Genomic DNA, 115,818 nt, shown 5'->3' with positions numbered 1-115,818 from the left:
TTTTTTGGTTGTGGTTGTCATTGCTGTTTGGCAGACCCAGGCTAGGCTGGATTGGAACCAGCCAGCTCTGGTGTATGTGGCAGGCGCATTAGCCGCTTGAGCTACAGGTGCCAAGCCAAAGCTGAAAAATCTAAATCGTTTATCTCGTATCACTACTGGTAACTCACAAACCTTGGTGGGTTTTTTTTTTTTCAAAGTAGACTTGTAACTGAGGAGGATGATTATTAATATGATTAAACTTTGCAATATATTTTAAAATAGAAAAATATGTTAGGTAGCATTCCTTCGGAGTAATATAATCCAAACTCTTCCACCACACTCTTCTGAGAAGTTGAGACTATGTTCCCTTCCCTTGGAGCAGGGCTCTTCTGGCAGGTAGCCCAACTTGTCACTTTATTTTGTCAATAGCACTTATTTTCAGAAATCCTTTACTTATGCATGTTAATTTTTTTCTTTTTTTGAGACAGTCTCAAACAGTCACCCTGGATAGAGTGCCATGGCATCACAGCTCACAGCAACCTCAAACTCTTGGGCTTAAGCAATTCTCTTGCCTCGGCCTCCCAAGTAGCTGGGACTACAGGCTCCTGCCACAACTCCCAGCTATTTTTTTTTTTTTATTGCAGTTGTCATTGCTGTTTTGCTGGTCCAGAACAGGTTCAAAGCCACCAGCCTCAGTGTAGGTGGCCAGCGCCCTACCCAATGAGCTACAGGCGCTGCCCAATACATGTTAATTTTTGCTTCATGTATTGGTTATCTGCCTTCTCCTTCTCAAATACTCTAGAATATCAGCTGTTTGAAGCCAAGGCTTTTTTTTTTTTTTTTTCATTTTCACTTCTAATAGATCCAGCACTTAGAGTAATTGCCAGGTAGTCTTTCCTCATCAACCAAGGTGGAATAACAAGGACAAGATATACCCTTCTAACTTCAATAATTAGAAAACAAGGCAAAATATGGAAAACACTGGTTTTTAAGACATCAAACAACAAAGGACAGTGAAAACTGAGGCAAAAAAGGTGAGCCCTGTAACTGCCCCAAGCTTACTAACTGGAAAGAATTTCCACACTATGACATAGACAGGAGGTTTCCCAGAGGAAATCTTTGGTCTTCCTGAGTTAAGAAGACAAAAAAAGGTGAGAGTGCAGAGTGGCCATTACAGGTAGACTTTGTTTTTTGTTTTGCAGTTTTTGGCTGGGGCTGGGTTTGAACCCACCACCTCTGGCATATGGGGCCGGCGCCCTACTCCTTTGAGCCACAGGTGCCACACTAACAGCTAGACTTTGTAGAGCAGAGTACCAGAGAGAAAGGAGATAGACAAAGTCCGAGATCTGCCGAAGATCTTCCTCAACGCTTTAACCTAGTTCTTATCTGTACATGTGAGTGACAAAACATTCCAAGGTCAAGGGAAGAATCACCTGAAAGGATTAAAAGTAAGAATACATGGAGCTCATAAAGGCCAGAAATAATTTCTCCTCTCACCAGCCGATTTAGAAAGCCTCATAGATCACGAAGCATTAGGTAGGATACTCAAAAGGGATTTGCCCAGTAATAGACGCCCATATATATGATCCATTGATTTCAATCACAGTGCAAAGGCAATTTGGTACAGAAAGAAGAATCTTTTCAACAAATGGTGCTGGAACCAAGCCCCTCAGCTCATCCCTGTAATCCCTATACTCTGGAAGGCCAAGGTAGGTGGATTGCCTACAGGTTGAAGATCAGCCTAAGCAAACTGAGACCTCCATCTCTACTAAAAATAGAAAAACTAGTCAGGCATTGTGGTGGGCAGCTGTAGTCTCAGCTGCTCAGGAGGCTAAGGCAAGAAGATCACTGGAGCCCAAGAGTTTGAGGTTGCAGCATTGTCTCAGTCTGCCACTTGGTGAGTCAGTGTGTGCCCTTCTCCAGGTTCCTCAGACTTTCTGCATTAAATTGGTGTAAAGTCTCATTATCTCCCCCACCATCCTCTCCTGTTGACTCTCAACTCAGATCAGAGTCCACGGGGAACCCTGACAGGGTACTATCTAGCAATGAAAAGAAATGAACTATTGATACATAAATAATTATGCTGAGTGAAAGAATTCAGACCCTTCCCCCCAAAAGAATATATGCTGCTTGATACAACTTATATAATATTCTAGAGCATGCAATTAATCTGTGATGACAAAAAGTGCCTGGAAATGGTGGGGGAACAGAGGGGCCAGAATCAGGAAGGAGAGATTACAAAGATATACAGGGAAATTTGGGGGGGTGATCGATATCTTACCTTGATTGTGGCGATGGTTTCACTGGCATGTGCATACATTAGAAATTATCAAACTGGGGTGGCGCCTGTAGCTCAGTGAGCAGGGCGCCGGCCCCATATACTGAGGGTGGTGGGTTCAAACCCAGCCCCGGCCAAACTGCAACAACAAAATAGCCGGCATTGTGGCAGACGCCTGTAGTCCCAGCTACTCGGGAGGCTGAGGCAGGAGAATCGCCTAAGCCCAGGAGTTGGAGGTTGCTGTGAGCTGTGTGACGCCCTGGCACTCTACCAAGGGCAATAAAGTGAAACTCTGTCTCTACAAAAAAAAGAAATTATCAGACTGTACATTTTAATTATGTACAGGTTGTTGCATGCCAATTGTACCTCAGTAAAGCTATTATGAAAAAAATACTTCCAGCCAAAAGTAGGCACTCAACAAACATTGGTTACCTGGTCATTGACTTTCCTGGACTGTTTTCTTGGCAGTTAGGAACTGATTATTCTTCTGTACTTACTTAGGTAATGCCTAGCAAAATGTCGTGTTGGAATAAGTGCTCACAAATGCTATTTTGTTAATATTATCACCAAATATTTATTACATACTAGATTAATGTCATTTAAATGGGACTAAAGATAATATATTTTTCCTGAAAAAATGTTTAACATCATTAGCAATCAAAGAAATGCAAATTATAATAATGAAATACTATTTTTAACCTTTCAATTTGCAAATCATTTTCAATGATAGCGTGAGTTATTCTTATATTCAGAAGAAGAAAGGAAGTTATTTCCATTTCTAAAGCATCTTATAATACCTATTTGACAAGAGATTGGGAAAATAGGTGCTTTTTCATTCACTGTTAATAAAAAGAGTAAACTGGGAGAAATTTTATATACAATTGTAATAAATACTAAAAGTTTCAAAAATACAGAAACCCTTTGATACAGCTGTAAGGATGGTCACTCAAAAATTATTACTATTTTTTGGCTCGGCGCCTGTAGCTAAGTGGCTAGCGTGCCAGCCACATACACTGGAGCTGGTGGGTTTGAACCCAACCCGGGCCTGCCAAACAACAATGACAATTACAACAAAAAAATAGCTGAGCATTGTGGTAGGCACCTATAGTCCCAGCTACTTGGGAGGCTGAGCCAAGGCAATCGCTTAAGCCCAAGAGTTTGATGTTGCTGTGAGATGTGACGTAACAGCACTCTACTGAGGGTGATGTAGTGAGACTCTGTCCCCCCACAAAAAATTATTACTATTTTTTTTATATATATAGTCTCACTCTGTCACCCTGGGTAGAGTGCCATGGTATCAGCCTAGCTCACAGCAACCTCAAACTCTTGGGCATCACCCATCCTCTACCCTGAGCCTCCCTGGTGCCCACCACAATGCCCAGACTACAGGTGCCCACCACAATGCCCAGCTAATGTTTTTCTTTTTTGAGGGGGGGAGGTAAAGATAGGGTCCCACTCTTGCTCAGAGCTTCAATTCCTTAGCTCAGGCAATACACTCACCTCAGCCTCCCAAAGAGCTAGGATTACAGGTGTGAGCCACCCCGCCCTGCCACCTCATAGTTTAAAAAAAAAAAAAATAGAAAGAACAGAAAAAAAAACTAAAATCTCTCTCTGCCTGGTTTCTTTCTCTTGCCAGTAGCTGCCACTCCCACCCCAGTAGATTTCTGTTTCATAAACCATTAAGGAACCCAACAGAACAAAAGAAAATGTAAATTCTCTTTGCATTTCCCCAACTCCTTTGTCTTGTAGAATTTATTCCTTTAAACCTCAAATGATTACTAACTGGCCTGGATGGATGAACAATGAGGCCTGAGGATTGGAAATACCTAGAAAAATGTCTGTCTTCAACCTTGCCTAAGGATAAATGGACACAGTGTTCACATTCATAATAACTGGCCAATTCGGCTGCAATTACTCTTTTGCATTTTGTTAAATTCAGCTACTTACCAGACCTCAGAGGTGACATTCTTCCTTCATGTCTTTGGGATGCCACACCATTCTCTCTCTCCTTTTCTCTCTTCCTCCCCTCCCATTTTCCTCTCTCTCATTCCCTACTCTCTTCTCTCTCTCTCTCTCACCTTTCCCCCCGACTCTCTTCCCTTTCTCTAATATAATATAAACTTATACCTTTATATCCTAGTCTTGGCCTAGAGAAACGCTTTTCTTGTCCACTGCTGAGCACCACTGCTGAGCAGCTGAGCATTTCCAAACCTATCACCAGCTACTCCACTTCTAGAAATGTATGCTAAGAACAGAAGATTGCACACAAAGTTTTAGTTACAAGATCGTTCATCATTCCACAGTTTACAATACCAAAATTTAGAATTGAACTATAAAGCCAGCAGCAAGCTAGTGTTTTTCCAGCTTCTGAAATATTCATTTAGTTCTGTGAACTAAAATAAAATCTTTCCCCTTTTTTTTTTTGCAGTTTTTGGCCAGGGTTAGGTTTGAACCCACCACCTCTGACATATGGAGCCAGCGCCCTACTCATTGAGCCATAGGCACCACCCTTAAATAAAATCTTAAGGCTCCCCTCTTAGTGACTGACTGACTAGACAACCTTCTTGACCAACGGGTCCCTAAGACTGAGTTGCTAGCCATGAGAAAGAAGATACAAGCCTCATTGTGTGCGTACCTTAGAGATGTCCTTTGCGACTCACTAACTAGCCTAAGGCTGTGCAAGACACACCTTCACGTCCTCAATATACATAACAAACCACTTGCCTCTGGCAGGTACTTTGTCTCTAAGTAACAGACCCTTTATCTTAAGCATTCCTTTTCACTGAGTTCTCATTTTTTTAACAGAGCCTAACTTTCAGCCAATTGTCAGCGAAAGAATCTTTAAACCCACCTATAACCTGTAAGCTCCCGCTTCCAGATATCCTACATTTGGAGGCCAAGCCAAAGTATGTTTTCCAAGTATCGACTTACGACCTCACCTGTAATTCCTGTCTCCCTAAAATGTATGAAACGAAAATGTAATTCCGCCACCTCGAGTCCACTTGCTCAAGGGTTCTTGGGTGTGGCTCTGGGTCATGGTCCTCAAATTTGGATCAGAAGAAACTTCCTTTATTTATTTATTTATTTTTTATTGTTGTTGCAGTTTTTGGCCAGGGCCTGGTTTGAACCCGCCACCTCCTAAGTATATGGGGCCGGCGCCCTACTCCTTGAGCCACAGGTGCCACCCAAGAAATTTCCTTCAGATATTCTGTAGAGTGGCTTCTTTTCCACTGATTATTCTTTTCTTTTTTTTTTTGTAGAGACAGAGTCTCACTTTATGGCCCTTGGTAGAGTGCCGTGGCATCACACAGCTCACAGCAACCTCCAACTCCTGGGCTTAAGCGATTCTCCTGCCTCAGCCTCCCGAGTAGCTGGGACTACAGGCGCCCGCCACAACGCCCGGCTATTTTTTTGGTTGCAGTTCAGCCGGGGCCAGGTTTGAACCCGCCACCCTCGGTATATGGGGCCGGCGCCTTACCGACTGAGCCACAGGCGCTGCCCTCCACTGATTATTCTATGAACTATTATTCTGACATAAAAATTAGTTTAGTGGATGAATTAACTTAGATGTTTACACTAATTTTGTTACTCCAAAATAATGGGCTTGTTAAGAGAACGAAAAAACGGGTGGCGCCTGTGGCTCAGTCGGTAGGGCGCCGGCCCCACACACCGAGGGTGGCGGGTTCAAACCCGGCCCCGGCTGAACTGCAAACCAAAAAATTGCTGGGCGTCGTGGCGGGCGCCTGTAGTCCCAGCTACTCGGGAGGCTGAGGCAAGAGAATCACTTAAGCCCAGGAGTTAGAGGTTGCTGTGAGCTGTTGTGATGCCATGGCACTCTACCGAGGGTGATAAAGCGAGACTCTGTCTCTACAAAAAATAAATAAATAAAAATAAAAAAAAGAGAACGAAAAAACAAGAATTTGTATCTAAAATATACAATGAGCTCTTAAAACCCAACAATAAGAAAACAACCCAAAGTTTAAAAATGGGCAAAACATCGACCCATGAATGGACTAGCAAATTGTGGTACATGTATACCATGGAATATTATGCAGCCTTAAAGAAAGGTGGAGACTTTACCTCTTTCATGTTTACATGGATGGAGCTGGAATATATTCTTCAAAGTATCTCAGGAATGGAAGAAAAAGTATCCAATGTACTCAGCCCTACTATGAAGCTAATTTATAGCTTTCACATGAAGGCTATAACCCAACTATAGCACAAGAATATGGGGAAAGGGCCAAGGGAGGGGAAGAGAGGGGGAAAGTTGGGGGGAGAAGGTAATAGGTGGGGGCCACACCTACGGTGCATCTTAGAATGGGTACAGGCGAAACTTACTAAAGGCAGAATACAAATGTCTACATACCATAACTAAGAAAATGCCATGAAGGCTACGTTGAACAGTTTGATGAGAATATTTCAGATTGTGTATGAAACCAGCACATTGTACCCCTTGATTGCACTAATGTACACAGCTATGATGTAACAATAATTAAAAAAATATTAAAAAATATTGTTTGTCAACCCTTTTAATCTCATGGTACTTTTTGGTTTTTTGTTTGTTTGTTTGTTTGTTTTGCAGTTTTTGGCAGGGCTGAACCCACCACATCCAGTATAGGGGGCTGATGCCCTACTCCTTTGAGCCACAGGGGCTGCCCATATCTCATGGTACTTGAACCTATAGTTAAACTTCCCAGGCACACTTAAATTATGTTGATTAATAAAAAGAGTAAAAGTAAGAATATACTTACTGCGCTTTGAACTTCTTTAGAAAATAATTTAGCTAATGACCTTTAAAAATTTTTGTGGCTCATGTAAGATCCTCTCAGTGTGCTGCAGCACACTGGTTGAAAATCACTGGGCAAGGGCGGTGTCTGTGGTTCCGTGGATAGGGCGCGGGCCCCATATACCAAGGGTGGCAGGTTCAAACCCGACCCCGGCCAAACTGCAACAAAAAATAGCTGGGCGTTGTGGTGGGCGCCTGTAGTCCCAGCTACTCTGGAGGCTGAGGCAAGCGAATTGCCTAAACCCAGGAGTTGGAGGTTGCTGTGAGCTGTAACACCACAGCGCTCTACCGAGGGCGACAAAGTGAGACTCTGTCTCTAAAAAACAACAACAACAACAACAAACAAAAAGAAAAAAGAAAATCACTGGGCAAGGGTGGCACCTGTGGCTGAGTGAGTAGGGCGCCGGCCCCATATACAGAGGGTGGCAGGTTCAAACCTGCCAGCCCCAGTGTATGTGGCCAGTGCCTAACTGAGCTATGGGCACTGAGCCTTTTTTTTTCTTTTTTTTTGGAGACAGAGTCTCACTCTGTCACCCTGGGTAGAAGGTAGCTGCATGTCGTGATGGTCGCCTGTACTTCCAGCTACTTGGGAGGCTGAGGCAAGAGGATCGCTTCAGCCTAAGAGTTTGAGGTTGCTATGAGCTATGATGTCACAGAGCTTTACTGAGAGCGACAAAATGAGACTCTATCTCAAAAAAAAAAAAAGTGACAAGCAGATATCCCTGCCTTATTATTTTTTTCTTTTCTTTTCTTTTTTTTTTTTTTTTTTTTTGAGATAGAGTCTTTCTCTGTCACCCTGGATAGGGTGCTGTGGCATCATCATAATGCACAGTAACCTCCAACCTACTAGGGGAAGTATATATATATATATATATATATCCCTAATCTTTTGAGGAAAAAAGATATAAAATAAATAGATTAAAATATATCAAAAGTACATGAGATCGGCCATACAAGTGGTAAAGGGCAAATGTCGGCTTTCTTTATGTTGCTACTGTGTAACAAAAAACACATTTAAAATTAGGCTTAAAAATCAAAACAAAGAAACACTATGGGTATTTGTGTCATGAAGTATTACCGTTACCCAAAGAGAGATGTGACTGACTTTTGTATCTGCTCCCGCGAGGTTTCCTCTAACCTCTTGACATTTCCTGAGCGATAGGAGAGAAATCAGACTGACTTTCAGGGACAGAGAGAGGTTGGAAATTGAGTTCCAAACACATGAATAATAACTTAGTTGTGCCTACATAATGAAGCCTCCATATATACTCTGGGCACCAAAACCAGGATGAGCTTCTTGGGTTGGCAATGCTCTGCTCATTACAACACAGCGGTGCCAGGATGATAACACAGTCCCGAGGGCACAAAGCTTGGGACACTCTTAGCTGTAGCTCTGCATTCTGTCTGTCATATGTGTCTCTTTCTTTGGCTGGTCCCAATTTGCAAGCCTTCATCATAATGAAACTATGGGAACCCCCTAATGTGTAGCCAACTGGTCAAAGTTAGTGAATTTTCATGTAATGAGTGAGGCTGGGTACATTTTATTTTCTTTCAGTATAAGCCATCATATTCTCCTCATACTTATAGCCCTCCCCAGGTAAGGATAGAATATGTTGACCTTAGCAAGACCAAAACTGGATATCTAGGGAATATTTATTTATTTATTTATTTATTTATATTTTTGGAGACAGAATCTCTCTCTATCCCCTTGGGAAGAGTGCCGTGGCATCATAGCTCACAGAATCCTCAAACTCTTGGGCTCAAGAGATCCTCCTGCTTCAGCCTCCTAAGTAGCTGAAACTACAGGTGCTTAGCACAATGCTAGTTAGTTTTTCTATTTTTAGTAGAGATGGGGTCTCACTTTTGCTCCACTGGTCTTGAACTCCTGAGCTCAAGCAATCCACCTGCCTTGGCCTCCTAGGGTGCTAGGATTATAGGTGTGAGCCACTGCGTGAGGCCTGAGGAAACTTTTAGCTCAGAGACTCAAGAGACCCTGTCCCAGAACTAGAATCGAAACATATCCCACCACTAACAAATGCAAGTTCTTGAGTGCAACAAACCAAATGGAAAATGGTAAACTATGCATAGCTAGTTTTACAAATGGCTCTCTATTAAATAAAATATGCTCAGTCTCACTCATAATACAAGTTAAAACTATAGGAAGATGCCATTTTTAACCTGTCAGATTGGCAAAGGACAAGTTTTAGATGACATACCATCTTGTGAGATCTGGGGAAACCTTATCTGGTACTCTTACTTATTGTTGGTGAGATTCCAAATTGGTACAACCTCTGTGAAGGGTGACTTGACAATATCCCTCAAAATTGCAAATACATGTTTACATTTGACTCAGCAAATTCCTTTTAGGAATTTTTCTGAAAGCATTTATTCTATTCTATCCATATGATAGTGAGAAGATGTATGGTGCAAAGTGAAAAACATTGTCACATTATTTTACAACTCTCTCCGTTAACAGTTGGGTCAATCTTTCCACTCCTTAAATCTGGAATGGCCCTGTGGCTTGCTTGGACCAAAAAAATGTGCCAGGAGTGATGTCGTTCTGGAGACTAACCTCAAAAGGCTTGCAACTTCCACTGTTGTTCTTCTGGAATTCTGCCTGTAGACCAGTTGGTGGTTAGAGGCTGGAAAAACACCAACAGAGCTGTGAGCTCAGGCTGGAGGAATGGTGAACCAACAGCTGCTGGAGCTGGTAAGACAAAAAATAGTTGCTGGAGGCTGGAGAAAGGGCACCTCGTATTCTGTCCTGATAGGATAGTGGACAAAAATTTTGCCTGTGGAAACTTGAAACATAGAAAATGTACTAATAAAATAAAGTTTTAAAAATATGATTAAGGAGATCTCCAGGCAAATTGTTGAAACTGCCTTTTGGCTTTTCCTAACCGTGTATAACAACATCAGGAAAAGAGAGATGAGCAGAAAAAGGAACTATTTGGCTTATACACAGAATTTAGAGGATTTATAGAAGCCCAGGGATTTGCTAGTTTAGAAAATACAAATATCTCTTATCTACAGGTTTCCCCAGTGGTAAAAATTACTCAAAGTTAAAGGAGTCTGAAGCCAAAATCAAATCAAGAGTGTGGCTGTAAGAATCCTTGGTAAAACCTCTGAGTTATTTAAGGCAATGCCTGAAGGACCTTCAGCTACAGCTTTGGAGAATCTTAAGGGTGTTTTTTAACAGTGGCCTCAAAATATTGCCTGAGAGACCTTGATTGTCTTGAGATATACCCCAGAATTCCCCAAAGTTTCCCTATTTTGAAGATGTTAATTGGATTACTCACATACAAGAAGTGAGGAAATAAACCTTTAAACAATTCAAAGCCTGCCATGACCATGAAGTTTTTAGGGATCCAGCTATCTGGGCCACACCAAGACATCCACTATGACTTTAAGGACAAGTTATTTTACTTTGTACCTCTTACTAGAGATATACTACTGCTAGGCCTTCTTGGAATTTGGAGACAGCAAACACCACGTTTGGGAATACTGTTCCTATCTCTGTGTTGAGCAACTCAGAAGGTTACCAGTTTTGTGGGAGGCCCAGAGCAAAACTAGATCCCACAGTAGGCTCCGGCTGCAGTTTAAGTGGCCTTGCTGCTTGGGCCATGTGACATTAATTCCATGATGCCAGGGGTATTTGTTGTACAAGTGTACATTACGTGAAGTCTCTTGAAAGTTCTGTGATGAAAGCTGCAGTGCTGGACTCCAGAGTTCTGCTGCAGAGTCATGCCTGTGACAGTTAATTCCCCCAGAAGCAGATTTCAACAAATGGCAGGTGCAGTATTGGTAAATACTTCTACCTCGTTGCTCAGGTGGGATGATTCTCAGGTGCACCCTACATTGTCTCCCAGAGTGCCCTGAGGGAATTAAACCCCAGGCACCCACTACGCACCCTTTATTGGCTTTCTTCCTTTCTCTCTTTCACACCTCTAATTCCCTACTGATGATCCTCTCACTCTGGGAGACTGAGGCAGGAGGATCACTTGAGCTCAGGAGTTCAAGAGCAGCCTGAGCAAGAGCGAGACCCCGTCTCTACTAATAATAGGAAAATTTAGCAGGTGTCATGATGTGTGCCTGTAGTCCCAGCTACTCAGGAGGCTGAGGCTGAAGGACCACTTGAGTCCAGGAGTTTGAGGTTGCTGTGAGCTAGGTTGAGGGCATGGCCCTCTGGCCTGAGCAACAGAGTGAGACTCTGTCTCAAAGAAAAAAATAAACACTATGACAATCCTGGTTTACTGGCAGTTCAGTGAACTTTCTGCTGTATTTGCACATATACATTAAAGGGATAAGAAAAATCAAAATGTTTTTTTCTATTCTTTTACATAGCCCTTCAATATTTCTTTCTTTTTTAATTCAGTATTTCTGATTCTAGATGTGTGAGATTTTGTTTTTTTTTTTCCCTATATGCCAATTACTTCTCCAGGGGACTCCAGCATACCAGCTGGATACCTTCCAACTCAATCTACTTGGAGAGGGCATCAGATCCCACAGGTTGAGGGCTCAGTCCCACCAGACTGCCCTCACTACAGATGCCAGTCGCAAGCACAGTTGTAACCTACATTAACTGGCTATAAATCGGGGTTGCCACAACCTCCTCCCTGGGTTCCATTTATTTGCTGGAGTAGCTCACAGGAACTCAGAACCATCTACTTGCATTTTCCCATTTATAATAAAGGATATTGCAAAGGCTACATAAGAACAGCCAGATGGAAGAGATGCTATTAGGATAAGAGATATGGGTAGTGGCACTGGGCTTCCAATGCCTTCTCCAGGGCCCCACTGTCCAGGAACCTCCACGTGTTCAGTTATGTGGAAGCTCCCCAGACTCTATCATTTGGGGTTCATATAGAAGCTTCTATATAGGTATGGCCGATTACTTCATTGGCCACTGGTGACCAACTCAAACTTCAGATCCTCCCCTCTCCCCAGCAGTTGGAGGATGAGGATGAAAGTCCCTCTAATTATGCCTTGGCCACCAGTCACCTCATTGTCATAAAGACTCTCATCACTCCAGAGATTCCAATGATTTTAGGAGCTATACGTCAGGAAATGGAAGAATACAAAATAAACCTTTCATCATATCACACATAAATACTCTCCTAACCACAGATAAAGGTCTGTCCACAACAAAGTCAGCTTCTGTTTTCACAGAGGTCTAGGTCTGACAGGTACTAAGATTGTCTATTCATCGAAGCTTTGTACTAGGCAGATACTGAGCATTGTACATGCGTTATCTTATTTAAGCCTCACGTTACAGGCAAGAAGGTCAACCTTAGCTTAGAGAAGTTAGGTTACCTACCAAAAATCACATCACTGCTAAGCGAGGGATCTGAGCTCTGGCCCTGGGAATATCTGGCCCCAGCTTCTACTCTAAACTGATACTATTGTATTTTCTTTAGTTCAGTCACTGCAGTTCCATCATTTGGCAGAAAGTGTATCCTTCCACAAGACAGAAATCTCTCTGCCCGACTCTGTTCTTTCTCTTTCTTCTTTGTCCTAAGAAGGCAGGGAATATACTTGAGGACTTTGGATTGGAGAATGGTCGCAGAGATCTGGGACTAAAAGCATTAACAAGACCCCATAACATTCAAGATATGCAAGAAATGAGCGGGCAGTTTCTCTCCCAGGATCTTATGAGAATTCCTTGTTAAACAAATGATTGAAAGAAGACAGAACCAACTGTGTGGGCGGTTCCTGTGGCTCAAAGGGGTAGGGCGCTGGTCCCATATGCCAGAGGTGACGGGTTCAAACCCAGCCCTGGCCAAAAACTGCAAACAGACACTTTGAAAAATTTGGGGAAACTAAATATTGAGCAATATTAAAGAATTATTTTTAAAAACGAACCAACTGTGTACATACATATGCTAAGAAAGGTTGTTAAAGTTAGCAGTGGGAGAAAACAATAAACAAACTTATGAAATCTCCTTATGCCTGTAAATTAATTTCAAAGACCAAATGTTGATTTGAAAGAATCTCCTTTTGTCTTGATCAAAGAATATGGGCTTTTTTCAGCCTAGTTTCCTGGTATGAAAGACAGGAGGGAATGACATTCCATCACTGTTATAGATGTGAACACAGCTTTAGTTATTGATGGTCATTAATGACCTATAACCAGGGCACCACCTTCTAGGTAAACATTTAACTTTGCAGCATTAGTAGAAGATGATTCACTAACTTTTAAAGCTCCTCTTCCCTTTTATGCATATTAGTACCACAAGGTCTTTAACTTTTAAGTCCATATACTCAGACCTAAGTACAAACATTTGCATGTATTATGTGCAGTGTGTGTGGTTTACGTAAGGGCTTCCTAGTTCAAAGAGGTTGTTACTTTTGGTAGTAACAAAAGTTACTACTTTTGGTAGTAGCATCTCAAATTAGTGCCTACCAATGCAGCAACTAAAGAAAATTCCTTTGTGAAAAAAGTTTCCAAGCGTGACGTCGTAATTGTTTTAATGGATTTTCAATGAAGGGTGAAGTACCATGCTATGTAGCCTGCAGGCATTCCATAAATATGTTTTGACTGACTGTTAATGACACATTCAGAAGAAAGGAAAGAGGTACTATTTCAATCTCCTTCTATTGGTTCTCATAGGCTCTGTTAATGTATCCATAAACATTTAAAGTGCACAAGGTTGAGAGCACCATTTGGAGGTGGGTTTTACTTAGTGTAAAGTTGTCAGTGTGGGGCCAGGTGTAGTGGCCCACGCCTGTAATCCCGGCATATGGGAGATCAAGGCAGGTGGATTGTCAGAGCTCACAGGTTTGAGACCAGCCTGCACCAGATAGAGACCTTGTCTCTAAAAATAACTGGGCATTGTGGCAGGTACCTGTAGTCCCAGCTACTTGGGAGGCTGAGGCAAGAGAATCGCTTGAGCCCAAGAGTTTGAGGTTGCTGTGAGCTGTGATGCAACAACACTCTACCGAGGGCAACAAAGTGAGACTCTGTCTCAAAAAAAAGAAGATTGTCAGTTTATACCTGGGATCTGCCCATCTCTAAATGGAGAAGAGGCCTAATGCTTATCAGATGAAAGAAGTAATAATCCTTGCAGGCTAAAAGGGTAATGTCCCACTTATACTAGAGAATCTGATGTTGGTATAGACAATTTCCTGCTTTCTATGTAAGGTATAGATCTGCTCTGACCTTGACATTGGCATGGACTCTACTATATTCTTGGTATCTTTTGCAAATGTACCTGAGATGAGAAAGTTGTGTGGAACAGAAATCTTCACCTGCCCTACCCTTAAAACATTCATTGAACCCTTTGCGCAAGAGGCGTATATTCTTGCTGCATGCATGTTATAGTTATATATAATTATATATAATATATAAAAATATATTAAAATATATATCATGTATAATTATATAACTATATATTGTATATTTAACATTATATAATAACTATATTATTATATAGCATTATATAGTTATATAAGTATATATAGTTACATATGTATATATACTTATATAACTATATATACAACTATATAACTATATATAGTTATATAGTTATTATATAAGTATATATAACTATGTAATTATATATAGTTATATGTATAACTATAACTATATAATTATATGTAGTTATATATAGTTATTATATAACTATATAATTATATATATAATTGCAGTGTAATATAAATTATATAATTTATACTGAATATAATTTATATTACATAATTTATATTGAATTCACTTTATATGTTGAGTATCAGGACATTTGGGGTAAAGGAGAGATCACCCACATGTCCATCAGACTGCAACCTAGAATTCATTAAGGAGGTCCCCGAGTGGATCCTAGACTTAAAATAAAGCCTTCTTTTTTAGTTCAGAGCAATTACAATATGAGCAACAGAATAAAGAATCTTAAGTGGTAGGAAATAAGGGTTTCTGCCAGAGAGGGGATGGAAGCAAAAGAAGCCAAGCCATATGCTTATCAAGTTGTTTAGGGATGTCGTGTGTTTTTGTGATGGCAGAAACCTCTGGTTTGAAGTTACAGAGTCTTTGCATTTTTCTTAGTTAAGTAATCCATTTTATCTTCATCATCATCATCCTCTTCCTCCTTTTAAAAAAGCCTTATTTATATAAAATTTATTTTTATTTACTTCTTTCTTTTTAATAGTAATCCATTTTCTTTCATCTACAGAAGAGTGTCCCTCTTTTCCAGAAGGTAAAATTAGAAGGTTTCAGCCTTTTCTCACTGATGAGGAAACTCAGTGGATTACTCAAGTACACTGGCAGAGGTTACAGAGATGTTTTCTTTTTTCATTTTCTTGAGACAGATTCTTACTCTGTCGCCTTGGGTAGAGCGTTGTGGAGTCTAGCTCACAGCAACCTCAAACTCTTTCTTCTTGCCTCAGCTCCCTGAGTAGCTGGGACTACAGGCACCCACCATGTCTAGCTAATTTTTCTATTAAACTTGAACTCTTCTGACCTCAGGAGAGCCATAGGCCTTGGCCTCCTAGAGTGCTAGGATTACAGGCGCGAACCACAGCACCTGGCCTACAAAGATGTTTTCAAACAAGTGTTCTCTCTTCCTCAATTCCCAATTCATCTGAGTAGAGAAACAGCCCTATTGTCCTGGTTATGATTTGAAAAAAATAAGTAGAATTTAGGCCAGGTTTCAAGTCTGTGGACACTTCTCGTTAATGAGGCAATGTCTGCCACCTGGTGGTAAGAAGTAAAATTGCCTTTCTCATGTAATGTCTCCATATTGTACTTTTTTTGTTTGTTTTGAGACAGAACTGTCACTCTGGGTAGAGTGCTGTAGCATCACAACAACCTCCAATTCCTGGGCTTAAGCGATTCTCCTGCCTCAGCCTCCCAAGTAGCTGGGACTACAGGCGCCCGCCACAACGCCCAGATAGCTTTTTTTTTTTCTTTTTCTTAAATCTACTTTTGCAAATCTGTCCTCACCCTCTGACATGGATTTGGCTTGCCCCGGCCAAAGATTCCTAACTGATGATAATGACACTGACATCTTGGGGGAGAATTTTTCAGCAAATATCTGGAACTCAACCATCTTAAATAACTTTGAAGAGTTTCAGAACTGCTGTAAGAAGCAAAAGGGAGGAGAGGTACTGGTCGGTGTCAGCATTCTTCTAAGGAGAAAAGAAAGCATCAATACATTCCTCATACACAAACATTTATTGAGTCACTATTGTGTACTAAAATCTGTACTCATTAGTTTGCAAACAGAAATGTGTAAGACAACATGGCTGCTTCTACAGGTACAAAGAGATGGGTGGGTAACCAAGTTGAGCTGGGAAAATAAATTCAGGTGGTTCCTGTTCCCTTTGAAAGGCTAAGAATACAGAATCATCTCAGTCCATCAGAGAGAGTGCTAAGTCTCCAGAAGAGAAAACACACACACACACAGAGCTAATCCTGGAATATGTCGACAGTTCTTGGGGGATTTAGCCTATGGATCCCTCGGAGAGAGTGAAGATGCCGCATATCCTGGGGAGCTTCAGCTTCCAGTGACCGTCCCCAGCACTGAGTACTTCAGCTTCTTCCTTTTTTTTTTTTTTTTTTTGTGATTTTTGGCGGGGGCTGGGTTTGAACCCGCCACCTCCAGCATATGGGACCGGCGCCCTACTCCTTGAGCCACAGGCGCCGCCCACTTCTTCCTCTTTTTAACAGCTCCTACTTTCCTTTGCATCTAGGTGGCGCTCTTAAAGTGTGATCCCCAGAAATAGCACCACCACCACCTAGAAAACTTCAGAAATGCAAATCCTCTGGCCCTACCCCAGAACAAATAAATCAGAAATTCTGGGTGGTATTTTAACAAAGCCTCCTGGAGACTTTGGTGAATGCTAAAGTTTGATAACCCTGAGCCTAGGAAAGCCATGTCACATGGGTACAGACCAGAGAGACTGAGGGGAGTGTGAGGCAGGTGGATTCCATAAGCCAAGCTAGTTCCCCCCCCACCCCCCACAGAGTGCAAGAGAGAACCAAGGAACGGCCACAAAGGGAGAAGAACAGAGACACTGCAGAGGTTTCTGCTAACCCAACCTGGCCCCAGTGTTGTGGACTCAAACCTCCAAGTCACCCTTGATCAGAATAGTGATGGTACCAGGATCTTCAGACAGGAGACGGAGACTCAGACTTCAATTTACAGGACTGTGGAAAGGGATCCCTACCCTGCCCAGAGCAAGTTGGATAAACTAGGGCTGTTCTCACTCCAGCTATGCTCAGCTCCAGCTTTTCTTCACTCCCTTCCAGATCTATGCAAGGCCCATGTCACCTTCCTGGTAGTGTGGTTATAGAAAGCTCTCCCCTCTCCCACACGCATATGTGGGGTTTAGATCCTTGGATTAAGCACTAACTCCCCCAAAGCCCTGGAGACACTCTCAGCCTGCTCCCTCTTCTGCTGGATGGAGGAAAACGCTGTTTGAATGTGCAGCGCTGCAGCCCCAAGAATGCAGGCTAGCAAGTGTTTTTCCTTAGTGTTTCTCTGCTCATTACTCATCCTTCCCCATCCTCTCGGCCTGTGCCTCCAACTCTGCATTTTCAGCACAAAATGGCACTTAATAAAATGGAATGAAAACTGCTGTCTTCCACATTTTTCTCTAGCTGCTGTCAAAAAGCACCAGCTCAGAACCAGGGTGGCAGACTTTGTCACAGTCTTTTCTGAAGAAACTATTCCTTTTAGGGAGGAAGTAATAAGCCGATTTCTGTATCTCCCTGCTCTCTATTCCTTCTCCCCACAGGTGGACACAGAAAGAACAGCAGGCAAAGGTGGGAGGTTCCTGGCGCACACAGTAGGTGCAGCCAAGAGATTAGACCAAGGCACAGGTTCTTTTCCTTGCTATTTTTCTAAAATACTGAGTTTCTTCAGCATCCTCTAGAGGTGACCAATGACTTTTTAAACATCATTAAGAACTCAGGGAAGACAGGCTCCCTAAGTCCAAAGTCCCGTGTCACCTCGGCTTGGAGTCCGTCAAACTCAGCTGCAGACTAGAAGATGGGCCTGGGCGGGGAGCAGAGCCCTCCCCCACCTCCCGGGGCTGGGTGACTGTCAGGCCGCATCTGCTCCAAATTTATAGCTCCTCCTCCGGCCGCCGCCGGCCTCTCCACGGCCTCTTTACCAAGTGCATCCCCAGCTGAGACCCCTCCCGCGGGGAGGGGAGGACACCCCAGCGCAGGGCCGGGGCTGGGGGCGGGGAGCAGGTGTGAAGCGGGGGTCTCAGCCGCGCGCGCGGTCACCCTCCACCGCGCTCGGAGACCCGGCGTCACCCCCACACGCACACAATGGCCGGGGGCCCGGTCGAGGGAGGCTGATGAAAGAGGTGGGACCCGGGAGGGCGGGTAGACCCCGGGCCGCAGCGCGGGCTGGAGGAGGGCGGTCTTGCACTGAGGACCTCGCCATGAACCACCCTAGCCCAACCCCGGACGCTGGCTCCACCCTGGGCTCCCACAGCCGAGCGAGGGAAGGATGTAGGACACAACGCGAGGCCTGGAGGACTGACGCGCCCCCGGAGCCGCCCTGGCTGGGGGCGTCCCCGGCCCCCGGCCCCCGGCCCCACGCCCGGCTCCGGCTGATTGCCTATTGTGCGTAATCTCGGGGTCTGCGTCCGCGCGCCCCTCCCGTGTCATTCATTCTCCAAGCTGGCCCCTTCTCTTCTAAATGAGCAGCCAAAGCCGCAGACACGTGCCAGGGGAAGGTCGTGCGCTGCTGGGGTGGGGTGGGAGATGCGATAAGAGACTACACAGAAACGGACTCGTGCCGGTTTCCCACACCGTCCCTCTCACGTGCCTTTGGATTCGGGAACTTTCACTCGCTCCCCTCCGCCGCCGCAAGTACTCTGCCTCCCCAGATTGACCCCCCCTCCTCTAACATGAACTGCTCCAGGGGAGATTCCTATTCCTGCCTTTTATTTTTATTTTTTTCTGTAGAGTTGATGCCTTTGTCTGAGCTCAGGAACGCTCAGGTAAAAGGTGAGAGGTCTGGCCAGACGCGGAGTCTGTTTGTAAGGTGAAGCGAGAGAAACGGACGGAGGAGGAGCGTTGGATTAGGACAGCTGCTGTCCCAGCTCCAATCAGCCTCATCCTGCGGGGTTCTCTGTCTCAGGAAACTCGGGCTGGTCTTTAACGCTTTGTTTAATGCTCCTCTGTGCCACACAACTACATTCCCTGGGAGATGAGCGCTTCTTGGGTAAGATCTGAAAAGGGACCAGGAAAAGGTTTGGGAAATCAAAGTCTACTAACATTGGGTCCTGCTGCTGATGGTTTGGCCACTGGCAATTTAGAGTCAGATAAAGCTGAAGTGTCCGCAGATTCAGAAGCCACAATCTGGCAGCCTATGGACCAATTTCTAGGCCACAGATACATTTTGGCCCATAAATATACAGGGTGTCCATAAAGTTCGTGTACAGTTTAAATTGCACACAAACTTTATGGACACCCTGTATTTTTTAAATGTTCTATGATGGATAATAGCATATTGTAGATAATAATCATATGCAAAGTTAGTGAGATAACATAAGAACCCCCAGATAGCCATTGCCTGGCTTCAGAACTTAATTCCTCCAAAGGCAATCTTCCAGGCTCACGCCTGTAATTTTGGGAGGCCAAGGTGACTGTATTTCTTGAGCGCAGGAGTTCGAGACCAACCTGAGCAAGAGTGAGATCCCTTTTTCTATAAAAGTACAAAAACTAGGCGGGAGTCAGTGGTGGGCACCTGTAGTCCCAGCTACTTGGGAGCCTGAGGCAAGAGAATCATCTGAGCCCAAGAGTTTGAGGTTGTTGTGAGCTATAATGATGCCACCAGCAATCTTCACTTTCTCTTTGTGATTTTGAAGCGAATCTCAGAAACCCTCATCATTTCTTATGTAAATGTTTCAAGATAGTTCTAAAAGCTAAGTAATCTTTTAAATAATATAATAGCAATACATTCCCACTTGTAAAACAATCATTCCTTATCCTCAAATATATGGTCAATGTTGAAAATTGCCCAATTGTTTTAATTATTCTTCTTCATTGTTTAAATTGGGATCCAAATGAATCTACACAGGGCATTGTCTGGTTTAAACTGATGTTCTTCCCTTGATCTCTTTTTCTCCTTGTAATTTATTTGTTAGAGAAACCAGATCATTTGTTCTGTAGAATTTTCCACAGTCTGGATTTTGTTGAATGTATCCCTATGGTGTCATTTACACATGTATTTCTGCTCCTATATTTCCTGTAAATTGGTTGTTAGTTATAGAGGCTTGATCAATTAATGCTTTATTTTTTTCAAGAGTACTTCATAGGCAATATTGTTTAATTCTATCAGGAGTAATATCTGCTTGTCAGTAAAGACCATTGCCTAGGTCCATTATTTCATTAGGAGCGGCTGAATTGTGACATTCTAATTCTATCATTCCCTTTTTATTTATGAGCCATCGTACTTCTCTAAAGAGAAACTGTCATCAACTGTTTGACTACAATGTCAAACAATGTCCTGAGGTACATCTCAGATAGAAAAAGTGAGACAAACGCTTGTTTTTTTTTTCCCTTGCTATTTTTCTAAAATAATGAGTTCCTTCAGCATCCTCTAGAGGTGACCAATGACTTTTTAAAAACATCATTAAGAACTCATGGATTTAAATATATTTGATATGTTTCAAAGTAAGGATGTTTTGATTATACGAGCATTTTAAAATTAATTAGAAGATTGCATGTTAAAAACACTGTGCTCAGGCTTCTGCAGAAGATCTGGTGACCTTGAGTCTTTTCCTAGCAAGACTAGAGCAGGTTTTAAATGAGGGGCACTGCACACTTCATTCTTGTCTTGGTCTGCACAGATCCGCACATTGTCTGCCTGGTTCCCCAGCTCCTTGCAGGTGTGAGTCTATAACCCAGCTCCAGTGGTCTCATTTTATAGATGAGAGAGCTGATGAAGCGACTTACCTTCCTGAGACTGGAAGACAGCTTCTGACTGCCTACCAAGGGGAGGATAAAACAGACAGGAAGGAAACCAGCTGGTACCTACCTTCATCTTCAATGTGAGCTAAGCCAGAGAGACCTGAGACTACCTCAAGAGAACCTTCCTCCAGAGTCCCAAAACGTGCCCCACAGGGGGAACTTGAGAACATTCCAAACTCCTCTGTCTATCTTTTGCCTCCCACACCCAGTCAGTCACCTAGCCTGCTAATTAGCCTCCCTTCCTCCGTTCCTGTCCTCCTCAGTTCATCCTGCTCACTTGCAAAGAGGTTTTCCAAAACAAGCCTAACGTGTCACTCTCTGACTTTAAAATTCATCAGTAATTCTTCATCGCCTTCAGGTGACATCAACGTCGACCTTAGCACAGCGTACAAGGCCCCTCATGACCTGGTCTTGACGATGGCTGCACTTTACCTTGTATTATCCTGTGGGCATGACCCTGTCCTCCAACCAGACTGAATTACCCAGAGGGCTCTGTACTATATTTGTCCTCTGTATTCACTTTTTGATTTTTCTTTTTCTTGCAGTTTTGGCTGGGGCTGTGTTTGAACCCACCACCTCCTGCATATGGGGGCCAGCGCCCTACCCCTTTGAGCCACAAGAGCCGCCCTGTATTCACTATTTGTTGCTTTAAATATCCACTCCACTCCTTCACTGACTAATTCCCACTTTAGAGTTTAAGTCCCACTTCTTGCTTTGATCTCGGGAGAACCTTTTCTTTGGCAAGCCTTGGCTTGGTTCGAAGTCCTACTATACACATCTGTAGCATTCTGTGTTTTCTTTAAAGAAATAGCACCTAGCCACTGGGGGTGGTTTGGTTTTTTTCAGTTTGATTTGTCTTTCACTTTCCCCCTCCTGGAGCTTCCTGAGGCCTAGCAGCTGCTCTGTATCTCCAACATCCAGATGGTGTCTCTAGATGGTGTTCCTGGTGCACACAGTAGGTGTGGCTAAGAGATTAGACCAAAGAGATGAAGGTTCCTGGACCTTTTTGGAAAGGAGGAGTTTCCTTCTCTGGTAAATGACCACTCCCCAGCAGGCTCATTGGGCAGATGTAAAGCAGGGTCTACTGGAACTGAGGTGGCACCCCTGGAACCTGCCCAAAACCCCTGACTTGCCTGGACCATCGGTGTGTGTGTGTGTGTGTGTGTGTGTGGTGTGGTGTGGTGTGGTGTGTGTGTGTGTGTGTGTGTGTGAAGCTCAGCGCTGCGCCAACCCTGTTTCCTCCCGCTGGGAGGATAATTAAAGCGCCAAACGGCCGAGCGGGCGGGCAGTGTTCCCGGGGGCGCTTTCCATCGGGACTGATTAATGAGGCCGGGGAGTTAATGAGGAGAAAGCTAAACCCAGGGAGCTGAGCGGCGGAAGCCCTCTCCCAGGCCCTGGAGGGGGCCCTCCGAAGGCATCTCCCGCCCTCTCTTTAGTAAGGGTTTAGCGCAGGCCACATGGTGCCCCTCGCTCCGCGGGCAGGGCGGCGGGCGAAAGGAGGGGTCGCCACCGAGAAGTTGGCTCTCCTTCCTAACCCCTGTGTCTAATCAGGCTAAACACAAAAGAAAAACAGCCTTGCCATCTAAAACACAACAAAGGACCTCAGGGGACGGCTGTCTTCATCCCAGACCACCTGCATATTTCATTCCAGGCCGGAATTAAGAAACTGCTCTGTCATGCCAACCCAGTCACCTTGGACAGGTGACTTAGTCCTAGGACCCTCAGTTTCTGCATCTGTAAAATGGGGTCATACTTTTACCCACCCTAGAAATGGCTACTATTTTTACTGAGAACTTAACGTGTGCCAGACAGTGCTGCTCTAGTATAGTCTCCTTCCTTCTTCCCAAGGACTCTAGGTTCTAGGGTCTATCATCTTTATTTCATAGATAAGGACCCGGGGCAGGGATCCCTGACATAACTTGCCTGCCGTGACCCAGCTAATAAGCAGTGGCGCTGGAAAGTAAATGCACAAGGTTGGACTCCAAAGGCTGTGTCCTCAGCCTTAGGCTCTGGTGCTAGTTCTCAAGGTGCTTACTAACACATAAAAAAGGACTTTGTGAACTGTAAAATGCTAAGCAAACGTGTTCTAATTAGTATTGATGTTACTCATTCTCAATTTTGAACCCAGAATGAGACAAGGCAGTGAGGAATGGAGGCCCTGGACAGAGAGAACCAGACAAGTGATGACCTTTCTAGCGGTCGGCCCTGGCTCTTCTGTCCTAACCACAGGGGTAGAGCAGAGAATGACCTCTACCAGACCCCCACACCCTCAGTGCACAGCCCTGAATGCACGTGTCTCTGCAGTCAGATCACAGACACACCACACAGTCCCCTTCTCCCCACAAGTGGCAGAGGAGTTGTGGCCTCCGTTTTAAAGAAGAGAGCATGGCGCAAAAGGTAACCCATGTTCTCAAATGAGTCTGTCATTGACCAGCCATGTGAGCCTGAGTTGCTTGCCCACTCCGAGCCTCATCTACTGGTTAGGAAGGATAACTGCCCTCCTCCTGTCACAGGACTGCTGTGATTGGCAAACATGAAGTCTTGGATGTGAAAGGACTTTATGTTATGCTTTGTATATAGAAATGGTTGGAAGGAGAATCTAGGTCACTTCCCTGGGGTACGCAGGGATTTCTAGCCATGATCCACGGGGCAAAGAGCCTGTGATTCCCAATGAATACACCTCCCTCCCCCCAGTAATCTGATTTGGGGAGCTACAACTCTATATTGATCTGAGTCAAGAGTGATTTGAGGCCAGAAGCCAATCAGCTCCAAACAAAGTCTTGATGCATTTGAAATAAGCCAATTTCCTCTGGATGAGATTCTTCTGCTGAATCAGGGAAATTGAGGCTGCCAGACCAACTAAAAACAAATCAGTCCACCCTCTCTTGTCAGACAAGAGACCTTGATGCTGGAGCCTCCAGCCCTTACTGTCGCTCTGCACTGCCCCCCTCACTGTGGGGCCACCAGCCCTGGCAAGAGGGGGAGCATCGGTAATTTTCTCCAAAGGAGCTTGTGTCTAGAGAAACCAATATTTAACATCCCCATTTACATTGAAAGCGTGATTCTGATTATGAGATGGTAATGAGGGGATTAGCCAGAGGAGAGAGCCCCCCTGCCTGCCACACCGCACTGTGGTCTTATTCCTGGAGGAGGTGGTGTGGGGGAGGGGCGGGTGGGCACTCCCACAGGGAGAGCATCAGAGATGCCAGAGCAGGGCAGGGGTCCTTCAAGACCCCCTACCAGAACCCTTATTCATGTCCGGAATCAATTAGCTTCAGAAAGGGTGACAGGTGAGAGGTGAGACACCCCTTCCCCTTCCTCCCCCCAGCCTCTGACCGAGCCCCTCCACTCTGACACTGCCCAGGTGTTTTAGAACAGTGAGTTTCTTACGTCATGTGCTGCCTCTGAGGTGGATGACTGAAGCAAAAAAGTGTGTTGAGAGAACTTTTGCTTGGCTCCTGGCTTCTCTGGCTGACCCTTCAATCTCAGCACACACACACACACCCATTTCTTGCCTCTCTGGAATGGCAGTATTGTCTGCCTCATCCCAGATTGCCCCCTTTTTAACCAGGCAGCAGTTTATCTTTGCCTCTTCCTGTGGGGCGAGGGGTGGAGGATGGAGAGAGCCCAAGGGGGTCACCCATCCTGAGGCCCCGTTTGTTGGTGGACAATTGAGCTCAGACGGGATAATTCAGTGTGTGATTGTGGTCACGCCCCCCCCTTTTGTGCCCCTTTCAGAGCCAATCTCCCAGGCCCAGATGGGTTAATCCATAATGCAGACGAGCAAGTAATTGGCTGTCAGCCTGGCCCCCTGCACCCCCTCCCTATTAGTGCCACTGCCCTAATGAAGCCCAGCTTGGAGAGCCCCCTTCTCAATGAGGTGCCGGCCCCAACCCAGCCAGGCACACATGTGTCTCCACTGCTCTGCCTGAAGCCTGGCTCCCTTTAGGGACCCCCAGCCCAGTCTCCCCGGGGTTACCCAGCTGCCAGGGCTGTGGAGGCCCGGGGGGAGGTTGTGATGGATGGGAGGGAGTTAGTTAATAGAGCCCAAAACACATGGGCCCTGTCTCCACACCCCTTCCCACACAGACATTTTTACAGCTTCCACTGACAGCATCCCTGGCCTTTTTTGAACTAGTCCCATGGACTATTCTCCACTTCCATTTCCGACATAAACTGTGCCGAAATAGGATTTGAATGGGGGCTACAAAGCTGCTTTTTGGACACTAGCCAAAATCATTGTGCCCATCCCCTACCTCTGCCAACCTAAGTCTCTTTATGGGTTTTTGTTTTTGTTTTTTGAGACAGAGCCTCAAGTTGTTGCCCTGGGTAGAGTGCCGTGAAATCATAGCTCACAGCAATCTTCAACTCCTGGGCTTAAGCAATTCTCTTGCCTCAGCCTCCCAAGTAGCTGGGACTACAGGTTCTCGCCACAACACCAGCTATCTTTTGGTTGTAGTTGTCACTGTTGTTTTTGGTTGGCCCGGGCTGGATTCAAACCCGCCAGCTCTGGTGTATGTGGCTGGCACCTTAGCCGCTTGAGCTACAGGCATGGAGCCTCTTTATGGGTTTTAAGCAGAGATGGCTTCAAGGCAGGATAAAAGATGAGCTTGGACCTCAGCCTTCAACTGATAGTTGAACCTTACCAGAGACATTCTTTTCCTTAATTCTTGGACTTCCATGTCTGTCTCTTGATCTTACCTCTTCTTCCCATCCACTTCTGAACCTATTTTTTTTTGCAGTTTTTGGCCAGGGCTGGGTTTGAACCCGACACCTCCGGCATATGGGGCTGGTGCCCTACTCCTTTGAGCCACAGGCACCACCCCTGAACCTATTCTTTACTTAGAGGCAGGCCTAGAACCAGTCCCAGTAGATGAGGCAGGTGTCAAAGAAGAGCCCTTTATGTGAGAGCTGCCTTACCTTGTACTAGGTCTCCCTCATCAGGTTTTAAGCTCCTTTCATCCAGATGGAGTCAAGCCAAACCTGGTTGATATATGTTTAAAATGTCATAGAACTAGGCCGGGAGCAGTGGCTCATGCCTGTAATCCTAGCTCTCTGGGAGGCTGAGGCGGGTGGATTGCCTGAGCTCACGGGTTTGAGACCAGCCTGAGCCAGAGCAAGACCTTATCTCTAAAAATAGACAGGCATTGGGGCAGGTGCCCATAGTCCCAGCTACTTGGGAGACTGAGGCAAGAGAATCTCTTGAGCCCAAGAATTTGAGGTTGCTGTGAGGCCACAGCACTGTACTGAGGGCAACAAAGTGAGACTCTGTCTCAAAATATATATATATATATATATCATAGAACTGAGGTTTGGGGAGAATGTTTGCGAAGGGACCTACTATTCTCTGATTCTTTGCTCTTGCTTTCTACTCTCACTTTTGTTCTCTTTCCCCCCCAAACAAACAGCTGTGGCCTTGCCGAGCCTAGTGCCAAACCAACAGGGAGAGGAGCTTCTGGCTGCTGCCTGGCCTTGGCTTCTTAGGACATCCACAGAGGCAGGAGCTCAGTGTGCTCAGGAGAATCACAGACACATAATCTGCCTACTCTCCTTCCTCTACCTAATCCTTTATAAATGATCATATTCTATTTTTTTATTCTGCATCATTTATTAAATATTTCTATATTAATCATATTGTATTTTTCATCATTGAGATAACAAAATATTTGACAAAGGAGGAATGATGAAAAAGTTATGTACATTCCCTAATGGACCTAATTCCATCATTGCTTATCTGTTGGTTTATGTTTTATTCCATCTTTTCCATATGCATATAGGAAATCATTTAATACAACTGAAATATTTACTGAAGAATGTCTCCTGTGTGTCAGGCATAGCAGCATACAGCATTTGTGCTTATAATTTTCTACTTGGCTCTAACTCCAGATTCATTCCTATGTTTCCTTTTTCTCTTCTAAAAGAGGAATAGGTGAAACTTTTCATCCTGGAATATTTGGAAATTCTCACATTTGGAGATGCAGACCTCTGAAACTATATATGAAGGTTGGAACCTGCAAGGGGCTCCAGAGTCACAGGGGGAATCGTTTCATGATTAAGACCATGAAGAGGCCAATAGAGCCCCCATGCTGATAAGAGCAGGGCTCAGGGGATGGAAGCGAATGACTCTCAGAAAAGTCTAGGCCCCTATCTGATTAGATAGGGGGGCAACATGGAGTGATGAAATACCATTCAGAGGTTGTTCCTAGAAGTTGCTGAATATTTATGAGATATGCAATCAGGACATAGGAGGTAAGGCTTAAAAATAAACAGGCAGCGGGATGGGGGCAGGGAAGCCAGAAGGGAGAGAGACACAGAAGGGAAGCCATGAGAAAAGGAAGAGGGGCACGCAAAAGGAAGGAAAGAAGGAGCAGGTTCTCACGGCCCCTGAGAATACTAACTTCTCTTATGTCCTTAAAACCCACTTCCGTGGCTGGACGCCTGTGGCTCAAGCAGCTAAGGCGCCAGCCACATACACCTGAGCTGGCGGGTTCAAATCCAGCCCGGCTCACCAAACAACAATGACGGCTGCAACCAAAAAAAATAACCAGGTGGAGAGGTTCTGACGTTACCACCACCAGGCATTGTGGTGGGCGCCTGGGGTCCCAGCTACTTGGGAGGCTGAGGCAGGAAAATTGCTTGAGCCCATGAGTTGGAGGTTTCTGTGAGCTGTGATGCCACAGCACTCTACATAGGGTGACAGCTTGAGGCACTGTCTCAAAATAAATAAATAAATCAATTAATTAATTTAATTTAATTAAACCCACTTCCTTGTTTCCACTCCTGTGTAGATGGGCAATGAGGTCGCGGTGTGGCTAGACTTTCCTGAGACTGTGCTCTCTGAGGGACCCCAGAGAGATTCTGGAGTCATCCTTACCACATGAAATCAAGCTGCAGGAGAAGTTGATGGAAAGGAGCCCCTTGTGGTATAAGAAACCAAAGATCAACGTGGGGCAGTAGAAGGAGGGACTCCCAGGTAGGGGACCCTGGCAGGTGCTGGAGACATCTGGTATTCAAGGTGAATGCAAACAAATCTGTGACCACACACAACCACTAAAGAAACTCAGACAAGGGTGGCGCCTGTGGCTCAAAGGAGTAGGTCCCGGCCCCATATGTGGGAGGTGGCAGGTTCATACCCAGCCCCTGCCAAAAACTACAAACAAAAAAAAAAAAAAGAAAGAAATGCAGACAAGAAATGCTCAGTGATGTAAAATGGAAAACCTTTGATACGTGTATTTAACACAAAAGCATTTCCCTCTGCAAGGAAATCATTGGAGGCAAGGGAACATTCCTCTTTAATTGAAAAGTGGGACATCGGTTGTAGGTTATAGGGGATTTGAAGCTCTTAATTGGTCTCTTCCTTTGTGAATTTGATTCTCACCTACAGAGAGAGAGAAGGGGGGTTGTGGGGGGAGAAATCTCAGGAGACAGTGAGACCCTGTCTCAAAAAAAAAAAAAACAACTCCTCTCCTCAGCTTCTCAGAACATTCATTCTATTTGATAGAATGATGTGCCTGATTCCAGAACTGCAAATAAAAGCCAATTTAGATCTTTAAATTTGTTGTAATTTCGTCTTTTGACATGAGTGAATGCATGCAAAGCACTTATAACAGTCTGGCAATCCTAAGTTCACAGCAAAAGTTTTTTAAAGAGTAGTAAGCCTTTATTTCTTTGTTTTGCAAAGAAAGGTGGCTAAGTTAGTCCTTTTGGGTGATTAGTCTAAAAGACCAAATCCCATATCCTCTGACTCTTCCTTGGCTCCCACCTTGGCTGGGGCTGTGGGAGCAGCAGGAACAGCCGTGGTATGGCACTGGTGTGGTCATGCCAGTGACCTTTTTGTGCCCCTTTTAGAGCCAATCTCAGCAAGTGGGAAGGTACAGTCTCCATGGACAAAGCCAGGACACATTCATATTCATTGATGAGACAAAGGGGAATAGTTGGGTAACCAATCTGCAGACAAACCCTGGCAACCCTGGAGACAGCCTGCAGGAAGTAAGAATGCGGAGTTTCCCTGTCATGTCAAGCGCTTCAGGATGGCTGATGCTGCCATGATTGCGCACCTGCTGGATTAACAGCCCAAAGGAGAGAGCCAAGGTGTCCAGCAGTGTGATTGCTTCCCTGGCCCCCACTTTGTCTCCAGTCTCAATCAGCTGCACATCACTCAGGATTTCCATGATATCCTGAAGATTTTAGTGGTGATGCCTCAAGCCTGGAAGAAGGACGCCTTTTCTGGCCCCAGAGGTCACATGGGGCAATGGCACCAGCCCTGCCTTCTCTCAGAGGGACATGTAGTCTGCTGCCTCTGCTCGGAGCTCACATTTTCTGCTCCAATAATGAAGCATTTTGGATAATAATCCAAAAGTTTCATGATCTTGAGGAAGTAGCCGTACTTCCAGGTGGCCCTGCCGTCCTTGGCATCCTGGCAGAGCATCAGAGCTTGCCACACAGGATTTAAAGACATGCCATTCACACAAGGATTCTCACGTGTATTGAGAGAGCCACAATAAACATTACATGTTATAATTCATGTCCTCCTTAGCATTAAATGAGCACCTACTGTATACCACACACTATTGGACATACAAGGATGAATTAAATACAGTCTCTGCTTTCTTTCTTTCTTTCTTTTTTATTGTTAGAGATTCATTGAGGGTATAATAAGCCAGGTTACACTGATTGCATTTGTTAGGTAAAGTCCCTCTTGCAATCATGTTAGTCTCCGCTTTCTAAGGGAGACTTGAAGCTTATAGGAAAGATAGACATATAAGCAAATAATTAAAACATCACCTGGTAAGTTACACAGGAGGGGACAAAACCAAGTGCTCTGAGAGGACCATGCACTCTGAGAAAGAAAGACTTTACTGATCAGGTAACAGAAACTGGATTACCAGGATGAAAGGGATTCAGAAGGTGGGGCCTGGAGGGAAGAGGGCATTTCAGGAAGATGAAGTAGCGAGCTAAGGCATAGGAATGGAAAGAGTTCTGCACAGTCAAGAAGAAAAGATATAGATGGCCAGTGGGGGTGGGGTCAGGATGGGAGTAATGGAAAAGGTCTTGGAAAGGTGACAGCACCTGGACTGTCATAATCCTTGTGTGCCACCTGTATGGGCCTATCCTGCAGGACGTGGGGAGCCATTATCATTGTCAAGTGACATGATGGTATCTGAACCTTAGAGACAAGTACATGTATAGCTCACAATCTGGCACTTAGCAGGTGCTTACTAAATGGGGGTTGAGCAAATACATGACAGCTCCTGAAACATCAGTATAGAGGATAGAGTCTCAGTGGGAGGCTGAAGGCAGCGAGTTAGGAGGCTTTGCAATAGTCATGATGAAAGATGATGAGAACCTAAGCCAAGACAGTGGCAATGGATGTGGGCAGAGGTAGAAAGTTGATGAAATACTTCTCAGAAACGCACTGGAGTGGCATGCTTAGTTTGGGTTCAAGTTTAAAGGGCACATGGAAAAGTCAGAAAGAGTCCAAAAGAAAAGGCTCTATTTGCGATCATAACAAGACAATAACACATATTGGAATAGATATAACAAGAATTGTTCCAGATCTAAATGATGAAAACTTTAAAATTAGTAAAGAACATAAAAATGAGGTAGGTGTTTTTCTTTCACAGCTCTGTATTGTTGCAATTCCAGGTGGGATTGGCATATTCCTTGCTCCCCATTGTTAAATCTGAGCCATTCCCCGCTTAGCCTCCAAAACTTCCCTGGTTTTGAGTCTAAGGTCAAAAGACTCCACTGCCCACTGTCTCTGTGTCGCTCCCTGGTGACTCCTGGGCTCATTTCACCTCATTCCTTGCAGGTTTTAGCTCTCAGCTCACTGTCACTCTTGCCAAGCCTCCCCGCCTCCCGCCTTAATTCTTCATGGTTTTAATTTGCACTTGGATAATCCATCCTATGTTGCAGCTCAGTTTCTTGACCTCCTCTTCTCCCACAACCTTGTTACCTACTCCCCCTCCCAGTGGTTATACCCTAGTAGATTTTGTCATAAGCAATAACTGAACTTCCCCATGTTATCAATTTCAATCATTTCCAATCATCTTCCCTATTTTCCAGTTTACCACTTCCAGTATTCTACGTGCAGTGCAACAAACCTGCTTTTTTTTTTTGGAGACAGAGCCTCAAGCTGTTGCCCTGGGTAGAGTGCCATGGCATCACAGCTCACAGCAGCCTCCAACTCCTGGACTTAAGCAATTCTCTTGCTTCAGCCTCCCAAGCAGCTGGGACTACAGGCACCCACACAACGCCCATCTATTTTTTGGTTGTAGTTGTTGTTGTTGTTTGGCAGCCCAGGCTGGATTCAAACCCGCCAGCTCTGGTATATGTGGCTGGCGCCTTAGCTGCTTCTGCTACAGGCGCCGGGCCAGGTGCAACAAATCTTAGACCACACCAAGACAATCCATTTATTTCAATCCCTTTCCATTGCTCCTTTAATTTGTCAACTCATGGTCACACTTTCTTCATTACTCAGCTTTAATTCCCATGGTCAATCACCAGATTCAGTCTCTTGCATACATCTTCGACTTCCTTACACTTGTTTGAGTTTGTTTGGCTAACCCACAGTCTTGGGCAAATCCAACCCTCCACCTGTTCTGCACCTGTACCCAAGCAGCTAAATGTACCTGAAGAAAAAGGCAAAACTGTGCACCCTGGTCTCACTTTTGATTCATGATCACTAAAGTCAAGTACTCCTATAATACTGTGTATCAATTATACTGTATTTCCATAGCCACTGACTATCCTGGTTGCCTATGTAACTCTGTCAGACCCTCTTCTTTGCTCAAATCACAAACACCACTTCCCTTACCCTCATTTAGCTGATAATTTTGCTTCCTATTTCATGAAGAAAAAAGAAGCAATCAGGAAATAGCTCCCGTGGGCTCCCACCACCACATTTGACACCTCCCTGCATCTTTGTCTATACATCCTGTCCTTTGTCCTGTTACAGTGGTTGAACTATCTGTTCCCAGCTGAGAGACCTCATTCACTTACGCTCCAGACTCTATCATCTCTCCTACTCAGGACATTGTTCCAGGGACTCTTCTCTCTCTTCTTTGTATCCCATTTCCTTCTCAAGGCTATCATTTTAGTCAGCACATAAACATGAAGTTGTTTATCTCTTATTAAAAAAATTTCCTGATGCCACTTCTTTTTCAACTATCTCCTTATAAATCTTTTCATTTCAGCAAAATTCCAATTCCTTTGCATCCATTTTCCTTCCTTCCTTCCTTCCTTCCTTCCTTCCTTCCTTCCTTCCTTCCTCCCTCCCTCCTTCCCTCCCTCCCTCCTTTTTTTCTTTTTAGACAGGGTTTCATTCTGTCACCCAAGCTGGAGTGCAGTGGTGCGATCATAACTCATGGCAACCTCAAATTCCTGGGCTCAAGCGATCCTCCTGCCTCAGCCTTTTGATTAGCTGGAACTATAGGTGTATACCACCCCACCTGGCTAATTTTTACTTTTTGTAGGTGCAGGAGTCTTGTTATTGCCCAGGCTCCTCTTGAGCTCCTGATCTCAAGAAATCCTCCAACATTGGCCTCTGAAAGTGCTAAGATTATAGGCGTGACCCACCATGCCTACTTTGTTTCCATTTACTCTTAAACCCCCTCCTGTCAGATTTTGCTGCCATCAATCTATCAAATCTGCTTTTAACAAGGTCAGCAGTGATATCTACTTTACTAAATTCAATGGTAAATTTCAGTCTTCATCCTCGTTGTCTTATTCCATTTAGGCTGCTATAACAAACATGCCATAGTCTTGGAGATTTGAACAACCAATATTTATTTCTCCAAGTTCCGGAGGCTGTGAAGTCCAAGACTGAGGTGTTGGCAGATTCAGTAGAGAAGGTTTGCTTCCGGTTCATAGATAGTGGTCTTCTCCATGTGTCCTCACATGATAGACGTGATGAGAAAGCCCTCTGGGGCCTCTCTTATAAGGCACGGATTCCATTTATGAGGGCTCGACCTTCATGACCTAATTATCTCAAAAGGCCCCACCTCCTGAGACCGTCACATTGGGGTTAGGATTTCAACACATGAATTTGGGGTGGGGGGGACGTGAACTAGTCAAGCTCCCACTTTACCAGTGTTCATGCCTTCCTTCTTCACTTGCTTTCTCCTTTCTTCACTTGGTTTCCAGGAAACCACATTCTCCCTGACTTCCTCTTATGTCTTTGGCCCTATGTTCTTAGTCTTTTATTTTTATTTATTTATTTATTTTGCAGTTTTTTGGGCCAGGGCTGGGTTTGAACCCACCACCTCCGGTATATGGGGATGGTGCCCTACTCCTCTGAGCCACAGGCACCGCCCCTTCTTAGTCTTCTTTATTTTTCCTCAGTTTTTCTACTTCTAGTAGAGACAGAGTCTTGCTTTTGCTCAGGCTGGGTCTCGAACTCATGAGCTCAAGCGATTCACCGGCCTTGGCCTCCCAGAGTGCTAGGACCACAGGCGTGAGCCACTGCGCCTGGCCTCATACATATATATTTTGAGACCAAGATCTTACTATATTGTTCAGGCTGTTCTTACATTCTTGGGCTTGAGTGATCTTCTTGCCTCAGCCTCCAAAGTAGCTGGAACTACAGTGTAATGCTGTGCCTGGATAATTTGATCATATTTATGTTTTGCAAAGAATAGAGGTAGGTATGCTGATATGTATTTCTAAGAAATCTGGTAGGATACACAAGAGACTATCAGTAGCTACCCATCCCCCCACTGCCCCCCATCCCCCACGGGTCTATGGGATGAAGAAGGACTTAATGACAGGGTGAGCACTTGGACTTTTTATCATATACTTTCTTATACTGCTTATATATTTTTGCAGGAGCATGTATTATGTCAATAATAATAATATTTTTTAAATGAGCACAATAGAATAGATAGGAGAGCATTAGTAATAAGGGGGAGGGGAAAGGAGGAAAAAAAGGTGCACTGAATTGAATAGTAGCTCCTCCTAAACAGAAAAATTCATGCCCACCCAGAAGTTCAGAATGTGACCTTATTTGGAAATGGGGATTTTGGAGGAATAATTAGTTAGTTAAGAAGAGGTCATATTGGATTCAGGTGGGCCCTGATCCAGTGCCTGGTGAAGACAGAGGCACAGAGGCCTACGTATGCACAGGGAAGGAGGCCATGAGAAGACAGAGGCAAACTCCGGAGTGATCTACAGGCTGAGGAATGCCAAGGTTTGCTGGCAACCATCAGAAGCTGGAAGAAGCAAAGAAGGATCCTCCTCTAGAGTGTCAGCGAGAGCAAAGCCCAGCTGCCACCCTGACCTCAGACTTCTAGTCCAATGAGGAAATAAATGTCTGTTGTTTTAAAGTGCCCAGTTTTTCGTACTGTTACAGCAGCTGTGGGAGCAGGCCTAATGTAGGAGAGACAGAGAACACTAGTCGGCCCTGAGAGGGCAGTTGTAAGAGATAGCTATTTAATCAGGTATATTTATTAAACGTCTATTGATGGAGGGCTAGCTCCGTGCTTAGTTTTATAAAAGGAACCCAGAAAGCTCCTTTTCTTCTAGCCTTTGTTGTGTCTGTCCTAGGATGTGGACCTTTCTGCCCATGTGCTATCAGATTTGGAGAGTTGGTGGTGTGTGTTGCAAAGTGTCTCCCCGCGGCCTCCTCCACTGGGAAAAGGGTACTGTTGTGCACGGAGGTCTGGCTTATTATCCCAGCAGCTACAGGGGTTGAGCCAACAAACTCTGGCTCCTGCTAGGGGCGGGCTCCTGCTGTCTGCTTTCCAGCTGGGTGCCTGCCTTTGCTCTCTGGTCCCCCCTCCTGCGTGGCCCTCCAGTCCCTACCCTCTGGCTGGGTCACCGCCCCCTGGCAGCATTACTCTGAAGCCAAGAGACCTGCTGGGCCATTCACAGGCACAGCCTCGTGGGGGTGGAGGGCAGATGTTAGTTCCTTGCCCCCCCACCCCAACACACACACACATGGTCCATGTGTTTTAGTGCACTGGGAAGGGATCCAGGCAGAGAGTGATGGGAGGCTCTGAACTCTGGAGGGATGTAAATAGACTGGGCAGTGTGCGTGTGCATTGTGGAGAGGCAGTGGCAGTAATCAGTGTGCGATTGGGGAGGTTGTCCTCAGACTGCCCTCCTGGGCAATTACATGCCAGCAGCCTCGTCCACCACCAGCTGGCATGCAGGCTTTGGACCACCAAGAAGTCTCCCCATATGGCCCCCAGCTTGGTCACTGAAAATTCCTAGCCACATTTTCTGGCCTATATGCTGGCACCAGGCCAAGGAAGTTAGCCCGGGGTGACTAATCTCTCACCCAACACACACACACACACACACAGACACACACATATGATGGGTGGAGGGGAGAAGGGTAGCGAGTTCCTTTAGAAGCTCATGGTTCTCCAAATAACCACTCTGCCTAGGGCTCCAGTGTTGCCCGTAACACTTCCCTTTCCCATCTCCTATACCCCTCTGTAAACCTGCCCACCCCAAATACCACCCCAAGAAAGAAATATTCCTCTCCTGGGTGGCGCCTGTGGCTCAAGGAGTAGGGCGCCAGTCCCACATGCCGGAGGTGGTGGGTTCAAACCCAGCCCCGGCCAAAAACCACAAAAAAAGAAAAGAAAAGAAATATTCCTCTCCTACATTTACCTTACCACTTCATCAACCCCTGGTCTGAGGCGCTTTTCTAGGACTTTACCTGTGAACACACACACATATACACACTCTTCCCATCAGATACATAACCTTATGAGAAGAAATTTACCTCCTAACTCTACCAGTTCAACTCTCCCATCTTCCTTACCGCCTTCTTTTTTTTTTGTGGTTTTTGGCCGGGGCTAGGTTTGAACCCGCCACCTCCGGCATATGGGACTGGTGCCCTACTCCTTGAGCCACAGCCGCCGCCCCCTTACCGCCTTCTTTTTTTAAAATGAATTTATTTTATTTATTATTTATTTATTTATTTTGCAGTTTTTGGCCAGGGCTGGGTTTGAACCCACCACCTCCCACATATGGGACGGCGCCCTACTCCTTTGAGCCACAGGCGCCGCCCACCTCCTTTTTGCCAACTGACCTTCACATCCTCCTTTTCTCTTTCTTACCCTTTTGCACGGTACGTCTTTTTTGGCAAAACTCTAAAAAAGAAGTAGTCTTCCGATCTGACGCTTTCTTCAGCCTAAGGTGGAACTTTGTAACTCGAGTGAATGGATCCAAACAAGGCCCCGCCCATTGCAGTGAAACACCCACTCAGTGGTTCAGGTGCAAGCACCTCACCTCCAGCTTGCAGGTGGGGACATGCACACAGCTGCAGTGAGTTACCTCTGCAGGTGGGAGGAAGACAGGCATCTAGGAAACAAGGAAGGAATCTAGGTAAACACCCTTTCCAGAACCATCCATGGAACAGCCCAGAAAAAACTAGGCTTGGAAGGGTGCAGGGCCACCTGTACGACCTTTAGGAAAAAGGGGAGGAGAGGAGAGGGCTGCAGAAGAGCTGGAAGAAGTGACTGCTCCACCCTCTGCCAGGCCCAGGGCTCTAGGACATGGAGAAAACTGGGGAGGGAACTTGTAGGATGGTTGGGAGGAATTTATTCTCTGGCACAATCCAGTGGAGCCCTCAACCCTTCTTTGGTTTAGGTCTGAGTTTGATTTAAAAGGAGCATATTTTAGAGATACAAAGAAATACAAAGAGTGGGGAAAAAAAGAGAAAAACGGGAAAAGGACAGAAGGGGAGAGGAGAGGGAGAGAGAGAGAGAAAGGTGAGGTGTAGAAGAAGATTGAGCCAGGCGAGTCATGTAAAAGAGGAGAGTGGCCTCACTGTCCAGTCTCCAAACCGAAATGACAGGGGTTAGAAAACAGCCCTGCCCACGGGCTGAGCCGCATCCTGCGCTTAGGGAACCCTGAGCAAATACGCCCTGATCCCCACATAAAGGGCCAATTAACTGCGCCGTCTCCAGGAACAAATCCGCTAACAGTGTGACAAGCCCCCAGACGCTGGCGGGCCCTGTGTTTGCGGAGAGGCCGACCGGGGAGCAAATAAGGGGATTAGGACCGGGTGGGATCCGCATGGTGGGAGAGTTTCTAGCCCTCCCCGCCCCTGAGAAGGGACTGGTGCCAGGACACAGAAGCTCTGTCCTGGTTCATTTCAGCCTCTGGTGTGATGGAACCTGGGTGACAGCAGCCAGCAGGGGGAGAAGCAAAGGGTCCACGGATCCCCTGCTCCGAGCGGTCAGAATATACCCAATTCCTCCTTAACAGATGGGACAACTGAGATCCAAGTGCAGTGACGTCTTGTAATGGCAAATACAGGATTGGAACCCACTTCGGGGTTGATCATTCCTGAAAGGATAGGTTTCTGATGGGAAATCTACCCCTTGCCATGTCACTTTCCTGAATATCGCCTGGCTCTGGAGCAAGGCACAGACATCAAGGTCTGTCTCCACCTGCCCCAACTCTTCTTAGCCTCAAGGTCTGATCTGAGTCCTCCGTGCGGCGCTAGGGTAGTAGTTCTGTACCAGCGCCGGCAGATGAGGTGCTGAAAACAGCTCCCAGGGAGCTGTCTCCCACCGGGTCACCCCCCAACTCCGCCTGGAGCTCCCAGCCTTCTGAAGCCCCGCTGAGAACCGGAGCGAAGTCGCCTAAGCCGATGGTTGGCGGCTCCGCAGGGAAGCGTCTTGGGACAGGCCCGCTCCCCCTTGGCAACCACTCTGGTTCACTGGAGGGCTCTCTGCCTGAAATAATCCAACTCTTGACTCTGCTTACTCTGGGTCTGCGACTGTGTAGCACCCACCCCTCTCTGATCTCGACCTGATTAGCTGTCCCCTCTTGGGGAAGAAGGAGTCACCCCAAGAAGATCGTCTTATCAGAGCGTACCGCTGAGCCAGAGCTGGCTACTCACTCATCAATCAGCCGGCCCTACCCCAGAGGGGAACCATCCTCCACTCTCTCTTTCCCCCACTCTCCTAAGTCCTCTCCAGTCAAGGGAAGTGTGTGTGGGGGGATGGAGGATTGGGACATCTTTAGGTCAAAAGAATCCCAGAGAAGTCAGAGGCAGCCTGGGACTGGAAAGGGGGACTATGTAAAGACGACAGTTTATCAGATTTGAACAGATTTGCACCAATTTTGCATCATTCACTTCTCTTGCACTTGCCTTGACAGAAATAATACTGTTCTCTTTGTCTTTGCCTGGTTCCCCTTCAGTCTCCTCAAAACTATAAAACAATTTAATAAAACATGTCAGAGCAGAGTAATGCAAAACTATGCAAATAAATGCGAGTCGCCCTGGTTGCCCGGGCTTTCTCCCTCTAGTTTTATCTGTGATCAGAGTCTCGGGTGGAAACACCGACATCGGTGTGTCTGGAGCAGGACGCTGGGGTCAGGGTACGCCACCTTATCCCCTGGGCTCCAGGGTACCGACCTGACGATAGCGGGCAAAGGTGTGGATCCACCATGGAAGGCTTCCCTTCTGCGCCCCAACTCCAGCTCCAAAGCACCCCAGCCTGGGCTCCGGGACTTGGAGGGAACGGAAGCCAGGGGCTTTGAGAGCTGAAGAGCTAAAGGAATGTTTGTTTGCTCTTTGCCTTAGTTTCCCTAAGGGCCTAGAAAAGAGACGAGAGGTTCCAAAGTTAGGCAAAAAGGGCAGAGTTCGACAGAACCTCATCTCTCATCTTGGGTGTTTTAAGAAAGGAGAGAAACTCTCTTGCAATGTCCAGAACAGGACCCGGGCTGTGGGGCGGGGACTCCAACTCGTGCGCTATGCGACTCCAGTCTGCTGCCTTGCCAGTGGCCATTCGTGTGGGGGTGGGAGGGTAGAAGGAGGCGGATTAATCCCTTAATTACGCGGTGATCGGCGTGGCACCTGCTTTCTGCCCGCCGGTCTCCCAGGGGACTCCGGCACTGGGAGGTGGAGAGAAGGACGCAGGAAGGAGGAGGGCGCGCGCAGAGGCACCGGCCGTACCCGGGCGCTCGGGCAGGAGAGCGGCACCGTGGCTGCGGCGGCGCGCAGAGGCTGCGGAGGGGCTCACGGCTCCCAGCCCGCGGGTCTCAGACCCAGGGGCTGGGCCCCGAGCCCCCCGCCCGGGTCGCAGCTGGGTCGAGCCATGCTGCGCTACCTGCTGAAAACGCTGCTGCAGATGAACTTGTTCGCGGACTCCCTGGCCGGGGACTTCTCCAACTCCAGCGAGCTGCTCGTAGGCTTCAACTCCTCGCTGCCGTCGCTCAACAACACTTTGCTGCCTTCAGATCCCTCCCTTAACAGTGAGTCCCTGCCCCATGGGGGTGTCGGATCCGGGAATGGGGTGAGGTTGAGAGCGCGGCGAGGAGGGTAAGGCGAAAGCTCTCCTGCCCCAAGCTGCAGAACTCAGCAGGGTCTCCCAGCGCCTAGCCACGTCGTGAGGGCTAAGGGATAATTTGGAACTTCAAACGTATGAGTGGGGTATCCTGGGGAAGTGGGGAGCTTAGGAGAAGATGGCAGCCAAGGCCTTTACTCCCCATCTCCCTCAAGGGTCCCCACGCCCACCCCAGGTGAGGAGAACTGTGGCTGGTGACGGGCCGGGAAATTCCGAGCTAAGAAGGGCCTGGCCCAGGCAGGGAGGGGAGAAGATGGGCCTCAGGCCAGCCAGACTACTCGGTGACCCACGTAGGGAGGCCTTTGGGGCCTAGAGAGTTCTTTCATAGAACTCTCAGGCAGCCCAAATGCTGGACGTGTTTGCTACGGAGGGGACCGGGCAGCGATCGTTTCTAGAATACTTAAAAGTTTCTCTCAGTGGTGGGACTCACACAGCCCACCCTGGCAGAAGTTCTGCAGGCTGCAGTGCTGGCGGCGAGGTCGTTAGCGCTAATTACGGTGATTAATAAATGACTCGGACAGCGCGCTTTCCCCCAGCGCGGTGGGGAGGCTGCGGGACTGGGACGCGCCAGCCTGGGGAGAGGCCCGATCTCGCCCCCTGCGGGCCGCGTTGGGAACTCCCGCTTTCCGGACGCCCGTAAAGGTGCTTCCCTTCAGGGACTCCTCGCCCTGCGTCCCTCTGCCTCTGCCTCTGCCTACACCGGTATAGTAGTGACCACTGTGCTGGTGACTAGAAGGTGGCGAGAAAGGAGACGGGCAGTGTGTGTGTGTTTCTGTGTGGGGTGCTCCAGGTGCTGGGGGAGGAGCCCCAGAGCTTCATTAGCATGGCCATTAGCTATTCATTAGGCCGCTGTCGAAGCATCTCCTGAGACCAGAAATGACAGGGAGGACATTCCAGGGAAAGAGCGCCTGCAGCTGTGTCTACAGGAATTAGGGGGAAAGGGCCAACTAGAAGGGTGTGGTGTGTATTATCTGAATTCTGGAGAAAGTACTGGATTCTGGAACCTCCCAACCCTCCTAGTTCCCCAGGAGTTTAAGCACAGTCATCTCGCTGACATCCCAGACAGTACCGCTTTTGCTCACCTAGCGCTTTTACAGAGTCTTTTCAATCCTGAAAACTTAGTGAAGTATTAGGGGAAGTGCTGATCGTCACATTTTGCCTCGGAGGAAACAAATTTATAGAGGTTCAAGGATACCCTAATAGTTACAAAGCAGCATGAAGCAAAACTTTGGCAATGACAGATCTATGTCTATTTCCATTACGCATGAGGGTTATATGAAGGGGGAAAAGAGAATATTTGGGCCTGGTAGAACCTGATCCAAGTAAAGACTGTAGGATCCAGAATAAGGGAGGGTGTGCTGGGGATGGGAAAAAAAAACTTAATGCTAGAATAGCTACTTTTATACATCAAGTGCTTTACATATATTAGTGGTTTTATAAAAATCCTATCACTGCTCCTACGTTACAGATAGAGAAACTGATACTTAGAGAATTTAAATTATTCACCAATTCTTATAGCTACAAAGGGTCCAAGTCTGAGATTCCATTCCTCATGGGTTTGACACCCACACCTGTGCTCTTAACCACTCATCATGGATGTTTCAAAATCAGGAATGGGATAGGATGGAGAAGAGATGAATGAGACACAGACATTTCCTTTTTTTATTTGTTTGTTTTTTGAGACAGAGTCTCATCCTCTTGCCCTGGGTAAAGTGCCATGGCATCATAGCTCACAGCAACCTCAAACTCCTAGGTTTAAGTGATTCTCAAACCTCAGCCTCCCAAGTAGCTGAGACTACAGGTGCTCACTTGTTTTTCTATTTTTAGTAGATGGAGTCTCACTCTTGCGCTCAAGGTGGTTTTGAGCAAGCAATCCACCTGTGTCAGCCTTTGAACGTGCTAGGCGGTGGCTATGGGGGAGCCTTCCAAATGGAAATGTGGAAGGGAAGAGATTAAGAAAATTACTCCCTTCCCCAGGTGGGAGAGAAACTGATCTTGTCTCCAACCAATGAAATGCACTTCCCAGGACTGTGCCAGCGTGTCACAACCCATACAGCTTTGTCTTCCAGAACTTCTAAGAGAAGGGGGCAGGAAATAAAACCCAATCCCACATCTGTCTGGAAGCAAGAGTTTCCTACAGATTTTGGAAACTGAGAACAGAGTGGGAGGGGTGGGGTCAGAGGAGGTGCAGCACAGATGCTGGGAGCTGTCACCAGTTATTTGACACCACATTATGTGAGGCTGTAGCAGCACCTACTGGTCACCACCGGTTACAAATCTACTTCCCCTTACTGGACTGGGAGCTGAGGGTATCTGGTTATAATGGGCTCTTGGATCTTGTATCCTAAACTGTGTAACAGCAGGTGAAACAGGCAGAAGTCTGTAGGCCTGGGGGAGAGGCAGGGGCACCTTAACCAACAAACTGATCCACGTGAGCAATGGAAGTAGAGGAATCCCTTTTCAGTGGCTTTTACTACATAAACCAGTAGAATAATCTGTTGAAAATTATGCACCTCTCAGGACAAGGAGCTTTCCTCCCATTACCATGGCCAATTACGTTTGATTCCAATGACTTTACCCGATGCTCAGAAGCAAAGATAGATGATCTCTGATGTCAGAAAGAGAGCTGTTCTTAGAACCCAAGTTAAGAACCCTTTTTAGTCTCAGCCCTATCACTCATGTCTTCTCTTTTACAAGGGGCCCTAGGCTGGTCCACATTCCCAATTTCACCAGCCTGGGACCTTCTGGATGAGAAGATCCAGGTATTGTTCTGGTGCTGTTCATGGTTGTTCACTGAGCCAGGATGATCAGTGAGCCAGAGCTGTGAGAGACTGTCACCAGCAGGATAGAAGTGTGGGTTTGTTAAAGGTGGCAGGAGAGGGTGGAGTTCTGAGGTGGTCCAGAAAGCCAGACTGGGAGTTTGTGTCCTGATTCCTTTATGAATTTGCCTGTCTAGATTGTAAGCTCCTTTCTAGACTGAGAACATGGGAGCATCTGCCAGTAAGAACATACTGAAGCCTATGGTGGGAAAGGATGGCCTGGAGGGGTTTCTAGCAGACGAAGCAGAAAAGATGCAGCTATGGTTTGGCGCCTGTGGCTCAAGCGGCTAAGGCGCCAGCCACATACACCTGAACTGGCGGGTTAGAATCCAGCCCGGACCCGCCACGGCTGCAACCAAAAAATAGCCGGGCGTTGTGGCGGGCACCTGTAGTCCCAGCTACTTGGGAGTCGGAGGCAGGAGACTCGCTTGAGCCCAGGAATTGGAGGTTGCTGTGAGCTGTGATGTCACAGCACTCTACCCAGGGTGACAGCTTGAGGCTCTGTCTCAAAAAAAAAAAAAAAAAAAAAAAGATGCAGCTACTACCATAGGTTTCTCTTTCCCTCTGGATGCTCTATCTCTGCCTCGAATTTCGCCATTATGAACGCACTCTGCCACCACCTGTCCCCAGGGTCAAGGGTCGGGCCAGAGGACGCTATGCCGCGTATTGTGGAGCAGCCTCCAGATCTTCTGGTCTCCCGGGGCGAGCCGGCCACGCTGCCCTGCCGCGCGGAGGGGCGGCCCCGACCCAACATTGAGTGGTACAAGAACGGGGCGCGCGTGGCCACTGCGCGCGAGGACCCGCGCGCGCACCGCCTGCTGCTGCCCAGCGGCGCCCTTTTCTTTCCCCGCATCGTGCACGGGCGCCGGGCGCGGCCAGACGAAGGTGTCTACACTTGCGTGGCTCGGAACTACCTGGGGGTGGCGGCTAGCAGAAATGCCTCGTTGGAAGTGGCAGGTAAGAGTCCCGGGGTGGTGAGCTGTTTGCTTCCAGAGTTTGAGGTAGGCGAGAGGGCGCTGGGCAATGCCAGAATGAGCCCCAGTGTTCTCGCGCCAGTCAGCAACTTCTTTGGGGACCACGACCTGTGGTCAGTAAAGCCCACACCATAGCCAGAGGAGGAAGTGGATCCGACTGTAAGGCTAGCATTTTCCCACCTGGGAAAGAGTTCGGTCTGCTACGACCATCCCCTCCCCCCTCAAGACAATACTTTCCTGGTATCCTCGCCCGGTTGGGGCATCCTAAACCCTGCTTATTTTTCCTGCCCCACCTCTCACGCTCCAGTCCTTCGCGATGATTTCCGGCAGTCTCCTGGGAACGTGGTGGTGGCTGTCGGGGAGCCAGCAGTAATGGAATGCGTGCCCCCCCGCGGCCACCCGGAGCCTTCAGTGTCCTGGAAGAAGGACAGTGCACGACTCAAGGAGGAGGAGGGAAGGATCACGGTGAGGGGCGGGGCCAGGCTGAGGCCCTCCTGAGGGGCGGGGCCATGGCCTAGGGTTAGGGCACAGGTTCCAAAAAAGGCAGGTTTGACTCTAAGGGTCTTTAGAGGCGTGGGGAATAATGTCTTGGAGGAGATAAGGCAGCAGGTTTGAGATCAGGGCACCAATTGACCAGAGACTAAGAATCAGCTCTGGAGGGAGAGATGAGTAGGGTAGGATGCAATTGGTATGAAAAAGGAAGGGAGTGGCCAGGCGAGCTCAGGAGTTCAGAGCAGCCTGAACTAGAGGGAGACTCTGCCTCTAAAGCTACCCAGGAGTGGTGGTGAGTGACTACAGTCCCAGCTACTAGGGAGGCTGAGGCAAGAGAATCACTTGAGCCCAAGAGTTTGAAGTTACTGTGAGCTATGACACTACCTCACTCTACTGAGGACAACAAAGTGAGACTCTGTCTCAATATGAAAAAAGGAAGGAAGGAAGGAAGGAGGGAAGGAGGGAGGGAGGGAGGGAAGGAAGGAAGGAAGGAAGTAGAAGGGAAAGGAAAGGAAAGGAAAAGGTGGGGAGCATGATGACTCAGGGACTCCTTATCTGATATGCGAGTCAACATCCTTGGTCATCATCCGCTTGCTGTGAAGGTCAAATAAACTTTACACACGTTCAGATGGCTGTAAGGGTCCAAAGTTACCATGATTACTCTGCAGATCCGCGGAGGGAAGCTGATGATGTCGCATGCACACAAGAGTGATGCAGGGATGTATGTGTGTGTGGCCTCCAACATGGCAGGAGAACGGGAGAGTGCGGCGGCTGAACTTGTGGTACTGGGTAGGCTCAGGCAGTTTTGGAGTTCCCAGGGTGAATAGCCTGGGGAGTCAGTAGCTGCACCAACACCCTGACTGTTGACTCTCTCCCACTCCATAGAGCGTCCCTCATTCCTGCAGAGACCAGTGAATCAGGTGGTCCTGGTCAATGCCCCTGTGACTTTCCTATGTGAAGTGCAGGGGGATCCCCTACCTCGTCTACATTGGCGCAAGGAGGATGGGGGACTGCCCACAGGCAGGTGAGACCCTGTAAGGAGACCTAACCAGCTCAAGAGCCTGCCTTGCCCTAAAAAACTTGGAGGCAGGGCAGAGAGAAGTGTGTTTCCTAGAACCTGTGGCCCTTGTCCTGTCTAGTCCCCACGTCCTTTCTGGAGTCCGTGGGTACCAGCTTCTGCCCCTGTTGAGTCCTGCCTTGTCCTTATGTACACTGACCCTGGTGTTTGTCCTGGGGGAGAGAGAAGGGGTCTGTAGCTGTGTCCAACACGGCCTGGGGGTGGGGAGTGGAGCAGGTATGAGATCCGCAGTGACCACAGCCTTTGGATTGGTCGCGTGAGTGCTGAAGATGAGGGAACTTACACCTGCACGGCAGAGAACAGCGTGGGCCGCGCTGAAGCGTCTGGCTCCCTCAGTGTCCACGGTGAGGGCCCCGTCTGGGACTGCCTGTGGGAGGGATGCTATGACGGAAGGGGGATGGGTTGGAGTAGAGGAGAAAAAGGGAGAGGAAAGGCAGAGCAGGGAATGTGGGGGGCCTCTGAGATACCTGCTCCCACTTAAGCCAAACTTGGGCTTCTCTCTCCTCTTCCTTCAATCTCCCTTCTTAGTGTCACTTACCCCCATTCCTTTGTCTCACATCCTCTTCCCAGTCCCGCCCCAGTTGGTGACCCAGCCCCAGGACCAGAGGGCAGCTCCTGGAGAGAGTGTGACTTTCCAGTGTGAAACCAAAGGAAACCCCCCACCTGCCATTTTCTGGCAGAAGGAAGGAAGTCAGGTAGGTGCCATCTCCAAGGCCCTTCCCACCAGCCCTCCTCTGTGCCTAAGCCTCCCTCACTCTCTTGACACTCTGCAACATCTCTCTGGGGCTTCTGTTTTACCTTTGGTACCCTACTCCCCAAATCCTTGCAGGTTATTAGGGGAGAAGTAAATAAGATAATAAATATAAAAGGTAAAAGTCCTGGAGCATATTTGACACTTGAAAAATGAATGATAGTAATATGTTAAGATAGTAAGGAACAGTCCTACATGGTAATTCCCAGAAGAGATTTTCTATTTGGGGCAAGGCTGTCCTGAAAGTATAGGAAACTCCATCCGTTCCCTCTTCCCCCAGACTTCTGGAAGGCTTTGGACATAACATACAACTCCAGAAATCAAGTATTGAGCCCAAGTTTCCCAGGGTAGGAAATTACTTGCTCTTCTATTTATAGCTATTCTTAACTAGCTGCCAAGGCACTTCCAGGGAAAGCTCACAGTCATCCCTCTTGAAGCTAGCAAACAAATCCCAGAGCACACAGCCTGAATGAACTGTAACTGACATTACATCAGAGTCCTTCCCTCTAAAGGAAGGGAAGGACTTTTGCTACTAGGGAACAGAATCAGTAAAATAAAATAAGTCTGATTAACCCAACACCACTGGGAAGCCAGCAATCTGCCACTTCATTCCAAATCCACAGCCACATTTTCCAACATCTTCTCTAGCACCTGGAACGACCATTAAATTCTCACAGGAATAAAAATGGTGCTGGTAGTAGGGGGTGGGAGTAGGTATCAGTCAGGGGCTTGACATGGTGCCACTTATCCTGAGACTCAACCCTGCTTCCCTATTTTCCATGTATCTATCTAATGAAAAACAGTAAAGCCAAAAGAAGGGGGAAGTATTCCATATTTGTCACATACTATGTTAGAGAACTTTCATGTGATTATTTCATTTCATCCTCATAAGTAGCTTTTTAAGAGTCCAATTTGGAAAAAAAAAAAAAGAGTCCAATTTGGGTAAATTCTGGCTCAGGAAGGTTAATAGCTGGCTCAGAGTTTCCCAATGAGTAAGTCATAGGGCTGGGAAGTAGACCCCAAAATAGTCTAAGCAAATTCCCTAATGTTTGTGAATAAGTTTAACTAGTTTGCCCCAGGTCACATCACTGGCCGGGGGCACAGTATGAATTAGGAATTCTCTGGATTCTGAGGTTTATGGGAATGGGGCACTCTCCCTGCCCAGCCGCCTGCTCATTCCCCACCTTGGTCCCCAACACCCACTGCAGGTCCTGCTTTTCCCTAGTCAGTCACTTCAGCCCACAGGGCGCTTCTCAGTCTCTCCAAGAGGCCAGCTCAACATCACTGAAGTGCAGAGTGGGGATGCTGGCTACTACGTGTGCCAGGCTGTCAGCGTGGCTGGCAGCGTCCTGGCCAAGGCCCTGCTGGAGATAAAAGGAGGTACATGCCCATGGAGATAGGCTGGACCCATGGCTTGGAAGGAAATAATGTCCTAAAGAGATCTGTGTCTCTTGGATTCTATACACTATGTCTGCAAGTGGAGGTCTGTGCTCCTGAGGCATGTCCTGGAAGTTTAGAAACCAAAAGCAGCAGCCACTAATAGTTGACTGGACACAGTCAGAGGCTACAGATGAATATCAAAGCCACTGCTATCACTAGGGGGTTGGGAGGAGGGTGAAGGAGAATAGAATGGGGGGCAGGGCTCTGGTTGCCTACCTCTAGGCTTTTCCCCTAAAGGGACCAAGTTCTTCCTTTCTCAGCCTCCTTGGATGGGCTGCCTCCCATCATCCTCCAGGGACCAGCTAATCAGACACTGGCACTTGGCTCCTCTGCATGGCTGCCATGCAGAGTGACTGGAAACCCTCAACCCAGTGTCCGATGGAAGAAGGATGGGCAGTGGCTGCAGGGGGATGAGCTCCAGCTCACCTTAATGACCAATGGTACCTTGTACATTGCCAGTGTGCAGGTGAGTGTCACCCTTGGGGCCTTAGTAACTGAGAATGGCTTCCTGGTCCACATTGCCATTGCAAGTAAGTACACACTGGGTATTCCACTGGGAACTTGCTGGACTTCCCCTTTGTTCTCCCAGACCACCTAAAGTGTCCAACGTCCTCCCCATCCTCTGTTATCTGCTTTCACCCCTCCCCCTCCCCATGCTCCACTAAGCCCGTGCTCTACTTCTCCTACAGGAGATGGACTTGGGTTTCTACAGCTGTGTGGCCAAGAGTTCCATAGGGGAAGCCACATGGAGTGGCTGGCTTAAGATGCGAGGTGAATGTTTTCTTCTTTTCCTTGTTTTGACAGCACCGTTCTTCAGACCTTCTTCAAAGGCAGTCAATACCACTCTGTCTCTACAAAACAAAACAAACAAACAAACAAAAACAAAGGCAGTCAATACCTCCCCAAACCCCAGGACTAACTTACCTTGTAAATGCCATGGACTTGGTGGTAGAGATGAGGATGGTGAAGTGGTGCCCCTGAGGGCAGATGTGAGTAGGGGTTAGTAAACTTTCTCCTCTGACCACCACCACTGGCCAGAGCTCTACAGCTGCTCTGGGAAGAAGTCAGGTTACACTGGGGTCATCCTTCTACTTAAAGATTATCTCCTACTGCAGAAGATTGGGGAGTATCACCAGATCCCCCTACAGAAGCCAGTACCCCTCCAGGGCCTCCTTCTCAGCCAGTGGTCACTGAGATCACCAAGACCAGCGTTACTCTGACCTGGAAGCCCAACCCGCAGGCTGGGGTCACAGTCACTTCTTATGTGATAGAGGCCTTCAGGTATGGAGAAAGTTCAGAAGGCAAACTGGGAGAGTTAAAAGGATGATAGCCTATGTCTTTAGAGAATTTGCAATTGTGTGGTGGGATTCTCCAGTCCCCTCTCTCAGAGGGTTCACAGAGAATGGATGAAATGGTAGACAAGTTGGGGTTTCCTGGCTTAGACAACCCTGCCACCTCATTCTTGTTATAGCCAAGCAGCTGGCAACACGTGGCGGACAGTGGCAGATGGCGTGCAGCTGGAGACACACACTGTCAGTGGTCTGCAGCCCAATACCATCTACCTGTTCCTGGTGCGAGCAGTGGGAGCCTGGGGCCTCAGTGAGCCCAGCCCTGTCTCTGAGCCTGTCCACACACAGGGTAAGCTCAGAGACCTGGGCTGGTGGGTATGATATGTAACATCATAGCCTGTCCCCACACTGTGACATTGTGGCAATTTATAGGGTGCTTGCCTGCCATGTAGTTCTATATTGGTGGGCAGCCTGGAATAGGAGGTCATGTTTCCCTCTCATAGCGGCAAAGAGGGAGCATGGGGTGGGGGGAAAGGGGATATTTACTCATCTTGGTAGCTCTCACTTCTGAGCCTTTTACTCATAGATAATATAATTTATTAAGACTAGAAGGGACTATGGAGGTATCACCTGCATGTTAGACATGAGACCTTGAAAAGATGTACATGTAGTGAGGCAGAAAGACTATTCATGTGGGCTAGACCCTCTACCTCTGGAAGCTATTCCCCTGCCCAGACCCCTATGCTCGGGGTGTGCTCCGGAGTTCTAAGTAGTACCGTGTGCAGGGCAGGGCAGAGGTAGGACACAAGCACACTTCCAGTCCTCTCTCCCTGCCCTTGGTGGCCCCCACTGAGTGGGCTATTGGGTCAACAGATAGCGTCCCATCCAGGCCAGTGGAAGACCCATGGAGAGGCCAGCAGGGACTGGCTGAAGTGACTGTGCATGTGAAGGAGCCTGTAGTCCTGGGGCCCCGGACCCTGCAGGTGTCCTGGACTGTGAGTGTGGCACAGGATGAGGTTAAGGGAAGGGTTGATGATGGGGCCTCCAGGAATGAATATGGGAGACTGGGAGGTGAGTGGCTGGTGAAGGTGCCATGAACAGAGGAGGGGCTGAGTGGGCCTGGAGGGCCTAAGTGCCCTCACTCTCCCTCTTTGGTATGTCTTGTCTGGTCTCCTATAGGTGGATGGCCCAGTCCAGCTGGTGCAAGGTTTCCGGGTGTCTTGGAGGGTAGGAGGCCCTGATGGGGGAAGCTGGACAGTGCTAGACATACAGTCCCCAAGCCAGCAAAGTACTGTGCTAAGAGGACTCACCCCAGGGACCCAAATCCAGATAAAGGTCCAAGCTCGAGGCCAGGAGGGGCTGGGAGCTGAAAGTCCCTTTGTGATCAGGAGCATTCCTGAGGAGGGTAAGGAGGACCACAGAGCTGAGGGGTGGAGGAGAGAGAGAAGAGGGAGTGGGGGAGGATGGACGTTTGCCAGGAGAGCAAGGTTGAGTGGGTGCAAGGAGTGATGCTCTCAGTTCCCGAGATGTTAGAACAGGGAGGGTGAAGGGTGGGGCAGCGGGGGCAGCTTGCAATGATTGTCTGCGTCCTTCTCTTCATGCTGCACCCTGGCCCAGCCCCCAGTGGTCCCCCCCAGGGAGTGGCAGTGGCCTTGGGGGGTGATGGCAACAGCAGTATCACTGTATCCTGGGAACCTCCACTGTCCTCCCAGCAAAATGGGGTCATCGTGGAATACCAGGTACAGGACTTAAGCAGGAACCGGAGGGAGAGTCGGGCGGGCAGAAGGGAGAGGGAAGGTCTACAGGCTAGGGTTAGATTGGAGGGAACCTAGGACTGGCTTTGGGGCTGGGAATGAGGTTCGGGGAGAACAGAGAGGTTTCAGGGTGCTCCAGGTTGAATTATGCATGACCAAGTCCCCTCTACCATTTGGAGCCTCAAGTTTCCCAGGGAGGCTAGAAGCCCACTTTTGACTCCCTAAATTCGGGACTCGGCCTCCCTAGATCTGGTGCCTGGGCAATGAGAGCCGTTTCCACCTCAACCAGTCTGCGGCAGGCTGGGCACGCTCTGTGATCCTCCGGGGACTGCTGCCGGGTCTGCTGTACCGAACCCTGGTGGCGGCGGCCACCAGCGCTGGCGTAGGCGTGCCCAGCGCGCCCTTGTCGGTGCAGCTGCGTGAGTCCGGAGCGCGGGAGCGGGTGGGTCCGACTCCAGAACTTGGGGTCGGAAGGTGTTGTGACCATTGTGCCTGCGGGGTCAGGAATGACCCTTCCCAGCTCCTGGGTTTAGGGCGCTTCCTTCCCTTACCTCTCTGACTCCCACAGCGTCCACGCCGGAATCCGAGCCTGGGCTCGAGGTGGGCCCTGGGCTGGCGGAGCGGCTGGCGAGGGTGCTACGGAAGCCTGCCTTCCTCGCGGGCAGCGGTGCCGCCTGCGGGGCGCTTCTGCTCGGGCTCTGCGCCGCCCTCTACCGGCGCCGGAAACAACGCAAAGAGCTCAGTCACTACACCGGTGAGAGCCGGCCCTGGGCGGCGCGCTGGGGCCCTGGAGTGGGCGGGGCCTGGGAGGGAGGCGGGCCCGACGCGGAGGGGGTGGGGCATGGCTCCGCCCCTGGGTAGTGGGGGCGCTGGGGTAGGCTAGGTGGCAGCGGGAGCTGTCAGGATTGGGGGAGAGGGGGGCATGACCTGGATCTGGGGAGAGGAGTAAGATTTGCCCCTAAAACGCCTTGAGTTGGGGGGGGCTTTGCAGCCCATTTTCGGAAAAGAACGGGCAGTCTGGAGCCAGAAAGCTCACTGTCGGGCCGGCGGAGAGAGGGGGAGGGGCCTGGCAACAGTGAGTGTGGCTTGGACCCCAGGTCCTCATCTGCGAGGCGGGACTGGATGCAAGGGTAGGGACGGCCGAAACAGGAGATCTGAGTACTGGTCAGTAAGGGACGTCTCTGCAGAGATTCTGAGGTCTCTGAGGTCAGTGGTTTCCAATCTTGGTTGGCTACATATAAGAATCACTTTGGGAGATTTAGGAAAATACTGGGACCTAAGACCCACCCCCAGAAATCTGATGAAATCGGTCCAGGATGCAACCCGAGTGGTAAATTGGGACCCGGGCCAGGGAATGGACAAACATAGGGACATTTCTGACCCTTCTCATTTTCCCTCTTCTTTCTCCCACGGGCTCCTTTTCGGAAGCCTCTTTTGCCTACACACCTGCAGGTAAGCCATCTCCACCCTGAGGGGTTCAGAGCCCCCAGCAAGGCTCTTCTCTCTCTCATTCTCCCCTCATTGTCCCCAGTGTCCTTCCCACAGTCAGAGGGCCTCTGTGGAGCCAGTTCCAGGTAATTCTCTGAACGCATCTCCCAAGGATAATCTTCCCTACGGAGAGACCACCCTCCTTCCTCTCCAGGCGTCACCACCTGACCATGTCCACCTCCCACCCTCAGACACCATTACTACTGCCCAGTGACTCTGCTGCCACCTGCCTTACCTTTGCCAGCCCCTCCAGGCTCTTGGTCCCCAATGCTCACCTGCTCTCCCTCAGGCCACCCATGGGCCTTGGCCCTGCCCCCTACCCCTGGCTGGCAGACTCGTGGCCCCACACTTCTCGAAGCCCCTCAGCCCAGGAGCCCAGGGGAAGCTGCTGCCCCAGCAATCCTGACCAAGACGACAGATATTACAATGGTGAGGAATTCTGAGTCCCTCAGGGGCACAGCTGGCCCCCTGCACACTTCTCTAGACCTCCTGGGGCAAACTGAAGGGAGCCGAGGAGTCCCAGTCTTCCTGAGGTTGGTCAGTCCCTGGGGAGGATATGAGTCCAGGGAACCTCTCTGGACCCGACATTTACCCTGGTTTGGGTTGTAAGGTGGGTGTGCAGGAAGAAGTTGGTCTTGTGGGATCTCCTTTTTCCCTCCATTCTCCTGTTGTCCTCTATTTTTCTGTCTCTGCCCCCTGCCTCCTCCCCTTGGCCTCCCTCTTTCTCCTCCTCAGAAGCAGGAATCTCGCTATACCTGGCTCAGACAGCCCGAGGTACAGCCGCCCCTGGCGAGGGTCCTGTCTACAGCACCATTGACCCAGCTGGGGAGGAGCTTCAGACCTTCCATGGGGGCTTCCCCCAGCATCCCTCAGGGGATCTGGGCGCCTGGAGCCAGTATGCCCCTCCGGAGTGGAGCCAGGCAGACAGTGGTATGACTCTAACTCCTCAGACACCCATTTTAGCCCTGACAAGAATATCCCCAAAGAGTATCTGCTACCTGGGTGGCACCTGTGGCTCAAGGAGTAGGGTGCCGGCCCCATATATCAGAGGTGGCAGGTTCAAAACCGGCTCCGGCCAAAAACTGCAACAACAACAACAACAACCACAAAAAAGAGTATCTGCTCCCTGACTCTCTGGCATGCAGGGTTTGCAATGTGCTTGGTACCACATACCTCCCTCCTTGGGCATCTGATGGGGGGGGGTAGAGGCATATAGTACCAAGGGCATCGGAAAGCCCGGCCCTTTCTTCTGACTTGTCTCATCTCTGGCTCTTTTGTGCTTGTCCTGGGGTTGTCACCATCCTACTGTCCTCAGGAGGCAGGGGAGGCAAAGTGAAGCTCCTGGGAAAACCTACACAGATGCCCGCTCTGAACTGGCTAGAGGCCCTGCCCCCACCTCCCCCTTCCTGTGAACTGAACTGCCTGGAGGGGCCTACGGAGGAGCTGGAGGGCGGGTAAGGATGTTCCTTACTGCAGAGGCTCTAACACCGGGGCCAGCTGCAGGGTTCCTGACAGGGGGATCAGAGATGCCAGCAGAGGAAGGGAAAGAGGCAGCGGGACTGCCAACTTCCCTCCTGCCTCTTTGCCCCCAGTTCAGAGCCGGAGGAGTGGTCCCTACCAATGCCTGAGAGAAGCCACTTGACTGAGCCCAGCTCCAGTGGAGGGTGCCTGGCCACTCCATCCCGAGGGGAAGCCCCCTCTCCCACACCATCCTATGGACAGCAGTCCACAGCCACTCTTACCCCTTCACCTCCTGACCCTCCCCAGCCCCCCACTGATCCGCCCCATCTCCATCAGATGCCCAGGTAGGGAGGTATATGATACCAAGCACATTGTGAGCCCCCATTACATATGTGTACAGTGATTGGATGGATGGATGGATGGATGGATCTGGGGGTACAGAGTTCTCAGGGCTGTGTCAGGGTGGAAGTGTGATTTGGGCAGGAGCATAGAGGCAGACAAGGTCCCTCTGTCCCTTCAGACTATTCATAGGAGTGACTCTGAAGGCTTCCTGAGGCATTTCCATCATGACTTTCCTCATGGTCCCCTAGCCTAGGAGGCCTCGTGGGGGACAGGCCATATCTTGTTCATCTAGTATTAGGCTGAGTGTCTAGCACAGGTCCTGGCACATAGTAGACACTTAGTTTTGTGGTGGAAACAGTTGCTGAGGCCTCTTGTCATTGCAGGAGGGTGCTCCTGGGACCAAATTCCCCTCTCAGTGTCTCCCAGCCCACTCTGGGTAACCATGAAGGGAGGCCGGCTGGCCTGGGTGCTGGCCCCACAACCTCCCATCATCTCAGCCCCAGCCCTGCCCCTAGCACAGCCAGCAGTGCCCCAGGTGAGTCTGTAGAATCTCATCTCGCCCCCTCCTGTACTCCCTTCGATATTCTCTCCTCCTACCCCAGACTCCTCTTCTGATCCCCTCCCTTACCTGTTTCTTCCCTCATCTCCTAACACTGCAGGGAGAACCCGGCAGGTGCCTGGGGAGATGACTCCCCCACTTCAAGGACCCCGTGCTCGGATCCGGAAGAAACCCAGGGCTCTTCCCTACAGGAAAGAGCACAGTCCTGGGGGTGAGGTCCCATGAGCCTGGGAGATGGTGGCAGTCATGGGGAACAGGCAGGGAACCTGGAGGAAGGAGAATGTGTACCCAAATTTGGGCTGTTCCACCTCTGGGAGGAGGGTGGAGGGAGGTTAATGTTGGGAGAAGCAGGAGACTCTGCTGAAGGCTGGTCCCTCCTCAGACTTGCCCCCACCACCCTTACCACCGCCAGAGGAAGAGGCCAACTGGGCTTCAGGGCTGAGAGCAGCAGGCAGCATGTCCTCCTTGGAGCGAGAGCACAGTGGGGAGAGGAGAGTGGTACAGGCTGTGCCCTTAGGGGCCCAACGGGGGCCCCACCCAGATGGTAAGGAGGGCTGGAACAAGTGGGAGGGCTGCCGTCACAGGAGAAGGCCACCTTTGGGACTGGAGGCTGATGGTTGCCAGATAGCTCATCCCTCCCTTCACTTCGGCTCACACATTTGATCTATATCAAAAACTCCCTTGTCTCCCTAGCCCTCTCCCCAATCCCCAGAGGTCCCCAAGTTATGTTTTTTCCAAGGACAGAAGGCCAGACAAGAGATGAGTATGATCTGGGCTCTCTGTCCCCCAATCCCAAGGCTCCCTCTGCTTGGGAGCTCCCTACAGGGTTCTGAGCATGTCAAGCCATGTGCTGGGCACTCAGCTTCTCCTCAGCCTCCAGACTGGCTGAGCCCTGTGCCTGCCCTTCAATCTTCTCCCAGCGCTGGGATTATGGTCGGGGTGGCAAGGTGGGTGAGCAGTTATGCTCTCTCCCTGCCTGGACCTGCTGCTCTTCCCTCTTATGCTGCAGAAGAGGCCTGGCCCCTGTACAGCAGACCAAGCTTCCTGCCACGGGGCCAGGGCACCAGCACCTGTTCCACAGCTGGCAGCAACTCTTCAAGAGGCTCCAGCAGCTCTCGGGGCTCCCGGGGCCCTGGCCGGAGCCGGAGCCGGAGCCGGAGCCAGAACCAAAGGCCAGGACAGAAATGTCGAGAGGTGGGACCCAGAGATCACAAAAAAAAATGAGTGCAGAGGGCTAGGGAGGGTGGACAAGAAGCGGCTGGAAATGGGAAGGCAGAAGAGTATCAAAGGAGGGGACCTACAGAGTGAGAGGGCAAGGAGGAATCTTGTAGAAGAAACAGCAAGGGGTAAGAGCAAGATGGCACATGAGAAAAGAGTGGGGAGTCCCCATGGGAAAGCTGGACTGAGGGGTAGAACCCTCCTGCAGCCTGTGTGCCCTGAGCCAAGGCTTTACAGAACAGTACTTTTCTTTCTCTCTCTCTAGGAATCAAGATGACCCTCAATGAGGCAATGAGAATATTAGGAGTTCCACGGGGAAGGGAGTGGGAGCACAGAGGTGTCGGGACGGGTGTCTCCTCCCTCCCACAGTGACCCGTGGGGCTCACAGAGGCCCGCTGGCTTCTACAGCTTTAATTGGCTGAGAAGCCAGAGAGCCAGCTTTTCTCTTTCCATCTTTTTCTAACTGAAGACTATTTGTATTATAAAAAACAAAACAATAAAAAAAGAATCTGATCAGAGCCCTGGCCTAGTTTGGTTTTGGGCAGGATGTCAAGAAGAAAGGCACTGTGAAGACCTCTCTGTTGATGCACGCTGGTAGCTCTGCTTCCCTTTGAACTTGGCCAAAAGCACTAGGTGAAGACAGGTGCTAGGAGAACTGACCTATGCTGCACCCCAAGGAGCTGAAGCCCACCGTCCCCCAGTTACATCCACAGAGACTTTTTGAATGGCCAATAATGAGAACCTTGTCCCACCTTTGGAGAATAATGGCCTCCTCTGGGGTCTGTACTTTCCTGTAAGGAAACATGACCCTCAAAATAAAAATAATTATAAATTCAAAGACAGGAGGAGCTCATGAGGGAAACCCCAGGGAGGAAGGAAGAGCATGTTTTATTAGACCTCCTGATTCCCTTACAGAGGGCATGCGATTGGGTTGGCTACCGTGGGACTGTTAAAACTTTTGGCCATGAACGCCATAGTTCCCACCAGCCACCCCCCTGACAGCTCGCCCACTCACTGCCTAGCTGGGGTTTTGCTTCCTTCTCACTTGCTCCATCCTGGGCTCATGCCTGTCCTAGACTCTGGGGCATACCTTCTCTAGAAGCCCGGGTCTTGCCCTCTCCTGCCACTTTGACCTAACTGTGTACAAATCCCTCTTTCCCCTTCAGTCTGGCAGATAGGGTTAGAATATTTTCAAAAATATGGGTGGTGCCTGTGGCTCAAGGAGTAGGGCGCCGGTCCCATATGTCGGAGGTGGCGGGTTCAAACCCAGCCCCGGCCAAAAGAAAAAAAAAAAAAAAAAAAATATATATATATATATATATATATTCAAAAATAATTTTACCAGGAAGCTAAGAGAAAAACAAAATCTAAAAATGGAAAAGCAATAGAGAGGAACGGATGTGTATATGGGAATACTGATTCCTCCTGCAGAGACCATGAAAATCCAGCCCAAGCTGGCCTGATTAATGCAGCCAGGAAGTGCCCAGGCCCTCTAGTCCTGCCTCACTCAGCCCCTGAATTTAAGTGGCCTCCAAGAAGAATTGCTGGGTTCTGCTGGGCCCTCCCTAAAGGAATCTTCCTGTGGCCTTGGTCATGTTCTGTAGCAAACTACACCTAGTTCCTAACTTGTATAACTGTGGAATCCCCTCTGACGTTTCTGTGGAGGTAAGAAAGACACAGACCTGCCTGCCCTCGGGTGGAGTTTTGTGGCTCAGGCCCTGGAAGTCCTGCCCCAAGGTCCCATCTCTTTTCTGTTGTTTTGTTTGAAAGGTGTTCACTAGCCAACCATTGCAGGTGGTTCTACCTTTTTTGGAATTTAATTACTTCGTCTATTTTAAGAAACCATCTGGGACAGCTGAAAGCAGTTGTCTCCTCAGTATAAGTTGCCAGGACCAGCAGACCCCGAAATACCCCCGCCTCCTCTTTTCCTAGATTCTGCTTAAAATCTAGTGGATGAACATCATCCTCTCTCCAATTGCAGAACAGAAATAAGTGACACTCCCTGAGTATCACTGAATGAGTAATCCCTAACTCAGGCAACTCTTGCTATCTCTCCCTCCTCCCCAAATGGTGCCCTAGGGAATGATCTCAAAGCACTCAAGTCTTTACAGTTTTATGATATCAGATTTCTCAAGCTCATAGTGACAACAATATGATTAGGGTGTTTTTGTCTCCCATTCTCATACCTCCCTTCCTCCAGCTTCCTCCCTAGTCCCAGCCTTGAACTTTTGCCTTGGCATGAGGTAGGGCCTCACTGTCTCAATGGCATTCTTCCATATTTCCTTTACATGCTGTGGATGGGAAGCGGTAGAGCTTGTCTCTAGAGAAGGGGCCCAGGTAAGACTGAGAGAAGGCTCTGAGAAGGTCCTTCCTCCACAGCTCTCTCCCACCAGTCACTGTCATCATCATCCTCTATGAAGATGGCTCCCCCACTTCTGTGATCCAAGTGGGTGGGGAAAGCAGGAGACAGGGTTGCTCCTTTGGCCAAAACAAGCTGGTTGTGGAAGTGGGTAGACAGAGGAGCAAAGCAACATCTGGGAGTCAGATGGAGGTATGCTTTGCTCCCTGAGGCCTCCAGGTCTGCCTCATTCTTACTTTGTTTTGCTTTCATTTGTTTTCACAATCTTGGAAGGAGAACTGTCCTGGAGGCCAGGGAAGGTGAACCACCAAGTGCAGATAAGCACAGGCCAAGACCCACATGCCACAGCCCAGGCCTTGTGGGCAGACGGCAGAGGTGGTTTTGATTCTCTTCTTGACAGTCTCAGGAACACAGTTCACGAGGAATCTATGGAGGAAGCTGAGGGAGAGTAGGGTTATCTTCCTGTTCCTTCACAGTCCTGCCAGCCCTGGGCTTCCTATTGGCTTCTCTCCAGAACCCTTCTGGTCATGATGGCCACATTAGCCAGGCAGACAGACACTTACCACCAGCCTTGGGCACAGGACAGCTGAAATGACTTTTCTGGGGAGAAATCCGAGAGTCAGGGGGCCAGGGAGGCAGTCCCCTTCTCAGCCGCTGGGTACGGTTGACCTCCATGTCCTCCAGCCAGTCTGGCCTCCACTCCCACAGGGGAAGGGAGAAGGTAGGGGTCAGGAAGAGGTCATCTCGTGGAGAGGGAGGTGATGAGGCATCTGTCAGGGAGAGTAGAGGTATTTATGGGGGTTCACCTTCAGCCTCTAGGGACTAGTTTAAGACAGATTGACTAGGATGAGTTTAGGGCATATACCCAGCCCCAAACATAATCTAACCCCAACTCAGTGGCCACATCCCCTGGGGTCCACTGGTTTCCTTAAAAGAGCTCAAACTGTGTCATCCTGTCCAGCTATGGCTATCTATTTACCCTCCCTTCACGCTCTCATTCCCTGGGCATCCTTCTTTTCCCTCCATCATGAGCATATCTGTCCTGGATAACCCTTGCTCTCCCATGTGCCACAGGCCTCAATCCTGGTTCTTCTTGAGGACACAGGTTAGAGTTAGGGTTAGTAAGATGGGTGTGGGGGATCTGACAGGGTGTGTGGGGAAGGGAGCCCTCAGCTACCTTCTGCAGACATGGAGACAATGGTCCCTCTCTGCGGGACACAGCAGGGGTGAGTCTAATGGCTCCCTAGCCCCAGCCGTGAACAGGGCAAGAGGAAAAGGTGGAACAGGCAGAAGCAATGTTTCCTGGAGACCAATATCTGGGCACCAGGAGAATTCTGGAGGTCGGGGATGCACCTACAGTTGGCTGCCTTGAGCCTTTAGAATTAGACAATTTGCTCTTGTTCTGTGGGTGACCTCAGGCAAGTTAATAAACCTATCTTACAGTTTCCTCATTTGGAAAAGAGAAATAAAGAATATTCCTCAGAGAGTTGTTAATATTCAATGTGTATAAAGCACATTGGATGTGTAGTTGTTTAATACCAACTAGCTGTTCTAACAATAATGATAAAAAGATGAGTCTTTGAGAAGACTTGTCTCTGGCTTGGGGAGTAGAGGGGCATCTTATAGTAGTTGTGACCACTCTGAGGGCTGGGGATGAGGAATAAGGTGGGATGATCTCACTTACCTGTGAAGACACAGTCTGACTCTCTGGGCTCCAGACCAAAACCAAAGCTATCCACAGCCACTGCCAGGGCACGGGCAAAGTGGGCATCAGCGAGGAAGGAGCCATCAGAGGAGCTAACAAGGCTGGCTCTGGCACTGGGGGCATTGTCCTCTGAGGCTGAACCCCAACCGTTGGCCAAGGAGCCCTCACTGGGGGTGGGGGTAGGGCAGGGCCGAGGTGGGAATAAGCTCCCCACTCCAGACCCCACCCCTCCTCCTGTCCTGCCCATGTCTGCTAGCTCTGAGGCTGTTGGGACACTGATGTACCCATAGGTGGTGGGGGGTGAAGGAGCCCTTGGTACAGGAGAGACACTGTTCCTAGAAAGAGGCAAAAAGGGGGGCAGCAATGGTGAGGGTGGGTAGGTAGTGCGGGAGCAGGCACTGCGGGGGAGGAAGGGCGGGATGGGGAGAGATAAGCACACTCTGGAGGCTACTCACCTGGGGGTCTCCTCACCCTCACTGAGTTCCAGGCACAGGGCCACCTCCTCAGGCGTCAGCACACTGTCCTGATCCTCACCCAGGGAGGACAGTGAAGAGCTGGACAGGCGACTAGAAGCTGGGCTGGGGCCAGAGAGGGAAGAGGCCTGGGGGCTGGAGGTGCCATTGGGGCTAAGGATAGGAATGGGGGCTGCTGGCAGCGGGACAGAGGATAGAGTTTGGTGCCTGATCGGGGGCAGAGACAATGGCAGCATGGTCAGTGATGCTCTTCAAGTTCTTGTCCAGCCAGTCCTCCCCACACTCCCCTCACACCCAACCTCGCACTCCTGCCTCCTGAACCTCTGCCCTCTTACTGGGTCTGTTGACTCTGAGTGGGGGTTCCGCCAGGAGAAAGGGGTGCTGGAGGGAGAGGGCGAGTAACCAGCTCATTTGAGGAACTACGGAGCTGCAGTCCCAGAGCCCGCCAGGCAACCAGAGCTCGGGGCACAGCTGCTGGGGAATGGTGGCCTGGGCATGAGAACAGTAGAGTCCCCATCAGTCCCAGAGCCCAGCTAGCCCGCCTGCCCATCCAGCACCCTCAGGTTCTACCCTACCCTACCCCCATCCACCCAGCCTCCCCAAGGACAGGAGGAGAAGCCCATCAGAAGGGCCTTACGCCCCACCTTCCCTCTCAAGGATGCCCCCCTCACCTGGGCTTTGGGAAAGGTTCTTGGAGCCTCTATTTCCCAACTCCCAGGCCTGCAGCTCCATGGGGCGGCTGGCTGGGAGCAGCGGGGAGCTGTTGACTTGGTGCAGCTCTGCAAAGCAAAGAATCAGTGGTTGGGGGCAGGGCTTTCAGACCCCAACTGTAGGTTCTATCTTCAGCCTGTGATTCAATTCAGCCTGTGTGTTCCTACAGGTGCCCGCTGCCCTGCCCAGCTAGCTTTTTTTCCCTATTTTTAGTAGAAACAGGGTTTTGCTCTTGCTCAAGCTGGTCCACCTGCCTTGGCCTCCCAGAGTGCTAGGATTACAGGTGTGAGCCACTGTGCCCGGCTCCTACAGTGACTAAACGTTTTCCATCAAAGTTCCTTTTGTACTTTGTCTGCTTTAGTTTTTATCCATTTCCCTTAATTTTTGTGTGAACAACAGAGTTGGGGGGACGATTTCCGGTTAGTTCTCTAACTCTGCCATCATCAATTTTGTCTTGTCTTGTGCCTGGCTCCTTAATAATGCTCAGAAATATGAGCACAAGTTGGCTTCTGAGTAGAAAAGGAAGAGAAAAAGCCAGGCCTGGAAAAGGCCATATTTACCCTAATCCATTTCATTTCCTCTAAGGGACCCTGGTAACAAAAGGATTCCTCCTGCCTCGCTTGAAGTTACTTGGACTTTAGTTTCAAGGCTATTTGAATAAACTAGGCTGGGCATGGTGGCTTACATCTGTAATCCCAACACTTGGGAGGCTGAGACAGGAAGATTCCTTGAGGCCAGGAGTTCAAGACCAGCCTGAGCAAGAACAAGACCTCATCTCTACAAAAATAGAAAAATGAGCCAGGTGTCATGTCATGCACCTATAGTCCTAGCTACTTGGGAGGTAGAGGCAGGAGGATTACTAGAGCCCAGGAGTTTGAGGTTACAGTGAGCTATGATGATGCCACTGCACTCCAGCCCGGGCAACAGAGTGACACCCTGTTGGGGGAGGGGAGAGAGAGAGAAAGAGGAGGAGGACGAGAAGAAGGAAGGAAGGAAGGAAGGAAGGAAGAAAGGAAGGAAGGAAGGAAGTTATTTAGTTATCATTAAGGTGAAAGATCAAATCTCATTGGGCACACTTGAATATAACAGGTGCAGTTATGAGTACTAGAGAAAAAAACCCAACTGAGGTCAAATAATAAGAAAAAGGAACTATAAGGTTAAAGGAAGAGGGGAGACTGAGAGAGCCTGATGGTTTAAAAAAAAGAAACATCTGCCTTTGGATGAGGTGACAGCAGAAGAATGAACTCCATAGCTCAGGACAAGATAATGGCATGATCTTCTTGCTGCTGCCAAAGTCCTGGGAGCCAGAGGTGGGACATCAGGTGTTACCAGCCAAGGAGAATCATTGCAATTGCTCTAACCTGGGGCTGTGGTGAGATGGGGCAGAGGTGAGGAAGAAATGGGAGATGAAGTGAAGGCCTAAACCACAGATTAGGAAGCCTCATTTCAGAATTGGAACCCTTCTTAAGAACTGGCTGTAGAAAACCACTCGCCTTTCCCCATAGTATTATGTTCTAACAGGGGCTATACACTCTGTAAAAGTCAGCATCATTCTACATGCAAAGGCCGTTTTTTTTTTTTGTTTGTTTGTTTGTTTTTATTTTTGAAAGAGCCTCAAGCTATCACTCTGGGTAGAGTGCCGTGGCGTCACAGCTCACAGCAACCTCCAACTCCTGGACTTAAGTGATTCTCTTGCCTCAGCCTCCCGAATAGCTGGGATTATAGGCACCCGCCACAACCCCTGGCTATTTTTTGGTTGTAGTTGTCATTGTTTGGCAGGCCCAAGCTGGATTCGAACCCGCCAGCTCTGGTGTATGTGGCTGGTGCCTTAGCCACTTGAGCTACAGACCCTGAGCCAAAGGCCATTTTTCTTTTTTTTAAATGAGACTTATTCAACCTCTTTTTAGCTGTTTTTTTTTTTTTTAAGAAACAGAGTCTCACTTTATCGCTCCCCTACTGAGCCAGAATGCCTGGCTACTTTTCTGTTGCACTTTGGCCAGGGCTGGTTTCGAACCCACCACCCTTGGTATATGGGGCTGGCCCCCTACCCACTAAGCCACAGGTGCCACCGAGCTGATTTTTCATTATCACTGAGGATTTATAATACAAACGCTCTGAAGCAAAGTTGGCAAGAATGCTAGCTTTGCTAACATTTAGAGTCACAAAATTCCAGGTAATTTTGTAACTATTGTGAATATTGTGAATAAAAGTTGGATTGCATTCACTTACAAAAAAGAATCGCCTGTAGAACATTTGCTAGGTCTTATTAATCAGTACAGGAGGGTCATGAGGATGACAGGTAGTGTGCAAGCCAGGGTTTTGAACACTAGAACAGGGGAGCACAGAGAGAGAATAGGATTTTCCAAGAGAGCTGAGATATCCAGAGTAGACTTCAGAGCCATCTCGACTTCAAATTTGAGTTCTGTGGCTTATTACTTGTGAAATTTTAAACAAGCTACCTAAGCATCCCAACCCTCTTTCATCTCCATAAAATTTGAGAAATAATACCTAGGTGAGAGTTCAGTGAAATAACAAATATAAGCAAAGCACTTCGTGCAGTGATTTTCAAAGAGGGAGCTATGAGAGGACCTTAGATGTGCCGTGAACATTTATAAAGATCACTAATTAAATTGTTTTCAAAAGAAGTTCAGCCTGGGCACAGTGGCTCTCTCCTGTAATACTAACACTCTGGGAGAAGGCCAAGGTGGGTGGAACACTTGAGCTCAGAAGTTTGAGACTAGGCTGAGCAAGAGTGAGACCACATCTGTACTAAAAATAGAAAAACTAGCCAGGCATGGTGGTACACACCTGTAGTCCCAGCTACTTGTGAGGCTGAGGCAAGAGGATCTTTTGAGTCCCAAAGTTTAAGGTTGCTGTAAGATAGGATGCCACAGCATTCTACCCTGGGCACAAAGTGAGACTCTGTCTCAAAAAACAAAACGAAACAAAAACAAAAGTCCAAAGCACAGTAAGTATATTCTTCTTTTTTTTTTTACTCTTTTTTTCCATCAACATAATTTAAGTATGAATGGAAGTTTAACTGTAGGTTCAAGTGTGCCATGAGATAAAAAAGGTTGAAGAACACTGATCAAGCACATAGCATTTGTTCAAGAAATGGAGGCCATGCTTATTTCTCTCTGGCAAGTCAAAGCAAACAACAGCTGGAAGACAGGAGAGAAATCTGTGTAGAAAGAAATACCCATTCTTCTCTGAGAAGTGAATCACGTGGGTCGGTGCCCAAGCACACCTGTACTAGTGCACAAGGAGACGGGCTCATGGGAGCCTGAAGCTTTGTGCCAGTACCAGTCACATTCTGCCAGGCACTGGCATCACTTGAATGCTCATCAACACTTTTGTTAGACAACCTCAGAAGGCAAGGGCTGTGTTTGGTATCACTTTGGTCCCCTGAGTCTGGCATGCAGTGGTGCTTATTAAATGTTTGCAAAGTTGATTTGGCTGTAGCTTATCTCATTTGATCTGAGATGCGCATACTCCTAGCTGAGTGATCGGTCCCCAGACAGGAGAATGGAAACTGCTGGGTCCTGCAGCCCACCCCTGGCTTTGAGGCCAACAGGCCTCTTTCCCCCCACATTCCCACTCCTGGGCCCTCCCATTACCAGTTCAGGCTATGTCCAGCCTCCCTATCCTTACCCTGCTTCCTCTTGGCCTCGCAAGCCTGTGCGGGGGCCAGACACAGGTGTGGAGAAGAGAGTCCCCTGTGGCTGCAGGGGCTGTCTGAACTGGGCCAGGGACTGGAGAGCCGGGCCAGCTGGGGTGGGAAGCGCCTGACAGCTGGGGCCTGGGGGCTCGGGCGGGCTGGGGAGCTGGCGGGCAGCTCAGCAATGAGGGAGCCATAAAAAGTGCTGGTGTCTGGAAGCAGGGGCACGCCAGGGCTTCGGGGGTCCCAGGAGATCACTGTGATAAAAACATCAGGAGGAATTATGGTGAACACATCTCACTCTCCAGCCCTGGGATCCCTGCACCCCAGCCAGGCCCACGTCCCGACTGGGCATGCTCACAGGAGCGACGACTATCTCCTGGGTCCCGCGGGTCCACGCCCAGCCGACTGTTGAGGCTGCTGCTGCTGCTCAGGTCCCGGGAGCCAGAGGTGGAACGCCAAGTGTCTGCCAGCCAGGGGGAGTCGCTGTTTTCCATTCTGGGGCAGTGGAGAGGTGGGGGTGAGGTTTGGAGACATAGGGAAATTGAGAACTTAATTGGCCGAGACCCCTAGCTCCAAGAGTAGCAGAAGGGGTTGAGGAGATGGCTGCAGAGTTTTGCAGCCCTTCACAGACTCCTGAAGATCTCTGACCTGGTGTCCCAAACTCAGCACCCCTTCCTGGAGTCAAGGGAACTCCAAGTTGGCCAGAGCTATGAGGTATTAATGAGGAACAGCTGTGTATGCTGAGCTGCAAAGATCAGATCTGGAGCCAGACAAACCTGGTTTGAAAATCCCTATCTGCCACAGCTTAGCTGTGCAAACCTAGATAAGGAAATCATTTAGCCTCTCTAAGCCCTAGTTTCCTCATCTGTAAAACGGCAACAGCAACGATAAGGTTTTCCACAATCAAGGCTGGTGCTGTGAGTTTAAATGAGGAAATGAGAGATCGCTCAGCTGGCAGAGCAGTAGCTTGCTGCATGGATGCTGGCCTGAGCAATCCTTTAAGAACAGCCAGTTCTCTGATTAAAACCTTCGATGGCTCCCCAAAGTGCTTACTCTCTCTCCCTGACCCGCTCTGTGTATCTTGTACAGGCTTCCGCTGCTAACACAGGATTGTACTCACATAATCTCATGCTCGTGCTGCTGAGCATTCCTGGCATATGGAGACTACTCCAAGGGAACAAATAAACCAGAATGCATCTCCCTCAAGGATAAGGGAGAAGGTCGAAGGGGAGCCAGAGAAAGTTCAGGGCAGAGCAGACAAAGCCTAGCAGGTAGCTAAAAGAGAGAAGCCATTGAGCACAGAAAAACTCAGGAACACAACGCCAGCCAGCTTGGAATCTTACTCTGAGCTGAGAATCTGACAGCAAAATGGCAACCCTAGGCCTGGATGTATCTGGCACATAGTAGGTGCTTGATAACGTCTGTTGATAGATACAGACCTGGAGTGTGAAGCCTCTCAGAGGAAATTCTAACACGACAAAGAGCCAAGAAAGCAGGCAGAGAGATAAAATGGTTATTTCGTGTAAAACTCAGCCAACAGGAGAAAAAAGGATGTGCTCTTTCTTAGTCTCACAGACTTGCTCTGGCAGCTAATCCCACTTGGAGCAGAAGTGCCTGCAGTCTGGCCCTGGTTTTGAGAACAAAGAGGAAAAATCTATGATGTAGGGGCTGAACGCCCTCTGCTGGAGCCGTGGGTGCAGGAAAGAGCCCAGATTTACTGAATGCAAAGTACAGAGAACATTAGACCCTAGAGCTGGTCAAGGGCTTCTTCTCTACTCAGCAGGTAAGAAAGCAGGAGCCGGTGGTGTGCGTTAATGAGAGGTGGCTGACAAGAGCACTGGATTAGGGGTTCAGGAGGCCAGCTACTAGTTGTGCAGCCTTGAGCAAAGTCACTTAAATTTTATGAGTCTCTGTTTACTCGCCTGTCAAGTGGTATGATAGAAACATTAATGAAAAAGAAAGGAACACTCACTTGGAGCTCGGGAGAGATTCAAGTTCTAGGGTCTCAAACTGTCTAGCACACTGATTAGCACCCCATTCAATTATCTGTCCTAGCCCCACTGCCCCTGGGTCCCCCTACTCCCCCATCTCTGGCCACTTTCATCTCTCACCTGTGTTTTAGGATAGCGTCCTCACTGGTGTACCTGTACAGACCTGGAAGAAGGGAGGAGGAAGGCTAAATCCAGAGCCCCCATCACCTGTCCAGATATCTAAAGACCCCACAGTGTTATGGCTGAACCCAGGAGAGGCCTGACCATCTTGGGGTTTCCCTCAATCCTCACCTGGGCCCAGGTGCACTGCAGCTCGGCGCCGGCGGTGGATACACAAAGCAGTGCCCAGCAGCAGCAGCCAGAGAATAACACCGCTGCTGGCAATGATCTCTGGCCGCCTCAGCAAGGCCCTCAGCTGCTCCATGGTCCAGAGACCAGGCTCACTGGGTTCTCGGGTGGCTCGCTCCATGGCCTGCCCTGTGTGGGATGCAGAGCTCAGGCAAAGGGGCAAGTGAGGCAGTGAGGGGCCCACAGACAAGCAGGAGGAGCTGGAAGGTGAGCATGGGGGGTGAGGGTGTGGCTGAGGCCTCTGGGCACTGCCCTCACCTAAAAGGAGGCACACAGGGCTACTGGGCTCCCCAGCCCCAGCACCTGTGACTGCAGCCACTTGCACACAGTAGGAGCCTGGCATGTGGGTGGCGATTTCCAGCTGGGTCTGCTGTCCCACGACAGTCCAGTTGGCTGGGGGCAGGGAGGTGTTGCCCAGGCTCCAGACCTGAGGCACAACAAAGGTGAGCAGCCACTCTAGGCATCCCAGCAGCTGTACCCATAATCTGCAGTCAGACTCTGAGAATGTGGTCGACCTTTCTGGCCATCTATCCTGGAGCACCTATAATGCACCCACACTTCCTTTTCCCCTGTCTTCTATTCAGGGAGAGAGACTTCTCTTTAGACCAACAGAAGAAGGACAAACGCAATCTGCCAGAATACGCCTAAGACCAGTGGCTGTGCCATTCGGCAGGCTCCAGAATCACCTGGAGGCTTGCTAAAACACAGCTTGCTGGGAGTTTCCGATTGAGCAGGCTGTGCCTTCCTAATAAGTTCCCGGGTGGCTGGTCCAGGAGCCACACTCTTAGAGTCACATACAGGCTGGCTTGTTTCCTGTTTTGTCTCTTTTACTTGTTACTTTAGCCTCACTTTCCAAGTCTGTAAATCGGGGACTAGGGTAGACTGTGAGGGGAGGTGAAATGAATCGTGGAGGTAAAGCGTTTGGCAGGGCCTAGAAGAGAGTAGGTCCTGGCTCAACAAATGTAAGTTTCCTTTGCTTCTCTACACAGGCATTCTCAGTGCCCAGAACAAGGCTATGCAAGATTCCAGGGAGAAAAGAGCCCCTGGTACGACTAGGGAGGTGGAGCTGTGTCAGCTTGTGCGGGGTACCTGGTAGCCACGGATGATGCCATTGTGGTTTTCAGCAGGTGGTGGAACCCAGCTCACAAGGACACTGCCATTGCCAGGTTTTAGGGTCACCTCCTGGGGTGGGGCACTGGGCACTGGAGGGGAAGAAGGGAGGCTATAAGGGATGCTGAGGAAAAGGAGTCTAGGGAATAATTCTGGAATGGTGGACACAGAGCCCCAATTGTCAAGCCCCCCAGTCTGCGTGCCTGACCAGGACAGAAGCAAGTTCAGTAGAACCCACTCTCCCTCCCAGACTGGAGTGGGACAGTCTAGGGGCCCCCAAACAAAAAGGAGGTAGAGGGGATATTGTTGAGCTCTGGGGGGATCAGTCAGTCCCTGACCTTGTTCTGGCAGCCTCAGGAGCAGCACGTTGCTGTCAGGGCCCCGAGCCCGGCCGGAGGATGGTCTCACTTTGAACTCATAGTCTTGGCCCCAGTGGAGGCCCCCAAGCTCTGCGCTCTGCCAGCCGGCAAGCAGTGCCTCTGCCCAGGGAGCTCCCTGGTCTCCTCCAGCAGTCTGGGCCCTGAACAAGGCTGTGTAAGACTGAGCAGGGGCAGCAGGGCCACTCACCTGGGGAAGAGGTGGAAGGAAGGGCAGGGAGTCAGGGAGCTCATGGCCAACCTCTGCTCAGCTGTGGACCCACTCATACCCTTAGGATCTGGCCTCACCTTCCAGCTGAGCCACACGGCAGGCCCAGGCTTTGGGCTCTTTGCAGGGTCCGGCTTCAGCAGCGTCACGTTTTCCAGCTGGATGCGCACGGCCAGAAGCTCCAGAGGCTCTGTGAGGAGCACACGGCTGGCATGGAGCCCACAGGCCAGAATGATGGAACTGAGGAGGGGAACATCCCCCAGCCAGACTCCCAGAGTCCCAGGGCTGGAGCATACCTATTTTTACTCTAGCACAGGGGAACCTTCCCCTACATGAGGCCCCCGCCCCTCTGACCCTTTTCTCCAGGCTGAGGTCCACACAACCTAACCCCAGCCCAAACCAGAACACATCCCCCTAACTGGAGCTCCCCAGCTAGCCTGGACTTTAGCTGACCTGACCCCCTGCCCTTACCCTGGACAGATACCCTGGCTGCTCGGCTCTCCCGCTGTCCTGCGTTGTTGGTGGCCACACACATATAGGTCCCTTCATCATTCTTCTCTGCTCTTGCCATCAGCAGGGAACCCCTGGACACCTATCAGGCCAGGTGCACTGTGAAGTCTCCCATGTGGGGAGGGTCTCAGAGTCTGGAGGGAAGCTGAGACCTCCCTACACTCCCCTCCTTAAATTCTTCCAGGGGCTGTGGGGCTAGAGGGCAGTCCAGTCCCTCAAGTTGTGTTCAGTCATGTGGGGGAAGGGTACACTTACTGTGTGCTGCCCCGGGTGGAGGGCTAGGGGTTTCCCATCTTTCCACCATGAAACCGTGGGCTCTGGGTGGCCCCAGGGTGGCCCACATTCCAGAATCACCTGCTCACCCACCAGGGCCACTGTGTCCTGAGGCTGGATCTGGAAATCCTCCCGGAGGACTATTAGGAGGATGAAGGGTTGACGGGGAGCAGGGCCCAGCCTCCCATCCCCTCCTCTACCACACTTGCCCCGTTGTGCTTTGCACCTCCCAGGTTTTGCGTCCAGGGCTACCTCAACCCAGGTCTCCCTCCTGAGTCTCCCAGCCCAGGCCTCTGCTTGCTCACAGTCATCCCCTCGAACTTCCCTCAACCTGATATCTCAGCCCAAGTTTGCACCCCCCCCAACCCGGGTCCGCCCCCAAGTCTCACCAGCCACAGACAGCCGAGCGCCTTGGCTGACTGCCGTGCCTAGGCGGTTGCTGGCCTCACAGGTGTAGATGCCCAGGTCTTTGGGTAGGGCCTGGTCATCGTGGGCGTGTCCCTGGGTGGGAGGCCGCAGCAGCAGGAGGGTTCCATCAGGTAGCAGGTGATGTGGGTCTGGGGGCACCATACTCAAGGGCTGCCCATTCCGCAGCCAGCGGATGGTAGGAGGCGGCTGGCCTGAGGCTCGGCAGCTCATCCTGGCGGGGCCAGAGCCCTGGAGCAGCTGGTCCTGGGGGTGGACTAGGATCTGGGGTGGGGAGTCCTGAGCCATGCCTCCTGGGAGGGAGGGAAAGACAGCAGAGCCCCGTCTGACCACCAGCGAGGCCCCAAATCCCTGCCCTTGCCTCATCTCTTTTCTGTGTGTGCAAGTTTGCTGATAGCCTGTACTAGTGAAGGGCAAATAACCAGCCGACAGGGAGTGGGAGGGGAGAGGGTCTATGTGCACAGCACTCAGGCCGAGGCTCGCCTGGCTCTCCCTCTCTTGCTCTCTCTGTGTCATGAGTATGCACACACGTACACACCATTGTCATCACCATCATTGTCACCATCATCACCCATGGTACCCCCGGCTGCAAAATGGAAGCAAAGGACCCAGTGAGCCTCTCCTGCCCTGACCGGGCCTTGGAGCGAGGGAGCATGGACCAGGAAGGGGGGCCACACTCACCAGTGAAAAGCAGGAGCAGGAGGGGCAGAAGCTGCCCGGCCCCTGAGAGGCTCCGTCCTCCAGAGCCCATGGCCGCTCTCGGGCCTCTGTCCTCGTCCCAGGCGCTCTGTCTTGCTGCTCTGAGCTCACAGCCAAGAGGGAAGGAGGGGCGGGGTGGGGTGCTGGTGGTTGTTTGTGACCGAGACTGCCCTAGGAGGGAAGCAGCTTTGAGGAAACCGATGCTTCCTGCCTGGCCCTCAGTGCCTTGGAGAACTGGGAGGAGACCAGAGGCGAGAAACTATCTGACCTTGGCCCTGAAGCCATCGCCCCAGCCCTAACTTCAGCCCTAAGGTTCACCTTATGATCTGGTCTGAGACCTCTTAAAGGAAATCCTCACATTAGCCGTAACTCCAACCATAGTCGTAATGCTTTAGCCCTAAAACTCTATTTAAATCTTACCCTTTGGTCCCGATCCTTCTCCCTTTCCTTCCTGGAGGTCACCTGCTAGAGTAGAATGGAAACCCCGAGGTGAAGTCTCAGGACACAGCATGGAGGAGTGGAGGACGGAAGGCAGTCGGGCTGTGGGCTGGACAGGCAGCATGGAAGGGGCAGGAGTAGGCTGTCATCCCACAGTCCCCTTCCCCAGGAACAGATAGATTTGAGCCAAGGTAGTGTGGAAATAGGAAGGACTCAGAGCCTCTGGGCCATGCTAGCAGATTCACACAGGGTATGTCCATATTCAGCTTAGAGATGGATGAAATAGCTTCTGTGGAGGCCTTACTTAAGTAACCCCATCAGTTTCCTTCCCTGTAAAATGGGACTAATTATAGTAGTTCCTACCTTGAGAACTGGAGTACTGATAAAACCACTTAGTGTATTCAATGTCTGGCACATTATAAATGAGCAGTAAAGGCTAGTCAGTGTTTTTTAAATTTATTTTTAGGCATACCCCATTTGAAACTATGCAAATGTCCTCAGCAGGGATATTTTCCTCAGCAAGGATATTGTCCAGACCCTGGAAAGGTGGAGGGAATCTTTCCAGTGCTGAGACCCTGCGTCTATGTCTGTAGCAGACAGGCCTTGCAGCTCCTGAGCCTGCAGTGTCACCTCTCACCCTGCTGTCCCCACTACCCACCCCCAGCCTACAGAGAGGCTGCTCTCCCCTGTCAGAGCTCAGCTTCTGTTTACAGGTCTCTTCCTTCCAAATGTGGAATCTCAGCCATTTCCTGAAGCTGTTCCCGGAAGGCCAAGGCCAGGCTCTGGGGCTCAGCGGAAGAGTATCCAGCCTTTGTTCCCAATTGTTCCAGGGCCACTTCTCTGCAGGGCCCCTGCCCCAGCTGACGCCCTCCCTTCCTCCCCCTTCCCAAATGGGTTGCAGGGCTAACCACAGCCCTGACAGCCTATCAAGTGCAAGGCCTCCTCCTGTCCTCCTCCTCTTTGCCTCAAACCCACACCGAGACTAAGATAGAATCAGAGAACACCAGAGTCTCTAGAAACTGCGGGGTTTCATGGGGTAAAGAAAGAACAGACAGAGTGAAAGTTGTAAGAGTGATGGAGCTGGAAGGACAGGAGTGAGAGGCGGGGAATAAAGTTTGGGTTTTCAGATGTGGAGGCACTAGGGGTGCCAACAATGTCCCTGACTTGAGCATGGGTGTATGTATGGCAGGCCAAGTGGAGCGGAGTTTATGGGGCCAAGCATCTGAGGGGCCAGAGGGATAAAGGGAATCTTCATACGGACACTGAAGTTAATTAAGGATGAGACAGGAAAGGATGGGGTGGGATGGGTGGATTTCCTGCACATACAGCCAACCTGGGATTTCCCAGGTACAGAGTCTCCAAGAGTGTCTGATCCCTTGACTACCAGCTCCCCCAAAATGTTGCCACCAGCAGTCCTCCTCTAGTTTCTTCTGCTTTTATATCTAACCAAATTCTCTGCTAATGATTTTGTTGTTCTTGTTTTTGAGACAGAGTCTCACTCTGGGTAGAGTGCTGTGGCATCATAGCTCACAGTAACCTCAAACCCCTGGGCTCAAGTGACCTTCCTGCCTCAGCCTCCTGAGTAGCTGGGACTATAGGCATCGCCACAATGCCCAGCTAATTTTTTTATTTTTAGCAAAGACAGGGTCTTGCTTTTGCTCTGGCTGGTCTCAAACTCCTGAGCTGAAGGGATCCTTCAGCCTTAGCCTCCTAGAATGCTAGGATTACAGGGATGAGTCACCGTGTCCAGACTCTGCTAATTTTTCAATGCAAACTTGATTTTATGCAAATCTCTACAAGCCCAGAAAGGTGGTATAAGTTTCCCTCAGGAGGAAAGAAGGAAAATCCCAAAGCAATTCTCATTTATCAGCTAGCCAGTCCTGACCTCAGCTGAGTGAGCATGGACGGGTTAGACAGTAAGGAGAGGTGCCAATGTGTAGCTCCAGGACAGAGGCTCTGGTAGCCTGAGGAACAGGCCCTGCCCCATGGTCATATGCACCACACTTAGAGATCACCTTCAGCACAGCCACTCCCTGCTCCCCGCTCCCAGACTCCGGAGAGCCAAGTGCTAGGAATGGAAGACTGCTGGTCAATTACTCTGAGCTATTCCTGTAGGACATTAGGATTCCTTCTCTTCACTCAGTCCAGGCATCCAGGGACTAAGGGATTCATGCAGTGACAGCCAAGGGGACTTCCCAACAGCGAGGTAGGTCTGGATGACTCCCAGAGACAGTAGTGCTCATTTCCAACAACCTGTCCCACCGGCATCCTGATTGTGTCATTTCCACAAACTAAGGAAAAGCCGACAGAATGAGTCACAGGGACGATGTGACTACATGGGAGCCGCCTCCAGTTGTTATTTCAGGGGGCTGTCCTCTGGGGCTGTGGCTACCTTCCTTTCCCTAGTTTTAGGGCTTGGTGTTTTTAACTCCTCTTTTGCTGCTTGTAAGAGCGAGGAGAGAGGAAAAGTATCTGGTACCCACCTGAATGACCCTGCAGAAGAAATTACTTTTCTTTTCTTTTCTTTCTTTTTTTTTGGGGGGGGCCCGGGGCTGGGTTTGAACCCACCACCTCCGACATATGGGACCAGCGCCCTACTCTGTTGAGCCACAGGCGCAGTCCTGAAGAAATTTTTTTTTACCTCTGGCTTCTGCCTTCTCAGGCTTTCTGTTGTGTGTTCTTTGAAGATGCAGCCAGCGGCCAAGCTGGTGGAGTAAAAGGGACAAAGTCACATGGGATTTGAAGTCAGTTACCCTGAGGTTGAGATCCTGCTTCTACCTCTTATTGGCAGAGACCTTGAGTAAGTCACATACCCTTTCTGAGCTCCACTCTCATCTATAAATTATCTGCATGAGGTTTATAAACTGCGGATGTGAAAGTGCTGTGAAAACACTAGGTACCAGTTGGTTAACCCTTGAATGCTCTAAAATAGCACTCTTCCCTGACCAACACAGCCACAGCCAGTCCCAACCACTCTGAGGCATTCTGCCTGGCCTTGAGACCTCACTCTTTTGCCTCTTCCATCCCCCACCCTCCCACCCCCTTTGCTTGAGTCTGCTCAGTTCCAACCTCCAAACTCTCATCTTTGTTCCAGGATGCCAATAGAGGGGGGAGGGGGTGAAGGGGAGGGTAGAACTGAGTCAAAAGAGGAAATAGTAATGACCTCGTCTTAACTGCTACAAAAATTGTCCTGAGGCCATTTCACTGGCACAGCTTCTGTTCCCTAATCCCTGGTCCCATTAATACCGTCTAATACCTGGGGCTAGGTTTGAACCTGCCACCTCCGGTATATGGGGCCGGCACCCTACTCCCTTGAGCCACAGGCGCTGCCCAGAAAACTTCTGTTTCCTTCTTACTTACTGTTCACTGTCTGTCTTCTCCTCCAAGAAGGTAAGATCTGTGGAGTACAGACAGTTGTGTGTGACTCCCCGCTGAGTCCTCAATGCCTGGAACTGGCATGGTAAGAAACTGGCACGTGGCAAATGTCAATCATATCCATTAGATGACTGTGGAAAAGTAGACTTCTTCTTTTGGCCAACATCACCCTATCTTTTGGGGACATCAGTGTATCTTCTGATGCTGATCTCAGTAAGGAAATGCTCAAGAACCACAACACCATGATGCAGGTGACTGGGGAGTACTGACCACGCTGGCTTCCTGAGTCCACACATTCACTGGTAGCTCAGAGATGATCAGAAGGTGAGCCACAGGAACACTGCCGCAAGACTACCCTCACAAGATGCAATCTGCAAGTCCCAGACTGTCACCGGATAATTGGAGGTTCCCATGATGACCTTGTCAAGTTTGATAATTTACTAGAATAGCTGATAGAACTCAGGGAAACACTATTTAGGTTTACTGGTTAATTATAAAGTGTACAACTCAAGAGCAGCCGGAGGAAGACACGCATAGAGCAAGGTAGAGGGGAAGGGGCATGAAGGTTCCGCGTTCTGCCTGGCACGCCACCCGCCACCCTCCTGGTACCTCAATGTGTTCACCAACCTGGAAGCTCTCCAAACCTTATTGCTAGGGGTATTAATGGCAGTTTCATTATGTGGGCACGACTGATTAAATAACTGGATTGATTAAAAAAAAAATACCATATAATACTTTCAACCTGACATTTTCTCCACTTTCTCAACACTATGGGGCACTTCTAGACCAACATTGCCCAGCTGGACATTTCAAAGGCTGCTAATGTAGATATTTAACCTTCTGCTCACATGTCCAGGAAGAAGGGGAAATCAGTTACTGTTCTCCGTGTTGGGCCTGTCAGTGTTCGCCAGCCAAAGACCACCAGGACACACTTGTTGAAAAAGTTGTGTTTATTACTCCTTGTAGCATGGGAGAGGACACACCTTGGGGAACCATGGAGTGACTCAATAAGGGCTTTATTAGAAATAATTTATTATGGGATTTGAGCTGTGATTGGGTGATTTTGGAAGTGAGGCTTTACTCTAAATCAAGTGCTATCAGGAAGAAAAGACATGTAGAATCTTGGGTGTCTCTTGCGCTCCTGGGATCACTGGGGCTGTCTGTGCCAACCCATACATGGGCTTCACAGGGAGGGTAGTATTTGACTAGGGCATTGGTGGGGAGTCCAAATGTGAGGGTCTAGGCAGGGTTTCTCTCTTCCTCTGCTCTACTCTCCTCCCCCAAACTCTAAGGGCCTGAAGGCTTCTCCTTGACTCACAGGTTGCTTATGTGACCTCACCGGGTGGTGACGACCTCACAGGCCTTCTCAGTTTCCATGGTAGGGTAGCTATGGAAATGTGGTGCCCTTGGGGAAAGTTCTCTATCATTTCTCTACGAGATACCAATCTGTTTGGTTGCCTGAGAGAGAATGTCTGACCGGATCTTCTATATTAACTCTAACTTATCCTCTGTCCCCTGGGAGGGCTGCACTGCAGGTAGGCCAAGGCTGGGCATCTATCTGTACAGGAGGCACTGGCATATATACAACTTCACCTGGCTGCCATTTTTTGGCTTGCCCTCCACTCCAGACCTTCTCTAGCCATAAGCAATACCGATGGGCTCAGGGACCCACAGTGGTCCCGCTCACTGCTGAGGGCAAGTGAAATGTCATCTCTGAGCAGTGTTCATAAAGCTTCTCATCTTTCTAAATTGGGTCTTTCCTTTTGACCTATAAGATGCTTCCAGTCAAACCCTTTCTTCATTGAACTCTTAGCAAAAGCCAAATGTGTTTTTATTGGCAAGTGATAAATGGAGCAGTTTGGGTAAGAGCTGCTGACAGACGCTCATGAACCTGCCCTTCAGAACCAGGCAACTTTATTGTGGTGTCATGAAGACACAGCCCCATCAGAGCTGCTGAGTGGTGGGGCAAAGGTAGCTGGGAAGATGGAGAGCCGAGGGGAGTGGTGTCCCGGGAGGGTGGGTAGACGTGGGAAGGCTCCTTCAGCCCAGACTTGGTGCTCAGAGTCTGGCTCTGACCCTCCCAGTCACTCTGCTTCAGCATTTGGCCTTTAGAAAGTATTAGAAAATCTAGACAAACGTCTCAGAGGGCTAGAGGTCAGGGGTTGAAACAGGCAGTATGACCCAGGCCCAAGAGGTGCTGCCACCTGATTTATATTCGATCTTTTTTTCCAAATCTTGAAAACCACTTCCATGAAATCCTCAGAAGTGACAGACCTTAAGAATATTTCCTTGGTTGTGAGAAGGAAAGACTGATGGGGTGTTGGTTGCAATTATTTTGAGGTTCTCCTGTTCTTTCTGAGAATGGGAAGGATATCCTGGCCTGCTGCTGCCACAGGCTCCAGGGCTTTGCTTTGGCAGCCAGGGTCCCATCTCTAGGGAACTCAGAGAGGTGTTAGGCCAGGGCAGTGTTTGGGATGCCAAGGAGATGAGAAGGCTTCAGCCAGATACAGGGAGAGACATGAAAGGACAGCTGATGGCACAGTGTATAAAGTGAGAGTGATTGATCTGTCCTGGTTTTCTTTCTAGCACCGCTGCCTCCCACTTCTCCTCTCCATGGTTACTACCATGTCCTCTACCGAGGGTATGGAGAAGCACAGGTGGGCTGGCATGGGGAGACGTACTGCTTGGTTGGCGGCTACCGGCTCCACGGAGATGCTCCTTTGCCCACACCAGCAAAGGCCGAAGCAGAGAAGCCAGCCCCCAGAGTTCCCAGCCTGGCTCCTAAGAAGCAGCAGGCTCCCAAGATAAGTCAGACTATGATGGAGGCAGACAAAGAGTCAAGTTGCCCTAGCTCCAAAATTCCATGCTTGCAGCCTAGTGGCAGGAGGCAGTCCCAGAAAAACCTTGCTGGCTGAGCCACTCTACAGAACAGAGAAATGCTGAGCTTCCCGAGACATCTGTCCACCACTGAAGATACAATTTCAGCCATTCTGCCTAAGCCTCCCTCAGCAAAAAGCCCCTTCCATCCTAACTGGCCCTAGGCAAGGAGCCTTAGAAACTGACACTGCTTTGAACATTTCAGGGCTGACGCTGGCCTGGAAGAACATGCAATTTCCTCTACTCAATCCTCTAGAGTTCCTTCTTAGGCAGAAGAAAGAAAAGTTTGCCCTCTGCTAGCTGAGGAGTCAGGTGCAGAGAGAGTGTTCAGAGCAGCCCAGCAGGGGCCTGGTCTACAGATGAGTTCCTGCCTTGAGTCATTGCCAGCAACACCCAGCATAAACCAAGAAAGATTAGGCTTCTTGAAACTGGAAGAGGAAAAGCATGGCTACTCCACAGCAGGAGAGCCTTCTGCCTGGGGTCTCAGGCGGCAGAATGGAAAGACCCAGGGGGACTGCTAGGCGAAGCAGGAATGATATGGAAAAAGTCAAGCAACACCCCCTGCGGCTCATAGGTTCCTTTACTTCTGGCCCTTTATGGACCCACTGTGGTCCCTACTGTTCAATAAAATGATTTTCTCTAACAACAACTACAAAAAGAGATTTAATCCTTAAAAGCTTAAGGATTAAAGTTTACAAATGCTTTTTTTTTTTGGCATCTAGTGAGAGGCCTTTTAAAACCTGTTAATGTGGCAAATGATATTTATGAACTTTCTAGTGTTAAATTATAGAAGACAGGCAGAACGGAAAAAAGAGGATTCACTTTTGTAACTTTTGATGATCATGATACAGTTGATAAAATTGGTCAGAAGTACTATAATATTAATGTATAGTGAAGTGAAAAAGTCCTTCTAAACAAGAGATGGGGTCTGCTGGAACATGAAAAAGTCGTGGAGGGGGATCTGGCAGTTTTATGGGTGGTAAAGGAAGCTTTGGTGGAGGTAATTTTGGCTATGGTGGAGAATTTGAGGGAAGAGGAGGCTATGGTGACAGCAGAGGTAGTTAGACAGGAAGTGATAGTGGTGATTATGATGTTGGTGATATATCCAAAGTGGGGGATATGTGGGTGGTGGTGGTGGAATATATGATAGTCACAATGAAGGAGGAAATTTTGGTGGTGGAAATTATAGTGAACCACAGTGATCAAATTATGGACCCATGAAAGGGGGAAGTTTTGGTGGAAGAATTTCAGGCAATGCCTATCGGAGTGTTTATGGACATGGTGGTGGAATCAGTGGACGTGGCAGCCGCAGGTTTTATAAAAAGCAGAAAAAAGCCACAGTTCTTAGCAAGGGAGAGAGCAAGGAATTGTCTGGAAAGCTGCAAGTTATTTCAATATAGTTGTCCCAAATGCAGTAGAGAAACTGTAAAAATCTGCCACAGAAGGAACGATAGTCAAAAAAGTTACTGCAGCTTAAATAGAAAATCTTTCTTGTTCAGGACTGTCATAGCTACAGTTAATAAAAAGGCAGCTATTGATTAATGCAATATAGTGTCCATGCAAATACATATCCCTGAGGTCTTTTATCTGTTGTAGCTTTTCTTTTTCCTTTTCATTACATCAATTATATTGCCCTGTAAATTGTGGCAGTGGTACCAGGAATTAAAATTAAGCAATTTTTAACTCTTCATTCCCACCCCTTCTCTTGAAGGTCAATAATGCGAAACAAATGTAGTTAAAGCAGGACCTAGTTATTGCGAAACAGGAGGACCTCTTAGGCATCTAGTCACAAGTATTTAGCAGAAATACTTTTTTCATAGCAATCTCCTTTTTGCCTGTTGTAACCTGGCTTTAACCTCCACTATGGGTCTGAGACTAACACCAAGTTACTTGATGATCCGTCTACTGACAAACATAATGTGTACTTGTAATTCTTTTGCATATGTGACACCCCCTCTCCAAGTCCTGAATGCTCACTCTTTCTTGAAACCCTCTTTTTTTGATTGTGTGATACTACTATCTGTTTTTTTCCCCCATTATCTCTTATATTTCCTCCTATCTCACTGGCTATGCCTTTTTAGCTTTCTTGGTGAGGTCCTTTTAACCTTATTTTCACATAATGATGTCCTCAGAAATCTATTTGCAGTTTTCTTCTTCATCTTCTACTCTATATATTGTCCCCAAATAATCTAATCCACTGCCATGGCTCAGTACCCTGAATTACTCCTTGTGTTTTATACCACCAAGCTTTTACACATGCATCTCTGATTGGATTGTGTCCTTTCATCCTTTTGAAAATAAGATTAAGCAACTAATCCTTTAAGACTACACTCAAGGCTCAGCGCCTGTAGCTCACTGGTTAGGGCGCTGGCCACATGCACCGGGGCTGGTGAGTTGCAACCTCAGCCAGGGCCTGCTAAACAACAATGACGACAACAACAAAATAGCCAGGCATTGCTATGGGTGCCTTGTAGTCCCAGCTACTGGACAGCGGAGGGAAGAGAATTGCTTAAGCCCAAGAGTTTGAGGTTGCTGTGAGCTGTGACGCCATGGCACTGAATTTTTTTTTAATGTTTATTTTTTTAATTTTTTTTTTTTTTTTGTAGAGACAGAGTCTCACTTTATGGCCCTCGATAGAGTGCCGTGGCCTCACACAGCTCACAGCAACCTCCAACTCCTGGGCCTAAGTGATTCTCTTGCCTCAGCCTCCCGTGTAGCTGGGACTACAGGCGCCCGCCACAACGCCAGGCTATTTTTTGGTTGCAGTTCGGCCGGCGCAGGGTTTGAACCCGCCACCTTCAGTATATGGGGCCGGCGCCTTACCGACTGAGCCACAGGCGCCGCCACTATTTTTTTAATTTTTATTTTCTTGAGACAGAGTCTCACTGTTGCTCTTGTACCGAAAATTTTTTAAATAAAAATTTAAAAAATAAACATTAAAAAAACAAAAGACTACACTCAAGTACATTTTCCTCCAAGATACCTTTGCTGACAATCCCTAATCTGGGTTAGATGATTCCCCTACATATTTTCAGAGCACCTTGCATCAATTTCTGTCATCACATTTTATATACTGTATTGTAATAATCTGTTTACTTATCTATCTTCCTGACATAGTTATGCTTTATTCCCACTGTCTAGCACATGGCCTGGTCCATGGTAGATAAACAAATGCTTATTGAATAAATTAAAGAACACCTGAATGAGTAAATGGATGGATGGATGAATGATGACTCAGAGTGGACAAGTTGGGGTTTATAAAGAGGGCAAAATATGGTGAAGGAAGATAAGAAGAAAAAAGGGAAATGACTGGTATGTTTAAGCTGTTCATTTAGTTCTCCTTGGTTAAATGGAATAAAGTTGTCATTTTCATTTCATCAAGTTTATTGAGCATCCAGTATGTGCCAGGCACTCTGCTAGATGCTTGCAATACAAAGGTGAAGATCAAAACAAAACAAAGAAACCACTTCCTTACTTATCACCCCAATTCAAGGCAGATTTGGCTTGAGCCTGGGAAGCCGGCCCCTCGGGGATTCAGCACCAGGGTATGGTATACTCTCCTATGACCCTGACCTTCACCTGTGTATCTCACGGCTGACCAGCAGGTACCCTTCTCCAAGTCCACCTGCCTGAGCAACCTTCCTCTACGTGCATTTACCTCCTTATGGAGGAGGAGGCACCTGGGAAGCTAGGGGAGCTGCAAAGAACTGCCTTCTCAAATGAGCCTAGGGGAGTACACAGGGACTGGATGCTAAGAGGGGCGTGCTGATGGGATGAGGGCAGAGGAAGCAAACTGGAAACTCTGGTGCCCTTAGGGTGGGATAAAACTTGCCCTGGTATGGAGGTGGTAGATAACAGGGGCCAACAGAGTTGATCCGGGGGATTGTAGAGACAGACAGAGCTAGAGCTTGAGAGGTCAGGGAGGGTCCAAGGATCCAAGGACCCTTGGAGGCATTAGGGAAGAGAGGAAGGAACACACAGAGGGCCTCCTCTTTCAGCCTTTAAATTGCTGTCACCTCACAGCAGATTATTGCCTCTCCTATGAATTGTGCAAGAGGTGGTGGCACGGGCGTGGCCTGGCTGCATGGTGACCACCCTCTCCTTATCTGATGTTAGGGTGATTAGGGAGTCTGCCCTTGTCCTGTATCTGGGGATCTGAGCATCTGGGAGAGCAGAGAGGATGGTGCCAGTGGGGGTGGAGGCCAAGGGTTGAAACGTTCCCTCGACTCTCGCCGTCTACCATTTCTTGGGAGATTAGAGCCTTATTCTCTTTACAAGTGGAGGAAGCTCAACAACCTTCTGGAGCAGCGGTTCTCAACCTGTGGGTTGCGACCCCTTTCACATGGGTCGCCTAAGACCATCCTGCATATCAGATATTTACATTGCGATTCGTAACAGTAGCAAAATTACAGTTATGAAGTAGCAACGAAAATAATTCTATGGCTGGGGGTCACTACAACATGATCGCGGCATTAGGAAGGTTGAGAATCGCTGGAGGATAATGATTGTTTGAAAGACTTGTTTTGTGAGGAAGCCAGGGAGAAGGCATGAGTTTGAGGGGTGAAAAATAGTTTCTTTCTTTCTTTTTTTTTTTTGAGACAGAGTCTCACATCGTTGCCCTCCTAGATAGAGTGCTGGTGGCATCGCAGCTCACAGCAACCTCAAACTCTTGGGCTTAAGCGATTCTCTTGCGTCAGCCTCCCGAGTAGGTGGGACTACAGGCATCAGCCACAATGTCCGGCTATTTTTAGAGACTAAGTCTGGCTGTGGCTCGGGCAGGTTAAAAACAGTTTCTTACTTGCTCTGGGCCAGAGGACTGAGTGGGAATCCACTTCTCTACAGAAACAAGCCCATCCCTATCTTCCAGTCAAGAACAGAAACGGAAGGAATGCTTGACACAGGAGGCTTCAGGAGGAGGCCAAGCACAGCACAGCAGGCTGGAGTCTTTTGCCCTTGCTAGGGCCCAGGTCAAAGGAACGTGTTTATGCTCCTCCATTACCCATCTGTAAGTACCTAGGTAGTAGGTGCCCAAGCAAGATGCCCTGTCTTTACCATGATCTCCCGGTGCTCAGAACAGCCCCTGTGCACCCAGTGGCCGGTATGTGACAGTTTAGTACAGTCTTGCATTTTGAGAAAGTGGCCTCCCTAATCTGGGCTTGCCTAAAATGTGCTCCAGGACTCAGACGTTGATTGGGAGGGGAGAACAGTGGGTGGGGAATAGAAGAGCTCCCTAGGAAGAGCACAGGAAAGTCGCTGGGAGTGAAGTTACCGATGTTAGTTTCCATAAAAACCCTTTTGGGGATTGGGATGAAAATTTAATAATCTATGCGGTCCTAAGAGGGCCGTACTTGCTGAGAACACACGCGACCCGGTTCACCGTTAGATCCACACTCCGCCGCCCCCGCCGCAACCCCCTTTCTACGCACCCCCACGCGCGTCCTCCCGGACACCCGCGCCCCGCTCGCTCGCGCCGCGCCAGCTCCCGGGGGTCCCGGGGCGGCTCAGGCGCTGATCTCCACCGGGCCGGCCTCCTCCTGCTCGCGGATCATGTGCACCCCCGCAGTCCGCAGCGTGCGCGAGCGGCCGGGCGAGCTCGGGGCCCTGGGCGGCGACGTGTGCGTCCGGCCGGTGGCGGGGGAGCGCGCTGGGGAGCGCGGGTAGCGGCGGGCAGAGCGGACGGGCAGCCCCGGCGAGCGGCCGGGCACTCGGGGCGACACGGAGTAGCCGGGCGGGCCCGTCTCTGTCGCGCTCCGAGGCTCCGGGACGGGGTTCTCCTCCGGCTCCGGCGAGTCCTGCAAGAACACGCGGCGCGGGGATCAGCGGGCAGCCGGCCAGTCTGCGAGGCTCCCTGGATTAGAGGGTTCTGGGGATACCCAGGTCCCGGAAGGGGCAGACACGGATAGGTCTGGGTTTTCTGCAGTCACCACACTCAGCCTGGTGCCTGGCACATACTACGTGTACCATGAATGTCAAAAGGCGTTAACTTGAGCGCCTTGTCCCTTTATTCTCCTCTTCCCACTCGTCTCCGACAGCTGTGGAATAGTGGGTAAATCACCAGAACCGGTGTCCAAAAACCCTAGGTTTATTCACTCGTTTAAACCTGGGCAAGTCATTGAATCAATCTCCTAGCCTTATTTTTCTAATCTTTGAAAGGGGCAACACTAATGTTTTACAGGGTTATTCAGAGTACTGTAAAGGGAAAATGATATGGGATGGCTCCCTGGTGCCAGGCACATAAAGGATGGGGGTTCACTGCCTATTTGTGGGGTATCCAGCTCAGAGTTGCTCACCTTGTCCTTTAAGATGTAGAGTGCCATGGGGTTCTTCCGCTCCTGTTCCCCACTTCTCGGGAGGGTGTCTGCTGCACAGGAGAAAGGATGGAACGGCTGGCCCAGGCACAGACTGTGTCCACCAGCCAGCACCTATGCTCTTTACCCCCCAGGCTGGCCCATCACAACCTCCACCAACGTGTCTGAACACCCCTGGTCCTACCTGGGCGGCACCTTTCCCTGCTCTGCAGTCTTCGAGCAGTTGGTGGAGGAAGGGGGTCTGCAGAGCTGGTCTCCTTGTTGCCCATTTCTGCCTTTTCCCAGCATCCCACTGATCTGAGTGGCGATGGCATGGGTGAGTGGGTGGCTGGGAGCTCACCTTCTGCCTTCAGACGGTCATCATTCTGATCCATGTATTCCAGGGAGCTTTGCTTCTCCAGCTTCCTCTGCTTCCTGCAAATTAATCCAGCAGAGCTGGAGCAGAGCTATTGATTATGAGCAGGAGAGGATTTAGGGGGAACACAGGGAGGGATCTGTTGTCCATGAAAGAGGCCTTGAGACAGGAAGATGGGCTGGGTGCAGTGGGAGCAGGAGGTAGTCCCTGAGCTTTGGAATGAGTCACATCTAGGTTGGCCCCCTGGGTCTGTCCCTAGCATTGTGACTGTGGGCAAGCCACAAATCTGAGTGTCCATATTATTATCTGTAAACTGCAGATAGTCCTACTTGAAAGCTGGCATGCTAGCCACAACCACAGTGCCTAGCCCAGAAAAGGTGTTCAGCAAGGGAAACCATTGTTAATTGTGCTGGGGTTGTGGGGGTTGTGAGCACAGGATGCCGTGCTATACACAATGGAAAAATGGATCTCCTGGGAAGAGGTGTAGAGTCCTGGGAGGAAAGGCATTTAAAGAGACTTAAGAAAAAATAGAGCTTGGGGTTAGGACAGAAGGAAGATTAGGGTGTAGAAGTTGGAGAGTTACCTAGACTTTTTGGAGGGTTTCCAGCAAGCACAGACTGTCACCAAGGTCACAAGGAGGAAGATGCCTCCCGTAGACAAGATGATATAAAGAGAGCTTCTTCCTAGGGAGACAGAGACACAGAGAGGTGGGAAAGTCTTCAAAGGAGGGGCAGGTATGGTGATCAGAGATTCCCACAGTAGAAGGAAGATAAAAGAAGGCACAGGCAGCATCGTGGCTGGTTGATGGTGGAGCTTGCGCAGAGCTCACTTGCCCACCTGTTGTGGTCCTCCATGGGCAGTCGGCCCCCATCTCTGCACCCCCTGTAGTCACACTCCCTCTGGGATGTCCTCAATCCCTCGTGGGCACCTGCATCTCAGGGTTTTGAGTCCTAAAGGAGGGCAGGCGGGGAGACTTACTGTACACGGTGATCTTGATGGGCAGGCTGCGGCCCTGGCTGATGGGATTCTCCACCACACAGCTGTATAGGTCGTCATCCTCCATGAGCACACGGGTGATGGTGAGCACCTTTTGATTGGAGGACAGGAGCATTCGAGAGTCATTGAGGAGGGGCTTGCCATCCTTCAGCCAGGTATAGCTGGGCTTGGTGCCGTCCTCATGTGAGCAGTTCAGGGTGAAGGCCTCGCTGAGCTCCAGCACAGTGGTCGAAGCCACCAGCACCTGTGGCCTCGAAATGGGCACTGAGGCCCGGAGTGGGGCGGTCTGTGAGTCATCGGCTAAAGAGCTTCTCCCTTCCTGTTTCTTCTCTCCCTACCTCCCAACTTAATCTGTGGGCTGAGAAGACCCTTCGGGGATCCTCAATTCTTCCCCATCACTTATTCATTCACAAATTTACCAACTATCGGACATTCCAAAATCTGCATTCATAGGAAAATTTGCATAGAAACATCTCTTAGAACATGTTCTCTGTGAGTAGGAGGGAAGACTTCATGTGTGTGTAGAAAGACGTGGCCAACACATCGAGACTATTTTGTAAATAAAGGTGCATTTTGCTACAATTTCCCATTTTCCCTATGGATGGTAACTTTCGAGACACCCTGTATTTATTGAGTGCCAATTAGCCACAGGGTGTATAATGCTGAACAGCACAGCAGTGGTGTCTGCCCTCATTCCCTTCTTCCCCAATACCTTTCCAAGACCAATAGGCTTTAAGGTCTTAAACTGATCCAGACTGGATGATATTTTGGTTGGGCTAAGCCTAGGTCCAACTCTTTGGGTTCAAATCTTGGCTTTATCACTTACTAGCAATGTAACCGTATGCACATTAATCAATCTCTCTGTGCCTCGCTTTCCTCATTTGCAAAATGGGAATAGTGATTATCCCTAGATTATAATAAGCATGAAATGAATTGACATTTGCAAAGCACTTAAAATAATTTCTGGCACGTGGTAAGTGTACTCTATACATGTTAGCTGTGCCAATTTTTTTGTTTTGGGGTTTTTGTTTGTTAGAGTGTAGTGCCATCATCATAGCTCACTGCAACCTCAAATCCCAGGGCTTCAAGTGATCTCCTCGTGTCAGCCTCCCAGAGTAGCTGGGGTTGCAGGCATATGCCATCACACCTGGCTAATTTTTCTTTCTTTCATTTTCTTTCTCTTTTCTTTTCCTTTTCTCTCTCTCTCTCTCTCTCTTTCTCTTTCTTTCTTTCTTTCCTTTCTCTCTCTCTCTCTTTCTTTCCTTTCACAGATGAAGTTCTGCTTTGTTGCCCAAGCTGGTCTCCAACTCCTGGCCTCAAAAAATTCTCCTGCCTCGGACCCTCAAAGCACTAGGATTATGGGCATGAGGCACTGTTCCTGGCCCTATCTGCCAACTTCTAATGTATGTCACCTTGGCTCAGTCTCGCTCCTAAGTGCTGTGGTTTTCCCTGAGTCTAGCTAATGTATTGGGCAGAGATCTTGCCCCCGGATCAAGCACCAGTCCTTCCCCCTTCCCTGCCAGAGCGCTTTACCATCTACAGTGAGATTGATGGTCTTCTCCCCCGTGAAAGTGTCAGCAGTGATGGAGATCTCGACCTCATAGGTGCCCTCATCGGCCAGCTGCAGGTCACTGAGAAGCAGAGAGCCATTTTCAAAGAGCTGAATACGATCTCGATAATCAGGCCTCAGGGTGCCAATGACCTCTGTGCCGATGGACTGCACCACGGTCACCGGCTTGTCCCGCTTCAGCTGCCACTTCACTACTGGCTTATCGCTGCTGGTGCTGCTGTACTGCACAGAGAACAAGGCTGACTTCCCCACAGTGCCATGAATCAGGTGCACTGGGCTGGTGATGTTCACGCCCTCCAGAGGTTCTGTGAAGAGAGGTCCAGGGAGAAGGGGGAGGAGGGCAGCATCAGGCCCTGAGCTCCTTAGCCCACTCCCACCTTTAAGCCCTCTGATCTCCCAATGCTTTGCCCCTCTGCGCCCTTCATACCTGCCAGTCCTTACTTCTTACCTTTCAGTACCATCTTCTCTCTCATGGTAGCCCTGGGCCCCCTGCTCCTCTGTCCTCCATGGCCCTCTCTCCTGCTACCATCTGGCCCTCTGCCTCTCTGGCACTTTTTCCCTTTGCCTTCCTTTTGCAGAATATTTCGGCTAACCCAAACTGTTATGTGCTTCATTCATAGAGATATTTATTGAGTACCTTCTATGTGCCAGGCACTTTTCTATGTCCTTGAGCAAAACAGATAAAAAGATCTCTTCTCCCTGAAGCTTACAGGGCATTAAACCTCAGGGTGAATCAGATTGGGGATTGTGAGTGCAGGAAGTGGAGATAGCAAGGGAACACAAGATTCACAAAGAAAGGAGTGTGTCCTGAGATGGTGCCAGGAAAGGGGAAGCTTAGGGCGCTGAAGACAACCTGACCACTTCCCAGTCATGCCCAGAGCCTCCCTATCTTCTCTCCACATTGGACTAGGCCTACTCCATGTAGGACAGTTCTGCACCTGGGTAGGTGGTTAGGGGAATCCACTCAAACTCTAGTCCAATCTGTATTCGCTCCAGAGGAGGGATTTGGGATGGGTGGAACAAAGAGTTTGGAATCAGAAGGGCCTTGTAAGACTGGGCCCTACCGCTCTTTGGTTGTGTGGATTTGGGTAACTAATTTCTTGTTAAGTCTCTTCTCATTTATAAAATAATAGTAACATAATAGTAACAAGAACTACGCTTTATCAAGTCCATAGGATTGTGAAGTACAATATGAAAATCAGTTATTCTTGTGTAGCGGAGAGAATACAAGATTGAGCAGCAGGGATTTGGGCCCTATTGCTGCTGAATGACCGGGAAAGGTACTTACCTCTTTGGATTTAAGATTCCCTATAGGTAAAATGAATAGGAGGCTAGACGGCCTCACTGGGGTTTTTCCAGCCCTGTAAGTCTAGGATTTTATCATCTTGTCTGATGGGTGCTTTATCCAGAGACACATCTCACATTTCAGAGACCTTTCAGGAACTTTAGGACTTGAACAGATGCTGCTCATTGGTGTCACCTGGCCTTGTAGAGTGTTACAAGCACCCAAAGGAGGGTCTTCTGGAGAATATGCCAGTTGAAAACAGGGTTGAGTTTAACTGAATGGACATATACAGGCCAGTTCTCAGTCCCTGTGGACCCCAAACTGCTTCCTTTGACTGTCATTGCCTCTGAAGTTCTCTCTTTCTTTTTCAGCCTTGTTTCCCACTGCTGGAGTCTAGACTATGGGAAGCTCAGCTATATCCTTTCATTTCTTATTCCTCTCCTTTTGCCTAGAGGGCTCAAACCAAACTAAGAGACAGTTATACTAAAAGGTTGGTTGTGAAGATCAAAGCAAATTTATTTAATAAATTTATTCAATTCATTGTTTTGAATAGTGCTTTGTGAAGTAGTGAGCACCTCATCTTTCGATGTGGTCAAGGAAAGGCCACTTAGCTATTTTGTCCCCTCTCTGGGCCTCTCCTTCCTCTTCTACTTAATGAAGCCCCAGATAATCTCTAGGGTCTTTCCTGAGGCTGACATCCTATGATCCCTTACCTTCCAGGAACGTTGAAATCATAAAACCTTAAGGGCAGAAGAAACGACTCTAATAATTAAAGCTGCGGTAAGTCAATATCTAAATTTCATATATATATTTTTTTAATTGTTGGGGGCTCATTGAGGGTACAATAAGCCAGGTTACACTGATTGCATTTGTTAGCTAAAGTCCTTCTTGCAATCGTGTCTTGCCCCGAAAGGTGTGGCACACACCAAGGCTCATATGTTTGTTATTGAAGGAAAGTCTTTAGGGCAGGTAGAATGGACAAAATCAACTATTTTCTTTCTTTCTTCTTCTTTTTTTTTTTGTCTCTTTCTTTTTTTGTCTCTTTTTTTTTGAATCTTACTTTGTCTCCACAGTAGAGTGCTTTCAAGTCACAGCTCACAACAACCTCAACCTCTTGGCTGAAGGGATCTTCTTGACTCAGTCTCCTGTGTACCTGGGACTACAGGCATCTGCCACAATGCCGGGCTATTTATTTTAGAGATGGGGCCACCCTCCTTGGCCTTCCAGAGTGCTAGGATTACAGGGTAAGTCACTGTGTCCAGCCTAAATCAACTATTTTCAAACATTTTTTTTATTAGTGGTATTTTTACTCCCACAAAGTTTTATACAAAAATGAAAAGAGGAGGGGGAGACAAGATGGCGGACTGAAGCCAGCTTTCAACAAAGGCTCCCGTCCAGAAGGAGAGTTAAGGGACAGGAATTTAGTAAGTATCCTGGTGGACTTGAGCCTCACCAAGAGAGAAGGCTGAAGAACGCACATCAACACCGCTGAGGCAAGTTGTGATCACAAGGACGCAAACAAAAGGTACAAAATCCACCACCAAGCGGACGGGAGTCCCCCTCCCCCATGAGACTGGCTCTAGAGCCCCATAATTGAACAAGCGGGCAGAAATTGAACAAGCGGGCAGAAATTAGAGCCCTTTAATTTCCACGGTCTCTCCACGGGAGAGACCTTCTAAAAACTGGACCTACCTCCCCAACTGGGGTGCCGTGGCGTTCTCCTGCCGGACATAGGGCTGAATAAAACTTTGGGAATCCTCTGCCGGCAACCCTGAATCCCCGGCGCTCCCCTCCCGCCCACTGAGGTCTGGAGGCCTGTCCCCCAGGACTTCGGATCCTTGGGTGATTTCTCAAGGGGAGTGGACAGTCCCCTTGAGTGCGACTGGTCAGCATTGACTCTGAGGCGCGCCGAGTGAGGAGAGGGCACCGGGCTGAGGGGGAGTCATGCCTCGCGGCACTTCCCTGCGGTGCAGTGCAGCAACCCTCCCCGGGCATACGGGGCCCAACACTGAATCAGACTCTGGCCTCCCCACTGAGAGCTGAGAACCCCTACTCTCACTCGGGGTCTGAGGGCCTATCCCCCAGGAGTTCGGATCCTTGGGTGATTTCTCAAGGGGAGTGGACAGTCCCCGAGTTGCGACTGGTCAGCATTGACTCTGAGGCGCGCCGAGTGAGGAGAGGGCACCGGGCTGAGGGGGAGTCACGCCTCGCAGCACTTCCCTGCGGTGCAGTACACCAACCCTCCCCGGGCATACGGGGCCCAACACTGAATCAGACTCTGGCCTCCCCGCTGAGAGCTGAGAACCCCTACTCTCACTCGGGGTCTGAGGGCCTATCCCCCAGGAGTTCGGATCCTTGGGTGATTTCTCAAGGGGAGTGGACAGTCCCCGAGTTGCGACTGGTCAGCATTGACTCTGAGGCGCGCAAGTGAGGAGAGGGCACCGGGCTGAGTCACGACTCGCGGCACTTCCCTGCGGTGCAGTGCAGCAACCCTCCCCGGGCATACGGGGCCCAAGACTGAATCAGACTCTGGCCTCCTCGCTGAGAGCTGAGAGCCCCTACTCTCACTCGGGGTCTGAGGGCCTATCCCCCAGGAGTTCGGCTCCTTGGGTGATTTCTCGAGGGGAGTGCACAGTGCCTGAGCTGCGTCAGGTCAGCGCTGACTCTGGGATACGTGAGCGAGGAGAGGGCACTCTGCTGAGGGGAAATCAAGCCTTGGCGGCACTTCCCTGCGGTGCAGTGCAGGAGCCCTCCCCGGACCGTAGTATTGCGTGAAACTGAATGAAACTCTAGCTTCCCCCTGCCCCACTCCCAATCGGGGTCTGGGGGCCCATCCCCCAAGAGTTCTGATTCTTGGGGGATCTCTTAAGGGGTGTGGACCCAGCACAAACTGCGGCCGCTCAGTGCTGACTCTGGGGCGTGGGACAGAGGAGAAAAGGGTCACCTGAGTGCCCACACCAGAGCAGCAGTTCCCTGGAGGTAGATCAACAGCCGTTTTTTCTTTAACGGCAGAACGCTCACTTCTGGATATTCTGAGGCCACACCCCCTGTCTCCCTGGGCAACCAGAGGAGGCCACCGGTGACACGGCTCACAAACCCGGAAGCCTCCAGGGCGGGGCCGACCCAGAGAGGTGTTCAGACGCAATTCTCCAGCAGCAAAGACGTTTGAACTCAAAACAGCCCGTCTCCTGTAGGCGACAACAAGAACAGAGACAGAACCTCACAAAGTTGTCTGTTCTGTTCTGTTCTGTTAGCAGCATGCATCAGGGACGGGGCTAAGCCTGAGTGAACACCTCCTTCCCATCACCTGCATCAAACACTCAAAGATGTCAGGCCCCATCTCCTCCTGCTAGATAGCGGCAGTCTGCGGGGGCCTGGCAGACTTCCTCGCGATTCAGGCAGGTGCAAACCCCTGGAGTGTCTGTTCACTGCAGGCAACTGGGTTAGCCATCTGCAGAGATACCAGTGACTGGGTCCGATGGAGGGGCAAAGTGGGGAAGGAGACGTCAACCTTCCCAGACTGCTCTGTTTGCTGGGTGGCTCCTCCTGACTCCACGCTGCACTGGGGTGAGCTGTCTCAGAGGAGTCACCAGGCCCCTGTGATCCAGTTCCCAGAGACCTCTTGAACCCTTCCACCCGAGACAAGTGCCGATTGAGACAGTTGTTTCGGACCTTTTGAACTGGGCTAATAGACTGAGGACTCTTCAGGCGGTGCCCTGGGTGTGCGATTGTAGGAAGGTTTGATTCTCCTTTTCCAACTGGGGCCAGAGGTGGGCAGGCGGGGTGACTTAATTGCTGATTTTTCCACACAGCTGAGACTTCAAGCCAGAGTAGAAGTTGCAATAGGATCGAACAGAAACCAGCTGAAAACAAGACAGAACCACTTTGCTCCACCACACCAGACAGGGCCCCAGTTTCTCAGGCCACAACACTGTACGGGCCCTCGATAAAACCCCAGGGGAAAAACCAAAGGGAGTAAACCATGGGGCGGAATCAGCGGAAAAACTCTGGTAACATGAATAACCAGAATAGATCAACCCCCCCAAGAAAAGATATGGCAGATGTGATTGAAGATCCCATTCATAAACAACTGGCTGAGATGTCAGAAGTCGAATTCAGAATTTGGTTTGCAGACAAGATTAATAAAATGGAATTAGGAATTCGAGGAGAAATTCAAAAATTGTCTCAAGAATTTAACGAATTTAAAGACAAAACCACCAAAGACTTAGACACACTGAAACAAGAACTTACAGCCCTCAAAGATATGAAAAATACAGTAGAATCCCTCAGTAACAGAATGGAGCAAGCAGAAGAAAGGATTTCTGACATTGAAGATAAAGTCTTCGAACGCTCCCAATCTCTCAAAGAGGAAGAGAAATGGAGAGCAAAAACGGATCACTCACTCAGAGAGCTCTCAGATAATTCGAAAAAAAACAACATAAGGGTTATAGGAATTTCGGAGGCTGATGAAGTAGCTGCCAAGGACACAGAGGCCCTTCTACATGAAATTATGAAAGAAAATTTTCCAGACATGCCTAGAGAATCTGAAATTCAGATAGCAGACAGAGTCAGAACCCCAGCACGATTCAACCCCAATAAGCCATCTCCCAGACATATCATAATTAGCTTCACTAAAGTTAACATGAAAGAGAAGATTCTCAAAGCAGCCCGGCGAAAGAAAACTATAACGTACAAAGGTAAGAATATTAGAATAACTGCAGATCTCTCTGCTGAAACTTTTCAAGCAAGAAGAGGCTGGTCATCAACTTTTAATCTCCTAAAGCAAAAAAACTTTCAACCCAGGATCTTGTATCCAGCTAAACTGAGTTTCATCTATGATGGAGAAATTAAATACTTCAATGACATTCATATGTTGAAAAAATTTGCCATAAGTAAACCAGCTCTTCAGAATGTTCTCAGACCTATCCTCCACAATGACCAACCCAATCCTATACCACAAAAGTAAACTCACTCAGAATCTTCGGATCAAACTCCAACTTCCACACTGGCGAAAGGATTAAAAATGTCCACTGGACCTTTGAAAAACTCGATACCCAAAATTCCACCAGACTTATCAATACTCTCCATCAATGTGAATGGCTTAAACTGTCCTCTAAAGAGGCATAGGTTAGCTGACTGGATACGAAAACTCAAGCCAGATATTTGTTGCATACAAGAGTCACATCTCAACTTAAAAGACAAATACAGACTCAGGGTGAAAGGATGGTCATCCATATTTCAGGCAAATGGTAATCAGAAAAAAGCAGGTGTTGCAATTTTATTTGCAGATACAGTAGGCTTTAAACCATCAAAAGTAAGGAAGGACAAGAATGGTCACTTCATATTTGTTAAGGGTAATACTCAATATGACGAGATCTCAATTATTAATATCTATGCACCCAACCAGAATGCACCTCAATTTATAAGAGAAACTCTAACAGACATGAGTAACTTGATTTCCTCCAGCTCCATAATCGTTGGAGATTTCAACACTCCCTTGGCAGTGTTGGATCGATCCTCCAGAAAGAAGCTGAGCAAAGAAATCTTAGATTTAAACCTAACCATCCAATATTTAGATTTAGCAGACATCTACAGAACATTTCATCCCAACAAAACTGAATACACATTCTTCTCATCAGCCCACGGAACTTACTCCAAAATTGATCACATTTTAGGTCACAAGTCTAACCTCAGTAAATTTAAAGGAATAGAAATTATTCCATGCATCTTCTCGGACCATCATGGAATAAAACTTGAATTGAGTAACAACAGGAATCTGCATACCCATACAAAAACATGGAAGTTAAATAACCTTATGCTGAATGATAGCTGGGTCAGAGATGAGATTAAGAAAGAAATCACCAATTTTTTGGAACAAAATGACAATGAAGACACAAACTATCAGAACCTCTGGGATACTGCAAAGGCAGTTCTAAGAGGGAAATTTATAGCACTGCAAGCCTTCCTCAAGAGAACGGAAAGAGAGGAAGTTAACAACTTAATGGGACATCTCACGCAACTGGAAAAGGAAGAACATTCCAACCCCAAACCCAGTAGAAGAAAAGAAATAACCAAAATTAGAGCAGAATTAAATGAAATTGAAAACAAAAGAATAATACAACAGATCAATAAATCAAAAAGCTGGTTTTTTGAAAAGGTCAATAAAATAGATAAACCTCTGGCCAACCTAATCAGGAAAAAAAGAGTAAAATCTCTAATATCATCAATCAGAAACAACAAAGACGAAATAACCACAGACTCATCAGAAATCCAAAAAATCCTTAATGAATATTACAAGAAACTTTATTCTCAGAAATATGAAAATCTGAAGGAAATAGACCAATACTTGGAAGCACGCCACCTTCCAAGACTTAACCAGAATCAAGTGGAAATGTTGAACAGACCCATATCAAGTTCAGAAATAGCATCAACTATACAAAACCTCCCTAAGAAGAAAAGCCCGGGACCAGATGGTTTCACGTCAGAATTCTACCAAACCTTTAAAGAGGAATTAGTACCTATATTACTCAACCTGTTCCAAAATGTAGAAAAAGAAGGAAGACTACCCAACACGTTCTATGAAGCAAACATCACCCTGATCCCCAAACCAGGAAAAGACCCAACAAGAAAAGAAAATTATAGACCAATATCACTAATGAATATAGATGCAAAAATATTCAACAAGATCCTAACAAACAGAATCCAGCAACACATCAAACAAATTATACATCATGACCAAGTTGGTTTTATCCCAGGGTCTCAAGGCTGGTTCAATATACGTAAATCTATAAATGTAATTCAGCACATAAACAAATTAAAAAACAAAGACCATATGATTCTCTCAATTGATGCAGAAAAAGCTTTTGATAATATCCAGCATCCCTTCATGATCAGAACACTCAAGAAAATTGGTCTAGAAGGGACTTTTCTTAAACTGATAGAGGCTATCTACAGCAAACCCACAGCCAATATCATATTGAATGGAGTTAAATTGGAATCATTTCCACTCAGATCAGGAACCAGACAAGGCTGCCCATTGTCTCCATTGCTTTTCAACATTGTAATGGAAGTTTTAGCCACCGCAATTAGGGAAGAAAAGGCGATCAAGGGTATCCATATAGGGTCAGAAGAGATCAAACTCTCGCTCTTCGCAGATGATATGATTGTGTATCTGGAAAACACTAGGGACTCTACTACAAAACTCCTAGAAGTGATCAAGGAATACAGCAGCGTCTCAGGTTACAAAATCAACATTCATAAATCGGTAGCCTTTATATACACCAACAACAGTCAAATTGAAAAAGCAGTTAAGGACTCTATCCCATTCACAGTAGTGCCAAAGAAGATGAAATATTTGGGAATTTACCTAACAAAAGACGTGAAAGATCTCTATAAAGAGAACTATGAAACTCTAAGAAAAGAAATAGCTGAAAATGTTAACAAATGGAAAAACATACCATGCTCATGGCTAGGAAGAATCAACATTATCAAAATGTCCATACTACCCAAAGCAATATATAATTTCAACGCACTCCCTATTAAAGCTCCACTGTCATATTTTAAAGATCTTGAAAAAACATTACTTCGTTTTATATGGAATCAGAAAAAACCTCGAATAGCCAAGACATTACTCAGAAATAAAAACAAAACAGGAGGAATCACACTACCAGACCTCAGACTTTACTACAAATCGATAGTGATCAAAACAGCATGGTATTGGCACAAAAACAGAGAAGTAGATATCTGGAACAGAATAGAGAACCAAGAGATGAATCCAGCTACTTACCGCTATTTGATTTTTGACAAGCCAATTAAAAACATTCAGTGGGGAAAAGATACCCTATTTAACAAATGGTGCTGGGTGAACTGGCTGGCAACCTGCAGAAGACTGAAATTGGACCCACACCTTTCACCATTAACTAAGATAGACTCTCATTGGATTAAAGATTTAAACTTAAGACATGAAACTATAAAAATACTAGAGGAGAATGCAGGGAAAACCCTTGAAGAAATTGGTCTGGGTGAGTATTTCATGAGGAGAACCCCCCGGGCAATTGAAGCAGCTTCAAAAATACACTACTGGGACTTGATCAAACTGAAAAGCTTCTGCACAGCTAAGAACACAGTAAGCAGAGCAAGCAGACAGCCCTCAGAATGGGAGAAGATATTTGCAGGGTATAACTCTGACAAAGGTTTAATAACCAGAATCCACAGAGAACTCAAACGCATCAGCAAGAAAAAAACAAGGGATCCCATCACAGGCTGGGCAAGGGATTTGAAGAGAAACTTCTCTGAAGAAGACAGGCGCAAGGCCTTCAGACATATGAAAAAATGCTCATCATCTTTAATCATCAGAGAAATGCAAATCAAAACTACTTTGAGATATCATCTAACTCCAATGAGACTAGCCTATATCACAAAATCTCAAGACCAGAGATGCTGGCGTGGATGCGGAGAAAAGGGAACACTTCTGCACTGCTGGTGGGAATGCAAATTAATACATTCCTTTTGGAAAGATATATGGAGAACACTCAGAGATCTAAAAATAGATCTGCCATTCAATCCTGTAATTCCTCTGCTGGGCATATACCCAGAAGACCAAAAATCACAACATAACAAAGATATTTGTACCAGAATGTTTATTGCAGCCCAATTCATAATAGCTAAGTCATGGAAAAAGCCCAAGTGTCCATCGATCCACGAATGGATTAATAAATTGTGGTATATGTATACCATGGAATACTATGCAGCCTTAAAGAAAGATGGAGACTTTACCTCTTTCATGTTTACATGGATGGAGCTGGAACATATTCTTCTTAGTAAAGTATCCCAAGAATGGAAGAAAAAATACCCAATGTACACAGCCCTACTATGAAACTAATTTGGGACTCTCACATGAAAGCTATAACCCAGCTACAACTTAACAATAGGGGGAAGTGAGAAGGGGGGGGTGGGTAGAGGGAGGGGAATCGGTGGGATCACACCTGTGGTGCATATTATAGGGGTATTTGCGAAACTTGGTAAATGTAGAATGTAAATGTTTTGGCACAGTAACTGAGATAACGCCGGAAAGGCTATGTTAACCACTGTGATAAAAATGTGTCAAATGGTTTATGAAGTGAGTGTATGATGCCCCATAATCATATCATTGTATACAGTTATGATTTAATAAAAAAAATTAAAAAAAAAAAAAAAAACAAAAACAAAAATGAAAAGAAATGAAATATGGTTCTGGACCACCAGATTTGGTAGAAGAGGTGGTGGGCATTAGAGTTTTGTTCTCCTCAATAACTTTGGGAGCAACTAGGAATCCTATAGCTCTGTATATGAGACTAAAATCTATTTGGCTACATAATCCTTAAGGGTTCTTCACATTCTTATTGTCTGTGATTATTTAAATGGGATTTCCTGCCTAGCAACCGCTAGACTTCAGGCTTAGATTGATTTAGAAAAGCAAGCTTTCAAATTTCCCTGAGTAGGTAGATAGGCTTTGGTATGTACCACTGGAGGTAGCCTTGAAAAAAATCACTGAGCTTCATTAAAAGCCATAGTGGTGGTGAACAAATACCTAGGAACATCTATTCCCTTTCTCAGGACCCAGTCTGAAGTAGTGAGGTATGCCCATCTTCCAGTGAGGCAGACCCATCCTATTCACCAAGTCCGTGTGATGACCCTACACACCAGATTTTGAGGGCTTTCCTTCTTCTTGGAGGCTGGACATTGACAGCCCCAAGGACAAGAGGAAGGGACTCCCCCTCTCCCTTCTGCTCTTTCTGGCCTCCCTTGAGCTTCCTTGGTTTCCACACTCTTCTACCCCATCCAAGGGCCCAGTAGCCTTTCTGTGATGTTCTCCCCTCTGAAGTCTGTTCTGTCTCCCAATTTAAACTTGATTTATTCTGGATGAAAACGTTGGAGAAGCTACAGCCCATAAATTGCCCTAGGCCTCATTCCCATCTAGGTGAGTATCTTCATCATTACTGTGAACGTGGCTGTGGTTAGGAGTCAGAGGAATATATACAAACACGTTCATAAGCAAATGCAGGAGTCTTCCTCAGAAGTTGGTAGAGAGAGCCTTTTGCTGTGCAAACACTATTTCCCAAAAACTCTAGCCAAAATCATAGTCCGTGTCAAGTTCAGGGTTCCACAGCTTTCAAGGGACACAGAGAACTGGGACAGGAGCCAAAGAAGGACACAGAAATGAGGAAATGGCTAACAACTAAGGTCCAGAGTGGAAATAAAAGAACTAAGGCTATTCAACCTTGAAAAGCGATTAACTTAATCTTTGTCTCCGAGGCATCATTATGTAGAAAGTCACTGTTCCCACCAGAAGCTGAACAAAAGCAAAGTGAGATCTCAGCAAGATGTACCTATCCACCTAAATGATGCCAGAGTGGACTAGGTCAGTGCCCCACCCCCACCCCCAGCAGGATTTTGTCCTGCTGTGATCCCAGGGAATGTCAAACTTCAAAGTATAAGAATGTACCTGCAAATAGCCTTAGATCCTTTAATAACCTCTTCTCTTAAAGAAATCATCATCTCCTTCTTTACATGTGCTCCTTTTGCTGGGTAAAAGTTTCCTTTGGCCAATATTTGCCTTACATTTGCCTTTTAAAAATGTCAGAGGGACGGCACCAAACTTATATTCTCAGGTTGGTCTATATAGACCTTATCCATATTCTCTAACAGGAAAGACACAACTATGTCTCTCTCTCTCTTTTTTTTTTTTTGAGACAGAGTCTCAAGCTGTCACCCTGGGTAGAGTGCTGTGGCATCACAGCTCACTGCAACCTCCAACTCCTGGGCTTAAATGATTCTCTTGCCTCAGCCTCCCAAGTAGCTGGGACTACAGGTGCCCACCATAACACCCGGCTATTTTTTGGTTGCAGTTGTCATTGTTGTCTCACAGGCCCAGGCTGGGCTCGAACCTGCCAGCCTCGGTGTATGTGGCTGGCGCCCTACCCACTGAATTACGGGCGCTGCCTGTGTCTCTTTTTATCTGAAGAGTTTTTTGTTTTGTTTGGGTCTTTCTCCATAAAGAAGTCTCTCCACCCCCTTGGCCATCAGACCCTTCTCTGGGCTTTCTCTAACTATTATTTCCTTTTTGAGATGTGGTGATCAGAATTCAAGGGTAACATACAGCTTGGAAAGGAGAAACACTATTTCTGCTTTTGTTTTTTTTTTTTTTTTCTTTTGGCCGGGGCTGGGTTTGAACCCGCCACCTCCGGCATATGGGACCGGCGCCCTACTCCTTGAGCCACAGGCGCCGCCCCTGCTTTTGGTTTTTAATGTCTTTCCTAATTACTGAGGATTTGAGAAAACCAAGCCCCTCCTCAGTTGCTACAGTGAAGGTGCATCACTGACTGTATACTATTACCACATTTTGTTACATTCTTATGCTGTTATCCTGCCAAGTCTTTATCCTACTGGACCCTCTTTGATAGACTGGTGTTGATTTAACCCTGAAAACGCCCTTGACTTACTAGATACTGCAGGCTTCAATTTCTCCTTCTATCTCTCTGACTGTTCCCTTTCTGTCTCCTTAATGGGCTCTTTTCATCTGCCTTCCTCTTTAAATCTTGGGGCGACTCGATGTTTCATTTTCACCTCCCGTTTTTCCTCCTCCTAGGTAATAGTACCCTTTCTCATTAACTCTCATCTCTTGGTTGACAGTTTCCAAATGCTTACAAACGTATAAAATCATTTGAACATTTGAAGCCTGGGTCATTCAGGGATGTAGGAGTAACCCAGAAACTGTGAAGAAGGCCCTTGAGATCCAGGAAAAAAAGGGTCAGTGGCTTTTTGTCCACTCCCTAAAGAATGTAGATGTTCAGGAATGTGTACCCAGCTAATACTAGGTAGATATTAAGACGGCACACAGAGATTTACCATATTTGTGGACTGGAAGAATCATCACTATTAAGCTGTCAGTTTCCCCAAACTAATTTATAATTTAACACAATACTAATCAAAATCCCAGGAGGTTTACTTTGTGATCTTGGCACAAAGATAGACAAATAGATCAACAGAACAAAATGAAAAGTACAAAAACAGGGCGGCACCTGTGGCTCAGTCGGTAAGGTGCCGGTCCCATATACCGAGGGTGGCGGGTTCAAACCCGGCCCCGGCCAAACTGCAACCAAAAAATAGCCGGGCGTTGTGGCGGGCGCCTGTAGTCCCAGCTGCTCTGGAGGCTGAGGCAGGAGAATCGCTTAAGCCCAGGTGTTGGAGATTGCTGTGGTGATGCCATGGCACTCTACTAAGGGCCTTAAAGTGAAACTCTGTCTCTTAAAAAAATAAAAAAAGCTCTATACTTCTGCTGATGTCAGGACAATGCTACTTTAAGGCATGAGCCTGAAATTCTCATTGCTGGCAAATTAATGAACTTCTCTTTCCTTTCCTTCATTCCGCATGGCCAAATACTGAACAGAGGTATGACTAAAAAAAAAAAAAAAAAGAAAAGTACAAAAACAGACTTAAATAGGGTCATTTGATTTATGGCAAAGGTGACACGGCGGTGCATTGGGAAAAGGTGTTTTGTTTTTTTTTTTGACAAATAGTACTTGAGGGTACTATTCACTTAAAATGGATCTTGACCTTTACCTCACACAAAGACTAATTCTAGACGGATCCGTAGACCTACATGTGAAAAGAAAAACAATTACCTTTAAAAAAGAAAACATAAGAAAGTGTCTGTTTGACTTGAGGGCAGACATAGATCTCTTAGGAGACAGAAGTGGTAACCATAAAATAAGAAAAGAAAATTCTCTTTTTTTTTTTTTTCCGCAGAGACAGAGTCTCACTCTATGGCCCTCGGTAGAGTGCCGTGGCCTCACACAGCTCACAGCAACCTCCAACTCCTGGGCTCAAGCGATTCTCCTGCCTCAGCCTCCCAAGTAGCTGGGACTACAGGCGCCCGCCACAACGCCCGGCTATTTTTTGGTTGCAGTTTGGCCGGGGCCGGGTTCGAACCCGCCACCCTCGGTATATGGGGCCGGCGCCTTACCAACTGAGCCACAAGCGCCGCCCAGAAAATTCTCTTAATAAAATTAAGAGCTTCTGTTGACCCAAAGACACTCTTTAGAAAGTGAAAAGGCCAGCCATAGAGTGGGAGAAGATATTTGCAAGACACATATCCTACAAAAGACACATACCCAAAATGTATTTTTTTTTTTATCTTTTTTGAGACAGTCTCATTTCATCTCCTGGGATAGAGTGCCGTGGCATCATTATAGCTCACAGCAACCTCAAACTCTTGGGTTCAAAAGATCCTCTTACCTCAGTCTCTCAAATAGCTGGGACTAATGACTTAAGCGCTAGGATTACAGGTGTGAGCCACTGCTCCTAGTGCTAAATGTATTTTTTAAACTCGTACAAATCAGTAATTCAAAAAAATGCAAACAACTCAGTAGAAAATGAGCAAAGGACTTGTAACAGATACTTCACCAATAAAAGGATATCTAAATGGCTAACAAAAATATGAAACAACTCAACTTCATTATCATGATAATGCACTTTTTAAACCATAACTTGATACCACCTCATATCCCCTAGAATGGCCAAAAATGAAAAGGATAAAATACTATTGTTGGATCATCTAGAACTCTCATATGCTGGTAGGAGTATAAATTGATACAACTATTTTTGAAAACTGTCCATAACTACTAAAGGGAAACACACACACTCTCTACACACCCTACAACTCAGCAATTCTATTCATAGTATATCCCTCAAAGAAATATGCATATCTGTTCACCAAAAGCTATGTGCTAGAATGTTTTAACAACTCTATCCATAAATCCCCAATGGAGCTGAATTGGTTGCATTAGTTTGGAAGCAACTCAAGTATCTATCAAAGTTGAATAGGTAAGTAAATTGGGTATATTCATATAGTGGAATATACAGCAATGAGATTAAACACATTACAACAACATAGATGAATCTGACGAACTTGGTGTTCAGCAAAAGAAGCATAGAAAGTTCAAAGACATGAAAATTAATCTGTATTAGAAGTTAGGATACCACTGTAATCTCATAAGGAGGGCGGTAGTAACTGAAATAATATAGGGGGATTCTGAGGTGCTAAAATGTTCTATTTCTTGATCTGGGGCTGATTACATGGGTTTGTTAACTTTTTATGGGTTCCTAAAACTGTATCTTTATGCCAAATACATTATCCTACTTGTAATTTTCAGTTACAATTAAAAAAAATAGCACCTACCATGAAGAGGTGAACTTGGGGCTAAAAAGGGTGGAACCCAGGCGAGGGACTTGTTTCCTTCTTTTGGGTCCCCAAAGGATAGAACAGCTCTAGTATCTGAGAGAGTAAAACCTTGAAAATCAGATTATTTAGATTATATTCATGGCTGCCAGTTAATGTCCTAGCTTCTAGAAAAGACTCGTTTGAATGTTCCATCAATTGGCCTGTGATGAATTCAGGTGAGTTTCCTTTGTCCATATCATGGCCAGAACATTAAAAATGGAGTTCTCTCTCTCTCTCTCTTTCTCTCTCTTTAAGGTTTCTTTGGATCTTCACTATGTCCTGACTTTACTTTGAAAATATCTCAACATGCCACATTCCTACTATCTTCATTCTGATTCCAGTCCATGTTATTTTCTTCCTGGAGGATTGCAATAGCCCTGCTATAGGCTGAATCATGTACCACAATCCCCAAATTCCCATGTTGAAGCCCTAAGGCCCCGTACTTCAGAATGTGACTTTATTTGACAATAGGGTAATTTTTTAGATCTAATATATTAAGCAGAGGATGAACCTACTCCAGTGTATGTCCTTATAGAAGGAGAAATTTAGACACAGACATGTAAATAGGGGGCGTGCCATGTGAAGAGTGGAATGATGCTGCCACAAGCCAAGGAACTACCAGGAGTGAGGGAAGAGAGCTGGGAAGGTCCTTTCCCTAGGACCTGCAGAGGAAGCATGGCCTGTCTATACCATGATCTCCAACTTATGGCTTCTAGAACTGTGAGACAATGCATTTCGGCTGTTTAAGCCACCCAGCTTATGGTGCTTTTTTACAGCAGCCCAACAAACGAATACTAACTTCCTTACGTACCTTTTTTGCCTCCAGTTTCCCCCATTGCAGCCCAAGTTATGTGAAAGGCACCCTTCACCCTGCCAGTCCCCAATTTAAAAACATCATTCAATTTCTGTCCACCATCCATCATCTACAGATGACATTCCAGACTCCTGAGTGTGCTTTACAAGGCTCTTGCATAATTCAATTCATACTTTCCTCTCCAAAGGAACTGATGAACTGCTCTGCTCTGCCAAACACCCAGTACCATTTCGAGCTGGTAACCTTTGCCCATTTCCCTAACTCCAATGCCCACTCTCACTCCCGTTTTTTCTCATCCTTTTACATTCAGTGCAGACATTTCCCACCCTCACCCTTCCCAGGTGGGAGTAGAAGACTTTTCTCTGATTCCTATGTATTCTTTTCGTGTCTGACTCTCCACAATTCCTTCAGCTTATCAAAATGATCTTTGCCCCTGTTTGCCCCACTAAGTTCTGAATTCCTAGGCACTCTGTAATTGTGTGTGTGTGTATGCGTATACACTTAAATACATGTATTTAAAGTCAGATCAGTTCTCCAGGGAGTTGGTAGGGGGCTACACAGGAGATGAGTATCTGTGGCATACAGCGGATAATGGATAGGTTAGTATTACTGTTCCACACCAGCAGATTCAGTATCTTCAAAGCTTCTTTCATCTCCCTTGTTGTTTTACACTCGGGGTGGGGGGTGGGGAGTTACAAAAACAAGATTTCCCCCACCCCTCCCTCCAAGCCCTACCATAATCCTTTGGAAAGAATGCAGGACTGGCCCACGCCAACAAGTCATCCCATAGGAAATGGCCCAGTGCCCTCCATTTAATGTACTGAATGCCCTTGGAGCTCCCAAGCTATGCAGCCTTTTGGGGGAGGGGGACAAGTGTTGGGTGGGAGGCACAGGGAATGAAGAAGTACATTCAACACTCATGCCTGGGTTCACTGAGATGCTTCCCACAACAGCTGAGCCATCTCCCCTCCTCCCTCCCCAAAGGCATCCAGGCCCTCAACCCTCCCCTCCCTCTCCTGTAAAAGCCTTGGGTCCTTTCTCCAGACCCCTTCTTCCCCTTCTGGCCTCCTACCTGTCTGGATCAGGAGAAGGTAGAGAAAAGGAGCGAGGCGTAGGGCTCTGGAAGCTCTGGACAGGGCTCCCCTTTCTCTCTTCATTTTGGGTGGCGTTCTCCAGCTCTGGTGCAGAAAATTAGCATGATTTCTCCACTCTGGGCACGTCCCTTTGTACCACTCGGAGTTTCTCTGCCCGAACACAGCCCTGCCAACTTCCCTCTGAATACACAGAGCTCTGTGTATTGCTGCCCTTGTGCTTTTCTCCCTCTCAGACCTGGCATTTTCTAGTTTCCAAGCCCTTCATCCCCAGTTTGGAAGGGGGTATCTGCTTAGGAGATAATCTCCAATGCAGGTTCTAACGTGGGAGCGCTGGTGGCCCAACAATGTGTCCCAGGTTTAGGCTGAGCCCCACTACCAGGGGAGATGAGGATCTGGCTCAGTGAGGGAGCTGGGCTGGACACACACTCGACCTACCCTTTCTCCTCCTCACTCGGCCTGTTCCTGAGAAGGAGGGTATGTGCCAGGACAGACTTCCAATAAACTCCGAAAGGGAGGGAGAGGAGCTTTTAAAAATCGGGGAAACGAAAGACTCCAGAGAATTACTGAAGAAATGGAAAACTCCTGTTTTACCCAAAAGGAAGAAGATTGGAAAACGGTTTGAATTCTTTTACATTCATACCTGTTAGCATCCTGCTTGGAATTCTTGCTTCTATAATAGAATCACATGGATGCTGGGACCTCTTTCCAAAAGGCACACCGCTCATTCCCGTAACTCCAGCCAGTTTTCTAGAACATGTCAGATGTCAGAGTAAAGATAAAAGTCACGCCCTAGCAATCAACATCCTGGGGTCCTGTTACCAGCTTAACAGCCGTGATGAGGAGAAACACCCTACCTCTAGCCTGACCCCCACTCATGTGTCCATGGCTTCTTACAAGGGCTGCCAGTGCACCAAACACTCAGTAACTATGATCTTGGGAGGGGCTTACAACTTCTTTGAACTTTTGATTTTTCTTCTGTAAAATGAGGAAAACAATAGCTTCCTAGGAGGGAAAGTTGGGAGGGCTGAGTAAGTACAAGAGAATGCTTACAAATTATTTGTTACAAAGTAGACATTTAAACTTTTTCTACCCTGCCTTTTGCTCTTTTTTCATTCACTCAAGGATTTTAGATGTTGGTGATTTCACAACTCCCCTCTTAGTCATCTGTGGTCTTAGTTTTATAAATGTAGCAATTCTCTCTCTAGCTATTTTTATTTTTTACACACTGGAGAGAGCCCACCCTTTCCAGTACTGAAGCATCACTGCACAGACCATCTAAGCCCAGGCAGGGAGGGAAGCATTCAGAAACACTGATGTTAACCTTCACAGAGGAATTTCAAAAAATATTCTGAAATACATAAACGGTATGTTTTTTCCTTTCGCATTTCTGTGTTTATGACTTTTCGGGGACCTGTGTGCCTCTGAAGGAGCTAATTTTGTTACAGCAGGTCCACAAACTGAAAGAAAAAGTCAATAGTCAGCTTCTAATATTTAAAAAAGTATTTAAAATCAGCAAGATGAAAGTCTTAAAAGCCAGTGTTTTATTAGGGACTAAAGGATATTCTAATTTCTTTTACCTATCATGGCCAGCCCGTGGGCCAGATCACAGGGTTCTAGATGAATGGACTCTTCGCCTGCGGTGGCTGGACCTTCAGATTTATGTGATGGATATAAAAGGAGGATATGATGTTCAGGAAATAGAAAAGGTGAAGTCTGCCTTTTTATCCTGAAGGACAGTGGGAAAATAATGTGACAGAGGGAGCCCTATGCAGATCAATGTTTTCCATATCCCCTGCCCCGCCCTCCAGAAGGAGGTTAGGCTCTTTATACCCACACAGAATCTTAAGGGCCTCTCGGTGCCCATTAGCCCTTGAGGAGATTCGGAGGTGCTGACAAGGTAAAGAAGTGGCAGAAAGAAGACGAAGGAGCAAAGGTGCTGTGCTGTATAGAGATTTTCAGGCCAGAGGCACTAACTGCTATGCTGGGAGCCAGCATGTGGCTCAGCCAACCAACTGAGGGAGCAACCTAGATTCTGGGCAGAGACCAGTCCTGAGAATACCACATGGGTCCACAGACAAGGTGTGCCCCTGCTGCCACAGGTCACCTCAGCCACAGAACCTCCACTCACACGCAACCCTTCTTAGACAGGAGCTGGTATTGGGGAAAGAACTTGGAAAGGCTGCTGGAGCCTTGCCTGGGCTGAGCTGCCTAAAGAGAATGTTAAAACGGTGGGACCAGACTGGGCTTCCCTTACGTTATAACCCTCAGTGGAGTGACATTTCATTTTTCTCTGCCACCCTGAGGGCTGAGAGGCTCACGTGGAAGATCACAGCAGCTACAAAGACATGAAGTCACTACCTTTCCTTGTCTGAGTGTACAATGGTTTTGGAATACTTTTGAGATGAGTAGGACTTCTAGAAGTTTAGAGTCATTTACCCATGAGCCTTTCTCTCTTAATACAGAGACCTCTTTGATTTAAGGGCTGTGTCTTATTTGTCTCCACACCTTAGTGCCTAGCACAGGGCACAGGGAAGACGCTCAACAGATATTTGCTGAATATGGAAAGGATGAGCATTTGCCCAGGTTCCTGCAGGGGTGCTTCCCAAGCAGCAGATGGGCCAAGGGACAAATAGGCTGGGGGGGGGAAGGGGTGTGGCAGAGGAGTGAGAGCAGGAGGGCAAGAAATGATGACTGCAGAAGATAGACCAATTTGTGGACACACCTTCAGAATTCCCAGAAATAACAGGTTCACTTTGAGGGGTGGACGCTGATCTGATAGGCAATTGGGTTTCAGAGACCTAAGGTAATAGTCTCACACATGACACAGCATGTTGATCTCAGCTGTCCTGGCTTTCCCTGTGTTATCCTGCCTAGTGTTCCTTGAGTTTTTCTCTCTGGGTGTGTCTGTCTCATTTAATTGTTGATTATGCTGGCTGGGGATGTTTTTTTCTCTGGGGATCTCCTGATTATAGATATTACATTTCCTTAATCACAAAAATATATTGATGCTTGTTAGTGTGCACGCCTGCTTTTGGATGGGAAAGTGTTGTGATCTCCTCTTAGCCTGCAAGGTTCTCTGGAGCAGGGATTGTGACTCTTCATTGCTCTGGGTCTCCCCAAGGGGCTCAATTTTGAGGTCTGCATCTTGTGGCTGCTCCAGTAACAGTGTAGATGGACGACTGACTGATGGCAGTAATATCCTTCCTTAGCCAGTATCCTGCCTCCTCTAGGCACCAACATATTCATTTCCAGGGCACGGTCCTCTTCTGGGCATCATGGCCCACTTCTCTTGGCCACTTTGCTAAACACAGTTGCCTCAGGCTACTCCTCACTTGGCAACCCCTCTGGGGCTCTGGGATCTGGACTCCTCAGCCCTGCACCCGTGGCAGCCCCTTGGCCTCCTGTACTCAGACCTCTGCACGGAGCCCCCAGACAGACCCCTGAAGCACACACAGCTGCCAGCTGAAACTCAGAAGGATCTGTGTCCAGAATAGAAGGAAGAGGAAGCTAGCGATTTTAACTGAGTCACCATCCCATGCAGACCTCTGTGGGAAATGGAAAAAAAAAAAAACAAAACAAAACTGAAAAGCAGGCTGAGGATTTGTAAAAATGAGCTGTCTTCCAAGAACTGAAGGTCTTCTAGGCATGGCCAGACAGTCATGGAGCAGTGGACTCACACTGCAGCGAGGAGACATTTTGAGATAACGTGGTCTCTCTCACTTCATTTCTCAGATGAGGAAATCGAGTGACACAGGGGCCAAGTAATTTAGCTAAACTGCGATCTACTGATGGACCCAGATTCCTAAAGCCTTATTTAAAAACAAACAAGCTTGTTTTGCTCTGTTTCTTTTTTTTTTATTAAATCATAGCTGTGTACATTAATGCAATCATTTTGCTCTGTTTCATTTGACTTTTATCTTAATGTATACATGTCATCCATACAAATACAATTGACAGCCACAGAACTGACAAAAAAAAATAAATAAATAAAAACAAACAAGCAAAAAAAAAGAAAACCTTGTTTTTAAAGTTACTTAATAGTCAAGACAGGAAAAGGTCTCTCTCTCACACCCACATACACATGATTGATAAATAAGTCCTGTTTTAAATAACTCTACCATTTGATGTAAGAATGTCCCATCCACCTGGCTGGTTTCTGTCTCCAGGAAAAATGATACTACTAGAGAGGTTTTTAAATTGCTCTTACTAATATCATCCCATTAGTGGTGATTTTTATATTTGTCTCTCTCTCTGCCCCGTTCATTCCCTTCTTTCTATTAATCGAGTCATATCTATCTCCGCCACTAAACTGTAAATAATCTTTGGCAGTAGAATGAAAAAAAAAAAAACTTCCAGCAAATGACACCAAAATTCCTGTCCATGAGGGAATTTTCTTTAGGAAGAATAATATTTATTTATTATTTTTATTTTATTGTTTTTTTTTTTTGCACTTTTGGCCGGGGCCGGGCTTGAACCTACCACCCCCGGTATATGGGGCCGGTGCCCTACTCCTTGAGCCACAGGCGTCACCCAGAAGAATAATATCTAGATATACCATGTGGAGTAGAACTTAAGACAGGCCTTGAGCATGAAGAGGCAAGGAACAAAAAGACAAACGGCTTTGCATTAAAATAAACAGGAATTTGGGGAGAGGGAAAGAGCAGAGAAGAAAGAGATGAAGACAGGGGGATGAAAGAAGTGGGGACATGAAGGAAATTAAAACACTGGGACACTGTAAACCCCTCTTCCTTTGTCTTCTGCAAAACTTTCAGAAAAGTTTACTACACTCAAATGCAGTATATGCATGTGCTTCTAGCCAAAGGAATATGGCATATGGGATAGGATAGCCGGTCCCTTGAGTAGGTTACATTATGGAAGACACAGACCAGAGAGAGATTGGCCAGTGGATTGCCATGTTGTGAGAGAGCCACATGGCAAGGAACTGCTGGCCTCCTCCAGGAACTGCTGGCAATTCTCAGCCAGCAAGAAAATAGGGATCGCAGTCTTACAACCATAGGAACTGAATTCTTCTACCAACAACACAAGCTTAGAAAAGGACCCTGAGCTCCAGAAAAGAAGTCAGACCAGCCGATACCTTAATTGGAGTCTGGTGAGACACTCAGCTTCCTTGTAGTCTAAGCCATGCCTGGACTTCTGAGCTGCAGAAACTGTAAGATAATAAATGTATGCTGTTGTAAGTTGCTAAATTTATGGTAATTTGTTATGCAGCATAGAAAACTAGATTATTGTATGTGCAGGCACATGCATTTATACTGAGAAAAAGGACAGAGTTCCAGGTTTGGTTCAGTGCAGCACTGAAAAAGGGCAGCCCATATCAAATAGTGAAATGATCTCCAACTCCCTAGTTTAGCAGGAGATGGAATCAGAGACAATCCTTAGAACCTAGGCTGTCAACATTTTGAAGAAATATTGGTATCTTAATTTGGGTTCCCTCAGAGGCAGGTCCTAGGACAAGAAGTCAAATAGTTTTGTTCTAAAGGTGATCCCAGTTAAACCAGTTAGGAGGAATGAGACTTGGAAAGGAAGAAGCTGGCCAAGGTTGCACAGCACAGAGTAACTATTGTGGGCAGCTAGAGCTTGATTCTGATGGGAACTCTGGCAGGAGGTGAAGAAGGTGACTCTGAAGGGAAGGGAACTGGACGTTTGTGCACAGATTGCCATCACGTGTGAATGAAGGGCTGCTGCTGAGGGTTAGGGGGAGGTTCATTCTGGAGATTTTTCTTCTGACCCTCACATGGAGGCTTCCCAACCAAACTTTCTTTCCTCTTCTAACTGGTGTTAGAACATGGTGTGTGTCCACTATTTCTCACTTGCCTGTGTCAAGGACTTCACATAATTTGTTCATTTAATTCTTCCAGTACTCTTTTAAGGCAGAGATTAATAACTACAAATTACAAACAAGAAGATCTAAACTTTGGAGCAGTTAGCGACTTGTTAAGGTCACGTAGCTGCTAAGTGCCAGGATTTGAACTGGAATCCAGCTTTATCAGTGAAAAAGCTTAAGATTTTGACCACCCTCTACTTTATGGGTAGGAAGTCTGCCTCCTGGTCTAATCTTTTACCCCTGGCACCTACACTCTGAGTAAGCTCAGGATGTAAGGTGGCCCTCTCTGCCTATTCCTTGTGCCTGCTAATATTGCTGAAAGGTTTCTTTTTTTTTTTTTCTCCAGAAACCTATGTGCGAATTGCTCTGGTGTTGTTCCAACCATAAATTCAATTTGCCGGAATGGAGAGAGGACTCAGGAGGCAAACACAAGCCAGAGAATTTGTAGAGCTGCAGAGCATTGCCTGGGAAACAAGGAATTTCTGTGAGGCTTTGTGTTGAGAGGAGGCAGGGTCCAGGCTCTACCACAATCTCTGAAAACAACAGACAGATTAGCTAGCTCCGTTAGGAACAAAACAGGCTTTTTGTAGGCCTGGATAGTGAGGAATGGCCCTCCCTGAGGACGTTTTTTAAAATTCATTTGCTTTCTAAACTTCTCCTAGATGGCCTTACTCTGGGTTGCTTCTGGAAAACATCAAATAGAAAGTGCAGATGGAGTCAAAAGTCTCCTGCTACCCTTCCTGGGGTCTTCTTCCTGAACATCCTGTTGCCTGCAGATTTCTGTAACTACAAGCAGTCACTCAGAGGAAAAGGATTGGGCAAGGATATGGTGTCTCTGCAGGGGGTGGAGTTTTTTAGGGGGAAATGCATGATCCCAGGGGTGGCATGGGGTCCTGGGCAAATTTTGGGAAGGCGGAGAGGAAGTGTTCCAATTTCCATACTGGAATATGGGGGTGGGGAGGCATCAAAACCTTTTATGCTGAGAATAAATTTTTGATTTCTGAATAGAATTCCTGCCCCCTCAGAAACTGAGAGGCACTCAGGCTTGTGTCCATGGTTGTTAAACGTGCCCTATTCAGCAACTCTCTGAGGAACAAAGAGGAGAGATTAATTGGTATTGAAGAGTTGGAAAGATCCAGCTTGCTGACCTATTTAAGATGCAGCAAAGACCTCTAGAGAACATCTCTGGAGTTCTGTTCTTGTAAAGCTTCAGTGCTCAAATATAAACAGGTTGAAAAATCACAGGGAAGCCACACATTACACCCCAACTCATGAAAGCCTTCATTGCATCCCTCCCCTTGGGTCCTGAGATGATATCCACCCATCAACCATGTCCAGGAGAAGGATTCCCTCCCACCCCACTTTGCTCACCCTCCTCCCAGCAAGGGAGGCACAGAAATGGATATTAGCAGGGCAATATCTGATAATTGCCTACTGTGTGAAGAGCACTCCATGTTCCAGACTCAAATGAAAACTATGAGAGGAGGTTGGGGGAGAAAAGGCGGCACATTCAAAAGTAATGAATGATGCGATCCCTATCTGGGAGCTGAAATACAATTGGGAATGCACTTGGTATCTACAAGTATAATTGATAACACATTTGCATTATCCTTTACAAATTATACAGAGTGGCTATCAAGTTCATGTGCATTTTAAAATAATGTGCAATTTAACATTGCACACGGACTTTATGGCTGCCCTGTATTTTAGAATATTATTTTATTTAACCTTCTAACAGCTCAGTGTGTGGGAATTTTCTTTTTCATTTTTCAAGGAGGAATGAGAAGCTCAGAGAGGTTAAGTAACCAGCTGGGTCCCACATTTTATAAAGTTGGCACAGCCACAGCCTATGCTTTGTGGTCTAGGGTTCATAATACTGCACACCTAAAATAAGTTGCCTTCAGCCAGATCCAGAAGTAAAATGTAGGTAAGGTGGGGGCACCTGTGGCTCAAAGGAGTAGGGCGCTGGCCCCATATGCTGGAGGTGGCATGTTCAAACCCAGCCCTGGCCAAAAACTGCAAAAAAAAAAAGTAGGTAAGGAAAATTAAAAAAGACAAGATGTGGGAGAAGGAAGGATAAAACAGGTAACGAGCATTTTAAAAAAACGAAAAAACCATAATCAAGAAGAGAATGCCGGGGCTCCCAGTGGTGAGGTCAGGGACACTAAGAAGGATTTGTTGGCACCTGTAGCTCAAGTGGCTAAGGCACCAGCCACATACACCAGAGCTGGCGGGTTCAAATCCAGCCTGGGCCTGCCAAACAACAATGACAACTACAACCAAAAAATAGCTGGGCATTGTGGTGGGCGCCTATAGTCCCAGCTACTTGGGAGGCCTCCAGGATTCTTTATCTAGTTTACTACCCAATAAGCTAAGGAATGTGATTTCTCAAGATCAGTTGATTGTAAGTTATTGAACTTCAGGTAGGAGCTGAAATACTGTTGGGAAAGCTGCATCTAATATATTGCACTGCCTTTTATAAATTATCTTTCAGAATATTATTTTATTTAACCTTCTAACAATTTAATTTGTGGGAAGAATTTCTTGCATAATGTAACAAAATTTTGGAGAGAGCAGGAATAATCGGAAATAAAATAGTGTGGTATTCTATATCTGTACTCCAAGTATGACAGCCATTGGTTTCATATGGTGAGTGAAACTGAGGAAATAAATTACAAATTTCATTAAATTTTAATTAACTTCATAGCATATGTAGCAAGTGTTTAACACATTCCATAGTGCAGCTTATCATCCAAGGAAGAGAAGATTGTTGATGGAGCTAGTTAAAAAACCAACAAAAATGGGGCCTTAGTGTGTGTCACATTTTATGGGGGCAAGACACGATTGCAAGAGGGACTTTACCTAACAATTGCAATCAGTGTAACTGGCTTATTGTACCCTCAATGAATCCCCAACAATAAAAAAAAAAAAACCAACAAAAACAGGCAGAGGACTGTGGTTGACTTAGCTTGGGTCACATGGACAGTTCTGGTTCAATCATTGTAGTGAGGATAATAAAATAATATTTCAGGCTAGGTCTAACCCCACAGTTACTGCCAGGACCATTATTAGAGGAAATGGGAGAAGGGAGGCTAGGCAGACAAATTAAAATCTTTGGCGTTTTATGGCTTCTATATTGACTTCTATGTTGCTTCCTAAAAAATAAAATTAGCAAGCATTTGTTGAAAATTCTATTATATGTGATGCATTTTACATATATTACCTTACTTATCAAAAACAAACAAACCTTGAAAGGTCAATTATTAGCCCCTCCCACCCCAGTTTATAAATCTAGAAATAAAGATTCAGACAATGTGACTTGACCACGGATAGTAAATTGCAGAGCCAGAATATAAACCTAAGTTTGTCTTCAAAGTCTCTTTTCTCCACTGTAATATACAATCCCTAGAGATCTGGGGTACAGAGAATGTGACTATTATTAGTGGATAATTTAAAAAATCATAGCAGAATATATACAAATGAATGGTTTGGTTTTCCCTAAATAGTTTTCTGGAGAACCATCTATAAAACATTTTTAATAATCTTCTTTTAAAATTGCTTTTAGAGCTTGGAACATATTTTTAAAGTATTGTTAATGAGTGTAATTTTTATACTTTGAGTACATTTTTTAAAGTTAAAAGCATGGTGAATAATATAGGTAACAAAGATAGATAAAATAATTTTGTCCAAACCCAGCTTTATATTAAAGAAATAGTCTCCTATCTTAGTCAAGTTCCTTTGGCTTTAAAAAAGTTCCATCTGAGAAAAGGCATATAACATGGAAACATTAAGACCTGGTTCTGGAATTGGAGGACTCAATTCTGCGCCTGGAAAAAATTTTGGTAGGTGGCTCTGATTCTTTCTGCTTGAGTCCTTCATTGTCTTGTATTTACCAAGTGATTCTACTATTTTGTTCATCTCAAGGCTCTCCCTGTTACAAATAATATACTATCTAATGCAAATTGGTAGTACTAATAAAGAACTTCATACATTTCATATATTTAGAAAGCCTGTAGACTCTCTCCAGGTGGGGTAGCCTTGACAGTTATTTTAATACAGACGCTCCACAGTGTCAACAGGGAATAAGAAGGAGGACTTTAAATGGGTTAGATAATCCACCTGAAGCATGGCAGGCTGAACTCAGGACCCATCAGAGTTGTTCCCAGTTACACCCAAATGGCTGGTCTTTTACTGTGTCCATGTCCATCACTCACAGGATGTAGCTGCCCCTAAAAGGGAGGGTGAAGCAGTCCCTGAAGGAGGAACAGTGGAAGGGACTACAACACTCCTCGAAGCTGGGCCACCAAGCCCTTCTTTGAAGGAAGATCTGGGCAGTGCTTCTCTTGACCACCTTAAATGAATATTTGGTAATATGGAGAGATGCTGAGCCTTCCATGTTAATTATTTTTCATCATGTGCCAAGAAGAAGGAGAAAAAGACTTCTGTGTTCATGACAAAATTAGAGAATCTTTCGCAAAAAGCAGCACCGCAGATGCTGTTGAGAAAACTGGCTTAAGGGGAGCAGTCTGCTTTGGGTGCCATTTACAGTGAAATGCTGCTGCAGGAACAGTCTGCACAGACAAGCAGAAGGGGCCCCGTTAGTTATTCCAGTAAGAAAGGTTATTTGGAGAAGTGGAAAAGGAGGAGGAAGAACAAAAGAGCAGTGGTGTGGCCCATTTTCAGGAAATACCCCAGAACATTCCATAGCCCTGAAGACCCTGCTCAAACTTGAGGGGGGGGGTGAAAGTGAGTGTGATCCAGTTGCTTCAGGCTTACTCCCCAACATCCCGTTCCCCTGACAGTGGGGACAGGCCAGTTTCACACTTGTATGGAGGGTCTCCTTACACCAGGCCTGAGGATTGACATGTGACCAAGATTTCCCAGTTCGTTACAGGGGTGGGTCAGTCAATCATAAACAGGAGAGTAGTGACCAAACAGCAAATTGCTCCCTGGTGCTCATGAAACAATCGGTTCTGTGTGGGGTAGACTGCTGCCAAGGACACAGTGACTCAGCGCTTTGTGCAGACATGACAAGGGATCCCCCCAACACAGAAAAGGATTATCCAGTGCCCATGAGTGGTACTCTGAAGTAGGGGCTCAATAATTTGGTGCCAGCCCTCCCCCTTTTAAAGTTTCTGGATCAGATAGAAATTTCTAAGCAAACGGTTTCTTTGCTAAAAAAGTAATTCTAGCCATAGGGAAGATAAGCCTTGCTGAAGAGATCAGAAAATGGGAGCAGGGCCTGAGATGTGAATTCTCTGGACACATCAAGAGTATAGATTCTTATGAAACCACTGGTCCAACTGCCACTTGAGGCATAGATGTTGAGGTAGAAGTTGGAAAGAGCAAGGAGCTATCCAGGAACACTTCTTCCAAGTGTGTTTGTGTATGTGTGTGTACGTGTGTGTGGGGAATTTGCAATTCACCCTCCCTCTGGCTCTCTCAGGTGGTTGCTGTTTTCTGTTCCCTACTCTTCTGCGTGAAGGTGGGATGGGTTTCCTGTTTACTACTTTGTACTATTTCTAAACTATCACCTCACTTTTTCTTTTCTTTTTTTTGAGACAGAGTCTCACTCTGTTGCCTGGGTAGAGGCAGTTATGCAGCCATGGCATCATAACTCATAGCAACTCAAACTCTTGGGTTCAAGGGATCCTCTTGCCTCGGCCTCTGGAGTAGCTGAGACTACAGATGGCTGCCATGCCTGGCGAGTTTTTCTAGTTTTTAATAGAGACAGGGTCTTGCGCTTGCTCAGGCTAGTCTCAAACTCCTGAACTCAAGCAATCCACCCACCTCAGCCTCCCAGAGTGCTGGCATTACAGGCGTGAGTCACCATGCCCTGCCTCCTGCCTTTTTCTTAATCTCATCCCCTAACTTTGAATCTCATGTCTTCAGACTATACCATGTACTACTTTCCAAATTATACTCATCTGCCAACCTCCAGGCCTTTCCCTGAAATTCCTTAAAGACTGTTGCTCCTGGCTCTCACCCACACTATTACTGTCGTATTTTTGGGTGATTTCAGTATCCTCATAAATAATCCATTTGGTGCTCTTCCCCTTCATTTCTACAAGCTAATCTTCTCCAGTGATGTTCTTTAAACTTTCCTGGCACTCACTCCTTTGGTCATACCACAGACTTTGATAGCAAAAAAAAAGCCACAGATCCTCCATACTCTGTTTCAAGTACCCCACTCTCGTACCACCGCCTTGTATCTTATGAGCTAGTATCCTGCTCTAACAAACCTTAGACCCTCACAGAAACCTATGATCTCTTGACCTCACCAACTTTTTAGTGTCGCTTACCTGCTGCTTTTCTTCTCTTCCCCCATTACCTGCCTTAAATACCATGACCATTTATTTAATTACTTACTCTCCAACTCCCTTGTCCCTTTCTCGTTTGATAGTTGAAGTGACACTTCAACCATAGCTAAAACTCAATTCTCCATCTACTTAATGCCTGTAACCATGCAATTGAAGAAAAACACTCAACCATGCTAACCGGTCTCACTTAAATTTCATAATGAACCTCACACGGGTCTGTAAGGTCATCTAGCAATTGTATGTGTCTCTAATTCACACTTCCTCTCTCTAGAAAACCATTTCCTTCCTCAAACCTCCAGCATCTCTTCTGCTAGTTTTTTAATTAATGATTTTGCTTTTTATTTGTATTAATTATCTCTTACTGTGTAACAAATTATCCTAAAATTCAGCATCTGAAAACATAAATATTATCTTATGCAGTTTCAGGTTGGTGGTCCGGCTCAGGGTCTCTTTTTTTGAGGTCACAGTCAAGTTTCCGGCTGAGACT

The 115,818-nt window shown here is 47.6% G+C and overlaps 4 protein-coding genes across 10 annotated transcripts; 2 read left to right on the top strand and 2 right to left on the bottom strand.

Annotated features, from left to right (window-relative positions):
* Positions 1–38,841: 38,841 nt before the first annotated feature.
* Positions 38,842–55,323, top strand: ROBO3 (roundabout guidance receptor 3). The gene is made up of 28 exons (XM_053594383.1): positions 38,842–39,186; positions 42,728–43,054; positions 43,379–43,536; positions 44,232–44,352; positions 44,449–44,587; positions 44,858–44,985; positions 45,212–45,336; positions 46,601–46,772; positions 47,093–47,298; positions 47,522–47,603; positions 47,948–48,113; positions 48,304–48,470; positions 48,995–49,116; positions 49,301–49,526; positions 49,739–49,860; positions 50,123–50,294; positions 50,444–50,629; positions 51,304–51,327; positions 51,407–51,449; positions 51,653–51,792; positions 52,099–52,293; positions 52,679–52,817; positions 52,956–53,168; positions 53,550–53,701; positions 53,826–53,936; positions 54,108–54,269; positions 54,735–54,919; positions 55,209–55,323. Exons 1-28 carry the CDS (start codon positions 39,030–39,032, stop codon positions 55,218–55,220), a joined length of 4,152 nt encoding a protein of 1,383 aa, XP_053450358.1. The 5' UTR covers positions 38,842–39,029; the 3' UTR covers positions 55,221–55,323.
* A 1,719-nt stretch (positions 55,324–57,042) lies between these two features.
* Positions 57,043–69,972, bottom strand: ROBO4 (roundabout guidance receptor 4). Of its 4 annotated transcripts, XM_053594381.1 has the most exons (19): positions 69,777–69,909; positions 69,634–69,681; positions 69,059–69,388; positions 68,652–68,809; positions 68,358–68,478; positions 67,967–68,076; positions 67,640–67,868; positions 67,281–67,393; positions 66,450–66,618; positions 66,135–66,320; positions 65,964–66,006; positions 64,211–64,347; positions 63,843–64,106; positions 60,152–60,259; positions 59,816–59,969; positions 59,463–59,687; positions 58,987–59,342; positions 57,866–58,072; positions 57,043–57,740 (listed from the first exon to the last, which is right to left on the bottom strand). In XM_053594381.1, exons 1-19 carry the CDS (start codon positions 69,844–69,846, stop codon positions 57,718–57,720), a joined length of 3,051 nt encoding a protein of 1,016 aa, XP_053450356.1. In that variant the 5' UTR covers positions 69,847–69,909; the 3' UTR covers positions 57,043–57,717. The 4 variants fall into 4 exon arrangements, with proteins under 4 accessions (XP_053450356.1, XP_053450357.1, XP_053450354.1 ...); XM_053594382.1 differs by lacking the exon at positions 69,634–69,681 and having other exon boundaries at positions 69,777–69,972; XM_053594379.1 differs by having other exon boundaries at positions 69,059–69,681; positions 69,777–69,877.
* Positions 69,973–74,945: 4,973 nt separating this feature from the next.
* Positions 74,946–76,840, top strand: LOC128589042 (DPEP2 neighbor protein). The gene is made up of 2 exons (XM_053595909.1): positions 74,946–75,142; positions 76,194–76,840. The coding sequence occupies exons 1-2, from the start codon at positions 75,076–75,078 to the stop codon at positions 76,520–76,522; spliced, it is 396 nt and encodes a 131-aa protein (XP_053451884.1). The 5' UTR covers positions 74,946–75,075; the 3' UTR covers positions 76,523–76,840.
* Positions 76,841–81,939: 5,099 nt separating this feature from the next.
* On the bottom strand, positions 81,940–103,592 carry HEPACAM (hepatic and glial cell adhesion molecule). 4 transcript variants are annotated; one of them, XM_053595967.1, is made up of 7 exons: positions 103,145–103,592; positions 85,677–86,018; positions 84,126–84,407; positions 83,731–83,830; positions 82,977–83,206; positions 82,775–82,845; positions 81,940–82,276 (listed from the first exon to the last, which is right to left on the bottom strand). In XM_053595967.1, exons 1-7 carry the CDS (start codon positions 103,227–103,229, stop codon positions 81,986–81,988), a joined length of 1,401 nt encoding a protein of 466 aa, XP_053451942.1. In that variant the 5' UTR covers positions 103,230–103,592; the 3' UTR covers positions 81,940–81,985. The 4 variants fall into 4 exon arrangements, with proteins under 4 accessions (XP_053451942.1, XP_053451943.1, XP_053451944.1 ...); XM_053595968.1 differs by having other exon boundaries at positions 82,775–82,842; XM_053595969.1 differs by having other exon boundaries at positions 83,133–83,206.
* Positions 103,593–115,818: the final 12,226 nt, after the last annotated feature.

Source organism: Nycticebus coucang, chromosome 6 (assembly GCF_027406575.1).
Source record: "Nycticebus coucang isolate mNycCou1 chromosome 6, mNycCou1.pri, whole genome shotgun sequence".
Classification (NCBI taxonomy): domain Eukaryota; kingdom Metazoa; phylum Chordata; class Mammalia; order Primates; family Lorisidae; genus Nycticebus; species Nycticebus coucang.
The sequence above is the reverse complement of the archived record's forward strand: the minus strand, read 5'-3'. Positions and strand labels throughout refer to the sequence as shown.

What these genes read in the sequence shown, in the direction of transcription:
- ROBO3 (XM_053594383.1), top strand. Translation starts at nt 39,030, where the DNA reads ATGCTGCGCTACCTGCTGAAAACGCTGCTGCAGATGAACTTGTTCGCG. An exon ending in ACGGAGGAGCTGGAGGGCGG is followed by an intron (nt 52,818 to 52,955) that starts GTAAGGATGTTC and finishes CTTTGCCCCCAG; the next exon opens with TTCAGAGCCGGAGGAGTGGT. An exon ending in CACAGCCAGCAGTGCCCCAG is followed by an intron (nt 53,702 to 53,825) that starts GTGAGTCTGTAG and finishes CTAACACTGCAG; the next exon opens with GGAGAACCCGGCAGGTGCCT.
- ROBO4 (XM_053594379.1), bottom strand. Translation starts at nt 69,611, where the DNA reads ATGACACAGAGAGAGCAAGAGAGGGAGAGCCAGGCGAGCCTCGGCCTG. An exon ending in TCCACCCGGGGCAGCACACA is followed by an intron (nt 68,479 to 68,651) that starts GTAAGTGTACCC and finishes CTGGCCTGATAG; the next exon opens with GTGTCCAGGGGTTCCCTGCT. An exon ending in GCATCATCCGTGGCTACCAG is followed by an intron (nt 66,619 to 67,280) that starts GTACCCCGCACA and finishes GTTGTGCCTCAG; the next exon opens with GTCTGGAGCCTGGGCAACAC.
- LOC128589042 (XM_053595909.1), top strand. Translation starts at nt 75,076, where the DNA reads ATGTCTGACCGGATCTTCTATATTAACTCTAACTTATCCTCTGTCCCC. An exon ending in CTGGGAGGGCTGCACTGCAG is followed by an intron (nt 75,143 to 76,193) that starts GTAGGCCAAGGC and finishes TTTTCTTTCTAG; the next exon opens with CACCGCTGCCTCCCACTTCT.
- HEPACAM (XM_053595967.1), bottom strand. Translation starts at nt 103,229, where the DNA reads ATGAAGAGAGAAAGGGGAGCCCTGTCCAGAGCTTCCAGAGCCCTACGC. An exon ending in CCTTCTCCTGATCCAGACAG is followed by an intron (nt 86,019 to 103,144) that starts GTAGGAGGCCAG and finishes CTCTCTTCACAG; the next exon opens with AACCTCTGGAGGGCGTGAAC. An exon ending in CAGGGAAAGGTGCCGCCCAG is followed by an intron (nt 82,846 to 82,976) that starts GTAGGACCAGGG and finishes TCTCCTGTGCAG; the next exon opens with CAGACACCCTCCCGAGAAGT.